This window comes from Somniosus microcephalus, unplaced genomic scaffold, assembly GCF_052327205.1.
Source record: "Somniosus microcephalus isolate GS21.2 unplaced genomic scaffold, FLI_Smic_1.0 scaffold39, whole genome shotgun sequence".
In the NCBI taxonomy this organism is placed as follows: domain Eukaryota; kingdom Metazoa; phylum Chordata; class Chondrichthyes; order Squaliformes; family Somniosidae; genus Somniosus; species Somniosus microcephalus.
In genome coordinates this window covers 738,512-881,429 of record NW_028225226.1, presented here as the reverse complement: position 1 = coordinate 881,429, position 142,918 = coordinate 738,512, and the positions used below count along the sequence as shown (strand labels likewise).

Genomic DNA, 142,918 nt, shown 5'->3' with positions numbered 1-142,918 from the left:
TTCTTTTTCACACTGCTCATAGCAGCTTGTATTGCTGTCCTGCCAGGTAAAATGAGTATAATCTTTGCAAGGCACTGCTGCAGGAAAGTAAAGCTATTGTTAACTTTTTTCGGGAATACGAAGTGCAATGCCTACATTTCAAGAAGAACTGCTTTCAATTTCAACAATTATGCCAGCCGAATGCAGCTTGCAAAGAAAATGTTGAGCAATCTGCTGTGCAGTCAAACGAAGCACTGGAAAACACACATCTTTCTTGCCCCGCTTATTTGGAACTGGGAATGAGAGATTAAGCCTATCATCTGATGTCGAGCACAATAAATCAACCATCATTGATTCAGGCAGCAAACGGTCCAGTAACCGTGGTTGGTATGCAGATGCCAAAGCTCGTATGTCCCAAATTTCCAGCAGCTGGGACAAGAACTTAGGTTCCACCGAGATTTGAACTCGGATCGCTGGATTCAGAGTCCAGAGTGCTCCAGAGTGCTCACCGTTACACCATGGAACCTTTGCTGAAGAATTCATTAGATTATTTTCTCAAAATCAACAAAGTTACCGTCTCCACCATTATACTTTGTCTCGGCCTGGTCACATCCTTAACTTCAGCTTGCCCACTTGCCCCTCTGCTGAGCCTCGGTTCTGAGCAAATCACACAGCTGCCTTGATGGCTATCGGTTCACAAATCTCTGCTTCTTTTTCACACTGTTCACAGCAGCTTGTATTGCAGTCCTGCCAGGTAAAATGTGTATAATCTTTGCAAGGCACTGCTGCACGAAAGAAAAGCTATTGTTGACTTTTTTCGAGAACACGAAGTGCAATGCCTACATTTCAAAAAGCACTGCTTTCAATTTCAACAATTATGCCAGCCGAATGCAGCTTGCAAAGAAAATGTTGAGCAATCTGCTTTGCAGTCAAACGACGCACTGGACAACACACATCTTTCTGCCCCGCTTATTTGGAACTGGGAATGAGAGGGTAAGCCTATCATCTGATGTCGAGAACAATAAATCAACCATCATTGATTCAGGAAGCAAACGGTCCAGTAACCGTGGTTGGTATGCAGATGCCAAGCTCGTATGTCCCAAATTTCCAGCAGCTGGGACAACAATAGATCAACCATCATTGATTCAGGCAGCAAACAATCCAGTAACCGTGGTTGGTATGCAGATGCCAAGCTTGTACTGTAAGTGTTGGGGGCTTCTTTAAACTGGTTTAAAGTAAATTTCCTGGTCTTGCAGCCTTTGCCTGCCATCAGTCCAATTCCAATAAAACCAATTTTAAAACAACGGTTCCGAATCGCTAACCCTCCTTTAGTTCTGAGTGGAGGAACTGATAATTAATGATATTAAAACGGAACATGTCGTTTGGATGAGTGAAAAAAATCAAGTTTTATTAACTAAATAAACTACAATCCAAAGAATAAACTATACCACACGAACACATTAATTACATTAAAACTATATAACAGGGGGGTTGCAGACGGCGAAAACAAGGGATAAGATAACTACAATGTTATTTAAACAAGCTTAGCAATTACCCTCAAATCAGCACCCCAAACTCCTGCTAGGTTACCTTGTTGAGGAGTCAGAACACCCTGCTCACCTTTGGTCCAGCGAAGTAAGAGAGAGAGATAGTTTCTCAGCCGCTATCTTTATACCTGGTGAGGCCCCTGCTGTTCTGCCTTGCAAGGGCTGTGAGCAAACTTCCCCACCCAAAGGGTCCAATACACAAGAGAAAGCTGTGATTGGCTAATTCAAAGTGGTTAGACTGGGTTAATGTGTCTTCCGGAGCTCCCTGGGCTGGAACAAAAGAATGCAACAGCCCTATTGTCCAGTGCTGGGTGATTTAAAACCCATTCAATTGTTAAACATTTCCCATTCAAGGTACAAAAGTCTCTTTTGCAGTTTAGATGTATCCACTCGATATACAAACAAATGCTAATAGCATTCAATTGCGTTGTAAACAAAGCATTGTCCTTTGTCTTCAGCCATGTGGTGACCGCCAATTTTATCCCTGGAAATTTATAAGCACAACGCCCAGGGATTCTTTAATCAAAAAAAATTGATCTTTAGAACTGTAAATTATTGCGAATTCTTACATTATGTCCCAAATTTCCAGCAGCTGGGACAACAGGAATACAGGCTTCATCGTAATTTGAACTCAGATCGCTGGATTCAGAGGCCAGAGTGCTCACCATTACACCATGGAACCGTTGCTGAACCAGTCATTAGATTATTTTCTCAAAATCAACAACATTACCGTCTCCACCATTATACTTTGTCTCGGCCTGGTCTCATCCTTAACTTCAGCTTGCCCACTTGCCCCTCTGCTAAGCCTCGGTTCTGAGCAAATCACACAGCTGCCTTGATGGATATCTGTTCACAAATCTCTGCTTCTTTTTCACACTGCTCAGAGCAGATTGTATTGCAGTCCTGCCAGGTAAAATGTGTATAATCTTTGCAAGGCAATGCTGCACGAAAGAAAAGCAATTGTTAACTTTTTTCGTGAATACGAAGGGCAATGCCTACGTTTCAAGAAGCACTGCTTTCAATTTCAACAATGAAGACAGCCGAATGCAGCTTGCAAAGAAAATGTTGAGCAATCTGCTGTGCAGTCAAACGAAGCACTGGACAACACATATCTTTCTGCCCCGCTAATTTGGAACTGAGAATGAGAGGTTGAGCCTATCATCTGATGTCGAGAACAATAAATCAACCGCCATTGATTCAGGCAGCAAACGGTCCAGTAACCGTGGTTGGTATGCAGATGCTACCTTGTATCTCCCAAATTTCCAGCAGCTGGGACAACAAGAATTCAGATTCCACCGAGATTTGCACTCAGATCACTGGATTCAGAGCCCAGAGTGCTCACCATTACACCATGGAACGGTTGCTGAAGAATTTATTTGATTCTTTTCTCAAAATCAACAACATTACCATCTCCACCATTATACTTTGTCTCGGCCTGGTCTCATTCTTAACTTCAGCTTGCCCACTTGCCCCTCTGCTAAGCCTCGGTTCTGAGCAAATCACACAGCTGCCTTGATGGCTGTCGGTTCACAAATCTCTGCTTCTTTTTCACACTGCTCATAGCAGCTTGTATTGCAGTCCTACCAGGTAAAATGTGTATAATCTTTGCAAGGCACTGCTGCACGAAAGAAAAGCAATTGTTAACTTTTGTCGAGAATACGAAGTGCAATGTCTACGTTTCAAGAAGCACTGCTTTCAATTTCAACAATTATGCCAGCCGAATGCAGCTTGCAAAGAAAATGTTGAGCAATCTGCTGTGCAGTCAAACGAAGCACTGGACAACACACATCTTTCTGCCCCGCTTACCTGGAACTGGGAATGAGAGGTTGAGCCTATCATCTGATGTCGAGAACAATAAATCAACCGTCATTGTGTAAGAATTCGCAATAATTTACAGTTCTGAAGATCAATTTTTTTGATTAAATAATCCCTGGGCGTTGTGCATTTAAATTTCCAGGGATAAAAATGGCTGTCACCACATGGCCGAAGACAAAGGACAATGCTTTGTTTACAAAGCAATTGAATGCTATTAGCATTTGTTTGTATATCGAGTGGATACATCTAAACTGCAGAAGAGACTTTTGTACCTTGAATTGGAAACGTTTAACAATTGAATGGGTCTAAATCACTTAGCATTCTGGACAATAGGGCTGTTGCATTCTCTTTTGGTTCAGCCCAGGGAGCTCCGGCAGACACATTAACCTAGTCTAACCACTTTGAGTTAGCCAATCACAGCTTTCTCTTGTGTATTGGACTCTTTGGGCGGGGAATTTTGCACACAGCCCTTGCAGGGCAGAACAGCTGGACCTGACCAGGTATAAAGATAGCTGCTGAGAAGCTATCTCTCTCTCTTACTTCGCTGGACCACAGGTGAGCAGTGTTTCTGACTCCTCAACAAGGCAACCTAGCAGGAGTTAAGGGGTGGTGATTTAAGGGCATTGCTAAGATCGTTTAAATAACATTGTAGCCATCGTATCCCTTGTTTTCGCTGTCTGCAACCCCCTGTTATATAGTTTTACTGTAATTACTGTGTTCGTGCGGTATCGTTTGATATTTTGATTATAGTTTCTTTTAGTTAATAAAACTTGATTTTTTTCTCTCATCCAAACTACGTGTCTGTTTTAATATCAATAATTATAAGCCCTGCAGTCAGAACTGGAAGATGGGGTAGCGATTCGAAACCGCTGTTTTAAAATTAGTTTTATTGGAGTTGGTTGAGTGCAGGCATAGGCTGCAAGACCAGGAAAATTACTTTAATCCAGTTTAAAGAAGCCCCAACCCTTACAATCGCGACCGCGGGCAGGACTGCAGGCCGTTTTTGATATGATGAGTGGTCTGGATCTAGAGAAAGCATCAGTTATTGTCTTTCTTGCTTTCAGTCTGTGGGCAGCCCTACGGAAGGTGGTGGCAGTGTGTAAGCTGACCTATCGGGGTGTAGGTGGCTGGGCGAGAAAGGGTGAGATGGGAGAGCAGGAGGAGCTTAAAGAGGCCAAGAAGCGGGAGTCCCAGTTTGAGACATGCCAGGCATTTATGGAGCGCCTGGTGCAGGAAGTCACTGAGACCAGGGAAAGTGAGATGAGACTGCGGAAATAGAATGCCCGCCTCATCTCAGAAGTAAAAGAGCAGGAGGAAAGGTTTAGGGAAGTAAGGACAGCTTATAAGCTGGCCTGCGCCCAAAGGTTTAGTGAAACCATACCACAGGCAGCATCCATAACGGGATGGATAGGGATTTAGAGAACCCAAGCCTGCAGCCCACAGCTCCGAGTTCTGAGGAGCCCTGGCAGCGAGGAGGGGTGGACAATGGGGTGGTAGGAGAATACCAGCAGGTCCCGCTAGGCAGGCGGGGACCAGGACCAGTGTACCCCCTCCAACAATGGACGTGCGGTCCACCCGTGAGGAGTGAGCCTGAGAATAGGAATCCTCAGCCCACACCAAGTTCGAGTTCACAGGCAAGCACTGTGGCTTGTGTGGGGGGAGGAGCCATTCATGTTCAGAGTAAGCTGCTTAAGCCAGGGAACAGGGAAGGAGAGTTCTGGGACCCCTGTAGAGCAGGTCCAGTGGCAGAAATCCGGGACAAGGGAGGCACACAGGGGATAGATTTGGCCTCAGAAAAAAAGCAGGTCCAAAATTTCCCAGTTAAAGCCACCTGGGTGAGGAAACATGAGTTTGCTGTCCATGCAAGTTCAAGTTCACCGCCTGTAAAGACAGGCACTGTGGCCTGTTTAAAGGGACCAGCTTCCCAGCCTGCTTCTAGAGTGGTCCCCCCCATGAAGTGGGACCCTGCGGGGGCAGGGATAGCAATCCCTCTTGCAGGAGACATAGGGAGGGAGCTGACACCAGGTTTTAAACATGGGGAGGAAACTTTCCAGCCATCAGCAGCGGGTGGTGAGAGTATACCTGCCCCCAGCGCAGGAGTAGGCAGGGAAGAGCAGACAAACCCAGAGAGAGATTTGCACCGGCAAGCTGCCAGGTACATTGTACAGTGCGGGCTATTTGGGCATGGGGGAGAAGGTTCCCAGCCAGCTGGGGCTGTGACCCAAGCTCAGGGCCCGGCAGCCAATGTTTCCCCCAGAGAGACACCCCTCAGAAGGTCTCAGCGGGTGCCCCAGCCTAAGAAAGCATGGTCACGCACTTTACAGTGGAGTAGGGTGGTCTCCCGAGCAAGGGAGTAGCCAGAGAACAGAGGCCCACACTCAACAGCCATAAGCTGCGAGGGACCAGAGACAGGAGGCAGTCCAGTTTCGCTGCAGCCAGCAGCAATCTGTGACAGTGTCAGAGATTAGTCTGGCCGTTCGGAGATGGGCGGCATCTGTATTATAGCTATGTGTGTGTATATATCGTGCTTTTAAGATGTATTTTAAGTTTTGTTGATTTAACTAGTTTTAAGTTAAAGTGCAAAGAGTTTAAGTTTACATGTGTGCCAAATGTTTGTATTTTTGGTTCGAGGTCGAGGGACCCGACCATGTCTCCAGCTAAGGCAGTAGTCAGTGAGACCTGGTTGCATGTCCCTTTTAAGTTTTTGCAGGAGATGGGAAAATAAAGCAGCCATGTTCACCCAGCCCAAGCTGGACATCGAATGAAGATACGGAATGTTGGGGATCATCCAGGAGACCCTGCAGCGATCTTCGGGAAAAACCGGACAGAGTCCGGAGGAATATACCTACTCCCCCTACGGGGAGGAGATGGCCCCAGCTGGGTGGGGCACGGCCCCCAACCCAGCACTATCCTGACCGAAGTTCACTTGCGGGAGACCTCGCTGTTGAGGAGTCCTGATGGGGAAGCGTGGGCACCTGGTGACAGCGACGCGTTCCTCGGTGTTGGGTGGTGATGGCCCGGTAAAGATCGTATAGAGGACGGGGAGACCCAAGAGTCGCGTGGGTGCGGTCGGGAGAGGGAGGAACTCACCCGGGGGCCCACAGGCAAAGAGGATAAGTGTGGCTGGGAAGGATTAGTGGCTGGCCGGATCAGTGTGGGGCCAGGGAGAGCCGCCACACAGCCACCCATCATTTTCTGCAGCCAGTGGAGGGAAGATGGGAGGGGGAGGGACTGGGAGTCATGAGATCCCATACACCCCAGTCTCGGACTGTGCCAAGTTAATTTTACACGTGAGGAGTACCCCGCCTCCACAAAGCGACAAGGGAACGGTTCGGGGCTGGCGGAGCAGGCTGGTCGGTAAATCCATTCTGCCTGTTTTAAAGTTTAAGACGATCAAAGCGGGGTGGAAGGCACTTTTACTGCCCGAGTGAGAGGAGCAATGCCCACTCGAATCTCGTGACCCATCATCGGCACGTGATGATCGGGCTTCATTTAAGCATGTTGTTTAATGATTTTTTTGTATTTTGTGTTGCAGCCCCAAGTTGAGCAGAGGCGTAGGCTCCTCTCCGTGCTTGGGACCAGTTTGTGACAACTCCAAGTTGAGCAGAGGCGTAGGACCCTCTCCGTGCTTGGGATCATTTTGATTACATTGCGTAACTAAGATTGCAACATTTTGTAATAACTTATGATGAAAAAAAGTGACTGTAAGTTTCGTTTACACTGTATAATTTTACAAGCGTGTAGGGGTATGAGACCCCTTATTGAGAACTGAAGTATCTGTAAGATGCCCACCGTACCATAGTTTTTTTCTTGAATTTAAGGGGAATAGACGGGACGGGGATCAGTGGCAGGTAGCTATTAGGTAAATACAGGGGATGGTTGTTTGTGAGGGGTCAGAAATTATTGCTCATTTCTTCAAGAGGATACTACAAGCAAGCTGGAAGTATCCAAGGGCGGACTGTAAGAATTTGCAATAATTTACAGTTCTCAAGATCAATTTTTTTGATTAAAGAATCCCTGGGCGTTTTGCTTTTAAATTTCCAGGATTAAAAATGGCTGTCACTACATGGCCGAAGACAAAGGACAATGCTTTGTTTACAAAGCAATTGAATGCTATTAGCATTTGTTTGTATATCGAGTGGACACATCTAAACTGCAGGAGAGACTTTTGTACCTTGAATGGGAAACGTTGAACAATTGAATGGGTCTAAATCACTTAGCATTCTGGTCAATAGGGCTGTTGCATTCTCTTTTGTTTCAGCCCAGGGAGCTCCGGAAGACACATTAACCTAGTCTAACCACTTTGAGTTAGCCAATCACAGCTTTCTCTTGTGTATTGGACTCTTTGGGCGGGGAATTTTGCACACAGCCCTTGCAGGGCAGTACAGCAGTACCTGACCAGGTATAAAGATAGCTGCTGACAAGCTATCTGGCCTCTTACTTCGCTGGATCACAGGTGAGCAGAGTTTCTGACTCCTCAACAAGGCAACCTAGCAGGAGTTAAGTGGTGGTGATTTAAGGGTATTGCTAAGACTGTTTAAATAACATTGTAGCCATCGTATCCCTCGTTTTCGCCGTCTGCCACCCCCTGTTATATAGTTTTATTTACTGTAATTACTGTGTTCGTGTGGTATAGTTTGATATTTTGATTGTAGATCTTTTAGTTAATAAAACTTGATTTTTTTCTCTCATCCAAACTACGTGTCTGTTTTAATATCAATAATTATAAGCCCTGCAGTCAGAACTGGAAGGTGGGGTAGCGATTCGAAACCGCTGTTTTAAAATTGGTTTTATTGGAATTGGTCTAGGAGCAGGCAAAGGCTGCAAGACCAGGAAAATTACTTTAAACCAGTTTAAAGAAGCCCCAACCCTTACAATTGATTCAGGCAGCAAACCGTCCAGTAACCGTGGTTGGTATGCAGATGCCAAGCTTGTATGTCCCAAATTTCCAGCAGCTGGGACAACAAGAATTCAGGTTCCACGGAGATTTAAACTCGGATCGCTGGATTTAGTGTCCAGAGTGCTCACCATTACACCATGGAACCGTTGCTGAAGAGTTCATTAGATTCTTTTCTCAAAATCAACAACATTACCGTCTCCACCATTATACTTTGTCTCGGCCTGGTCTCATCCTTAATTCAGCTTGTCCACTTGCCCCTCTGCTAAGCCTCGGTTCTGAGCAAATCACACAGCTGCCTTGATGGCTATCGGTTCACAAATCTCTGCTTCTTTTTCACACTGCTCACAGCAGCTTGTATTGCAGTCCTGCTAGGTAAAATGTGTACAATCTTTGCAAGGTACTTGTGGTGTATGTGCCTTTAAGAGCCCCCTGTGTACTGTAATGCCGGTAATGGCCACTCGGGCTATATAAGCCTGTATATTGTCTTGTATCTGTTAGTTCACCTCCAGACTTTGTTCAGTAACCACCTGTGAAACCAAATACTGGCTTCCGTGTCTCCATTAACACACGGATACAACAGTGGTGACGAATTGGAAACGGACTTACCTGCAGTTCGGCAGCACCTCAAGGAGATCGAATCCTCAGACGAAAGTCGAAGAAAGGCAAGAAAGAAAAAAAAAAAAAAAAAATCTGTGGTTTCAGCAGCTAGCCCAGCTGGTGGCAGGTACTGCAATAATCCTTCCTGGGCGGCGGGCTGGGGCTCCATCGGCTGGTTCTGCAGCAGGGCCGAGCAGCGAATGCGGACGCAAACAGAGAGAGAGGGGGGGAGCACTCGGGAGACGGCCGGCGCTGCAAAGCAGGTCGGTGTTTGGACCAAGCAGAGGGAGGGAAATGTCCCAGAGAGTCTGGCGGGAACGAGTCTCCACCTGTAAATAAAAACCACGGAAAACAGCGTTGTCAGCAGCAGCAGCGGCGGGAAAGCGCGGGAAGCGCCATTTTTTTTCTGCAGGGAAGAAAGGAAAGGGCGGGAGGCGCCATTTTTTTTTCAGGATGCTTAAGGCTGGCAATATTAATGCTATCGATAACGATACAGAGGATTGGACCTCATATGTGGAAAGAGTGGAGGTATATTGCACAGCAAATGATATAGAAGATGATAAAAAGGCATCAGTACTTCTAAATCTAATGGGCGCAAGGACATACGGGCTGTTACGAACCTTAGTCACTCCAGCCAAACCAAAGGACAAGAATTTTAAGGACATTGTTGATACCCTACAGGAGCACTTAAACCCAACACTGCTGCTGATAGCGGAACGATTCAAATTCTTCAAGAGGAATCAGCACAAGAATCAAAGTAACGCTGATTACCTCACCGAATTAAGGAAGCTATCAAAGCACTGCCAATTCGGGACAGGACTGGTACATTCTCTTCGAGACAAATTCGTCTGCGGTCTCCTAAGTGAAGGAACACAGAAAAGGCTACTTTCTGAAAAAGATTTGACACTGCACAAGGCTTTCAGTATGGCTGTATCATACGAAGCAGCCGCAAGAGGAGCTGCAGAGATACAGCAAAAGCCACAGGACTTCGGCACCCATGAAATGACACAGGGTTTTGAGAGATGTTATCGCTGCGGCAGATCCACCCATGACCAGAGGGACTGCTGGTTCAAGGACAAAGCATGCAGGCAATGCGGAAAGATTGGACACATTGCACGTGTATGTCGATCTGGACACAAAAAAAATCCATGGACAGGAAAAAAGTCAATAAGGAAAAGTAAAGAAAGGTACAAATGATGATGGACAGTAGCTCCGAAGACCAGAAGAGCGATAGCAACTCCGGAAACAAGAGACTAATCTGTCTCAAATTACATAATGTAATTGCCAAAGAAGATTACCAGACGATTTGGGTTACCCTCACGATAGCGGTGTCCCCAGTTAAAATGGAGCTAGATACAGGATCAGCTCTGACCATCATAAGTCGACGGGATTACGAGCGGCTATTTCCGCATATACCTTTGAAAGACACATCCATTATCTTGATAACATATACGGGGTAGAAAGTATACCCCAAAGGGAAAATAAGGGTGCCTGTTGTATACAACGGCAAGGAAATACAGAAGTTGTATTTATACGTTCTGCAAGATGGTGATCCACTGCTGTTGGGACGTGAATGGATCAGGAAGATATGTTTAGACTGGCACTCCATTCAGGCACTGACGGTGACCAGTAAGAAAAAAAATGACGATGATGTCATACCTGAACGATTAAAAGACATCTTGGCCAACGCCAAGGAAGTGTTTCCACAGATACTAGGAACCTTGAAAGGCATCACCGCCTCAATAAAAGTGGAAGATGCGGCAATTCCCAAGTTTTTTAAGGCAAGGCCGGTGCCATACGCAATTCGGCCAGCAGTCGAGGCAGAGCTGGAGAATTTGGAAAAGGCAGGCGTATTATCCAAGATAGATTGGAGCAAGTGGGCAACACCTATCGTCCCGGTCATGAAGAAAACATTGAATAATGATAAATCTGAAGAACAGAGAAAAATTCGCATCTGTGGGGACTTCAAGGTGACTGTAAACCCGGTCCTTCACATGGTACAGTATCCTCTTCCGAGGATAGAAGATATTTTTGCCTCACTATCCGGAGGGAAACGTTTTACCAAAATTGACTTGGCACAGGCATATCTACAGATGGAGGTTGAAGAGGCCTCTAAAAAGAATCTCACGATAAATACACACAAAGGCCTGTACCAGTACAATCGACTGGTTTTCGGAGTAGCATCAGCTCCAGCTATCTGGCAAACAGATATGGAGCAAGTCATCCAAGAGATTCCGGGGGCTCAATGCTACCTAGACGACATCCTTGTAACAGGAGAAAACGACAACGAGCACCTTGCCAATTTGGATCAGGTGCTCACTAGGCTGAGAGAACGGGGCCTATGAGCAAATCGCCCCAAGAGCGAATTTTTCCAGAAACAACTATCATATTGTGGCCACATAATTAACGAGGAAGGGTTGCATAAGTCACCTGAAAAAATTGAAGCTGTCATAAAAGCCCCAGCACCTGAAAATGTCTCACAATTAAGGTCGTTCCTGGGATTGATAAATTACTATCATAAATTTTTACCGAACTTGTCAACTCTTCTGCACCCTCTTAACGAACTGCTACAAACGGGAGTAATTTGGAAATGGAGCGAAGATTGGAAACGTGCCTTCCATAAATGCAAAGGCTTGATCACGACCAAGGAAGTTTTGGCTCATTACAACCCATCACTGCCAATCAGACTGGCGTGCGATGCATCCCCTTATGGCATAGGAGCGGTATTATCGCATAGATTCCCTGATGGCTCGGAGCGGCCGACAGCTTTTGCGTCATGCTCATTGAACTCAGCTGAGCGTAACTATGCCCAGATCGACAGGGAAGCACTCAGCCTGGTATGGGGAGTGAAGAAATTCAACCATTACCTACACAGACACAAATTTACCTTGTTGACTGACCATCAACCCCTCATCTCCATATTCAACCCTAAAAAGGGTGTTCCCATTATGACAGTGCAAAGGCTACAGAGGTGGTCCCTTTTCCTTGGGGCACACCAATATGACATAGAATACAAAGGATCAAAACAGCATGGGAATGCTGACGGTTTATCGCGCCTACCATTGCCCATGGTAGAAGAGGCACCTACAGTAGACCCAGTGGAGATGTTTCACTCAACCATAGTGGAATGTCTACCAGTAACAAATTCTGCCATTGGAAAGGAAACGAGAAATGACCCGACTCTCTCACGAGTCTACGATTTAACGGTGAAGGGATGGCCAGCACATGGCGAACCACTGTTGCCAGCATTCTCGCAAAGAAGAGAACAGCTGTCAGTGTGCCGAGGAACCTTGATGTGTGGATCCAGAGTGGTGATTCCACCCAAACTCCAGGATAAAGTGCTAAAGGAGCTTCACGAGGGGCATCTGGGTGGAGTGAAAATGAAGAACCAAGCCAGAGCGTTTGTGTGGTGGCCAGGTATCGACAGAGACATCGATGAAGTGACCAAGAGCTGCCTAGGATGGCAGAAGGTCCAAAACGCCCCACCACAAGCCCCTCTACATCCATGGGAGAGGCCCTCATCTCCATGGCAAAGGGTACACATCGACTTTGCTGGTCCATTTATGGGCTCAATGTTCTTAATCACGGTTGATGCACACTCCAAATGGCTGGAGGTAATAAAGATGTCCTCCACCACCACGGAAAAAACCATCACAGTATTAAGGACCATATTTGCCAGGAATGGGCTGCCTGAACAGATCTGTTCTGATAATGGACCGCAATTTGTGTCCGAAGAATTCAGGAATTTCTTAAAAAACAATGGGGTTAAGCATTACACGTCCGCCCCATACCATCCCGCCACCAATGGATTGGCTGAAAGGTTTGTCCAGACCTTCAAGAAGGCCATAAAAGCCATGGGTAATGAAGACATAAAACTTCAGCATAAGGTAGATAACTTCTTGTTTGCATACAGGAATGCAACACATGTGGTTACAAACCAAACTCCCACTCTGATGTTCTTCAATAGAAGCCTAAGATGCCGGCTGGATTTGATCAAGCCAAACATCAGAAGGGACGTGGAGAACGGACAATTTCAAGGCATGAATGAAAGGCCAACTAGAACCTTCCAGATAGGTCAACAAGTTTTGGCCCGGGAGTACCGTACCGAGAAATGGCAGCCTGGAACTATTTGCACATGACTAGGACCACTGAAGTATACCGTGGACATTGGAGAAAGCATAATAAGGCGCCATGCTGACCAGATCATAGAGTCATCCGAAAAGGGACAACCTACACCACAACTCTATACGCCTAATGATGAAGCAGAGATACCCATAGTATCTACCTCCGATCCGGTGATACTGGAACCAGATGAACCTGACACTGGCATTCAAGCCGAATCAGCCTTGCCAAAAGAACCTACTACACCACCAGAAACTATTACACCACGGAGGCTTTATCCGGACCGAGTCAGGAAGCCTCCAGAGAGGCTGACTTATAATTGATTAACTGCAGCAAATGTGTAGATTATTGTTCATGTAACATATTAATTAATGATTACTTAAAATATTATGTACTGGTTGTCTAAAAGGGGAGGAATTGTGGTGTATGTGCCTTTAAGTGCCCCCTGTGTACTGTAATGCTGGTAATGGCCACTCGGGCTATATAAGCCTGTATATTGTCTTGTATCTGTTAGTTCACCTCCAGACTTTGTTCAGTAAACACCTGTGAAACCAACTCCTGCCTTCTGTGTCTCCATTAACACACGGATACAACAGCACTGCTGCACGAAAGAAAAGCAATTGTTAACTATTTTCGAGAATACGAAGTGCAATGCCTACGTTTCAAGAAGCACTGCTTTCAATTTCAACAATTATGCCAGCCGAATGCAGCTTGCAAAGAAAATGTTGAGCAATCTGCTGTGCAGTCAAACGAAGCACTGGACAGCACACATCTTTCATGCCCTGCTTATATTGGAACTGGGAATGAGAGGTTGAGCTTATCATCTGATGTCGAGAACAATAAACCAACCGTCATTGATTCAGGCAGCAAACGGTCCAGTAACCGTGGTTGGTATGCAGATGCCACCTTGTATGTCCCAAATTTCCAGCAGCTGGGAGAACAAGAATTCAGGTTATACCGAGATTTGAACTCGGATCACTGGATTCAAAGCACAGAGTGCTCACCATTACACCATGGAACCGTTGCTGGAGGATTCGTTAGATTCTTTTCTCAAAATCAACAACATTACCGTCTCCACCATTATACTTTGTCTCGGCCTGGTCTCATCCTTAACTTCAGCTTGCCCACTTACCCCTCCGCTAAGCCTCGGTTCTGAGCAAATCACACAGCTTCCTTGATGGCTATCGGTTCACAAATCTCTGCTTCTTTTTCACACTGCTCATATCATCTCGTATTGCAGTCCTGCCAGGTAAAATGTGTATAATCTTTGCAAGGCACTGCTGCACGAAGGAAAAGCAATTGTTAAATTCTTTCGAGAATATATCTAGCAACCGTAATTGTAATTGTAATTAGTTATAATTTAGTTGTTAAATGAATGTTATGTACTGTTTATCTAAAAGGGGAGGAATTGTTGTGTATGTACCTTTAAGGGAAAAACTGGTCTCAGACTGCAGAACCGGCAGTGACCACCCCTGTATAAAAGGCCCTAGCAGGCTTCTGTAGTTTCAGTTTCCATGTTGTTTCCATTCAGTAAAGACTTGTTATAATCAACTCCTGCAGTCCGTGTCTCAATTATACACAGACATAATAATCACAGGCACGGCTATCAATCAATTCATTGCCAGTATCAAAAATGCAATATTTGAAAGTTAGCAACGTGTGCAAGACTGGAATCAGAGACTCCGTGGCCCGTGCTAACTTGAGCATTAAGATGTTCATTAGCCCTTCTTGTATTGCTCAGTAGCCCACCTTGTGAGGAACTATGAACCACGGGCATTTTCAGTTCTGTGTGGGGCTCAGCACCGTACCTGCAGCTGAAGATTGAACTTGATTTGGCTCGTGATCAGTGCGGCTCAGCGAGACTTCGGCCAGACTCTCCCTTCACATCCCATCAGTGTGGAGAAAAGAACAGGGAATTTTACACATGTTGAACATAGAAACATAGAAGATAGGAGCAGGAAAAGGACATTCGGCCTTTCGAGCCTGCTCCGCCATTCAATGAGATCATGGCTGATCATCCAAATTCAGTACCCTGTCCCTGCCTTCTCCCCATATCCCTTGATCCCTTTAGCCTCAAGAAATATATCCAACTCTTTCTTGAATATATTTAATGAACTGGCCTCCTCCGCCCTCTGTGGCAGAGAATTCCACAGGTTCACCACGCTCTGGGTGAAGAAATTCCTCCTCATTTCAGTCCTAAATGGCTTACCCCGTATCCTTAGACTATAACCCCTGGTTCTGGACTCCCCGGCCATCAGAAACATCCTTTCTGCATCTAGTCTGTCCAGACCTGACAGAATTTTATAGGTTTCGATGAGATCCCCTCTCAATCTTCTAAACTCCAGTGAGTATAAGCCCAATTGACACAATCTCTCCTCGTACGTCATTCCTGCCATCCCTGGTGAATCTTTGCTGCACTCCCTCCATGTCTCCCTACATGTGCTCGGTAAATTTATTTGGACATTTCATTGCATTTCACGCTGTGTCCAACACAGTGAGGTCCCCCGTGCTGTGTCAGCTTTGTATTTTTAGCAACACTCCAGCTTTACATTAACACAACCTGAGCTCCGAGATCTGGTCTGGTCATATTGCCCGAAGTGAGGAATGAGCGACAGGGGCAATGCCACCCGGGGTTAGAAAATGCTCCAAAAGAATGACAGAAAGCTATCTTTGAAGTGAAGCCGAAATAGCTCAGTTGAGAGAACGTTAGACTAAAGATCTAAAGGTCCCGGGTTTCAGGCAGGTTTTAGTTACTTTTTTCTCCTTCACTACAAGAGGAGCGAATCAGCAGAGATTTTACACGCCTGATGCCGCGTTTCCCAAACGAATGGGAGTGAAACCACATCGGACATGCTGGATCCAGCTCCAAGCGTCCGGTGCAGGTTTGAATCCGGTCGGGGTCTCGCCGTCTGCTTTTATGCCGGGACAGTTTTTGAGGGAGTGGCTGTGGTGCGATAATAAATTTTAGAATGAGGTTTGTTAGACCATAGAGCTCTCTTTCTGTTACTTTCGATTTACACACTGCCCAGTTGTATATACGAACAGTTAACAAAGTTTAAGCGATGTGGTCTGTTCAAAGTTTGTGCCGTAACTCGGTCACCCAGTGTGAGCCTGAAAGACAATCTCCCAGCCTGGGTTCGAGCCTGCCCAACAGAAGCATTGTGGCTGGTTAGCTCAGTTGGTGAGAGAGTGGTGCTAATAACGTCAAGGTCGCGGGTTCGGGCCGTCGGAATATTTTTATAATTTTACTCTTTTCCCGCACATTTAAAATACAAACTTTATAAGGAAGCCAATGCACACAGAATCTCACAGGGAATTTATTTGGATTAACATCCATTGCACCTTTGCCACCGGGGCTGAGAGACACATCTTTCTGGTTGTTTATCTTTCTGGGTTTGCTATTGAAAGTTGAACAGGCGGCCTGTTCCCGATAATGGTCACATGCAGGTAAGAGACAGACAGAGCGGCTCTGACCCCGCGAGATGGGCAAAAGGCTTCAGTTCAGGACAAATGCATCAATGAATTGTTTGCCCAGCATCGAGAGAGAAAACATCTAGAGAAAAACACAGGAGGAAATCGATTTCAAGTGGATGCCTACCCGCACTTGGTGCCGTGCTTTCACGAACACGTCTTTTGTGTGCTCATCTACAAAGTGTCATTTGTGCGAACATTTTGCCTGGCGTGAAAGGATCTGAATTGCAAAGGAGCAGGCAGGAAACACTGCATTGCTGTGCTTGCTGGCAGGCAACCTGCTGCAGCTTCCATGGTGGTCTAGTGGTTGGATTTGATACTTTCACTGCTTGTGGCCCGGGTTTGATTCCCACTCAGGAAACAGTGCATTTGGGGCTGTTTGAATTGCTACCATACAACGCACCCTTACAGAGCAATGCTCGCCCCTGATTCAACTTTCTCAAAGTCAGCAGGAATTGGTTTCTGTCAACTTTTAGACTGGCTGACTTTAAATGTTGCCAACATTTAACTGCAGCTCACATTTTCAGGGCAGTCAAGGTTTTTATCAGTCTTCCGTGTATCTTCTTATGTACTGCATCTCCCTAACAAACTTACCTTATCACAGGCACGGCTATCAAACAATTCATTGCCAGTATGAAAAATGCACTATTTGAAACTTAGCAACGTGTGCAAGACTGGAATCAGAGAGTCCGTGGCCCGTGATAACTTGAGCATTAAGATGTTCATTAGCCCTTCCTGTATTGCTCAGTAGCCCACTGTGTGAGGAACTAAGAACCACGGGCATTTTCAGTTCTGTGTGGGGCTCAGCACCCTACCTGCTGCTGAAGATTGAACTTGATTTGGCTCATGATCAGTGCGGCTCAGTGGGACTTCGGCCCGTCTCTCCCTTCACAACCCATCAGTGTGGAGTAAAGAACAGGGAATATTACACATGTGTTGTGCTCTGTAGCTTTATTTGAACATGTCATTGCATTTCACGCTTTGTCCAACACGGTGAGGTCCCCCGTGCTGTATCAGCTTTGTATCTTTATCAACACTCCAGCTTTACATTAACACAACCTGAGCTCCGAGATCTGGTCTGGTCACATTGCCCGAAGTGAGGAATGAGCGAGAGGGGCAATGCCGCCCAGGGTTAGAGAATGCTCCAAAAGAACGACAGAATACTGCATTTGATGTGATCCGGAAATAGCTCAGTTGGGCGACCGTTAGACTGAAGATCTAAAGATCCCAGGTTTCGGCAAGTTGTAGTTACTTTTTGTGTCCTTCACTACAAGACGAGGAAATCAGAAGAGATTTTATGCGCCTGATGCCACGCTTCCCAAAGGAATGGGAGTGAAACCACATCGGACATGCTGGATGCGGCTCCGACCGTCCGCTGCAGGTTCGAATCCAGTCGGGGTCCTGCCGTCTGCTTTTATACCGGGTCAGAGTTTGAGGGAGGGGCTGTGGTGCGATAATACATTTTAGGATGAGGTTTGTTAGACCATAGAGCTCTCTTTCTATTACTTTCGATTTTCACACTGCCCAGTTGTATATACGAACAGCTAACAATGTTTAAGCGATGTGGTGTGTTCAATGTTTGTGCCGTAACTCGGTCACCCAGTGTAAGCCTAAAAGACAATCTTCCAGCCTGGCTTCAAGCCTAACCAACCAGAGCATTGCGGTCGGTTAGCTCAGCTGGTGAGAGCGTGGTGATACTAAAGGCAAAGTCGCAGGTTCCATCCCCGTGCGGACAATCTGAAATTTTTTATAATTTTACGCTTTTCCCGCACCTTTAAAATACAAACATTATAAGGAAGCCAATGCACACAAATTCTCACGGGGGATTTATTTGGATTAACATCCATTGCACCTTTGCCACCGGGGCTGGAGACTTGCTGCAGCTTCCCTGGTGGTCTAGTGGTTAGGATTCGGCGCTCTCACTGCTGCAGCCCGGGTTCAATTCCTGGTCAGAGAACAGTGTGTTTTGGGGCTGTTTGAATTGCCACCATACAAAGCACACTTACAGAATTAATGCTCTCCCCTGATTCAGCTTTCCACACCACTGCTCAACACCACTCTTCATACAGCGATACAAAATGAATTTCCTTGACTTCTGTAAAATGCGTGCTGTTTCAAAGTCAGCAGGAATTGATTTCTGTCATCATTAAGACTGACTGATTGAAACTTTAAACAGTGTCAGGACAGTCACGGTTTTTGTCAGTCTTCCGTGAATCTTCTTGCCCACTGCATCTCCCTAACACACTTACCTTATCACAGGCACGACTATCAATCAATTCGTTGCCAGTTTGAAAAATGCATCATTTGAAACTTAGCAACGTGTGCAAGACTGGAATCAGAGAGTCTGTGGGCCATGAAAACTTAACCTGAGCATTAAGATGTTCATTAGCCCTTCCTGTATTGCTCAGAACCCCACTGAGTGAGGAACGAAGAGACCACAGGCCGGGCATGGAGCTTAGTCATTTTCAGGTCTGTGTGGGGCTCAGCACCATACCTGCAGCTGAAGATTGAACTTGATTTCAGTTTGGCACTTGATCAGTGCGGTGAGAGCGCCGAATCCTAACCAGTAGACCAGCAGGGAAGCTGCAGCAAGCCTCCTGCCAGCAAGCGCAGCAACACAGTCTTTCCTGCTTGCTCCTTTGAATTTCGTGCCAGGCAAACTGTTGGAATGAGGTTTGTTAGCTTAAAGAGCTCTTTTACCTGCCCAGCTTCATTCCCTAAAACTAAGTCCAGAACCGCCCCCTCCCTTGTTGGGCACGGATGTTGCTTTCCACTTATCAGCCCGACTGAATGTTGTCCAGGATTTCCATCATGCGGGCACAGACTGCTTCATTATCTGAGGAGTTGTGAATTGAACTGAGCATCCCAACTTCTGACCTTACAACGGAGGGAAGGTCTTTGATGAAGCAGCTGAATATGTTGGGCCTAGAACACTGCCCTGAGGTACTCCTGCAGCGATGTCCTGGAGCTGAGATGATTGGCCTCCACCAACCACAACCATCGTAATTTGATCTAGGTGTAAATCCTGCTAGTTGAGAGAGCCCCTGTGATTCCCATTGACTTCAATTTTCCGAAGGCTCCTTGATGCCACAGTCGGTCAAATGATGCAATGATATCAAGGGCAGTCACCTTCAACTCACCATTGGAATTGAGCTCTTTAGTCGATGGTGCAACAGAAGCTGTAATGAGGTCTGAAGCTGAGCGGTCCTGGGGGAATCCAATTTGAGAATATGGGAGCAGGTAATTGGTGTGTAAGCCACACCATCCATCACTTGTGGTGATGATTCAGAGTGGAGTGATTCGGCAGTAATTGTCCGCTTTACATTTGTCCCACTTCTTGTGGACAGGATATAGCTGGGCAATTTTCCACTTTGTCGGGTAGATACCAGTGTTTTAGCTGTACTAGAACAGCTTCCCCGAGGCGTGGCTATTTCTGGAGCACAAGCTTATAGTGCTGCAGACGGAGTGTTGTCGGAGCACATTGCATTTGCTGTAACTAATGAGCTCAACTGTTTCTTAATATCGCTTGGAATTAATCGAATTGAATGATGACTGGCTTCTCTCAGGATGGTTACAGACACTTCAGCTTTGTCTTTTGCATTCATTCATCTTTTCTGTTTATTTACTCTATCTAATCGTTTTCTTGATTTTAAAACCCTCTGTCAAATTTCCTCTTAGTCGTCTATGCTCTAAGGAGAACAGCTCCAGCTTCTCTGGTCTATCCGCGTAACGGCAATCGTTCATCACTGGAACCAATGAAGTAAATCTCTTCTGTGCTCTCTTCAAATCCTTCATGCCCTTCTGAAAGTGCGGCGCCCAGAATAGGACTCAATACTCCACCTGCTGCCAAACTAGTATTTTATATTGGTTATCCACAACTTCATGCCATTTGGACATTATGCTTCTATTTATATAGACAAGGATCATACATGGTTTATTAACAGCGTTCAAAAGCTGTTCTGCCATCTTCAACGAATTGTTCACAAACACCCCCAGTTATGTCTGTCCGTTAACCCTTTTAAAATTATTCAATTTAGCTTGTAATCTCGTCTTATTCTTCCTACCAAATCATATCAACTCACAATTTTCAGTGTTGAATTTCATCTAAATGTGTCCGCCCATTACAACAGCCTGTCTATGTCCTCCTTTTTTAAAATTCGTTCATGGGATGTGGGCGTCGCTGGAAAGGCCAGCATTTGTTTTCCATTCCTAATTGCCTTTGGGAAGGTGGTGGCGAGCCGTCTTCTTCAACCGCTGCAGTCCGTGTTGTGAAGGTAGTCCCATTGTGCTGTTAGGGAATGGAGTTCCAGGATTTTAACCCAGCGACTATGAAGGATGGTGTGTGACTTGGAGGGGAACTTGGAGGTGGTGCTGTTCCCATGCACCTGCTGCCCTTGTCCTTCTAGGTGGAAGAATTCACGGGTTTGGGAGGTGCTGCCGAAAATGTCTTGGCGAGTTGCTGCAGTGCATCTTGTAGATGGTACTCACTGCAGCCATGGTGCACCGGTGGTGGAGGGAGTGAATGTTTAAGGTGGTGAATGGGGTGCCAATGAAGCAAGCTGCTTTGTCCTGGATGGTGTCTAGATTCTTGCGTATTGTTGGAGCTGCACTCATCCAGGCAAGTGGAGATTATTCCATCACACATCTTGTCTGTCCCTTGTAGATGGTGGAAAGTGTTTGGGGAGTAGGGAGGTGAGACACTCGCCGCAGAATACCAACCCTCTGACCTTCTCTTCTTGATACACTATTTATGTGGCTGGTACAGTTAAGTTTATGTTCAATGGTGACCCCCAGGATACATATGCTGGGGAATTCGCCGATGGTAATACCGTTAATTGTCATGGAACGGTGGTTAGACTCTCGGTTGTTGGAGATAGTAATTGCCTCGCACTTCTGTGGCGCAAATGTTACCTGTCACATATCAGCCCAATCCTGAATGCCGCCCTGGTCATGTTGCATGCGGGCTTGGACTGCTTCTTTATCTGAGAAGTTGTGAATTGCGCTGAACACTGTGCAGTTATCATCGAACATCCCCATTTCTGACCTTATCTTGAAGGGAGGGTCATTGATGAAGCAGCTGAATATGTATGGGCCTAGGACACTACCATGAGGAAATCCTGCAGCGATGTCCTGGGCTGTGATGATTGAACTTCAACCACCACGAATTGAAGTCTCTTACTCTCTTCCTCACTGTTACATGTTTCGTATCCTCTGCAAATTTCAAAATTTTGTCTATACCCCCAAATCCATGTCGTTAATGTATGCCAAGCACAGCAGTGGTCCGAGTAGTGAACCCTAGGGAACACCAATTTACACCTCTATACATTCTGCAATAACAGCCATTCACCACAAATCGCTGTTTTCTATCCCTTTGCCCCCCTTTATATCCATGCTGCTACTCCCCCTTTTATTGCATGGGTTTCAAATTTGCTCAGATGCCTAATATATGGAGCATTATCAAACGACATTTTAAAGTCAATATTCACAATAACACAATCACTGCCCTCACCCACCCTCTCTGTTATCTCAGCAAAAAACTCAATCATGTATCCCACATAACTCTCTTGCGCAAAAATCATTTGACGCTGGGTCAATTGTTAATTTTAAATCTGATATTGATAGATTTATGTTACCCAAAGTAATCAAGGGACATGGGGCAAAGCCCGGTAAATGGAGTTAGGTAATAGATCAGCCGTGATCCCCTTGAATGGCACGAGGGGCTGAATGGCTACTACTACTGTTCCTATGTTGCTATGCTCCTGTGTTCCTAACAGGTTTATTGGGGATCGCCAGCTTATATTTCTGAGGTTATGACGGATTACTGGGTCGACAGCCAATATATCTGTGATTAGGAGGGTTTATTGTGACCAACTGCCTATATATATATGGGTTTATCGTAATTTACTGCAAGCTACAGCCGTTATATCTGGGGTTATCAGGGTTCACTTGGATTACCAGCTATATTATTGAGTTTTTCGGGATTTACTGGGATCAACAGCCTATATATTTTGCTGTCCATAGTTTATTAGAATTACCAGCTTACATGTTCAGTATTTATTGGGAAAATGTTCCTGTGTAACAGCCTCTGTCTGTAGCATAACACATTCTGCCGAGTCTCCGAGATAACCAGGGCCTCACAATAAGATATATTTAGGTGCAACCTCCAGAATGATAAATGCTTATTGAGATCAGTGACTTCTAGATAAGGTGGCTCTTACAGAGCACGGTTCAGTGAAGTGCACATCGTTCAATGAACATCGTTATATTTTTAAGCAATGCGAGGAGCTCACGGGTTTCTAAGTCATTGAGCTAAAGACAATCCATTCAGCTGCCAGTTCTGCATCCCTTTTCTCATTATCAGTGATTACCCACCAATGCAAGACTGCCGCATCTACACTCTACCCCTGAACATCGGCCTCTCTTAAATTTCTCTCATCTGCCTACCGCTCTTTGACCCCATTCCAACTCGGTGTCGTACCACCAGCTTAATCAGAAAACAATTCCATATCTACCACTGGCACATCTCCCGCCTTAATTTTGACCACATCCCAACCACCACTGAAAAACTCATCCGTGTCTTTTCATCTCCGATCTCAAGACTTCCAATAATCTTCCAGGCGGCCCCCCATCATCTACCATCCATGAAATTAAGAGCATTCTTATATCTGCAACCCATATCATAGCACAGACCAAGGCACACTGCCTAGCACCTCCGTCATTGCTAAACTGTATTCTGGTATGCAAACGTCTCAAATTTATAATTCATATTATTGTATTTATCTCCATCATTGCCCTATAGACTATTCAGGTGCTGCAACTTTCCCCATAAATTTCCCATTCTATACTACCCGTCTGCTGTCCACTCCCTTTCCTTTCAGCTATCTGGGATTCACGTATGAAATTCTCTCATTAACAACAACAGCAGCAACAACTTGTATTTACATAGCGCCATAAACGTGGAACAATGTCACAAGGCGCTTCACAGGAACGGAATCACACAGAATTTGACACCCAGTAACATAAAGAGATAGTAGGACACAAGACTAAAAGCTTGGTCAAAAGTTAGAATTTAAGGGGCGTTTTATGAGGAGAGAGTGGTAGAGATTCGAAGGTTTACGGAGCGATTTGTAGAGCCTAGGGCTTAAACGTACTCTTGGCACCTCCCTCTGACCGTTTAATACATTGCTTAACAAACCACCCACTTTGACTGAGAATATGGTCAGTTCTCTTATTTCCTCCTTCTTTGCTATGAGGTGTCCCTCTTGTCTGGTGGAAGCATCGAGAGAGCGTTTTCTCCATTAAATGTGATATATAAAAAATAAGGTATTTTTGCTGATGAAATATGAATTCCTAGAATGAATATCGTATCATGGCCGTTTGCACAGATTAGTCAGTCCCACAATGCAATGGTTAATATTATATGGTAGTGGTGATTCAGTGCTGGTCAGTGAGATGGCGTGGCAAGTGCATGGGCTGAATTAGAATCAACAGGTGCGCTTCAATGTGATAGATGGCCAGTTAAAAGGGTAGTGCTGAGCTCAACAGGCAACTCAGTGCTGGTCAGTGGGAAGGAGGGGATAGAGGGCTGAATGGTACAAGGTTAAACAATTGACTCATTACAGGTCAGTGAGATGGGGTTAGTGGTACCGATATTACAGGCTCAATTGGCGAGTCAGTGTAGGTTACTGAGATAGATCGGGTAGTGGAACTGCAGGTATGAGGCTCAGTGGATGAGTCAATGCTGGTCAGTGAGTTAGAGCGAGGGTGGGCTAAATAGGTGAATTAATGCTGGCCATTAAGATGGAGGGGTAGTGTAAAGGGCAGTACTGGCCACAACAGGCAAAAAAATGTTGGTCAGTGAAATCGAGGGAGTAGTGCGAAGTGCAGTCCGAGGGTCTATAGGTGAATCAATGTTGGTTAGTGAGATGGAGATGTACTGGAACAGTAGGTGCTTTTAGGTTCAGTGGGTGAATAGCTGCAGATGATTGAGATGAACACCGAGTAAAGGAACTAGCCTTAGGCGCGTCAGAATGCTGAAGGTATATTGAATTGACCTGTACTGTACTATAAAACCCACTGCTCAGTGAAGGGGTCAAGTTGTGGTTATATATTTGGTGAACTAATTGATACCCCACAGGCCAAAGAGACAATTGCACGAGCAGAACTGAAAGGCGACTGTTGGTCTTTCATGGTAAGAAATGGGTAAAACACAGGGCATCAGTGAGTAGACGGAGTGAGTGGCAGAGTGCCGCTTTTGCAGCTAAACCATATCACCAGGTCGGAAGTTGCTGAAGGTGTGGGTGGCACGCTTGTTCAGATAATCTCCGTCCAATATCAAAAAAGCACTAAAATGTGGCGGTAATATGGTGGAGAACAAACGCTTGATCAGCTGGTCTCAAATCCCTCTCCCTGTTAATTAATCAAAAATATTACATCTTATATCAATCAATAATAAACGGTCTCTAGCATTTCTGTATTTAAATCTGGTCAGTGCTTGTTCCAAAGTTGCCTACATTACAACAGTGAGTACAGTTTCTGTCTTTCTTTCTTGCTTTCTTACATTTATTTTTCTTTCTTTATAACTATTTTTCTTTCTTTCTGCACAACATACATATTGGCCCAGTAATTCCTCTCTCAACGCGTGAGTACGGACGGGGTCCTCACGTGTGTGCCCGGAGGAATTGCCAGTTTTCAGCATGCACAGTGCATGCAGGGAAAACCGGCATTTCCTCTCCTCTGACCCAAGGGGTTAAGAGGCTGAACGCGTGCAACTACACAGGCAGCGCGTGCGACTTGGATTTCCTTTATTTTTAGAGAGTTGCGCAAGTGTAAAACCTCCGGTTTTTACACATTGAAAAACCACACGTAAGTACTTAGTTTTACAGGTAAGTGGTCTATTAATACAATTTATTAAAAAAATTTCCACAGGTTTAACATTTTTAAAGAATTTACAGTAAGGTAAATTTAGTTTTAGCCCCGATTTTTTATATAATAATTTTTTTCAAATTTTAAAATTATTGTTTAAAATAGTTTTTTTACAGTTATTTATGGTTCATTTAAGTAGTGCAATGCTTTTTTTAAATTTTCTTTCAAGTTTAAGTAGTGTTTTGGGGCCAGGAGTTTTCATGAGTTTGACAGCTCTTACTTTCAAACTCATGAATGAACTTTTGCAACCTCCATTGGTTGTCCTGTGCTCACGTGATCCCAGCTGGCTCATTGCACTAAGTACGCCGCTGGGTCACACACGCACAGCGGGTCAGTGAGAAGAAATGCAATGCGGGCCAGGATTGAAATGTCAGCGCGCCGGGTAAGTGCACATCGGGGGCTTGCACGCGAGGCAAGCTCCCGATCCTAATTTCAGGGCCATTGTGATGGATGTCATCAACTGGAATAGATATGTTCTGCGGTGAATGGATTTTATGTTAGATGGGGCCCAGAATAAATGCTCAGGCTATGTTTTATAAATTCTTAGAACAGAAGGAGAATGCTGCAGTGCTGGAAATCTGAAATAAGGGCAGAACATGCAGTAAACAGTCAACAGGTCAGGCAGCATCTGTGGAAACTGCAGCGCAGGGACTGGAGGGTGTGCTGCACACTAGGATTAACATTATTATTTAAGTTCATAAGTTTCCTTTGTTTAGCTTTGTGCTAATGTTCTTTGTTAGTTTTTACCTCTAAAAAGGCGCAATTGTGTTTTTTTGTTTGACACTGGGACATCCCGGTCTTTCCTTGTAGCTTTACTAAGGAAAGACATCTATGGAAGTTCTTGTTAGAATTCTAAGACTTGTATGAATATATGAATGAGCAGCCTGTCTCCTGATCTTATGGGTTTGAATGGATTGGGAATTCCGCTCTTCTTGTTAACATTCTTGTTCTGAAATTTGCTGGCGTCATCTGTTTGTTCAATGACTGCAATTAAACCCAATCAGCAGGGGAGCCGGCTTTCTGACTGGATGGAATTTCTCTTCAATAAATAAGGGGCTTTTTTTTCAACGTGTCAATTGGAGAATCGCTCCCAGCATCACAACCAACCATCGAATCATCGAATCTAACAGAAAGGGATAAAATGTCTCTTGGTTTTCTAATCAAGCTCAAGATTCTGTGGGTGATTAATGAGATACAAATGATTTATTACCCCTTCCTGGCTGCAGTCGGTGTCCCAGGTAAGTTACTACCTGGGTCAGGTACTTCAGGAACTGGAGAATAAAAGTATGTGACATCTTATTCTGTGTGGGCAGCTCTTTGTTTTATTACTTTCCTTATATGACAGCAGTAACTACACTTCAAATTACTGCTCAGGCAGTATAGCACTATTGGACGTCCGGAGGTTGTGAAAGATCCGATAGAAATGAGAACTGTTCTTTCTTTCCAACTTTCATTCATTCTTTCTTTCTTTCTTTCTTTCCTTCTTTCTGTCTTTCTTTCCAACTTTCTTTCTTTCTTTCTTTCTTTCTTTCACTCTTCCTTTCTTTTACTTTTTCCATTCTTTCCTTTTATAGATTTCCAACTTTCTTTATGTTGTGTGTTTAATGTTGACTCATGTTTCTTTTATTGTTGTCAAAGAAAATCTTGCAATTTTCACCAAATTTTTCCTTCATTCTTTATTTCTTCCTTTTCTTTTTGTTTTCTCTCTTTATTTTTTCTTTCATACTTAATTCCTCCCTTCCTTCATTGCTTCCTTCCTTCTTTCTTTCTTTCTTTCTTTCTAACTCTCTTTCCTTTTTGCTTTCTTCCTTATTTTCTTGTGTTCTTTCTTTCTTATTTCATTCACTCTTTCTTCCTTTCTTTCCTTTCCTTCACTTTTTCCCATCTTTCCTTCTGTTGTAGATTTCCAGCTGTGTTGATGCTGTGTGTTTAATGCTGACCCAGGTTCCTTTTATTGTGGTGAAGAAACTTTAGCAATGCTCGCAAACTATTTCCTTCCTTCTTTCTTTCTTTCTTTCTTTCTTTCTTTCTTTCTTTCTTTCTTTCTTTCTTTCTTTCTTTCTGTCCTTATTCTGTTCTTTATTTCATTCATTTGCTCTTTACCTTTTATCTCACTTAATTTCATTTTTTTGTTTGGTTCTTTCATTTTTTCATTCTTTCTGTCTTTCACTCTTACCTTATTCCGTTCTTTATTTAATTATTTCACTCTTTCTCTCCTCCTTACTTAATTTATTTGTTTCTTTCTTTTAACCTTTCTTTCTTTTTTCTTTCTGTCTTTCTTTCTTTCTTCCATTCTTTATTTCATTCTTTTGTTCTTTCTCTTTCTTCTTATTTAATTTATTTTTATTTCTTCTATCCTTTCTTATGCCTTGCTTTCTTTTCATTCTTTATTCCTTCCTTTATTACATTCTATCACTCTTTCTCTCTCTTCTTTCTTAATTTCTTTCATTCTTTCTCCTTTCCTTCCTGCATTTCTTTCTTCATTTCGTTCTTTCTTTCTTTCTTTCTTTCTTTCTTTCTTTCTCTCTTTTTTAATTTATTTCTTCTTTCCTTCCTTTCTTTCTTCCTTTTTATTTTTTTCTTCATTTCTCTCTTTCTCTTTCACTCTTTCTCCCTTTCTCTCTTATTTTCTTTCTTTTCCTTCTTCCTTTCTTCGTTTTTTGGTACTTTTCCTCTATTTTTCCCTTTCTTTATACATTATTACTCTCTTTCTCTCTTTCTTCTTTATTGCTTTATTTTCATCTTTCTATTTTTCTCTGGTGTTTGTGTTTTATAATGGCACAGGCTCCACTGATGTGAACTCGCAATCACTGGTTCAATGCAATGACTGGTGCGTCCTAACTTGTCACAATAGTTACATTTCAGCCAATCGCTTTAAGACCCCATTGTTCTTTCAGTCTACAGCAGGAGACATGTCCTGCGATTATTTTCTTTCCTTGCTGTAAATACTGAGTCAGAATGTCAGATGATAAATTGCTTTATGACCTCACACAGTCTTCGGATTCTGCAGGATTCTTTCATTTATTTTGTTGTACAAATCAATCCTAACAGATAAATCAGAAATGCATCGATGATCCAATATGATTCAGCTGTCTCACTTTCCAACGTTACCTGCTCTATGTCAGTGTCACAGTTTCTGAAATGTTACGATAGAATAGTAAGATTGATTTACTGTTTATTATTACGCAACTCATTTAATGATTTAATTTGAGTAATTAATTAGCATTATTAATTAATCCCATGCATCCGTGGTAAAGTTCTTCATATCTCTGTGTAGGACACTTGCCATTTTGGTACTGTTCATCGTATCTCTCATTTGTATCCACAATGTTTGAAAGGGGAATGTTTTGCGATTGAACCCACTCGATCAATGATTGTGTCATGCTCTGTTCATTAATTGCAAATCGACTGATTTCACAGCATCTGAGGGAGAGAACAAGATTAACATTATTTGTCTAGAATTAAGCTCTTTGCTGAAATCTCAAGATGGTGTGTTATATTATCATTCATATTATGCCTCAATTTACAAGAAATGAGCATTGTTACAAATGTTACATGTAATTCAATTCCAAAACCTACCATGAGCTACACTAAATGTTAATTTTTTGCCTTTGTAGATTTAGTGACTCTGTATATACAATTACCGAGCATGGAGCGTAGTGTGACTGTAACTCGTCTGAACCAATGATTGACCATTGGTAATCCAGGAGCAGAGGATCTGACTGTGCCTCACGTCTCACATCCAAAACAAGCAGGGATACTGTATTTAATATGTCAGGCCAGTAGCAGAAAAGTGGAAGAAATACATTACAAGCATTGAATGGGAAGGTTTGATTTCTGAAATTATACTCAAGCGCTCAATGGTTTGAACAAAATTGACCACAGTAAGTGCATGAGCAAAGAGTGGGTGTTGCTAGCTACCTGTTCCATTCAGAGTGCTCCTACTAATCACCCACTCCTCTTACTCCCATGCCCTTTTTCGCATCACCCCACCTCAGGACATTTAGTTCAAATATAACACCACTGCAACAAACTCACACACACGCCGCAATGCAACTTTCAAAATGTCCCAACTGTTGCAAGTGAGGCTCCCAATTCCCAATTGGATGCATTTGTATATATACTAAACTCTAGTTTCTGTTTTTAACCTTGGTTTGTTTAACAAATGCGATGCAGACTTTTCATCCTCTCGAGCCATTCAAATAGATACTGGATGAGTTTTAGCTTCGCTCCATCGACCAGCCTTGGTTCCATATGCCTAAACACCCTTGTCTATCAATAATCTATCACTTTCAATTTGATATTTTACTTGAGCCACAACCTGAAAAGCATTTTTGGGGAGAGAGGTCCCGATTTATACTTCCCTTCTTGTAAGAACATAAGAAAATAAGAAGTAAGAGCAGGAGATGGCCATACGGCCCCTCGAGCCTGCTCGGCCATTCTATATGATCATGGCTGATCATCGACCTCGACTCAACTTTCCCTCCAGATCTCCATATTCCTTGATTCTCCTTGGATCCAAAAATCTATCTCAGCCTGGAGTAAAGAAGTGCTTCCTTGAACCCTTGAACGGCCTAGCTTTAATTTTAGTGACTCCGCCAAAAGAGATATTAGGTTACCCCTATATACTCTATCAAATCCTATAATCATCTTAAATGGATCACCCGTAATATTATATACTCCAGGGAATACATTACTAGCCTGTGTAATTTGATCACGTTGTGTCACTTAAATGACGATTCATCGCTGGCACGCCGAGTACAACCCCTGTCTCCAGGATGCCCTATCACAGGTAGAATAATCACGATCCATCACTGGATGCAAAGCCAAGCTGCACATTTTCGAAGCGTTTCAGGTAATTGTGAAGAACGTTAATGTCCCTGTTATATAACGGACTGTTACTTCCATGCAAACACGAAAAACTACTGTTAATGCCCCGTGTCTTGTGAATGATTATCGTATTTTATTGCTGCACACAGTTAACGTGGTGACGATTGCGATCCTGTCTCGGGGAAAGTGTGGACTCTCCAAATGTGTCACTCACTGCCTAGTGGCCATGGCAGCGGCAGATCTACTGGTCGTGATCATCGATCTGATACTGAGGCAGATTCCTATTGTTTATCGGAAAGAATTTTTGTTTTTGAGGGAAACTAGAGTGTGTAATATTCACGCCGTCCTGCTTTATGCCACCACAGACTGTTCTGTCTGGTTCACAGTCACTTTCACTTTTGATCGATTCGTGGCCATTTGTTGTCAGAAGGTGAAATCTAATTATTGCACCGAGAAAATGGCGTCTGTGATTCTAGGCACAGTGACTGTGCTGAGCTGTTTGAAGAACATTTTCGGGAATTTTCTATATACAAGTCAGTATTGGCTTTCTAACACTCCCTGGTTTTGCCACGTTACCCTTGTTGTATCACGTTCACTGGTCTGGGCCGTGGTTGAATTAATGAATTATATCTTAACGCCATTCAAGCCGTTTCTTTTGATTCTACTGTTCAATGCTTTAACAGTCAGGCACGTTTTAGTGGCAAGCAGAGCCCGCAGAAGACTCCGGGCTCGGAGCAGTGGCGAGAGTCCCAGTGACCCAGAGATGGAGAGCCAAAGGAAATGCACGATTGTACTGTTCGTTACATCAGGGAATTTCATACTGTTATGGGTGGTGTTTATGGTCTGTTCTATACTGAGGCGGTTGGATTACTTGGGATATCCTGCCCCTCTGCCCACATTTGTACCTGAAATCGGCTTCATGCTCCAGCTCCTGAGTTGCTGCACCAACCCTTTTATTTATGCTGTGACCCAGAGGGAATTTACAGAGCAATTGAGGAGAGGAGTGAAGTATCCCCTCGCAATGATGAACAAATTAAATAGATGAGAAGGGCTAACACTTTCTAACAATATCCTGTATTTTTGTTTCATGTGTAGATTTCACTGGGTTCCATTTGGCCTTTATATTTTCGGAAACATTTCACAATCTGGTCCAGTGTTAAAACGCAAGTTAATATCATAGTTCGGGACCTTCTCGCCTTTTTGCGCAAGGACAGGACCTGGACACAAGCTATCTACAGCTGTGGTTTTAGCAGGTACTCGCCCAGGAGTGGGTAGCTGCTTTACTCAGTCTCATGCTGAGGTCGCAGTACAAGGGTGTTTTGGGAATGAGTCCTTGTTGTGACTGATTCCAAAAAATAGACAAATCGTGTGAAATTTCCCGACATTCAGACCGGGTTTAGATCCTCAGAGTTGACAGCTTTATCCGATCTGTGCTAGTCTGTAAAGGAAGACTTGTTTTAAAAATAAAGATCAGAAAAATTTAAGGCAGCAGGATGGTTGCGATATATATTAATCTCTGCCTCGTCACTGGGAAAGATATTGAAAAGGAATCAATCTATATTAAATTCCAGTCAACCCCGTGCGTTCGTCTAAGCCTGTTCTTCATTTTGTACATTTCCGGGCAGGTGCCGTTCTGATTAAAGTGAACATATTGCATCCCATTCAGTGTTATGTATGTTTTACCTGTTGTTGAATGAAACAGAATGTGACCTGAAATAAATGACATTTTGCCCAGTGATAATTTCGTCCACATATAGAGTTCTTGCCAAATTAGTTGGGAATAATGGCCCGCATTTTCCAATCCCTACGGGTGTGTACGAGCTGTGTACACACCTGTCGGGAGCTCATAAGTGCCGGATTCACGCATGTGAAGCTCATGCCCTGAAAACCGGCCCTTCCGATCTGTCAAGCATCCTCTCGGCTGATCATGCACCTGCAGAAGAGAAGGGCCACTGCGGATGAGCGTTCCGCTTTCTGCAATATCTCCGCCTGCTGAAATCTCTTTAAAATGTTTTGCCTGGTAAAAGGAGGCGTAAGGCCTGCTTTTACCAGCAAAGAGTTTAAAAAAGTAAAAATATTTTTTTACACTCATTTATCATTTAAAATACATTTCAAAAAGGTAAGTTTATTTTAACCCCGTAAAATTTATATATCTTTTTGAAATAATTACATTTTTGTTTAAAATATTTAATTTAATGTAATTTTAAATAATTTTAAAAACGTGATTTAAAAAAATATATATTTATTGTTCTGATATATTTTTTCATTGATGCCCATTCATAATTTTGACAGGTCTAAGCTGAGAGACCTGTCAAATATATGAAGGGGGATTCCCTTCTTTCATTGGTTCCTCATGGCGCACATGATCCCAGGGACGCTTGCGAACCGCCTGTGCCCGTGGGAGACCTGGGCCCTACGCATTTCGTAGAGCAGAGGCTCAGGAGTGGAACTGTCCGGACCTCCGGAGCCCTCAGGTAAGGGCGCATGCAGGAATCCTCTGATTGGAAAATACGGGCCGACATTGCTTAACAACTGGGTTCCTGTGCAGCACACTCCTTGGTCCCAGTATGGGAAACTACCGTGTCCCGTACTGCACATTCAGTGTTACCATTACAGCACTTCCCCATTCCCAATACCGCATACTCCCTGATTCCGAGACTGCACACTCCCGGATACCGTTACAGCACATTCCCTGGTCACATTACTGCACATTTCCCGCTCCTGCTACAGCAGCAATAGAAAACTGCTTGTAGTTCTCATCCGGAAAAAGCAAGTTACCGGATTTCTTAAGGAAGTGACTAATTTAACTGAACAGCAGTAGACACCTGCAGCAGACCCGAGTTGGCTAGAGTTTGCAAATTTAGATAAGCGTCATACTCTCTGTAAAATGTATATAATGTCTGTGTATTCATTAAACTACTGTTAACACATTATCATGAAATCTTTTTAAATTTTCATTAAAAAAATCTCTCCAGAATAAACTCATTCCACCATCCCTGTTGTTATTTGTGCCGAATCTCAAATATCGGTGTTGGCATCAATAGTCCAGCAAGACTTGCGACTGTGCCTGTTATTATACCTGTCTATGCTGAATAGCTACATACCCGGTGTGTTGAATGGGTTAATACCCAGTGTGTTAAATGGTTATTACCCAGTGTGTTAAATGGTTATTACCCAGTGTGTTAAATGGGTTAATACCCAGTGTGTTAAATGGGTTAATACCCGGCGTGTTAAATGGGTTAATATCAGGTGTGTTAAATGGGTTAATGTCCAGTGTGTTAACTGGGTTAATGTCGGTTGTGTTAAATCGGTTAATACCCGGTGTGTTAAATGGGTTAATACCAGGAGTGTTAAATGAGTTGATACCCGGTGTGTTAAATGGGTTAATACCAGGAGTGTTAAATGGGTTGATACCAGGTGTGTGAAATGGGTTCATACCAGGTGTGTGTAATGGGTTGATACCCGGTGTGTTAAATGAGTTAATACCCGGTGTGTTAAATGAGTTGATACCCGGTGTGTGAAATGGGTTAATACCAGGAGTGTTAAATGGGTTAATACCAGGTGTGTTAAATGGGTTGATACCCGGTGTGTTAAATGGGTTATTACCAGGAGTGTTAAATGGGTTAATACTAGGTGCGTTAAATGGGTTGATACCCGATGTGTTAAATGGGTTATTACCAGGTGTGTTAAATGGGTTAATACTAGGTGCGTTAAATGGGTTGATACCCGCTTTAAAATAGCAGACTGTGGAAAGTAAATGAGACAGACTCACTGTTCAGAAAATAATTTCCCAGAATGCCATAATCGAGCTCAGAAGTGGAACCTGTCCCGGTCCTTTCAGCATCCCTGTTCTTCCTGCCAGTGGCTTCTAAGCCAGGGCTCAGAGGAAGGAGCAGTGGAACCCGGGAGAACTAACATAAATATGGGGGATAAGTATTAAGGTAACGATGTAAGATTATATAAAAAACTGGAACTGTGTATCAGGAGATAGTCACACCAATTAGATTAATTAATTCAGATGTAGTCCGTGGCCAGGGGCAGGATGGTGTGACTAGAAGTGAGGCAGGTACGGGGATCCAGGAGGTAGTGTTGGAGGAGCCGCAGCCCTTGCACTTGTCCAACAGGTTCAAGGCTCTTACTCCCTGCGAGGATGGGAACAGGGACTGCGGGGAGGATGAGAAACCTGGCCACAGCACCGTGGAGCGGGGGACCATTCAAGTGGGGGGAGTTAAAAGAAATGTTGTAGTGGTAGGGGATAGTATCGTTAGGGGGATAGATAGAGTTCTCTGCAGCCGAGAGCGAGAGTCCCGAAGGCTGTGTTGCCTGCCCAGTGCCAGGGTTAAGGACATCTCCTCTGGACTGGAGAGAAACTTGGAGTCGGAAGGGGAGGATCCAGTTGTCGTGGTCCATGTTGGTACCAACGACATAGATAGGACAAGGAAGGAGGTTCTGCTGAGGGAGTTTGAGCAGCTAGGGGCCAAATTAAAAAGCAGAACAACAAGGGTAATAATCTCTGGATTACTACCTGAGCCACGAGCGAATTTGGCTAGGACAAATATAATTAGAGAGTTAAATGCGTGGCTCAAAGACTGGTGTGGGAGAAATGGGTTTTGATTCCTGGGACACTGGCACCAGTACTGGGGCAGGAGGGAGCTGTTCCGTTGGGACGGGCTTCACTTGGCCAGTGCTGGGACTAGAGTCCTGGCGGATCATATAACTAGGGCTGTAGAGAAGGCTTTAAACTAACTAGTGGGGGGGAGGTTCCTAGAGAGCAAATAATACAAATGACAACAGAGAAGGTCATAGACCTAGGTAGCAGTGGGGAAATTAAAAACCAGAGCATGCCAGGAAGGGGCAGAAGGTATGGAGTAAAAGGTAAAGTAATAAAAAGGGCAAAAGCAGGAACTAAGTGTCACAAAACATCTTTGAAAGTTCTCTATCTGAATGCACGTAGCATTCGTAACAAAATAGACGAGTTAATGGCACAAATAACTACATATGGGTATGATGTTGTGGCCATTACAGAAACATGGCTGCAGGGTGACAATGCCTGGGAATTAAACATACCAGGTTATTTAACGATCAGGAAGGACAGGCAGGAAGGAAGGGGAGGTGGGGTGGCAATGTTAATAAAGGAAGGAATCACTGTAATACAGAGAAATGATATTGGGTCAAAAGATCAGGACAATGAAACTGTTTGGGTGGAGGTAAGGAATAATAAGGGAAAAAAAACACTAGTGGGCGTAGTCTATAGGCCTCCGAACTGTGGCAACTCTGTTGGACGGAGTATCAATCAGCAAATAGTTGAGGCTTGTAATAAGGGAGCATCTATAATTTTGGGGGATTTTAACTATCATATTAATTGGAGAAATCAAATTGGGCAGGGCTGCCTTGAGGATGAGTTCATTGAGTGTATTAGGGATGGGTTTCTTGAGCAGTATGTAACTGAACCGACCAGGGGGCAAGCAACCTTAGATCTGGTCCTGTGTAACGAGACAGGATTAATTAAAAATGTCCTAGTAAAGGATCCCCTTGGAATGAGTGACCATAACATGGTTGAATTCCATATTCAATTAGAGGGTGAGAAGATTGGATCTCAAACAAGCATGCTAAGCTTGAATAAAGGAGACTATGAAGGTATGAGAGCGGAATTGAGTAGAGTGGATTGGGAAAATAGATTAAAGGGTAAGACGATACATGATCAGTGGTGTACATTTAAGGAGTTATTTTACAACTTCCAAAAAATATATATTTCACTGAGAAGAAAAGGGTGTAAAAGAAAAGACAGCCATCCGTGGCTAAGTAAAGAAATTAAGGATAGTATTCAACTAAAAACAAGGGCATATAAGGTAGCCAAATCTAGTGGGAGGATAGAGAATTGGGAAAACTTTAAAAGACAGCAAAAAATAACAAAAAGATTGATTAAGAAAGGGAAGATAGATTATGAAAGTAAATTAGCAAACAATATAAAAACAGATAGTAAGAGTTTTTATAGTTATATAAAAAGAAAAAGGGTGGCTAATGTAAATGTTGGTCCCTTAGAGGATAAGACCGGGAAATTAATTGTGGGAAATATGGAGATGGCAAAAACACTGAATGAATATTTTGTATCAGTCTTTACAGTAGAGGACACTAAGAATATCCCAACGCTGGACAAACAGGGGGCTATAGGGGGGGAGGAGCTAAACACGATCAAAATCACTAAGGAAGTGGTACTCAGTAAATTAATGGGACTCAAGGCGGATAAATCACCTGGACCTGATGGCTTACATTCTAGGGTCTTGAGGGAAGTGGCGGTAGGGATTGTGGATGCATTGGTAATAATTTTCCAAAACTCCCTGGACTCAGCAAAGGTCCCGGCAGACTTGAAAACTGCTAATGTAACACCCTTATTTAAAAAGGGCAGTAGACAGAAGGCTGGAAACAATAGTTAGCCTAACATCTGTGGTAGGTAAAATTTTGGAGTCCATTATTAAGGAGACAGTAACAGGACATTTGGATAAACATAATTTAATAGGACAAAGTCAGCATGGTTTTATGAGGGGGAAGTCATGTTTGACAAATTTGCTGAAGTTCTTTGAGGAAGTAACATAGAGGGTGGATAAAGGGGAACCAGTGGACATAATGTATTTAGACATCCAAAAGGCATTTGACAAGGTGCCACACATAAGATTATTGCTTAAGATAGAAAATCACTGGATTGGGGGTAATATTCTGGCATGGATAGAGGATTGGCTATCTAAGAGAAGGCAGAGAGTTGGGATAAATGGTTCATTCTCAGACTGGCAATCAGTAACTAGTGGTGTTCCGCAGAGGTCAGTGCTGGGTCCCCAACTCTTTACAATCTATATTAACGATTTGGAGGAGGGGACTGAGTGTAACATATCAAAGTTTGCAGATGATACTAAGATGGGAGGGAAAGTAGTGAGTGAGGAGGACATAAAAAACCTGCAAGGGGACATAGACAGGTTAAATAAGTGGGCAGAGATTTTACAGATGGAATAGAATACTAGAAAGTGTGAGGTTATGCACTTTGGCAGGAAAAATCGTAGAGCAAGTTATTATCTTAATGGCAAGAAACTGGAAAGTACTGAAGTACAAAGGGATCTGGGGGTCCTGGTGCACGAAACTCAAAAGGTTAGTATGCAGGTGCAGCAAGTGATTAAGAAGGCCGATGTAATGTTGGCTTTCATTGCTAGGGGGATAGAATATAAAAATAGGGAGGTATTGCTTCAGTTGTACAAGGTACTGGCGAGACCGCACCTGGAATACTGCATACGGTTTTGGTGTCTATACTTAAGAAAAGACATACTTGCTCTCGAGTCAGTACAAATAAGGTTCACTCGTTTAATCCCGGGGATGAGGGGATGGACATATGAGGAGAGGTTGAGTAGATTGGGACTCTACTCATTGGAGTTCAGAAGAATGAGAGGCGATCTTATTGAAACATATAAGATTGTGAAGGGGTTGGATCGGGTGGATGCGGGGAGGATGTTCCCGATGATGGGCGAAACTAGAACTAGGGGGCATAGTCTTAGAATAAGGGGTTGCTCTTTCAAAACTGAGATGAGGAGGAACTACTTCAGTCAGAGGGTGGTAGGTCCATGGAATATGCTGCCCCAAAAAGCTGTAGAAGCTACATCATTACATAAATTTAAAACAGAAATAGACAGTTTCCTAGAAGTAAAGGGAATTAAGGGTTACGGGGAGCAGGCAGGAATTTGGACATGAGTCTAGGTTCGGATCGGTCATGGCCCTGTGGGTAGCGGAGCGGACCCAGGGGCCGTGTAGCCTGATCCTGCTCCTATTTCGTGTGTCTAATTCTGTTAGATTCAGGAGATGGTTCTGTGATTGTAGATTGGCAGTTAGGATCAGATCAGCCATGATCTTATTGAATGGCGGAGCAGGCTCGAGGGGCCGATTGGCCTACTCCTGCTCCTATTTCTTTTGTTCTTATGTTCTTATGTTCACTGAACCGTGCTCTCTAAGAGATAATTTATCCAGAAGTCACTGATCCCAATAAGCATTTATCATTCTGGAGGTTGCACCTAAATCAATCTTATGCAGAGCCGCTGGTGATCTCGGAGACTCATCAGAATGTGTTATGCTACAGACAGAGGCTGTTACACAGGAACATTTTACCAATAAATACTGGACATGTAAGCTGGCAATTCTAATACACCCTGGAAAGCAAAATATATAGGCTGTTGATCCCAGTAAATCCCGACAAACCCAATAATATAGCTGGTAATCCAAGTGAACCCAGATAAACCCAGATATCTTGGCTGGAGTTTACAGTAAATTACGATTAATCCATATATATATATAGGCAGTTGTTCTCAATGAGCCCTCATAATCACAGATATATTGTCTGTCGATTCTAGTAATCTGTCATAAACCCAGAAATATAAGCAGGCGATCCCGAATAAACCTGTTTGGAGCACAGGAGCATAGCAACAGTAGTAGTAGCCATTCAGCCCCTCGAGCCATTCAAGGGGATCACGGCTGATCTATTGCCTAACTCCATTCACCTGGCTTTGCCCCATATCCCTTGATAACTTTGGGTAACTGAAATCTAATAATATCAGATTTTAAATTAACAATTCACCCCACATCAAATGTTTTTTGTGGAAGAGAGCTTTATGAGATATTGTATTGAGTGTTTTGCTGAGGTAACAGAGAGGGTGGGTGAGGGCAGTGCATTTGCTATTGTGTATATGGACAATACAAATCTTTTGATAAAGCTCCATATATTAGGCATGTGAGACAATTTGCAGCCCATGCAATAAAAGGGGAAGTAGCATCATGTATATAAAGGCGGCGAAGGGATAGAAAGCAGCGAGTTGTGGTGAATGGCTGTTATTGCGTAATGTATAGAGGTGAAAATTGGTGTTCCCTCGGGTTAACTACTCGGGCCACTGCTGTGCTTGGCATACATTAACGTCATGGACATGGGGGTATAGGCCCAATTTTGAAAATTGCAGAGGATACGAAATATGTAAGAGTGATGAAGATAGTAAGAGACTTCAATTCGTGGTGATTGAAGGTCAATCATCACAGCCCAGGACATCGCTGCAGGATATCCTCATGGTAGTGCCCTAGGCCCAACCATCTTCAGCTGCTTCATCAATGACCCTCCCTTCAAGATAATGTCAGAAATGGGGATGTTTGATGATAACTGCACAGTGTTCAGCGCAATTCACAACTTCTCAGATAAGAAGAAAGCAGTCCAAGCCCGCATGCAACATGACCTGGATGGCATTCAGGATTGGGCTGATATGTGGCAGGTAACATTCGTGCCACAGAAGTGCCAGGCAATTACTACCTCCAACAACCGAGAGTCTAACCACCGTCCCATGATATTTAGCAGTATTACCATCGCCGAATCTCCTACCATCAGCATCCTGGGGGTCACCATTGACCAGAAACTTAACTGTACCAGCCACATAAATACTGTGGCAACAACAGCAGGTCAGAGGGTCGGTATTCTGCGGCGTGTGTCGCACCTCCTGACTCCCCAAAGACTTTCCACCATCTACAAGGGACAAACAAGGAGTGTGATGGAATACTCTCCACTTGCCGGGATGAGAGCAGCACAAACAACACGCAAGAATCTCGACACCATCCAGGACAAAGCAGCTCGTTTATTGGCACCCTATTCACCATCTTAAACATTCACTCCCTCCGCTACCAGTGCATGATGGCTGCAGTGTGTACCATCTATAAGATGCTTTGCAGCAACCGCTAAGGCTTCTTCGGCAGCATCTCCCAAACCCGCGACCTATTCCACCTAGAAGGACAAGGGCAGCGGGTGCATGGGAACAGCACCACCTCCAAGTTCCCCTACAAGTCACACACCGTCCTGCATCGTCGCTGTGTTAATATCCTGGAACTCCATCCCTAACAGCACAATGGGACTACCTTCACATCACGGACTGCAGCGGTTGAAGAAGGAGGCTTGCCACCACCTTCCCAAAGGTAATTAGGAATGGAAAATAAATGCTGGTCTTTCCAGCGACGCCCACAGCCCATGAAAGAATTTTTAAAAATGATGACATAGACAGGCTGTTGTAATGGGCGGACACATTTAGATGAAATTCAATGCTGAAAATTGTGAGTTGATATGATTACAAGCTAAATTGAATAATTTTAGAAGGGTTAACGGACAGATATCACTGGGGGAGTTTGTGAACAATTCGTTGAAGATGGCAGAACAGCTTTAGAACGCTGTTAATAAACCATGTGTGATCCTTGTTTATATAAAAAGAAACATGAAGTCCAAACGGCATGAAGTTGTGGATAACCATAATATAATATACTAGTTGGGCTGCAGCTGGAGTATTGAGTCCTATTCTGGGCGCCGCACTTTCAGAAGGACATGAAGGATTTGAAGAGAGCACAGAAGAGATTTACTTCATTGGTTCCAGTAATAAACGATTGCCGTTACGTGGATAGACCAGAGAAGCTGGAGCTGTTCTCCTTAGAGCATAGACGGCTAAGAGGAAATTTGACAGAGGGTTTTAAAATCAAGAAAACGATTAGATACAGTAAATAAACAGAAAAGATGGATGAATACAAAAGACAAAGCTGAAGTGTCTGTAACCATCCTGAGAGAAGCCAGACTTCATTCAATTCGATTAATTCCAAGCGATATTAAGAAACAGCTGAGCTGATTAGTTACAGCAAATGCAATGAGCTCCGACAACACTCCGGCTGCAGCACTCAAAGCGTGTGCTCCAGAACTAGCCACGCCTCGGGGAAGCGGTTGTGTTAAGAGATTGAGTAAACTAGTCCTGTAATCTCTTGAATTCGGAAGAATGAGAGGGGATCTCATGAAGCATGCAAAATTATTACACGGTTTGATCGGTTGGATGCTGGGAGAATGATTCCCTTGGCTGGGGAGTCTAGAACCAGCGGACACAGCCTCAGGATAAAGGTTAGGCCATTCAGGACTGAGAGAAGACATTTCTTCACACAGAAAGTGGTGAATCTTTGGAATTCTCTTCCCCAGAGTGCTGTGGAGGCTCAGTTATTGGGTATATTCAAAACAGAAGTGGGTAGATTTCTGACTGGTAAGGGCATCAAGGGATATGGCGATAGGGCCGGTGAGTGGAATTGAGGCAGGAGATCAGCCATGATCTCATTGAATCCCCTGCACTGCTTAAAAATCTGTTCCATTACCTTTTTTTTTATAGTTCTGACGAAAGGTTATCGACCTGAAACGTTACCTCTGTTTCTCTCTTCGCAGATGCTGCCTGACCTGCTGAGTATCTCCAGCATTTTCTGTTTCAATTCATATTTCCAGCATCTGCAGTATTTTCTCAGTTCGCATTTCTTTCATTGTGCAAAACAAGGATATCGCTTAATTAATGACGCTTTGAAAGCAACATAAAAGTTTAACAAAATAACTACCACCCAACGTGGGGGTCGAACCCACGACCCTGAGATTAAGAGTCTCATGCTCTACCGACTGAGCTAGCCGGGCCTGTTGCAACAACATTGCCTTGTCGCTGATTGCAGTCAGGAACCTTGTGGCTCCGGCCGGTCACAACAGCATGTCTGAGCCGCGTTTCTGGAAACTGCGAAACAAGTTCTCCAGAAGCCCGAGGCGTATAAGGAACTCAAGCAGCAAAATCCCTTTCATTAACCACAGGGGTTCAGGCAAATTTCTGATCACAAATCGCTTTAGTCCTTGTCAATATCGCTTGTCTATTTCCCGGAGATTCCCGATTCTGTCTGTCTCTCTGGCTCTGTTTATTGTGTCTGTGGCCACCTGCGGGTAGATTTTGAAAGAATTACCTGTGTTTGTGTCTGCTTGTTACTTTAAACAAATGAGGGCATCAGGCGCTTCTGTGCATGACACTGAGGAATCAGGAGAAGGCAGGAGGAATGAAACAGTGTTTGTGGAACGAGTATATATACAAACTACGAACATCCGTGGTTATGTTGTGGACCTCATGGTGCAACGGCAGCACATCTGACTCCAGATCAGAAAGTTCTGCGTGTTCAAATCTAATCGATCTCCTAACTGAACTATTTCAGCGTTGTATAGGTGGCTATTCAAACAGCCCCAAAACGCTCTGTTTCCTCACCGGGAATCGAACCCGGGCCGCGGCGGTAAAAGTGCCTGAATCCTAACCACTAGACTACCAGAAAAGCTGCAGCAAGTTTCCTGCCAGCAAGCACAGCAATGCAGTGTTTCCTACCTGCTCCTTTGCAATTCAGATCCTTTCGCACCAGGCAAACTGTTCGGACAAAATGATATTTTTAACATGAGAACACAAAAGACGTGTTCGCGAAAGCACGGCACCAAGTGCGGGTAGGCATCCACTTGAAATCGATTTCCTTCAGTGGTTTTCTCTGGATGTTGTCTCTCTCGGTGCCGGCGAACATTTCATTGATGCATTTGTCCTGAACTGAAGCCTTTTGCCCATCTCGCGGGGTCAGAGCTGCTCTGTCTGTCTATTACCTGCCTGTTACCCTTATCGGGAACAGGCCGCCTGTTCAACGTTCAACAGCAAACCCAGAAAGACAAATAAACAGAAAGATGTGTCTCTCAGCCCCGGTGGCAAAGGTGCAATGGATGTTAATCCAAATAAATCCCCCGTGAGTCTGTGTGCATTGGCTTCCTTATAAAGTTTGTATTTGAAATGTGCGGGAAAAGTGTAAAATTATGAAAACATCCTGATGGCCAGTACGGGGATCAAACTCGCGACCTTGTCGTTATTAACACCAGGCTTTCACCAACTGGGCTAACCGGCCACAATGCTCTTGTTGGCCAGGCTCGCACCCAGGCTGCGAGATTGTCTTTCAGCCTCACACTGGGTGACCGAGTTACTGCACAATCATTGAACACACCACATCGGTTAAACATTGTTAACTGTTCGTATATACAACTGGGCAGAGTGTAAATCGAAACTAACAGAAAGACAGCTCTATGGTCTAACAAACCTCATTCTAAAATTTATTATCGCACCACAGCCCCTCCCACAAACACTGCTCCGGTATAAGAGCAGACGGCGGGACACCGACTGGATTCGCACCTGCAGCGGACGGTTGGAGCCGGATCCAGCATGTCCGATGTGGTTTCACTCCCATTCGTTTGGGAAACGCGGCATCAGGAGCGTAAAATTTCTCCTCATTCACTCCTCTTGTAGTGAAGGAGACAGAAAGTAACTAAAACCTACCGAAACCCGGGACCTTTAGATCTTCAGTCTAACGCTCTCCCAACTGAGCTATTTCGGCTTCACATCAAAAGCAGTATACTGTTGTTCTTTTGGAGGTTTTTCTATCCCCGGGTAGAATTGCCCCTCTCGCTCATTCCTCACTTCGGGCAATGTGACCGGACCAGATCTCAGAGCTCAGGTTGTGTTAATGTAAAGCTGCAGTGTTGATAAAGATACAATGCTGACACAGCACGGGGGACCTCACTCTGTTGGACACAGCGTGAAATGCAATGACATGTTCAAATAAAGTTACAGAGCACAACACATGTGTAAAATTCCCTGTTCTTTTCTCCACACTGATGGGTTGTGAAGGGAGAGACGGGCCGAAATCTCACTGAGCCGCACTGATCACGAGCCAAATCAAGTTCAATCTTCAGGTATGGTGCTGAGCCCGACACAGAAGTGAAAATGCCCGTGGTTGTGGGTTGATTAATGATAATAGAAACAAATATGAAGTGTCTCACAGACTTCAATGATTCCTTAATACCGTTGGTTGTCTAAAAGCTATCAATCGCAGGTTAAAATGAGCAATTCATGATGCATCTTTGAAAGAGCTATCCAATCAGTCCCACTCCGCTGCTCTTCCCCCATAGCCCTGCTGACACTCCTGCCAGCGGAAACTGTTTCCCCCATAATTTTGATCACCTCTATTAAATCTCCCCTGACCAGTGATTAATGGAGTTCAACGCGGGCAAGTATCAGATCATCCAATTGGGGCCGAGCAAAGATCAGTCGGTGTGTGGTCTGAAAACATCATGTGGGAGAATAGTTTTTTTCTGTGAAGTAGCCGGTCCCGTTAAATTTTACAAATGTTGCCCCAGATCGCTGCTCTCTCAAGCAATGAACATTTGAAACCATTCTCCTAAAATGCAATGTATTAAATGAGATATGGGTTAACAGTTCAGGAGATGCAAAGAGCAAAATAAATGAATGAAGTTTCGACTGTCCCTCAGTAACCATATTATTATGACTTTCATTCCGCAAAATAAAGTTAGCGGTTAATTAATGGTGATTAAAGCAGTTCTTATTTATTCACATTAGATGCATGTAATTAATTTAATAAAATTACATCGCATTCATGAATAACAAACGGTGGTCTCAAAATTTCTTCCCTAACCGTGAATCGAACCCAGCCTGCAAAACTGATAGGAATAAATTATTGAATCATTTAATGGTGCCTCGAAAAATATCACACTAGTAAATTAAAATCACTGCTATAATGTGTTTCGGTGTTGAAGGGGATTGAAAAAAGCCCAGACTGCGCCCGCGGTGAGACAGAATTCGAACTTACAAAGAAGTTGGTGCTGCGAAGTAACCGCCAAGCGAAAGCTGACACCGATTAAAGAAGGAGACAGCGCTCAATATAAAGGAAGAGCTCACAAACGTTAACTTTCTGTATTCTGTGTAAAAGGACTCTCAAATCCTTGAATATACTCAATGACTGAGCATCCACTGCCCTCTGAGGTTGAGAATTGCAAAGATCACAAGCCTCTGAGTGAAGAAATGTCTCCTCATCTGAGTCTCAAACAGCCGGCCCCTAATCCTCAGACTCTGCCCCCCAGTTCTAGACTCTCCAGCCAGGGGAAACAACCTCTCAGCTTCTACCCTTTCAAGCCCTCCAAGAAAAGTATACCTTTCAATGAGAACACCTCTCGTTCTTCTGAACTCCAGAGATTATAGGCCCAATCTACTCAATCTCTCCTCATAGGACAATCCTATCATCATTGAAAACAATCAGGTTTGATTCCCAGTCAGGGATTTCAGTTCTGACAAAGACCATTGAAGTCTGTGAGAATCTTAATAATTGTATTAAAACCAACAAAAATGTGTGTTGCACACTGAAGGAAATTGTAACATGTTTGCCGGGTGACAGTCAAACTTTAATAACTTTCGTCAGAGATTCATAGATTTATAACAAAAGGCGATGGTTTTATACAGTGTTTCCGTAGTGTAGTGGTTATCACGTTCGCCTAACACGCGAAAAGTCCCCGGTTCGAAATTGGGCGGGAACATTTTGTAAATCATGTTAATTTAAATCGTAGAAAAATGGATCAATTCCCATTTGTTATGCAAAGTAACAAAGTCCTGTTACATTTGTGTTATTCTGTACAGTTATGCACACACACAGAACACTACGGTGTCACTCGCTCACTTCCGTTTCCAGCCCTGACCGTGCAGACAGCCACTCTCAAAGCTACACAATCCGGCTGCTTTCAGTTGAATTGTGAAAGTTTATTCAAGGATCCTGCAGCTTTACTTCGGTTCACAACAGCAGATCGAAGCCGCGTTGCTGCAAACAACAAACCATGTTTTCCAGAATTCCAAGGTGTATACGGAACTCAACCATTAAATTTCCCTTCATTAACCTCAGGGGTTCAGGTAATTTTCTATGATTCTATAATAAGTTATTAAAGTTTGACTGTCATCCGGTATACATGTTAGCAATTCCTGCAGTGTGCAACAAAATGTTGTGGGTTGATTAATGATAATAGAAACAATTATGAAGTGTCTCACAGACTTCAATGATTCCTTAATTCCGTTGGTTGACTAAAAGCTATCAATCGCAGGTTAAATGAGCAATTCATGATGCATCTTTGAAAGAGCTATCCAATCAGTCCCACTCCGCTGCTCTTCCCCCATAGCCCTGCTGACACTCCTGCCAGTGGAAACTGTTTCCCCCATAATTTTGATCACCTCTATTAAATCTCCCCTGACCAGTGAATAATGGAGCTCAACGCGGGCAAGTGTCAGATCATCCACTTGGGGCCTAGCAAAGATCAGTCAGTGTGTGGTCTGAAAACATCATGTGAGAGAATCGGTTTTTTCTGTGAAATAGCCGGTCCCGTTAAATTTTACAAATGTTGCCCCAGATCGCTGCTCTCTCAAGCAATGAACATTTTAAACCATTCCCCTGAAATGCAATGTGTAAAATGAGATATGGGTTAACAGTTCAGGAGATGCAAAGAGCAAAATAAATGAAAGAAGTTTCGACTGTCCCTCAGTAACCATATTATTATGTCTTTCATTCCGCAAAATAAAGTTACCGGTTAATTAATGGTGATTAAAGCAGTTCTTATTTATTCACATTAGATGCATGTAATTAATTTAATAAAATTACATCGCATTCATGAATAAGAAACGGTGATATCAAAATTTCTTCCCTAAACGTGAATCGAACCCAGCCTGCAACACTGATAGGAATAAATTATTGAATCATTTAATGGTGCCTCGAAAAATATCACACTACTAAATTACAATCACAGCTTTAATGTGTTTTGGTGTTGAAGGGGATTGAAAAAAGCCCAGACTGCGCCCGCGGTGAGACAGAGTTCGAACTTACAAAGAAGATGGTGCTGTGAAGTAACAGCTGGGCGAAAGCTGACAACGATTGAAGGACGAGAAACCGCTCAATATAAAGGATGAGCTCACAAACGTTAATTTCTGTATTCTGTGTAAAAGGACTCCCTAATTCTTGAATATACTCAATGACTGAGCATCCACTGCCCTCTGAGGTTGAGAATTGCAAAGATTCACAAGCCTCTGAGTGAAGAAATGTCTCCTCATCTGAGTCTCAAATGGCCGGCCCCTTATCCTGAGACTCTGCCTCCTAGTTCGAGACTCTCCAGCCAGGGGAAACAACCTCTCATCTTCTACCGTTTCATGCCCTCCAAGAAAATTGTACCTTTCAATGACAACACATCTCGTACTTCTGAACTCCAGAGATTATAGGCCCAATCTACTCAATCTCTCCTCATCGGACAATCCAATCATCATTGAAAACAATCAGGTTTGATTCCCAGTCAGGGATTTCAGTTCTGACAAAGACAATTGAAGCCAGTGAGAATCTTATTAATTGTATTAAAACGAACAAAAATGTGTGTTGCACACTGAAGGAAATTGTAACATGTTTGCTGGGTGACAGTCAAACTTAAATAACTTTCTTCATAGATTCATAGATGTATTGCCAAAGGCGACTGTTTTATTCGGCGTTTCCGTAGTGTAGTGGTTATCACGTTCACCTAACACGCGAAAAGTCCCCGGTTCAAAACCGGGCGGAAACATTTTGTAAATCATGTTCATTTGAATCGGAGAAAAATGGATCAATTCGCATTTGTTATGCAATGTAACAAAGTCCTGTTACATTTGTGTTATTCTGTACAGTTGTACACACACACAGAACACTACGGTTTCGCTCGCTCACTTCCGTTTCCAGCCCTGACCCTGCAGACATCCCCTCTCAAAGTTGCACATTCCGGCTGCTTTCAGTTGAATTGTGAAAGATTATTCAAGGATCCTGCAGCTTTTCCTCGGTTCACAACAGCAGATCTAAGCCCCGTTTCTGCAAACTACAAACCATGTTTTCCAGAATTCCAAGGTGTATACGGAACTCAACCATTAAAATTCCCTTCATGAACCACAGGGGTTCAGGCAATTTTCTATGATTCTATAAAAAGTTATTGAAGTTTGACTGTCATCCGGTATACATGTTAGCAATTCCTGCAGTGTGCAACAAAATGTTGTGGGTTGATTAATGATAATAGAAACAGTTATGAAGTGTCTCACAGACTTCAATGATCCCTTAATACCGTTGGTTAACTAAAATCAATCAATTGCAGGTTAAAATGAGGAATTCATATTGCATCTTTGAAAGAGCTATCCAATCAGTCCCACTCCGCTGCTCTTCCCCCATAGCCCTGCTGACACTCCTGCCAGTGGAAACGGTTTCCCCCTTAATTTTGATCACCTCTATTAAATCTCCCCTGACCAGTGAATAATGGAGCTCAACGCGGGCAAGTGTCAGATCATCCACTTGGGGCCTAGCAAAGATCAGTCAGTGTGTGGTCTGAAAACATCATGTGAGAGAATCGTTTTTTTCTGTGAAATAGCCGGTCCCGTTAAATTTTACAAATGTTGCCCCAGATCGCTGCTCTCTCAAGCAATGAACATTTTAAACCATTCTCCTGAAATGCAATGTGTAAAATGAGATATGGGTTAACAGTTCAGGAGATGCAAAGAGCAAAATAAATGAATGAAGTTTCGACTGTCCCTCAGTAACCATATTATTATGTCTTTCATTCCGCAAAATAAATTTACCGGTTAATTAATGGTGATTAAAGCAGTTCTTATTTATTCACATTAGATGCATGTAATTAATTTAATAAAATTACATCGCATTCATGAATAAGAAACGGTGATATCAAAATTTCTTCCCTAACCGGGAATCGAACCCAGCTCGCGATACTGATAGGAATACATTATTGAATCATTTAATGGTGCCTCAAAAAATATCACACTGCTAAATTAAAATCACTGCTTTAATGTGTTTCGGTGTTGAAGAGGATTGAAAAAAGCCCAGACTGCGCCCGCGGTGAGACAGAGTTCGAACTTACAAAGAAGTTGGTGCTGTGAAGTAACAGCTGGGCGAAAGCTGACACCGATTGAAGGACGAGAAACCGCTCAATATAAAGGATGAGCTCACAAACGTTAATTTCTGTATTCTGTGTAAAAGGACTCCCAAATTCTTGAATATACTCAATGACTGAGCATCCACTGCCCTCTGAGGTTGAGAATTGCAAAGATTCACAAGCCTCTGAGTGAAGAAATGTCTCCTCATCTGAGTCTCAAATGGCCGGCCCCTTATCCTGAGACTCTGCCTCCTAGTTCGAGACTCTCCAGCCAGGGGAAACAACCTCTCATCTTCTACCGTTTCATGCCCTCCAAGAAAATTGTACCTTTCAATGACAACACATCTCGTACTTCTGAACTCCAGAGATTATAGGCCCAATCTACTCAATCTCTCCTGATAGGACAATCCAATCATCATTGAAAACAATCAGGTTTGATTCCCAGTCAGGGATTTCAGTTCTGACAAAGACAATTGAAGTCTGTGAGAATCTTATTAATTGTATTAAAACGAACAAAAATGTGTGTTGCACACTGAAGGAAATTGTAACATGTTTGCTGGGTGACAGTCAAACTTAAATAACTTTCTTCATAGATTCATAGATTTATTGCCAAAGGCAACTGTTTTATCCAACGTTTTCGTAGTGTAGTGGTTATCACGTTCGCCTAACACGCGAAAAGTCCCCGGTTCGAAACTGCGCGGAATCATTTTGTAAATCATGTTCAATTAAATCGTAGAAAAATAGATCAATTCCCATTTGTTATGCAAAGTAACAAAGTCCTGTTACATTTGTGTTATTCTGTACAGTTATGCACACACACAGAACACTACGGTGTCGCTCGCTCACTTCCGTTTCCAGCCCTGACCGTGCAGACAGCCCCTCTCAAAGCTACACAATCCGGCTGCTTTCAGTTGAATTGTGAAAGATTATTCAAGGATCCTGCAGCTTTACTTCGGTTCACAACAGCAGATCGAAGCCGCGTTGCTGCAAACAACAAACCATGTTTTCCAGAATTCCAAGGTGTATACGGAACTCAACCATTAAAATTCCCTTCATTAACCTCAGGGGTTCAGGTAATTTTCCATGATTCTATAACAAGTTATTAAAGTTTGACTGTCATCCGGTATACATGTTAGCAATTCCTGCAGTGTGCAACAAAATGTTGTGGGTTGATTAATGATAATAGAAACAATTATGAAGTGTCTCACAGACTTCAATGATTCCTTAATACCGTTGGTTGAATAAAAGCTATCACTCGCAGTTTAAAATGAGCAATTCATGATGCATCTTTGAAAGAGCTATCCAATCAGCCCCACTCCGCTGCTCTTCCCCCATAGCCCTGCTGACACTCCTGCCAGTGGAATCTGTTTCCCCCATAATTTTGATCACCTCTATTAAATCTCCCCTGACCAGTGATTAATGGAGTTCAACGCGGGCAAGTTTCAGATCATCCACTTGGGGCCGAGCAAAGATCGGTCAGTGTGTGGTCTGAAAACATCATGTGAGAGAATAGGTTTTTTCTGTGAAGTAGCCGGTCCTGTTAAATTTTACAAATGTTGCCCCAGATCGCTGCTCTCTCAAGCAATGAACATTTTAAACCATTCTCCTAAAATGCAATGTGTAAAATGAGATATGAGTTATCAGTTCAGGAGATGCAAAGAGCAAAATAAATGAATGAAGTTTCGACTGTCCCTCAGTAACCATATTATCATGTCTTTCATTCTGCAAAATAAAGTTACCGGTTAATTAATGGTGATTAAAGCAGTTCTTATTTATTCACATTAGATGCATGTAATTAATTTAATAAAATTACACCGCATTCATGAATAAGAAACGGTGATATCAAAATTTCTTCCCTAACCGTGAATCGAACCCAGCCTGCAACACTGATAGGAATAAATTATTGAATCATTTAATGGTGCCTCGAAAAATATCACACTACTAAATTAAAATCACTGCTTTAATGTGTTTCGGTGTTGAAGGGGATTGAAAAAAGCCCAGACTGCGCCCGCGGTGAGACAGAGTTCGAACTTACAAAGAAGTTGGTGCTGTGAAGTAACAGCTGGGCGAAAGCTGACACCGATTGAAGGACGAGAAACCGCTCAATATAAAGGATGAGCTCACAAACGTTAATTTCTGTATTCTGTGTAAAAGGACTCCCAAATTCTTGAATATACTCAATGACTGAGCATCCACTGCCCTCTGAGGTTGAGAATTGCAAAGATTCACAAGCCTCTGAGTGAAGAAATGTCTCCTCATCTGAGTCTCAAATGGCCGGCCCCTTATCCTGAGACTCTGCCTCCTAGTTCGAGACTCTCCAGCCAGGGGAAACAACCTCTCATCTTCTACCGTTTCATGCCCTCCAAGAAAATAATACCTTTCAATGACAACACATCTCGTACTTCTGAACTCCAGAGATTATAGGCCCAATCTACTCAATCTCTCCTCATAGGACAATCCAATCATCATTGAAAACAATCAGGTTTGATTCCCAGTCAGGGATTTCAGTTCTGACAAAGACAATTGAAGTCTGTGAGAATCTTATTAATTGTATTAAAACGAACAAAAATGTGTGTTGCACACTGAAGGAAATTGTAACATGTTTGCTGGGTGACAGTCAAACTTAAATAACTTCCTTCATAGATTCATAGATTTATTGCCAAAGGCGACTGTTTTATCCGGCGTTTCCGTAGTGTAGTGGTAATCACGTTCGCCTAACACGCGAAAGGTCTCCGGTTCGAAACCGGGCGGAAACATTTTGTAAATCATGTTCATTTAAATCATAGAAAAATGGATCAATTCGCATTTGTTATGCAATGTAACAAAGTCCTGTTACATTTGTGTTATTCTGTACAGTTGTACACACACACAGAGCACTCCGGTTTCGCTCGCTCACTTCCGTTTCCAGCCCTGACCGTGCAGACAGCCCCTCTCAAAGTTGCACATTCCGGCTGCTTTCAGTTGAATTGTGAAAGATTATTCAAGGATCCTGCAGCTTTACCTCGGTTCACAACAGCAGATCTAAGCCCCGTTTCTGCAAACTACAAACCATGTTTTCCAGAATTCCAAGGTGTATACGGAACACAACCATTAAAATTCCCTTCATTAACCACAGGGGTTCAGGCAATTTTCTATGATTCTATAAAAAGTTATTGAAGTTTGACTGTCATCCGGTATACATGTTAGCAATTCCTGCAGTGTGCAACAAAATGTTGTGGGTTGATTAATGATAATAGAAACAGTTATGAAGTGTATCACAGAATTCAATGATCCCTTAATACCGTTGGTTAACTAAAATCTATCAATTGCAGGTTAAAATGAGGAATTCATATTGCATCTTTGAAAGAGCTATCCAATCAGTCCCACTCCGCTGCTCTTCTCCCATAGCCCTGCTGACACTCCTGCCAGTGGAAACGGTTTCCCCCTTAATTTTGATCACCTCTATTAAATCTCCCCTGACCAGTGAATAATGGAGCTCAACGCGGGCAAGTGTCAGATCATCCACTTGGGGCCTAGCAAAGATCAGTCAGTGTGTGGTCTGAAAACATCATGTGAGAGAATCGGTTTTTTCTGTGAAATAGCCGGTCCCGTTAAATTTTACAAATGTTGCCCCAGATCGCTGCTCTCTCAAGCAATGAACATTTTAAACCATTCCCCTGAAATGCAATGTGTAAAATGAGATATGGGTTAACAGTTCAGGAGATGCAAAGAGCAAAATAAATGAATGAAGTTTCGACTGTCCCTCAGTAACCATATTATTATGTCTTTCATTCCGCAAAATAAAGTTACCGGTTAATTAATGGTGATTAAAGCAGTTCTTATTTATTCACATTAGATGCATGTAATTAATTTAATAAAATTACATCGCATTCATGAATAAGAAACGGTGATATCAAAATTTCTTCCCTAAACGTGAATCGAACCCAGCCTGCAACACTGATAGGAATAAATTATTGAATCATTTAATGGTGCCTCGAAAAATATCACACTACTAAATTACAATCACAGCTTTAATGTGTTTTGGTGTTGAAGGGGATTTAAAAGAAGCCCAGACTGCGCCCGCGGTGAGACAGAGTTCGAACTTACAAAGAAGATGGTGCTGTGAAGTAACAGCTGGGCGAAAGCTGACACCGATTGAAGGACGAGAAACCGCTCAATATAAAGGATGAGCTCACAAACGTTAATTTCTGTATTCTGTGTAAAAGGACTCCCTAATTCTTGAATATACTCAATGACTGAGCATCCACTGCCCTCTGAGGTTGAGAATTGCAAAGATTCACAAGCCTCTGAGTGAAGAAATGTCTCCTCATCTGAGTCTCAAATGGCCGGCCCCTTATCCTGAGACTCTGCCTTCTAGTTCGAGACTCTCCAGCCAGGGGAAACAACCTCTCATCTTCTACCGTTTCATGCCCTCCAAGAAAATTGTACCTTTCAATGACAACACATCTCGTACTTCTGAACTCCAGAGATTATAGGCCCAATCTACTCAATCTCTCCTCATCGGACAATCCAATCATCATTGAAAACAATCAGGTTTGATTCCCAGTCAGGGATTTCAGTTCTGACAAAGACAATTGAAGCCAGTGAGAATCTTATTAATTGTATTAAAACGAACAAAAATGTGTGTTGCACACTGAAGGAAATTGTAACATGTTTGCTGGGTGACAGTCAAACTTAAATAACTTTCTTCATAGATTCATAGATGTATTGCCAAAGGCGACTGTTTTGTTCGGCGTTTCCGTAGTGTAGTGGTTATCACGTTCGCCTAACACGCGAAAAGTCCCCGGTTCGAAACCGGGCGGAAACATTTTGTAAATCATGTTCATTTGAATCGGAGAAAAATGGATCAATTCGCATTTGTTATGCAATGTAACAAAGTCCTGTTACATTTGTGTTATTCTGTACAGTTGTACACACACACAGAACACTACGGTTTCGCTCGCTCACTTCCGTTTCCAGCCCTGACCCTGCAGACAGCCCCTCTCAAAGTTGCACATTCCGGCTGCTTTCAGTTGAATTGTGAAAGATTATTCAAGGATCCTGCAGCTTTTCCTCGGTTCACAACAGCAGATCTAAGCCCCGTTTCTGCAAACTACAAACCATGTTTTCCAGAATTCCAAGGTGTATACGGAACTCAACCATTAAAATTCCCTTCATGAACCACAGGGGTTCAGGCAATTTTCTATGATTCTATAAAAAGTTATTGAAGTTTGACTGTCATCCGGTATACATGTTAGCAATTCCTGCAGTGTGCAACAAAATGTTGTGGGTTGATTAATGATAATAGAAACAGTTATGAAGTGTCTCACAGACTTCAATGATCCCTTAATACCGTTGGTTAACTAAAATCAATCAATTGCAGGTTAAAATGAGGAATTCATATTGCATCTTTGAAAGAGCTATCCAATCAGTCCCACTCCGCTGCTCTTCCCCCATAGCCCTGCTGACACTCCTGCCAGTGGAAACGGTTTCCCCCTTAATTTTGATCACCTCTATTAAATCTCCCCTGACCAGTGAATAATGGAGCTCAACGCGGGCAAGTGTCAGATCATCCACTTGGGGCCTAGCAAAGATCAGTCAGTGTGTGGTCTGAAAACATCATGTGAGAGAATCGGTTTTTTCTGTGAAATAGCCGGTCCCGTTAAATTTTACAAATGTTGCCCCAGATCGCTGCTCTCTCAAGCAATGAACATTTTAAACCATTCTCCTGAAATGCAATGTGTAAAATGAGATATGGGTTAACAGTTCAGGAGATGCAAAGAGCAAAATAAATGAATGAAGTTTCGACTGTCCCTCAGTAACCATATTATTATGTCTTTCATTCCGCAAAATAAATTTACCGGTTAATTAATGGTGATTAAAGCAGTTCTTATTTATTCACATTAGATGCATGTAATTAATTTAATAAAATTACATCGCATTCATGAATAAGAAACGGTGATATCAAAATTTCTTCCCTAACCGGGAATCGAACCCAGCTCGCGATACTGATAGGAATACATTATTGAATCATTTAATGGTGCCTCAAAAAATATCACACTGCTAAATTAAAATCACTGCTTTAATGTGTTTCGGTGTTGAAGAGGATTGAAAAAAGCCCAGACTGCGCCCGCGGTGAGACAGAGTTCGAACTTACAAAGAAGTTGGTGCTGTGAAGTAACAGCTGGGCGAAAGCTGACACCGATTGAAGGACGAGAAACCGCTCAATATAAAGGATGAGCTCACAAACGTTAATTTCTGTATTCTGTGTAAAAGGACTCCCAAATTCTTGAATATACTCAATGACTGAGCATCCACTGCCCTCTGAGGTTGAGAATTGCAAAGATTCACAAGCCTCTGAGTGAAGAAATGTCTCCTCATCTGAGTCTCAAATGGCCGGCCCCTTATCCTGAGACTCTGCCTCCTAGTTCGAGACTCTCCAGCCAGGGGAAACAACCTCTCATCTTCTACCGTTTCATGCCCTCCAAGAAAATTGTACCTTTCAATGACAACACATCTCGTACTTCTGAACTCCAGAGATTATAGGCCCAATCTACTCAATCTCTCCTCATGGGACAATCCAATCATCATTGAAAACAATCAGGTTTGATTCCCAGTCAGGGATTTCAGATCTGACAAAGACAATTGAAGTCTGTGAGAATCTTATTAATTGTATTAAAACGAACAAAAATGTGTGTTGCACACTGAAGGAAATTGTAACTTGTTTGCTGGGTGACAGTCAAACTTAAATAACTTTCTTCATAGATTCATAGATTTATTGCCAAAGGCGACTGTTTTATCCGGCGTTTCCGTAGTGTAGTGGTTATCACGTTCGCCTAACACGCGAAAGGTCCCCGGTTCGAAACCGGGCGGAAACATTTTGTAAATCATGTTCATTTAAATCGTAGAAAAATGGATCAATTCGCATTTGTTATGCAATGTAACAAAGTCCTGTTACATTTGTGTTATTCTGTACAGTTGTACACACACACAGAACACTACGGTTTCGCTCGCTCACTTCCGTTTCCAGCCCTGACCGTGCAGACAGCCCCTCTCAAAGTTGCACATTCCGGCTGCTTTCAGTTGAATTGTGAAAGATTATTCAAGGATCCTGCAGCTTTACCTCGGTTCACAACAGCAGATCTAAGCCCCGTTTCTGCAAACTACAAACCATGTTTTCCAGAATTCCAAGGTGTATACGGAACTCAACCATTAAAATTCCCTTCATTAACCACAGGGGTTCAGGCAATTTTCTATGATTCTATAAAAAGTTATTGAAGTTTGACTGTCATCCGGTATACATGTTAGCAATTCCTGCAGTGTGCAACAAAATGTTGTGGGTTGATTAATGATAATAGAAACAGTTATGAAGTGTCTCACAGACTTCAATGATCCCTTAATACCGTTGGTTAACTAAAATATATCAATTGCAGGTTAAAATGAGGAATTCATATTGCATTTTTGAAAGAGCTATCCAATCAGTCCCACTCCGCTGCCCTTCCCCCATAGCCCTGCTGACACTCCTGCCAGTGGAAACGGTTTCCCCCTTAATTTTGATCACCTCTATTAAATCTCCCCTGACCAGTGAATAATGGAGCTCAACGCGGGCAAGTGTCAGATCATCCACTTGGGGCCTCGCAAAGATCAGTCAGTGTGGGGTCTGAAAACATCATGTGAGAGAATCGTTTTTTTCTGTGAAATAGCCGGTCCCGTTAAATTTTACAAATGTTGCCCCAGATCGCTGCTCTCTCAAGCAATGAACATTTTAAACCATTCTCCTAAAATGCAATGTGTAAAATGAGATATGGGTTAACAGTTCAGGAGATGCAAAGAGCAAAATAAATGAATGAAGTTTCAACTGTCCCTCAGTAACCATATTATTATGTCTTTCATTCCGCAAAATAAAGTTACCGGTTAATTAATGGTGATTAAAGCAGTTCTTATTTATTCACATTAGATGCATGTTATTAATTTAATAAAATTACATCGCATTCATGAATAAGAAACGGTGATATCAAAATTTCTTCCCTAACCGGGAATCGAACCCAGCCTGCAACACTGATAGGAATAAATTATTGAATCATTTAATGGTGCCTCGAAAAATATCACACTACGAAATTAAAATCACTGCTTTAATGTGTTTCGGTGTTGAAGGGGATTGAAAAAAGCCCAGACTGCGCCCGCGGTGAGACAGAGTTCGAACTTACAAAGAAGTTGGTGCTGCGAAGTAACCGCCAAGCGAAAGCTGACACCGATTAAAGAAGGAGACAGCGCTCAATACAAAGGAAGAGCTCACAAACGTTAACTTTCTGTATTCTATGTAAAAGGACTCTCAAATCCTTGAATATACTCAATGACTGAGCATCCACTGCCCTCTGAGGTTGAGAATTGCAAAGATCACAAGCCTCTGAGTGAAGAAATGTCTCCTCATCTGAGTCTCAAATAGCCGGCCCCTAATCCTCAGACTCTGCCCCCCAGTTCTAGACTCTCCAGCCAGGGGAAACAACCTCTCAGCTTCTACCCATTCAAGCCCTCCAAGAAAATTATACCTTTCAATGAGAACACCTCTCGTTCTTCTGAACTCCAGAGATTATAGGCCCAATCTGCTCAATCTCTCCTCATAGGACAATCCAATCATCATTGAAAACAATCAGGTTTGATTCCCAGTCAGGGATTTCAGTTCTGACAAAGACCATTGAAGTCTGTGAGAATCTTAATAATTGTATTAAAACCAACAAAAATGTGTGTTGCACACTGAAGGAAATTGTAACATGTTTGCCGGGTGACAGTCAAACTTTAATAACTTTCGTCAGAGATTCATAGATTTATAACAAAAGGCGACGGATTTCTCCAGTGTTTCCGTAGTGTAGTGGTTATCACGTTCGCCTAACACGCGAAATAGTCCCCGGTTCGAAACAAGGTGGAAAAATTTTGTAAATCATGTTCATTTAAATCGTAGAAAAATGGATCAATTCCCATTTGTTATGCAAAGTAACAAAGTCCTGTTACATTTGTGTTATTCTGTACAGTTATGCACACACACAGAACACTACGGTGTCGCTCGCTCACTTCCGTTTCCAGCCCTGGCCGTGCAGACAGCCCCTCTCAAAGCTACACAATCCGGCTGCTTTCAGTTGAATTGTGAAAGATTATTCAAGGATCCTGCAGCTTTACTTCGGTTCACAACAGCAGATCGAAGCCGCGTTGCTGCAAACAACAAACCATGTTTTCCAGAATTCCAAGGTGTATACGGAACTCAACCATTAAAATTCCCTTCATTAACCTCAGGGGTTCAGGTAATTTTCTATGATTCTATAACAAGTTATTAAAGTTTGACTGTCATCCGGTATACATGTTAGCAATTCCTGCAGTGTGCAACAAAATGTTGTGGGTTGATTAATGCTAATAGAAACAATTATGAAGTGTCTCACAGACTTCAATGATTCCTTAATACCATTGGTTGACTAAAAGCTATCAATCGCAGGTTAAAATGAGCAATTCATGATGCATCTTTGAAAGAGCTATCCAATCAGTCCCACTCCGCTGCTCTTCCCCCATAGCCCTGCTGACACTCCTGCCAGTGGAAACTGTTTCCCCCATAATTTTGATCACCTCTATTAAATCTCCCCTGACCAGTGATTAATGGAGTTCAACGCGGGCAAGTATCAGATCATCCACTTGGGGCCGAGCAAAGATCGGTCAGTGTGTGGTCTGAAAACATCATGTGAAAGAATAGGTTTTTTCTGTGAAGTAGCCGGTCCCGTTAAATTTTACAAATGTTGCCCCAGATCGCTGCTCTCTCAAGCAATGAACATTTTAAACCATTCTCCTAAAATGCAATGTGTAAAATGAGATATGAGTTATCAGTTCAGGAGATGCAAAGAGCAAAATAAATGAATGAAGTTTCGACTGTCCCTCAGTAACCATATTATCATGTCTTTCATTCTGCAAAATAAAGTTACCGGTTAATTAATGGTGATTAAAGCAGTTCTTATTTATTCACATTAGATGCATGTAATTAATTTAATAAAATTACATCGCATTCATGAATAAGAAACGGTGATATCAAAATTTCTTCCCTAACCGGGAATCGAACCCAGCTCGCGATACTGATAGGAATACGTTATTGAATCATTTAATGGTGCCTCAAAAAATATCACACTGCTAAATTAAAATCACTGCTTTAATGTGTTTCGGTGTTGAAGGGGATTGAAAAAAGCCCAGACTGCGCCCGCGGTGAGACAGAGTTCGAACTTCCAAAGAAGTTGGTGCTGTGAAGTAACAGCTGGGCGAAAGCTGACACCGATTGAAGGACGAGAAACCGCTCAATATAAAGGATGAGCTCACAAACGTTAATTTCTGTATTCTGTGTAAAAGGACTCCCAAATTCTTGAATATACTCAATGACTGAGCATCCACTGCCCTCTGAGGTTGAGAATTGCAAAGATTCACAAGCCTCTGAGTGAAGAAATGTCTCCTCATCTGAGTCTCAAATGGCCGGCCCCTAATCCTCAGACTCTGCCTCCTAGTTCGAGACTCTCCAGCCAGGGGAAACAACCTCTCAGCTTCTACCGTTTCATGCCCTCCAAGAAAATTGTACCTTTCAATGACAACACATCTCGTACTTCTGAACTCCAGAGATTATAGGCCCAATCTACTCAATCTCTCCTCATAGGACAATCTAATCATCGTTGAAAACAATCAGGTTTGATTCCCAGTCAGGGATTTCAGTTCTGACAAAGACAATTGAAGTCTGTGAGAATCTTATTAATTGTATTAAAACGAACAAAAATGTGTGTTGCACACTGAAGGAAATTGTAACATGTTTGCTGGGTGACAGTCAAACTTAAATAACTTTCTTCATAGATTCATAGATTTATTGCCAAAGGCGATTGTTTTATCCGGCGTTTCCGTAGTGTAGTGGTTATCACGTTCGCCTAACACGCGAAAAGTCCCCGGTTCGAAACCGGGCGGAAACATTTTGTAAATCATGTTCATTTAAATCGTAGGAAAATGGATCAATTCGCATTTGTTATGCAATGTAACAAAGTCCTGTTACATTTGTGTTATTCTGTACAGTTGTACACACACACAGAACACTACGGTTTCACTCGCTCACTTCCGTTTCCAGCCCTGACGGTGCAGACAGCCCCTCTCAAAGTTGCATTTTCCGGCTGCTTTCAGTTGAATTGTGAAAGATTATTCAAGGATCCTGCAGCTTTACCTCGGTTCACAACAGCAGATCTAAGCCCCGTTTCTGCAAACTACAAACCATGTTTTCCAGAATTCCAAGGTGTATACGGAACTCAAACATTAAAATTCCCTTCATTAACCACAGGGGTTCAGGCAATTTTCTATGATTCTATAAAAAGTTATTGAAGTTTGACTGTCATCCGGTATACATGTTAGCAATTCCTGCAGTGTGCAACAAAATGTTGTGGGTTGATTAATGATAATAGAAACAGTTATGAAGTGTCTCACAGACTTCAATGATCCCTTAATACCGTTGGTTAACTAAAATCTATCAATTGCAGGTTAAAATGAGGAATTCATATTGCATCTTTGAAAGAGCTATCCAATCAGTCCCACTCCGCTGCTCTTCCCCCATAGCCCTGCTGACACTCCTGCCAGTGGAAACGGTTTCCCCCTTAATTTTGATCACCTCTATTAAATCTCCCCTGACCAGTGAATAATGGAGCTCAACGCGGGCAAGTGTCAGATCATCCACTTGGGGCCTAGCAAAGATCAGTCAGTGTGTGGTCTGAAAACATCATGTGAGAGAATCGGTTTTTTCTGTGAAATAGCCGGTCCCGTTAAATTTTACAAATGTTGCCCCAGATCGCTGCTCTCTCAAGCAATGAACATTTTAAACCATTCTCCTGAAATGCAATGTGTAAAATGAGATATGGGTTAACAGTTCAGGAGATGCAAAGAGCAAAATAAATGAATGAAGTTTCGACTGTCCCTCAGTAACCATATTATTACGTCTTTCATTCAGTAAAATAAAGTTACCGGTTAATTAATGGTGATTAAAGCAGTTCTTATTTATTCACATTAGATGCATGTAATTAATTTAATAAAATTACATCGCATTCATGAATAAGAAACGGTGATATCAAAATTTCTTCCCTAACCGGGAATCGAACCCAGCTCGCGATACTGATAGGAATACGTTATTGAATCATTTAATGGTGCCTCAAAAAATATCACACTGCTAAATTAAAATCACTGCTTTAATGTGTTTCGGTGTTGAAGGGGATTGAAAAAAGCCCAGACTGCGCCCGCGGTGAGACAGAGTTCGAACTTCCAAAGAAGTTGGTGCTGTGAAGTAACAGCTGGGCGAAAGCTGACACCGATTGAAGGACGAGAAACCGCTCAATATAAAGGATGAGCTCACAAACGTTAATTTCTGTATTCTGTGTAAAAGGACTCCCAAATTCTTGAATATACTCAATGACTGAGCATCCACTGCCCTCTGAGGTTGAGAATTGCAAAGATTCACAAGCCTCTGAGTGAAGAAATGTCTCCTCATCTGAGTCTCAAATGGCCGGCCCCTAATCCTCAGACTCTGCCTCCTAGTTCGAGACTCTCCAGCCAGGGGAAACAACCTCTCAGCTTCTACCGTTTCATGCCCTCCAAGAAAATTGTACCTTTCAATGACAACACATCTCGTACTTCTGAACTCCAGAGATTATAGGCCCAATCTACTCAATCTCTCCTCATAGGACAATCTAATCATCGTTGAAAACAATCAGGTTTGATTCCCAGTCAGGGATTTCAGTTCTGACAAAGACAATTGAAGTCTGTGAGAATCTTATTAATTGTATTAAAACGAACAAAAATGTGTGTTGCACACTGAAGGAAATTGTAACATGTTTGCTGGGTGACAGTCAAACTTAAATAACTTTCTTCATAGATTCATAGATTTATTGCCAAAGGCGACTGTTTTATCCGGCGTTTCCGTAGTGTAGTGGTTATCACGTTCGCCTAACACGCGAAAGGTCCCCGGTTCGAAACCGGGCGGAAACATTTTGTAAATCATGTTCATTTAAATCGTAGGAAAATGGATCAATTCGCATTTGTTATGCAATGTAACAAAGTCCTGTTACATTTGTGTTATTCTGTACAGTTGTACACACACACAGAACACTACGGTTTCACTCGCTCACTTCCGTTTCCAGCCCTGACGGTGCAGACAGCCCCTCTCAAAGTTGCATTTTCCGGCTGCTTTCAGTTGAATTGTGAAAGATTATTCAAGGATCCTGCAGCTTTACCTCGGTTCACAACAGCAGATCTAAGCCCCGTTTCTGCAAACTACAAACCATGTTTTCCAGAATTCCAAGGTGTATACGGAACTCAAACATTAAAATTCCCTTCATTAACCACAGGGGTTCAGGCAATTTTCTATGATTCTATAAAAAGTTATTGAAGTTTGACTGTCATCCGGTATACATGTTAGCAATTCCTGCAGTGTGCAACAAAATGTTGTGGGTTGATTAATGATAATAGAAACAGTTATGAAGTGTCTCACAGACTTCAATGATCCCTTAATACCGTTGGTTAACTAAAATCTATCAATTGCAGGTTAAAATGAGGAATTCATATTGCATCTTTGAAAGAGCTATCCAATCAGTCCCACTCCGCTGCTCTTCCCCCATAGCCCTGCTGACACTCCTGCCAGTGGAAACGGTTTCCCCCTTAATTTTGATCACCTCTATTAAATCTCCCCTGACCAGTGAATAATGGAGCTCAACGCGGGCAAGTGTCAGATCATCCACTTGGGGCCTAGCAAAGATCAGTCAGTGTGTGGTCTGAAAACATCATGTGAGAGAATCGGTTTTTTCTGTGAAATAGCCGGTCCCGTTAAATTTTACAAATGTTGCCCCAGATCGCTGCTCTCTCAAGCAATGAACATTTTAAACCATTCTCCTGAAATGCAATGTGTAAAATGAGATATGGGTTAACAGTTCAGGAGATGCAAAGAGCAAAATAAATGAATGAAGTTTCGACTGTCCCTCAGTAACCATATTATTACGTCTTTCATTCAGTAAAATAAAGTTACCGGTTAATTAATGGTGATTAAAGCAGTTCTTATTTATTCACATTAGATGCATGTAATTAATTTAATAAAATTACATCGCATTCATGAATAAGAAACGGTGATATCAAAATTTCTTCCCTAACCGTGAATCGAACCCAGCCTGCAACACTGATAGGAATAAATTATTGAATCATTTAATGGTGCCTCGAAAAATATCACACTACTAAAATAAAATCACTGCTTCAATGTGTTTCGGTGTTGAAGGGGATTGAAAAAAGCCCAGACTGCGCCCGCGGTGAGACAGAGTTCGAACTTCCAAAGAAGTTGGTGCTGTAAAGTAACAGCTGGGCGAAAGCTGACACCGATTGAAGTACGAGAAACCGCTCAATATAAAGGATGAGCTCACAAACGTTAATTTCTGTATTCTGTGTAAAAGGACTCCCAAATTCTTGAATATACTCCATGACTGAGCATCCACTGCCCTCTGAGGTTGAGAATTGCAAAGATTCACAAGCCTCTGAGTGAAGAAATGTCTCCTCATCTGAGTCTCAAATGGCCGGCCCCTTATCCTGAGACTCTGCCTCCTAGTTCGAGACTCTCCAGCCAGGGGAAACAACCTCTCATCTTCTACAGTTTCATGCGCTCCAAGAAAATTGTACCTTTCAATGACAACACTTCTCGTACTTCTGAACTCCAGAGATTATAGGCCCAATCTACTCAATCTCTCCTCATAGGACAATCAAATCATCATTGAAAACAATCAGGTTTGATTCCCTGTCAGGGATTTCAGTTCTGACAAAGACAATTGAAGTCTGTGAGAATCTTATTAATTGTATTAAAACGAACAAAAATGTGTGTTGCACACTGAAGGAAATTGTAACATGTTTGCTGGGTGACAGTCAAACTTAAATAACTTTCTTCATAGATTCATAGATTTATTGCCAAAGGCGACTGTTTTATCCGGCGTTTCCGTAGTGCAGTGGTTATCACGTTCGCCTAACACGCGAAAAGTCCCCGGTTCGAAACCGGGCGGAAACATTTTGTAAATCATGTTCATTTAAATCGTAGAAAAATGGATCAATTCGCATTTGTTATGCAATGTAACAAAGTCCTGTTACATTTGTGTAAGTCTGTACAGTTGTACACACACACAGAACACTACGGTTTCCCTCGCTCACTTCCGTTTCCAGCCCTGACCGTGCAGACAGCCCCTCTCAAAGTTGCACATTCCGGCTGCTTTCAGTTGAATTGTGAAAGATTATTCAAGGATCCTGCAGCTTTACCTCGGTTCACAACAGCAGATCTAAGCCCCGTTTCTGCAAACTACAAACCATGTTTTCCAGAATTCCAAGGTGTATACGGAACTCAACCATTAAAATTCCCTTCATTAACCACAGGGGTTTAGGCAATTTTCTATGATTCTATAAAAAGTTATTGAAGTTTGACTGTCATCCGGTATACATGTTAGCAATTCCTGCAGTGTGCAACAAAATGTTGTGGGTTGATTAATGATAATAGAAACAGTTATGAAGTGTCTCACAGACTTCAATGATCCCTTAATATCGTTGGTTAACTAAAATCTATCAATTGCAGGTTAAAATGAGGAATTCATATTGCATCTTTGAAAGAGCTATCCAATCAGTCCCACTCCGCTGCTCTTCCCCCATAGCCCTGCTGACACTCCTGCCAGTGGAAACGGTTTCCCCCTTAATTTTGATCACCTCTATTAAATCTCCCCTGACCAGTGACTAATGGAGCTCAACGCGGGCAAGTGTCAGATCATCCACTTGGGGCCTAGCAAAGATCAGTCAGTGTGTGGTCTGAAAACATCATGTGAGAGAATCGGTTTTTTCTGTGAAATAGCCGGTCCCGTTAAATTTTACAAATGTTGCCCCAGATCGCTGCTCTCTCAAGCAATGAACATTTTAAACCATTCTCCTGAAATGCAATGTGTAAAATGAGATATGGGTTAACAGTTCAGGAGATGCAAAGAGCAAAATAAATGAATGAAGTTTCGACTGTCCCTCAGTAACCATATTATTATGTCTTTCATTCCGCAAAATAAAGTTACCGGTTAATTAATGGTGATTAAAGCAGTTCTTATTTATTCACATTAGATGCATGTAATTAATTTAATAAAATTACATCGCATTCATGAATAAGAAACGGTGATATCTAAATTTCTTCCCCAAACCGTGAATCGAACCCAGCCTGCAACACTGATAGGAATAAATTATTGAATCATTTAATGGTGCCTCGAAAAATATCACACTACTAAATTAAAATCACTGCTTTAATGTGTTTCGGTGTTGAAGGGGATTGAAAAAAGCCCAGACTGCGCCCGCGGTGAGACAGAGTTCGAACTTCCAAAGAAGTTGGTGCTGTGAAGTAACAGCTGGGCGGAAGCTGACACCGATTGAAGGACGAGAAACCGCTCAATATAAAGGATGAGCTCACAAACGTTAATTTCTGTATTCTGTGTAAAAGGACTCCCAAATTCTTGAATATACTCAATGACTGAGCATCCACTGCCCTCTGAGGTTGAGAATTGCAAAGATTCACAAGCCTCTGAGTGAAGAAATGTCTCCTCATCTGAGTCTCAAATGGCCGGCCCCTTATCCTGAGACTCTGCCTCCTAGTTCGAGACTCTCCAGCCAGGGGAAACAACCTCTCATCTTCTACCGTTTCATGCGCTCCAAGAAAATTGTACCTTTCAATGACAACACATCTCGTACTTCTGAACTCCAGAGATTATAGGCCCAATCTACTCAATCTCTCCTCATAGGACAATCCAATCATCATTGAAAACAATCAGGTTTGATTCCCAGTCAGGGATTTCAGTTCTGACAAAGACAATTGAAGTCTGTGAGAATCTTATTAATTGTATTAAAACGAGCAAAAATGTGTGTTGCACACTGAAGGAAATTGTGACATGTTTGCTGGGTGACAGTCAAACTTAAATAACTTTCTTCATAGATTCATGGATTTATTGCCAAAGGCGACTGTTTTATCCGGCGTTTCCGTAGTGTAGTGGTTATCACGTTCGCCTAACACGCGAAAGGTCCCCGGTTCAAAACCAGGCGGAAACATTTTGTAAATCATGTTTATTTAAATCGTAGAAAAATGGATCAATTCGCATTTGTTATGCAATGTAACAAAGTCCTGTTACATTTGTGTTATTCTGTACAGTTGTACACACACACAGAACACTACGGTTTCGCTCGCTCACTTCCGTTTCCAGCCCTGACCGTGCAGACAGCCCCTCTCAAAGTTGCACATTCCGGCTGCTTTCAGTTGAATTGTGAAAGATTATTCAAGTATCCTGCAGCTTTACCTCGGTTCACAACAGCAGATCTAAGCCCCGTTTCTGCAAACTACAAACCATGTTTTCCAGAATTCCAAGGTGTATACGGAACTCAACCATTAAAATTCCCTTCATTAACCACAGGGGTTCAGGCAATTTTCTATGATTCTATAAAAAGTTATTGAAGTTTGACTGTCATCCGGTATACATGTTAGCAATTCCTGCAGTGTGCAACAAAATGTTGTGGGTTGATTAATGATAATAGAAACAGTTATGAAGTGTCTCACAGACTTCAATGATCCCTTAATACCGTTGGTTAACTAAAATCTATCAATTGCAGGTTAAAATGAGGAATTCATATTGCATCTTTGAAAGAGCTATCCAATCAGTCCCACTCCGCTGCTCTTCCCCCATAGCCCTGCTGAAACTCCTGCCAGTGGAAACTGTTTCCCCCTTAATTTTGATCACCTCTATTAAATCTCCCCTGACCTGTGAATAGTGGAGCTCAACGCGGGCAAGTGTCAGATCATCCACTTGGGGCCTAGCAAAGATCAGTCAGTGTGTGGTCTGAAAACATCATGTGAGAGAATCGTTTTTTTCTGTGAAATAGACGGTCCCGTTAAATTTTACACATATTGCCCCAGATCGCTGCTCTCTCAAGCAATGAACATTTTAAACCATTCTCCTGAAATGCAATGTGTAAAATGAGATATGGGTTAACAGTTCAGGAGATGCAAAGAGCAAAATAAATGAATGAAGTTTCGACTGTCCCTCAGAAACCATATTATTACGTCTTTCATTCCGCAAAATAAAGTTACCGGTTAATTAATGGTGATTAAAGCAGTTCTTATTTATTCACATTAGATGCATGTAATTAATTTAATAAAATTACATCGCATTCATGAATAAGAAACGGTGATATCAAAATTTCTTCCCTAACCGTGAATCGAACCCAGCCTGCAACACTGATAGGAACAAATTATTGAATCATTTAATGGTGCCTCGAAAAATATCACACTACTAAATTAAAATCACTGCTATAATGTGTTTCGGTGTTGAAGGGGATTGAAAAAAGCCCAGACTGCGCCCGCGGTGAGACAGAGTTCGAACTTACAAAGAAGTTGGTGCTGCGAAGTAACCGCAAAGCGAAAGCTGACAACGATTAAAGAAGGAGACACCGCTCAATATAAAGGAAGAGCTCACAAACGTTAACTTTCTGTATTCTATGTAAAAGGACTCTCAAATCCTTGAATATACTCAATGACTGAGCATCCACTGCCCTCTGAGGTTGAGAATTGCAAAGATCACAAGCCTCTGAGTGAAGAAATGTCTCCTCAGCTGAGTCTCAAATAGCCGGCCCCTAATCCTCAGACTCTGCCCCCCAGTTCTAGACTCTCCAGCCAGGGGAAACAACCGCTCAGCTTCTATCCTTTCAAGCCCTCCAAGAAAATTATACCTTTCAATGAGAACACCTCTCGTTCTTCTGAACTCCAAAGATTATAGGCCCAATCTGCTCAATCTCTCCTCATAGGACAATCCTATCATCATTGAAAACAATCAGGTTTGATTCCCAGTCAGGGATTTCAGTTCTGACAAAGACCATTGAAGTCTGTGAGAATCTTAATAATTGTATTAAAACCAACAACAATGTGTGTTGCACACTGAAGGAAATTGTAACATGTTTGCCGGGTGACAGTCAAACTTTAATAACTTTCGTCAGAGATTCATAGATTTATAACAAAAGGCGACTGATTTCTCCAGCGTTTCCGTAGTGTAGTGGTTATCACGTTCGCCTAATACGCGAAAAGTCACCGGTTCGAAACCGGGCGGAAACATTTTGTAAATCATGTTCATTTAAATCGTAGAAAAATGGATCAATTCCCATTTGTTATGCAAAGTAACAAAGTCCTGTTACATTTGTGTTATTCTGTACAGTTATGCACACACACAGAACACTACGGTGTCGCTCGCTCACTTCCGTTTCCAGCCCTGACCGTGCAGACAGCCCCTCTCAAAGCTACACAATCCGGCTGCTTTCAGTTGAATTGTGAAAGATTATTCAAGGATCCTGCAGCTTTACCTCGGTTCACAACAGCAGATCGAAGCCGCGTTGCTGCAACCAACAAACCATGTTTTCCAGAATTCCAAGGTGTATACGGAACTCAACCATTAAAATTCCCTTCATTAACCTCAGGGGTTCAGGTAATTTTCTATGATTCTATAACAAGTTATTAAAGTTTGACTGTCATGCGGTATACATGTTAGCAATTCCTGCAGTGTGCAACAAAATGTTGTGGGTTGATTAATGATAATAGAAACAATTATGAAGTGTCTCACAGACTTCAATGATTCCTTAATACCGTTGGTTGACTAAAAGCTATCAATTGCAGGTTAAAATGAGCAATTCATGATGCATCTTTGAAAGGGCTATCCAATCAGTCCCACTCCGCTGCTCTTCCCCCATAGCCCTGCTGACACTCCTGCCAGTGGAAACTGTTTCCCCCATAATTTTGATCACCTCTATTAAATCTCCCCTGACCAGTGATTAATGGAGTTCAACGCGGGCAAGTATCAGATCATCCACTTGGGGCCGAGCAAAGATCGGTCAGTGTGTGGTCTGAAAACATCATGTGAGAGAATAGGTTTTTTCTGTGAAGTAGCCGGTCCCGTTATATTTTACAAATGTTGCCCCAGATCGCTGCTCTCTCAAGCAATGAACATTTTAAACCACTCTCCTAAAATGCAATGTGTAAAATGAGATATGAGTTATCAGTTCAGGAGATGCAAAGAGCAAAATAAATGAATGAAGTTTCGACTGTCCCTCAGTAACCATATTATCATGTCTTTCATTCTGCAAAATAAAGTTACCGGTTAATTAATGGTGATTAAAGCAGTTCTTATTTATTCACATTAGATGCATGCAATTAATTTAATAAAATTGCATCGCATTCATGAATAAGAAACGGTGATATCAAAATTTCTTACCTAACCGGGAATCGAACCCAGCTCGCGATACTGATAGGAATACGTTATTGAATCATTTAATGGTGCCTCAAAAAATATCACACTGCTAAATTAAAATCACTGCTTTAATGTGTGTCGGTGTTGAAGGGGATTGAAAAAAGCCCAGACTGCGCCCGCGGTGAGACAGAGTTCGAACTTGCAAAGAAGTTGGTGCTGTGAAGTAACAGCTGGGCGAAAGCTGACACCGATTGAAGGACGAGAAACCGCTCAATATAAAGGATGAGCTCACAAACGTTAATTTCTGTATTCTGTGTAAAAGGACTCCCAAATTCTTGAATATACTCAATGACTGAGCATCCACTGCCCTCTGAGGTTGAGAATTGCAAAGATTCACAAGCCTCTGAGTGAAGAAATGTCTCCTCATCTGAGTCTCAAATGGCCGGCCCCTTATCCTGAGACTCTGCCTCCTAGTTCCAGACTCTCCAGCCAGGGGAAACAACCTCTCATCTTCTACCGTTTCAAGCCCTCCAAGAAAATTGTACCTTTCAATGACAACACATCTCGTACTTCTGAACTCCAGAGATTATAGGCCCAATCTACTCAATCTCTCCTCATAGGACAATCCAATCATCATTGAAAACAATCAGGTTTGATTCCCAGTCAGGGATTTCAGTTCTGACAAAGACAATTGAAGTCTGTGAGAATCTTATTAATTGTATTAAAACGAACAAAAATGTGTGTTGCACACTGAAGGAAATTGTAACATGTTTGCTGGGTGACAGTAAAACTTAAATAACTTTCTTCACAGATTCATAGATTTATAGCCAAAGGCGACTGTTTTATCCAGCGTTTCCGTAGTGTAGTGGTTATCACGTTCGCCTAACACGCGAAAAGTCCCCGGTTCGAAACCGGGCGGAAACATTTTGTAAATCATGTTCATTTAAATCGTAGAAAAATGGATCAATTCGCATTTGTTATGCAATGTAACAAAGTCCTGTTACATTTGTGTTATTCTGTACAGTTGTACACACACACAGAACACTACGGTTTCGCTCGCTCACTTCCGTTTCCAGCCCTGACCGTGCAGACAGCCCCTCTCAAAGTTGCACATTCCGGCTGCTTTCAGTTGAATTGTGAAAGATTATTCAAGGATCCTGCAGCTTTACCTCGGTTCACAACAGCAGATCTAAGCCCCGTTTCTGCAAACTACAAACCATGTTTTCCAGAATTCCAAGGTGTATACGGAACTCAACCATTAAAATTCCCTTCATTAACCACAGGGGTTCAGGCAATTTTCTATGATTCTATAAAAAGTTATTGAAGTTTGACTGTCATCCGGTATACATGTTAGCAATTCCTGCAGTGTGCAACAAAATGTTGTGGGTTGATTAATGATAATAGAAACAGTTATGAAGTGTCTCACACACTTCAATGATCCCTTAATATCGTTGGTTAACTAAAATCTATCAATTGCAGGTTAAAATGAGGAATTCATATTGCATCTTTGAAAGAGCTATCCAATCAGTCCCACTCCGCTGCTCTTCCCCCATAGCCCTGCTGACACTCCTGCCAGTGGAAACGGTTTCCCCCTTAATTTTGATCACCTCTATTAAATCTCCCCTGACCAGTGAATAATGGAGCTCAACGCGGGCAAGTGTCAGATCATCCACTTGGGGCCTAGCAAAGATCAGTCAGTGTGTGGTCTGAAAACATCATGTGAGAGAATCGGTTTTTTCTGTGAAATAGCCGGTCCCGTTAAATTTTACAAATGTTGCCCCAGATCGCTGCTCTCTCAAGCAATGAACATTTTAAACCATTCTCCTGAAATGCAATGTGTAAAATGAGATATGGGTTAACAGTTCAGGAGATGCAAAGAGCAAAATAAATGAATGAAGTTTCGACTGTCCCTCAGTAACCATATTATTATGTCTTTCATTCCGCAAAATAAAGTTACCGGTTAATTAATGGTGATTAAAGCAGTTCTTATTTATTCACATTAGATGCATGTAATTAATTTAATAAAATTACATCGCATTCATGAATAAGAAACGGTGATATCAAAATTTCTTCCCTAACCGTGAATCGAACCCAGCCTGCAACACTGATAGGAATAAATTATTGAATCATTTAATGGTGCCTCGAAAAATATCACACTACTAAATTAAAATCACTGCTTTAATGTGTTTCGGTGTTGAAGGGGATTGAAAAAAGCCCAGACTGCGCCCGCGGTGAGACAGAGTTCGAACTTACAAAGAAGTTGGTGCTGCGAAGTAACCGCCAAGCGAAAGCTGACAACGATTAAAGAAGGAGACAGCGCTCAATATAAAGGAAGAGCTCACAAAAGTTAACTTTCTGTATTCTATGTAAAAGGACTCTCAAATGCTTGAATATACTCAATGACTGAGCATCCACTGCCCTCTGAGGTTGAGAATTGCAAAGATCACAAGCCTCTGAGTGAAGAAATGTCTCCTCATCTGAGTCTCAAATAGCCGGCCCCTAATCCTCAGACTCTGCCCCCCAGTTCTAGACTCTCCAGCCAGGGGAAACAACCTCTCAGCTTCTATCCTTTCAAGCCCTCCAAGAAAATTGTACCTTTCAATGACAACACATCTCGTACTTCTGAACTCCAGAGATTATAGGCCCAATCTACTCAATCTCTCCTCATAGGACAATCCAATCATCATTGAAAACAATCAGGTTTGATTCCCAGTCAGGGATTTCAGTTCTGACAAAGACAATTGAAGTCTGTGAGAATCTTATTAATTGTATTAAAACGAACAAAAATGTGTGTTGCACACTGAAGGAAATTGTAACATGTTTGCTGGGTGACAGTCAAACTTAAATAACTTTCTTCATAGATTCATAGATTTATAGCCAAAGGCGACTGTTTTATCCAGCGTTTCCGTAGTGTAGTGGTTATCACGTTCGCCTAACACGCGAAAAGTCCCCGGTTCGAAACCGGGCGGAAGCATTTTGTAAATCATGTTCATTTAAATCGTAGAAAAATGGATCAATTCGCATTTGTTATGCAATGTAACAAAGTCCTGTTACATTTGTGTTATTCTGTACAGTTGTACACACACACAGAACACTACGGTTTCGCTCGCTCACTTCCGTTTCCAGCCCTGACCGTGCAGACAGTCCCTCTCAAAGTTGCACATTCCGGCTGCTTTCAGTTGAATTGTGAAAGATTATTCAAGGATCCTGCAGCTTTACCTCGGTTCACAACAGCAGATCTAAGCCCCGTTTCTGCAAACTACAAACCATGTTTTCCAGAATTCCAAGGTGTATACGGAACTCAACCATTAAAATTCCCTTCATTAACCACAGGGGTTCAGGCAATTTTCTATGATTCTATAAAAAGTTATTGAAGTTTGACTGTCATCCGGTAGACATGTTAGCAATTCCTGCAGTGTGCAACAAAATGTTGTGGGTTGATTAATGATAATAGAAACAGTTATGAAGTGTCTCACAGACTTCAATGATCCCTTAATACCGTTGGTTAACTAAAATCTATCAATTGCAGGTTAAAATGAGGAATTCATATTGCATCTTTGAAAGAGCTATCCAATCAGTCCCACTCCGCTGCTCTTCCCCCATAGCCCTGCTGACACTCCTGCCAGTGGAAACGGTTTCCCCCTTAATTTTGATCACCTCTATTAAATCTCCCCTGACCAGTGAATAATGGAGCTCAACGCGGGCAAGTGTCAGATCATCCACTTGGGGCCTAGCAAAGATCAGTCAGTGTGTGGTCTGAAAACATCATGTGAGAGAATCGGTTTTTTCTGTGAAATAGCCGGTCCCGTTAAATTTTACAAATGTTGCCCCAGATCGCTGCTCTCTCAAGCAATGAACATTTTAAACCATTCTCCTGAAATGCAATGTGTAAAATGAGATATGGGTTAACAGTTCAGGAGATGCAAAGAGCAAAATAAATGAATGAAGTTTCGACTGTCCCTCAGTAACCATATTATTATGTCTTTCATTCCGCAAAATAAAGTTACCGGTTAATTAATGGTGATTAAAGCAGTTCTTATTTATTCACATTAGATGCATGTAATTAATTTAATAAAATTACATCGCATTCATGAATAAGAAACGGTGATATCAAAATTTCTTCCCTAACCGTGAATCGAACCCAGCCTGCAACACTGATAGGAATAAATTATTGAATCATTTAATGGTGCCTCGAAAAATATCACACTACTAAATTAAAATCACTGCTTTAATGTGTTTCGGTGTTGAAGGGGATTGAAAAAAGCCCAGACTGCGCCCGCGGTGAGACAGAGTTCGAACTTACAAAGAAGTTGGTGCTGCGAAGTAACCGCCAAGCGAAAGCTGACAACGATTAAAGAAGGAGACAGCGCTCAATATAAAGGAAGAGCTCACAAAAGTTAACTTTCTGTATTCTATGTAAAAGGACTCTCAAATCCTTGAATATACTCAATGACTGAGCATCCACTGCCCTCTGAGGTTGAGAATTGCAAAGATCACAAGCCTCTGAGTGAAGAAATGTCTCCTCATCTGAGTCTCAAATAGCCGGCCCCTAATCCTCAGACTCTGCCCCCCAGTTCTAGACTCTCCAGCCAGGGGAAACAACCTCTCAGCTTCTATCCTTTCAAGCCCTCCAAGAAAATTGTACCTTTCAATGACAACACATCTCGTACTTCTGAACTCCAGAGATTATAGGCCCAATCTACTCAATCGCTCCTCATAGGACAATCCAATCATCATTGAAAACAATCAGGTTTGATTCCCAGTCAGGGATTTCAGTTCTGACAAAGACAATTGAAGTCTGTGAGAATCTTATTAATTGTATTAAAACGAACAAAAATGTGTGTTGCACACTGAAGGAAATTGTAACATGTTTGCTGGGTGACAGTCAAACTTAAATAACTTTCTTCATAGATTCATAGATTTATAGCCAAAGGCGACTGTTTTATCCAGCGTTTCCGTAGTGTAGTGGTTATCACGTTCGCCTAACACGCGAAAAGTCCCCGGTTCGAAACCGGGCGGAAGCATTTTGTAAATCATGTTCATTTAAATCGTAGAAAAATGGATCAATTCGCATTTGTTATGCAATGTAACAAAGTCCTGTTACATTTGTGTTATTCTGTACAGTTGTACACACACACAGAACACTACGGTTTCGCTCGCTCACTTCCGTTTCCAGCCCTGACCGTGCAGACAGCCCCTCTCAAAGTTGCACATTCCGGCTGCTTTCAGTTGAATTGTGAAAGATTATTCAAGGATCCTGCAGCTTTACCTCGGTTCACAACAGCAGATCTAAGCCCCGTTTCTGCAAACTACAAACCATGTTTTCCAGAATTCCAAGGTGTATACGGAACTCAACCATTAAAATTCCCTTCATTAACCACAGGGGTTCAGGCAATTTTCTATGATTCTATAAAAAGTTATTGAAGTTTGACTGTCATCCGGTATACATGTTAGCAATTCCTGCAGTGTGCAACAAAATGTTGTGGGTTGATTAATGATAATAGAAACAGTTATGAAGTGTCTCACAGACTTCAATGATCCCTTAATACCGTTGGTTAACTAAAATCTATCAATTGCAGGTTAAAATGAGGAATTCATATTGCATCTTTGAAAGAGCTATCCAATCAGTCCCACTCCGCTGCTCTTCCCCCATAGCCCTGCTGACACTCCTGCCAGTGGAAACGGTTTCCCCCTTAATTTTGATCACCTCTATTAAATCTCCCCTGACCAGTGAATAATGGAGCTCAACGCGGGCAAGTGTCAGATCATCCACTTGGGGCCTAGCAAAGATCAGTCAGTGTGTGGTCTGAAAACATCATGTGAGAGAATCGGTTTTTTCTGTGAAATAGCCGGTCCCGTTAAATTTTACAAATGTTGCCGCAGATCACTGCTCTCTCAAGCAATGAACATTTTAAACCATTCTCCTGAAATGCAATGTGTAAAATGAGATATGGGTTAACAGTTCAGGAGATGCAAAGAGCAAAATAAATGAATGAAGTTTCGACTGTCCCTCAGTAACCATATTATTATGTCTTTCATTCCGCAAAATAAAGTTACCGGTTAATTAATGGTGATTAAATCAGTTCTTATTTATTCACATTAGATGCATGTAATTAATTTAATAAAATTACATCGCATTCATGAATAAGAAACGGTGATATCAAAATTTCTTCCCTAACCGTGAATCGAACCCAGCCTGCAACACTGATAGGAATAAATTATTGAATCATTTAATGGTGCCTCGAAAAATATCACACTACTAAATTAAAATCACTGCTTTAATGTGTTTCGGTGTTGAAGGGGATTGAAGAAAGCCCAGACTGCGCCCGCGGTGAGACAGAGTTCGAACTTACAAAGAAGTTGGTGCTGCGAAGTAACCGCCAAGCGAAAGCTGACAACGATTAAAGAAGGAGACAGCGCTCAATATAAAGGAAGAGCTCACAAAAGTTAACTTTCTGTATTCTGTGTAAAAGGACTCTCAAATCCTTGAATATACTCAATGACTGAGCATCCACTGCCCTCTGAGGTTGAGAATTGCAAAGATCACAAGCCTCTGAGTGAAGAAATGTCTCCTCATCTGAGTCTCAAATAGCCGGCCCCTAATCCTCAGACTCTGCCCCCCAGTTCTAGACTCTCCAGCCAGGGGAAACAACCTCTCAGCTTCTATCCTTTCAAGCCCTCCAAGAAAATTGTACCTTTCAATGACAACACATCTCGTACTTCTGAACTCCAGAGATTATAGGCCCAATCTACTCAATCTCTCCTCATAGGACAATCCAATCATCATTGAAAACAATCAGGTTTGATTCCCAGTCAGGGATTTCAGTTCTGACAAAGACAATTGAAGTCTGTGAAAATCTTATTAATTGTATTAAAACGAACAAAAATGTGTGTTGCACACTGAAGGAAATTGTAACATGTTTGCTGGGTGACAGTCAAACTTAAATAACTTTCTTCATAGATTCATAGATTTATAGCCAAAGGCGACTGTTTTATCCAGCGTTTCCGTAGTGTAGTGGTTATCACGTTCGCCTAACACGCGAAAGGTCCCCGGTTCGAAACCGGGCGGAAACATTTTGTAAATCATGTTCATTTAAATCGTAGAAAAATGGATCCATTCGCATTTGTTATGCAATGTAACAAAGTCCTGTTACATTTGTGTTATTCTGTACAGTTGTACACACACACAGAACACTACGGTTTCGCTCGCTCACTTCCGTTTCCAGCCCTGACCGTGCAGACAGCCCCTCTCAAAGTTGCACATTCCGTCTGCTTTCAGTTGAATTGTGAAAGATTATTCAAGGATCCTGCAGCTTTACCTCGGTTCACAACAGCAGATCTAAGCCCCGTTACTGCAAACTACAAACCATGTTTTCCAGAATTCCAAGGTGTATACGGAACTCAACCATTAAAATTCCCTTCATTAACCACAGGGGTTCAGGCAATTTTCTATGATTCTATAAAAAGTTATTGAAGTTTGACTGTCATCCGGTATACATGTTAGCAATTCCTGCAGTGTGCAACAAAATGTTGTGGGTTGATTAATGATAATAGAAACAGTTATGAAGTGTCTCACAGACTTCAATGATCCCTTAATACCGTTGGTTAACTAAAATCTATCAATTGCAGGTTAAAATGAGGAATTCATATTGCATCTTTGAAAGAGCTATCCAATCAGTCCCACTCCGCTGCTCTTCCCCCATAGCCCTGCTGACACTCCTGCCAGTGGAAACGGTTTCCCCCTTAATTTTGATCACCTCTATTAAATCTCCCCTGACCAGTGAATAATGGAGCTCAACGCGGGCAAGTGTCAGATCATCCACTTGGGGCCTAGCAAAGATCAGTCAGTGTGTGGTCTGAAAACATCATGTGAGAGAATCGGTTTTTTCTGTGAAATAGCCGGTCCCGTTAAATTTTACAAATGTTGCCCCAGATCGCTGCTCTCTCAAGCAATGAACATTTTAAACCATTCTCCTGAAATGCAATGTGTAAAATGAGATATGGGTTAACAGTTCAGGAGATGCAAAGAGCAAAATAAATGAATGAAGTTTCGACTGTCCCTCAGTAACCATATTATTATGTCTTTCATTCCGCAAAATAAAGTTACCGGTTAATTAATGGTGATTAAATCAGTTCTTATTTATTCACATTAGATGCATGTAATTAATTTAATAAAATTACATCGCATTCATGAATAAGAAACGGTGATATCAAAATTTCTTCCCTAACCGTGAATCGAACCCAGCCTGCAACACTGATAGGAATAAATTATTGAATCATTTAATGTTGCCTCGAAAAATATCACACTACTAAATTAAAATCACTGCTTTAATGTGTTTCGGTGTTGAAGGGGATTGAAAAAAGCCCAGACTGCGCCCGCGGTGAGACAGAGTTCGAACTTACAAAGAAGTTGGTGCTGCGAAGTAACCGCCAAGCGAAAGCTGACAACGATTAAAGAAGGAGACAGCGCTCAATATAAAGGAAGAGCTCACAAAAGTTAACTTTCTGTATTCTGTGTAAAAGGACTCTCAAATCCTTGAATATACTCAATGACTGAGCATCCACTGCCCTCTGAGGTTGAGAATTGCAAAGATCACAAGCCTCTGAGTGAAGAAATGTCTCCTCATCTGAGTCTCAAATAGCCGGCCCCTAATCCTCAGACTCTGCCCCCCAGTTCTAGACTCTCCAGCCAGGAGAAACAACCTCTCAGCTTCTATCCTTTCAAGCCCTCCAAGAAAATTGTTCCTTTCAATGACAACACATCTCGTACTTCTGAACTCCAGAGATTATAGGCCCAATCTACTCAATCTCTCCTCATAGGACAATCCAATCATCATTGAAAACAATCAGGTTTGATTCCCAGTCAGGGATTTCAGTTCTGACAAAAACAATTGAAGTCTGTGAAAATCTTATTAATTGTATTAAAACGAACAAAAATGTGTGTTGCACACTGAAGGAAATTGTAACATGTTTGCTGGGTGACAGTCAAACTTAAATAACTTTCTTCATAGATTCATAGATTTATAGCCAAAGGCGACTGTTTTATCCAGCGTTTCCGTAGTGTAGTGGTTATCACGTTCGCCTAACACGCGAAAGGTCCCCGGTTCGAAACCGGGCGCAAACATTTTGTAAATCATGTTCATTTAAATCGTAGAAAAATGGATCAATTCGCATTTGTTATGCAATGTAACAAAGTCCTGTTACATTTGTGTTATTCTGTACAGTTATACACACACACAGAACACTACGGTTTCGCTCGCTCACTTCCGTTTCCAGCCCTGACCGTGCAGACAGCCCCTCTCAAAGTTGCACATTCCGGCTGCTTTCAGTTGAATTGTGAAAGATTATTCAAGGATCCTGCAGCTTTACCTCGGTTCACAACAGCAGATCTAAGCCCCGTTACTGCAAACTACAAACCATGTTTTCCAGAATTCCAAGGTGTATACGGAACTCAACCATTAAAATTCCCTTCATTAACCACAGGGGTTCAGGCAATTTTCTATGATTCTATAAAAAGTTATTGAAGTTTGACTGTCATCCGGTATACATGTTAGCAATTCCTGCAGTGTGCAACAAAATGTTGTGGGTTGATTAATGATAATAGAAACAGTTATGAAGTGTCTCACAGACTTCAATGATCCCTTAATATCGTTGGTTAACTAAAATCTATCAATTGCAGGTTAAAATGAGGAATTCATATTGCATCTTTGAAAGAGCTATCCAATCAGTCCCACTCCGCTGCTCTTCCCCCATAGCCCTGCTGACACTCCTGCCAGTGGAAACGGTTTCCCCCTTAATTTTGATCACCTCTATTAAATCTCCCCTGACCAGTGAATAATGGAGCTCAACGCGGGCAAGTGTCAGATCATCCACTTGGGGCCTAGCAAAGATCAGTCAGTGTGTGGTCTGAAAACATCATGTGAGAGAATCGGTTTTTTCTGTGAAATAGCCGGTCCCGTTAAATTTTACAAATGTTGCCCCAGATCGCTGCTCTCTCAAGCAATGAACATTTTAAACCATTCTCCTGAAATGCAATGTGTAAAATGAGATATGGGTTAACAGTTCAGGAGATGCAAAGAGCAAAATAAATGAATGAAGTTTCGACTGTCCCTCAGTAACCATATTATTATGTCTTTCATTCCGCAAAATAAAGTTACCGGTTAATTAATGGTGATTAAAGCAGTTCTTATTTATTCACATTAGATGCATGTAATTAATTTAATAAAATTACATCGCATTCATGAATAAGAAACGGTGATATCAAAATTTCTTCCCTAACCGGGAATCGAACCCATCCTGCAACACTGATAGGAATAAATTATTGAATCATTTAATGGTGCCTCGAAAAATATCACACTACTAAATTAAAATCACTGCTTTAATGTGTTTCGGTGTTGAAGGGGATTGAAAAAAGCCCAGACTGCGCCCGCGGTGAGACAGAGTTCGAACTTACAAAGAAGTTGGTGCTGCGAAGTAACCGCCAAGCGAAAGCTGACAACGATTAAAGAAGGAGACAGCGCTCAATATAAAGGAAGAGCTCACAAAAGTTAACTTTCTGTATTCTATGTAAAAGGACTCTCAAATCCTTGAATATACTCAATGACTGAGCATCCACTGCCCTCTGAGGTTGAGAATTGCAAAGATCACAAGCCTCTGAGTGAAGAAATGTCTCCTCATCTGAGTCTCAAATAGCCGGCCCCTAATCCTCAGACTCTGCCCCCCAGTTCTAGACTCTCCAGCCAGGGGAAACAACCTCTCAGCTTCTATCCTTTCAAGCCCTCCAAGAAAATTGTACCTTTCAATGACAACACATCTCGTACTTCTGAACTCCAGAGATTATAGGCCCAATCTACTCAATCTCTCCTCATAGGACAATCCAATCATCATTGAAAACAATCAGGTTTGATTCCCAGTCAGGGATTTCAGTTCTGACAAAGACAATTGATGTCTGTGAGAATCTTATTAATTGTATTAAAACGAACAAAAATGTGTGTTGCACACTGAAGGAAATTGTAACATGTTTGCTGGGTGACAGTCAAAGTTAAATAAGTTTCTTCATAGATTCATAGATTTATAGCCAAAGGCGACTGTTTTATCCAGCGTTTCCGTAGTGTAGTGGTTATCACGTTCGCTTAACACGCGAAAGGTCCCCGGTTCGAAACCGGGCGGAAACATTTTGTAAATCATGTTCATTTAAATCGTAGAAAAATGGATCAATTCGCATTTGTTATGCAATGTAACAAAGTCCTGTTACATTTGTGTTATTCTGTACAGTTGTACACACACACAGAACACTACGGTTTCGCTCGCTCACTTCCGTTTCCAGCCCTGACCGTGCAGACAGCCCCTCTCAAAGTTGCACATTCCGGCTGCTTTCAGTTGAATTGTGAAAGATTATTCAAGGATCCTGCAGCTTTACCTCGGTTCACAACAGCAGATCTAAGCCCCGTTTCTGCAAACTACAAACCATGTTTTCCAGAATTCCAAGGTGTATACGGAACTCAACCATTAAAATTCCCTTCATTAACCACAGGGGTTCAGGCAATTTTCTATGATTCTATAAAAAGTTATTGAAGTTTGACTGTCATCCGGTATACATGTTAGCAATTCCTGCAGTGTGCAACAAAATGTTGTGGGTTGATTAATGATAATAGAAACAGTTATGAAGTGTCTCACAGACTTCAATGATCCCTTAATACCGTTGGTTAACTAAAATCTATCAATTGCAGGTTAAAATGAGGAATTCATATTGCATCTTTGAAAGAGCTATCCAATCAGTCCCACTCCGCTGCTCTTCCCCCATAGCCCTGCTGACACTCCTGCCAGTGGAAACGGTTTCCCCCTTAATTTTGATCACCTCTATTAAATCTCCCCTGACCAGTGAATAATGGAGCTCAACGCGGGCAAGTGTCAGATCATCCACTTGGGGCCTAGCAAAGATCAGTCAGTGTGTGGTCTGAAAACATCATGTGAGAGAATCGGTTTTTTCTGTGAAATAGCCGGTCCCGTTAAATTTTACAAATGTTGCCCCAGATCGCTGCTCTCTCAAGCAATGAACATTTTAAACCATTCTCCTGAAATGCAATGTGTAAAATGAGATATGGGTTAACAGTTCAGGAGATGCAAAGAGCAAAATAAATGAATGAAGTTTCGACTGTCCCTCAGTAACCATATTATTATGTCTTTCATTCCGCAAAATAAAGTTACCGGTTAATTAATGGTGATTAAAGCAGTTCTTATTTATTCACATTAGATGCATGTAATTAATTTAATAAAATTACATCGCATTCATGAATAAGAAACGGTGATATCAAAATTTCTTCCCTAACCGGGAATCGAACCCAGCCTGCAACACTGATAGGAATAAATTATTGAATCATTTAATGGTGCCTCGAAAAATATCACACTACTGAATTAAAATCACTGCTTTAATGTGTTTCGGTGTTGAAGGGGATTGAAAAAAGCCCAGACTGCGCCCGCGGTGAGACAGAGTTCGAACTTACAAAGAAGTTGGTGCTGCGAAGTAACCGCCAAGCGAAAGCTGACAACGATTAAAGAAGGAGACAGCGCTCAATATAAAGGAAGAGCTCACAAAAGTTAACTTTCTGTATTCTATGTAAAAGGACTCTCAAATCCTTGAATATACTCAATGACTGAGCATCCACTGCCCTCTGAGGTTGAGAATTGCAAAGATCACAAGCCTCTGAGTGAAGAAATGTCTCCTCATCTGAGTCTCAAATAGCCGGCCCCTAATCCTCAGACTCTGCCCCCCAGTTCTAGACTCTCCAGCCAGGGGAAACAACCTCTCAGCTTCTATCCTTTCAAGCCCTCCAAGAAAATTGTACCTTTCAATGACAACACATCTCGTACTTCTGAACTCCAGAGATTATAGGCCCACTCTACTCAATCTCTCCTCATAGGACAATCCAATCATCATTGAAAACAATCAGGTTTGATTCCCAGTCAGGGATTTCAGTTCTGACAAAGACAATTGATGTCTGTGAGAATCTTATTAATTGTATTAAAACGAACAAAAATGTGTGTTGCACACTGAAGGAAATTGTAACATGTTTGCTGGGTGACAGTCAAAGTTAAATAAGTTTCTTCATAGATTCATAGATTTATAGCCAAAGGCGACTGTTTTATCCAGCGTTTCCGTAGTGTAGTGGTTATCACGTTCGCCTAACACGCGAAAGGTCCCCGGTTCGAAACCGGGCGGAAACATTTTGTAAATCATGTTCATTTAAATCGTAGAAAAATGGATCAATTCGCATTTGTTATGCAATGTAACAAAGTCCTGTTACATTTGTGTTATTCTGTACAGTTGTACACACACACAGAACACTACGGTTTCGCTCGCTCACTTCCGTTTCCAGCCCTGACCGTGCAGACAGCCCCTCTCAAAGTTGCACATTCCGGCTGCTTTCAGTTGAATTGTGAAAGATTATTCAAGGATCCTGCAGCTTTACCTCGGTTCACAACAGCAGATCTAAGCCCCGTTTCTGCAAACTACAAACCATGTTTTCCAGAATTCCAAGGTGTATACGGAACTCAACCATTAAAATTCCCTTCATTAACCACAGGGGTTCAGGCAATTTTCTATGATTCTATAAAAAGTTATTGAAGTTTGACTGTCATCCGGTATACATGTTAGCAATTCCTGCAGTGTGCAACAAAATGTTGTGGGTTGATTAATGATAATAGAAACAGTTATGAAGTGTCTCACAGACTTCAATGATCCCTTAATACCGTTGGTTAACTAAAATCTATCAATTGCAGGTTAAAATGAGGAATTCATATTGCATCTTTGAAAGAGCTATCCAATCAGTCCCACTCCGCTGCTCTTCCCCCATAGCCCTGCTGACACTCCTGCCAGTGGAAACGGTTTCCCCCTTAATTTTGATCACCTCTATTAAATCTCCCCTGACCAGTGAATAATGGAGCTCAACGCGGGCAAGTGTCAGATCATCCACTTGGGGCCTAGCAAAGATCAGTCAGTGTGTGGTCTGAAAACATCATGTGAGAGAATCGGTTTTTTCTGTGAAATAGCCGGTCCCGTTAAATTTTACAAATGTTGCCCCAGATCGCTGCTCTCTCAAGCAATGAACATTTTAAACCATTCTCCTGAAATGCAATGTGTAAAATGAGATATGGGTTAACAGTTCAGGAGATGCAAAGAGCAAAATAAATGAATGAAGTTTCGACTGTCCCTCAGTAACCATATTATTATGTCTTTCATTCCGCAAAATAAAGTTACCGGTTAATTAATGGTGATTAAATCAGTTCTTATTTATTCACATTAGATGCATGTAATTAATTTAATAAAATTACATCGCATTCATGAATAAGAAACGGTGATATCAAAATTTCTTCCCTAACCGTGAATCGAACCCAGCCTGCAACACTGATAGGAATAAATTATTGAATCATTTAATGTTGCCTCGAAAAATATCACACTACTAAATTAAAATCACTGCTTTAATGTGTTTCGGTGTTGAAGGGGATTGAAAAAAGCCCAGACTGCGCCCGCGGTGAGACAGAGTTCGAACTTACAAAGAAGTTGGTGCTGCGAAGTAACCGCCAAGCGAAAGCTGACAACGATTAAAGAAGGAGACAGCGCTCAATATAAAGGAAGAGCTCACAAAAGTTAACTTTCTGTATTCTGTGTAAAAGGACTCTCAAATCCTTGAATATACTCAATGACTGAGCATCCACTGCCCTCTGAGGTTGAGAATTGCAAAGATCACAAGCCTCTGAGTGAAGAAATGTCTCCTCATCTGAGTCTCAAATAGCCGGCCCCTAATCCTCAGACTCTGCCCCCCAGTTCTAGACTCTCCAGCCAGGAGAAACAACCTCTCAGCTTCTATCCTTTCAAGCCCTCCAAGAAAATTGTTCCTTTCAATGACAACACATCTCGTACTTCTGAACTCCAGAGATTATAGGCCCAATCTACTCAATCTCTCCTCATAGGACAATCCAATCATCATTGAAAACAATCAGGTTTGATTCCCAGTCAGGGATTTCAGTTCTGACAAAAACAATTGAAGTCTGTGAAAATCTTATTAATTGTATTAAAACGAACAAAAATGTGTGTTGCACACTGAAGGAAATTGTAACATGTTTGCTGGGTGACAGTCAAACTTAAATAACTTTCTTCATAGATTCATAGATTTATAGCCAAAGGCGACTGTTTTATCCAGCGTTTCCGTAGTGTAGTGGTTATCACGTTCGCCTAACACGCGAAAGGTCCCCGGTTCGAAACCGGGCGCAAACATTTTGTAAATCATGTTCATTTAAATCGTAGAAAAATGGATCAATTCGCATTTGTTATGCAATGTAACAAAGTCCTGTTACATTTGTGTTATTCTGTACAGTTATACACACACACAGAACACTACGGTTTCGCTCGCTCACTTCCGTTTCCAGCCCTGACCGTGCAGACAGCCCCTCTCAAAGTTGCACATTCCGGCTGCTTTCAGTTGAATTGTGAAAGATTATTCAAGGATCCTGCAGCTTTACCTCGGTTCACAACAGCAGATCTAAGCCCCGTTACTGCAAACTACAAACCATGTTTTCCAGAATTCCAAGGTGTATACGGAACTCAACCATTAAAATTCCCTTCATTAACCACAGGGGTTCAGGCAATTTTCTATGATTCTATAAAAAGTTATTGAAGTTTGACTGTCATCCGGTATACATGTTAGCAATTCCTGCAGTGTGCAACAAAATGTTGTGGGTTGATTAATGATAATAGAAACAGTTATGAAGTGTCTCACAGACTTCAATGATCCCTTAATATCGTTGGTTAACTAAAATCTATCAATTGCAGGTTAAAATGAGGAATTCATATTGCATCTTTGAAAGAGCTATCCAATCAGTCCCACTCCGCTGCTCTTCCCCCATAGCCCTGCTGACACTCCTGCCAGTGGAAACGGTTTCCCCCTTAATTTTGATCACCTCTATTAAATCTCCCCTGACCAGTGAATAATGGAGCTCAACGCGGGCAAGTGTCAGATCATCCACTTGGGGCCTAGCAAAGATCAGTCAGTGTGTGGTCTGAAAACATCATGTGAGAGAATCGGTTTTTTCTGTGAAATAGCCGGTCCCGTTAAATTTTACAAATGTTGCCCCAGATCGCTGCTCTCTCAAGCAATGAACATTTTAAACCATTCTCCTGAAATGCAATGTGTAAAATGAGATATGGGTTAACAGTTCAGGAGATGCAAAGAGCAAAATAAATGAATGAAGTTTCGACTGTCCCTCAGTAACCATATTATTATGTCTTTCATTCCGCAAAATAAAGTTACCGGTTAATTAATGGTGATTAAAGCAGTTCTTATTTATTCACATTAGATGCATGTAATTAATTTAATAAAATTACATCGCATTCATGAATAAGAAACGGTGATATCAAAATTTCTTCCCTAACCGGGAATCGAACCCATCCTGCAACACTGATAGGAATAAATTATTGAATCATTTAATGGTGCCTCGAAAAATATCACACTACTAAATTAAAATCACTGCTTTAATGTGTTTCGGTGTTGAAGGGGATTGAAAAAAGCCCAGACTGCGCCCGCGGTGAGACAGAGTTCGAACTTACAAAGAAGTTGGTGCTGCGAAGTAACCGCCAAGCGAAAGCTGACAACGATTAAAGAAGGAGACAGCGCTCAATATAAAGGAAGAGCTCACAAAAGTTAACTTTCTGTATTCTATGTAAAAGGACTCTCAAATCCTTGAATATACTCAATGACTGAGCATCCACTGCCCTCTGAGGTTGAGAATTGCAAAGATCACAAGCCTCTGAGTGAAGAAATGTCTCCTCATCTGAGTCTCAAATAGCCGGCCCCTAATCCTCAGACTCTGCCCCCCAGTTCTAGACTCTCCAGCCAGGGGAAACAACCTCTCAGCTTCTATCCTTTCAAGCCCTCCAAGAAAATTGTACCTTTCAATGACAACACATCTCGTACTTCTGAACTCCAGAGATTATAGGCCCAATCTACTCAATCTCTCCTCATAGGACAATCCAATCATCATTGAAAACAATCAGGTTTGATTCCCAGTCAGGGATTTCAGTTCTGACAAAGACAATTGATGTCTGTGAGAATCTTATTAATTGTATTAAAACGAACAAAAATGTGTGTTGCACACTGAAGGAAATTGTAACATGTTTGCTGGGTGACAGTCAAAGTTAAATAAGTTTCTTCATAGATTCATAGATTTATAGCCAAAGGCGACTGTTTTATCCAGCGTTTCCGTAGTGTAGTGGTTATCACGTTCGCCTAACACGCGAAAGGTCCCCGGTTCGAAACCGGGCGGAAACATTTTGTAAATCATGTTCATTTAAATCGTAGAAAAATGGATCAATTCGCATTTGTTATGCAATGTAACAAAGTCCTGTTACATTTGTGTTATTCTGTACAGTTGTACACACACACAGAACACTACGGTTTCGCTCGCTCACTTCCGTTTCCAGCCCTGACCGTGCAGACAGCCCCTCTCAAAGTTGCACATTCCGGCTGCTTTCAGTTGAATTGTGAAAGATTATTCAAGGATCCTGCAGCTTTACCTCGGTTCACAACAGCAGATCTAAGCCCCGTTTCTGCAAACTACAAACCATGTTTTCCAGAATTCCAAGGTGTATACGGAACTCAACCATTAAAATTCCCTTCATTAACCACAGGGGTTCAGGCAATTTTCTATGATTCTATAAAAAGTTATTGAAGTTTGACTGTCATCCGGTATACATGTTAGCAATTCCTGCAGTGTGCAACAAAATGTTGTGGGTTGATTAATGATAATAGAAACAGTTATGAAGTGTCTCACAGACTTCAATGATCCCTTAATACCGTTGGTTAACTAAAATCTATCAATTGCAGGTTAAAATGAGGAATTCATATTGCATCTTTGAAAGAGCTATCCAATCAGTCCCACTCCGCTGCTCTTCCCCCATAGCCCTGCTGACACTCCTGCCAGTGGAAACGGTTTCCCCCTTAATTTTGATCACCTCTATTAAATCTCCCCTGACCAGTGAATAATGGAGCTCAACGCGGGCAAGTGTCAGATCATCCACTTGGGGCCTAGCAAAGATCAGTCAGTGTGTGGTCTGAAAACATCATGTGAGAGAATCGGTTTTTTCTGTGAAATAGCCGGTCCCGTTAAATTTTACAAATGTTGCCCCAGATCGCTGCTCTCTCAAGCAATGAACATTTTAAACCATTCTCCTGAAATGCAATGTGTAAAATGAGATATGGGTTAACAGTTCAGGAGATGCAAAGAGCAAAATAAATGAATGAAGTTTCGACTGTCCCTCAGTAACCATATTATTATGTCTTTCATTCCGCAAAATAAAGTTACCGGTTAATTAATGGTGATTAAAGCAGTTCTTATTTATTCACATTAGATGCATGTAATTAATTTAATAAAATTACATCGCATTCATGAATAAGAAACGGTGATATCAAAATTTCTTCCCTAACCGGGAATCGAACCCAGCCTGCAACACTGATAGGAATAAATTATTGAATCATTTAATGGTGCCTCGAAAAATATCACACTACTGAATTAAAATCACTGCTTTAATGTGTTTCGGTGTTGAAGGGGATTGAAAAAAGCCCAGACTGCGCCCGCGGTGAGACAGAGTTCGAACTTACAAAGAAGTTGGTGCTGCGAAGTAACCGCCAAGCGAAAGCTGACAACGATTAAAGAAGGAGACAGCGCTCAATATAAAGGAAGAGCTCACAAAAGTTAACTTTCTGTATTCTATGTAAAAGGACTCTCAAATCCTTGAATATACTCAATGACTGAGCATCCACTGCCCTCTGAGGTTGAGAATTGCAAAGATCACAAGCCTCTGAGTGAAGAAATGTCTCCTCATCTGAGTCTCAAATAGCCGGCCCCTAATCCTCAGACTCTGCCCCCCAGTTCTAGACTCTCCAGCCAGGGGAAACAACCTCTCAGCTTCTATCCTTTCAAGCCCTCCAAGAAAATTGTACCTTTCAATGACAACACATCTCGTACTTCTGAACTCCAGAGATTATAGGCCCACTCTACTCAATCTCTCCTCATAGGACAATCCAATCATCATTGAAAACAATCAGGTTTGATTCCCAGTCAGGGATTTCAGTTCTGACAAAGACAATTGATGTCTGTGAGAATCTTATTAATTGTATTAAAACGAACAAAAATGTGTGTTGCACACTGAAGGAAATTGTAACATGTTTGCTGGGTGACAGTCAAACTTAAATAAGTTTCTTCATAGATTCATAGATTTATAGCCAAAGGCGACTGTTTTATCCAGCGTTTCCGTAGTGTAGTGGTTATCACGTTCGCCTAACACGCGAAAGGTCCCCGGTTCGAAACCGGGCGGAAACATTTTGTAAATCATGTTCATTTAAATCGTAGAAAAATGGATCAATTCGCATTTGTTATGCAATGTAACAAAGTCCTGTTACATTTGTGTTATTCTGTACAGTTGTACACACACACAGAACACTACGGTTTCGCTCGCTCACTTCCGTTTCCAGCCCTGACCGTGCAGACAGCCCCTCTCAAAGTTGCACATTCCGGCTGCTTTCAGTTGAATTGTGAAAGATTATTCAAGGATCCTGCAGCTTTACCTCGGTTCACAACAGCAGATCTAAGCCCCGTTTCTGCAAACTACAAACCATGTTTTCCAGAATTCCAAGGTGTATACGGAACTCAACCATTAAAATTCCCTTCATTAACCACAGGGGTTCAGGCAATTTTCTATGATTCTATAAAAAGTTATTGAAGTTTGACTGTCATCCGGTATACATGTTAGCAATTCCTGCAGTGTGCAACAAAATGTTGTGGGTTGAGTAATGATAATAGAAACAGTTATGAAGTGTCTCACAGACTTCAATGATCCCTTAATACCGTTGGTTAACTAAAATCTATCAATTGCAGGTTAAAATGAGGAATTCATATTGCATCTTTGAAAGAGCTATCCAATCAGTCCCACTCCGCTGCTCTTCCCCCATAGCCCTGCTGACACTCCTGCCAGTGGAAACGGTTTCCCCCTTAATTTTGATCACCTCTATTAAATCTCCCCTGACCAGTGAATAATGGAGCTCAACGCGGGCAAGTGTCAGATCATCCACTTGGGGCCTAGCAAAGATCAGTCAGTGTGTGGTCTGAAAACATCATGTGAGAGAATCGGTTTTTTCTGTGAAATAGCCGGTCCCGTTAAATTTTACAAATGTTGCCCCAGATCGCTGCTCTCTCAAGCAATGAACATTTTAAACCATTCTCCTGAAATGCAATGTGTAAAATGAGATATGGGTTAACAGTTCAGGAGATGCAAAGAGCAAAATAAATGAATGAAGTTTCGACTGTCCCTCAGTAACCATATTATTATGTCTTTCATTCCGCAAAATAAAGTTACCGGTTAATTAATGGTGATTAAAGCAGTTCTTATTTATTCACATTAGATGCATGTAATTAATTTAATAAAATTACATCGCATTCATGAATAAGAAACGGTGATATCAAAATTTCTTCCCTAACCGTGAATCGAACCCAGCCTGCAACACTGATAGGAATAAATTATTGAATCATTTAATGGTGCCTCGAAAAATATCACACTACTAAATTAAAATCACTGCTTTAATGTGTTTCGGTGTTGAAGGGGATTGAAAAAAGCCCAGACTGCGCCCGCGGTGAGACAGAGTTCGAACTTACAAAGAAGTTGGTGCTGCGAAGTAACCGCCAAGCGAAAGCTGACAACGATTAAAGAAGGAGACAGCGCTCAATATAAAGGAAGAGCTCACAAAAGTTAACTTTCTGTATTCTATGTAAAAGGACTCTCAAATCCTTGAATATACTCAATGACTGAGCATCCACTGCCCTCTGAGGTTGAGAATTGCAAAGATCACAAGCCTCTGAGTGAAGAAATGTCTCCTCATCTGAGTCTCAAATAGCCGGCCCCTAATCCTCAGACTCTGCCCCCCAGTTCTAGACTCTCCAGCCAGGGGAAACAACCTCTCAGCTTCTATCCTTTCAAGCCCTCCAAGAAAATTGTTCCTTTCAATGACAACACATCTCGTACTTCTGAACTCCAGAGATTATAGGCCCAATCTACTCAATCTCTCCTCATAGGACAATCCAATCATCATTGAAAACAATCAGGTTTGATTCCCAGTCAGGGATTTCAGTTCTGACAAAGACAATTGAAGTCTGTGAAAATCTTATTAATTGTATTAAAACGAACAAAAATGTGTGTTGCACACTGAAGGAAATTGTAACATGTTTGCTGGGTGACAGTCAAACTTAAATAACTTTCTTTATAGATTCATAGATTTATAGCCAAAGGCGACTGTTTTATCCAGCGTTTCCGTTGTGTAGTGGTTATCATGTTCGCCTAACACGCGAAAGGTCCCCGGTTCGAAACAGCGCGGAAACATTTTGTAAATCATGTTCATTTAAATCGTAGAAAAATGGATCAATTCGCATTTGTTATGCAATGTAACAAAGTCCTGTTACATTTGTGTTATTCTGTACAGTTGTACACACACACAGAACACTACGGTTTCGCTCGCTCACTTCCGTTTCCAGCCCTGACCGTGCAGACAGCCCCTCTCAAAGTTGCACATTCCGGCTGCTTTCAGTTGAATTGTGAAAGATTATTCAAGGATCCTGCAGCTTTACCTCGGTTCACAACAGCAGATCTAAGCCCCGTTTCTGCAAACTACAAACCATGTTTTCCAGAATTCCAAGGTGTATACGGAACTCAACCATTAAAATTCCCTTCATTAACCACAGGGGTTCAGGCAATTTTCTATGATTCTATAAAAAGTTATTGAAGTTTGACTGTCATCCGGTATACATGTTAGCAATTCCTGCAGTGTGCAACAAAATGTTGTGGGTTGATTAATGATAATAGAAACAGTTATGAAGTGTCTCACAGACTTCAATGATCCCTTAATACCGTTGGTTAACTAAAATCTATCAATTGCAGGTTAAAATGAGGAATTCATATTGCATCTTTGAAAGAGCTATCCAATCAGTCCCACTCCGCTGCTCTTCCCCCATAGCCCTGCTGACACTCCTGCCAGTGGAAACGGTTTCCCCCTTAATTTTGATCACCTCTATTAAATCTCCCCTGACCAGTGAATAATGGAGCTCAACGCGGGCAAGTGTCAGATCATCCACTTGGGGCCTAGCAAAGATCAGTCAGTGTGTGGTCTGAAAACATCATGTGAGAGAATCGTTTTTTTCTGTGAAATAGCCGGTCCCGTTAAATTTTACAAATGTTGCCCCAGATCGCTGCTCTCTCAAGCAATTAACATTTTAAACCATTCTCCTGAAATGCAACGTGTAAAATGAGATATGGGTTAACAGTTCAGGAGATGCAAAGAGCAAAATAAATGAATGAAGTTTCGACTGTCCCTCAGTAACCATATTATTATGTCTTTCATTCCGCAAAATAAAGTTACCGGTTAATTAATGGTGATTAAAGCAGTTCTTATTTATTCACATTAGATGCATGTAATTAATTTAATAAAATTACATCGCATTCATGAATAAGAAACGGTGATATCAAAATGTCTTCCCTAACCGTGAATCGAACCCAGCCTGCAACACTGATAGGAATAAATTATTGAATCATTTAATGGTGCCTCGAAAAATATCACACTACTAAATTAAAATCACTGCTTTAATGTGTTTCGGTGTTGAAGGGGATTGAAAAAAGCCCAGACTGCGCCCGCGGTGAGACAGAGTTCGAACTTACAAAGAAGTTGGTGCTGCGAAGTAACTGCCAAGCGAAAGCTGACAACGATTAAAGAAGGAGACAGCGCTCAATATAAAGGAAGAGCTCACAAAAGTTAACTTTCTGTATTCTATGTAAAAGGACTCTCAAATCCTTGAATATACTCAATGACTGAGGATCCACTGCCCTCTGAGGTTGAGAATTGCAAAGATCACAAGCCTCTGAGTGAAGAAATGTCTCCTCATCTGAGTCTCAAATAGCCGGCCCCTAATCCTCAGACTCTGCCCCCCAGTTCTAGACTCTCCAGCCAGGGGAAACAACCTCTCAGCTTCTATCCTTTCAAGCCCTCCAAGAAAATTGTACCTTTCAATGACAACACATCTCGTACTTCTGAACTCCAGAGATTATAGGCCCAATCTACTCAATCTCTCCTCATAGGACAATCCAATCATCATTGAATACAATCAGGTTTGATTCCCAGTCAGGGATTTCAGTTCTGACAAAGACAATTGAAGTCTGTGAGAATCTTATTAATTGTATTAAAACGAACAAAAATGTGTGTTGCACACTGAAGGAAATTGTAACATGTTTGCTGGGTGACAGTCAAACTTAAATAACTTTCTTCATAGATTCATAAATTTATAGCCAAAGGCGACTGTTTTATCCAGCGTTTCCGTAGTGTAGTGGTTATCACGTTCGCCTAACACGCGAAAGGTCCCCGGTTCGAAACCGGGCGGAAACATTTTGTAAATCATGTTCATTTAAATCGTAGAAAAATGGATCAATTCGCATTTGTTATGCAATGTAACAAAGTCCTGTTACATTTGTGTTATTCTGTACAGTTGTACACACACACAGAACACTACGGTTTCGCTCGCTCACTTCCATTTCCAGCCCTGACCGTGCAGACAGCCCCTCTCAAAGTTGCACATTCCGGCTGCTTTCAGTTGAATTGTGAAAGATTATTCAAGGATCCTGCAGCTTTACCTCGGTTCACAACAGCAGATCTAAGCCCCGTTTCTGCAAACTACAAACCATGTTTTCCAGAATTCCAAGGTGTATACGGAACTCAACCATTAAAATTCCCTTCATTAACCACAGGGGTTCAGGCAATTTTCTATGATTCTATAAAAAGTTATTGAAGTTTGACTGTCATCCGGTATACATGTTAGCAATTCCTGCAGTGTGCAACAAAATGTTGTGGGTTGATTAATGATAATAGAAACAGTTATGAAGTGTCTCACAGACTTCAATGATCCCTTAATACCGTTGGTTAACTAAAATCTATCAATTGCAGGTTAAAATGAGGAATTCATATTGCATCTTTGAAAGAGCTATCCAATCAGTCCCACTCCGCTGCTCTTCCCCCATAGCCCTGCTGACACTCCTGCCAGTGGAAACGGTTTCCCCCTTAATTTTGATCACCTCTATTAAATCTCCCCTGACCAGTGAATAATGGAGCTCAACGCGGGCAAGTGTCAGATCATCCACTTGGGGCCTAGCAAAGATCAGTCAGTGTGTGGTCTGAAAACATCATGTGAGAGAATCGGTTTTTTCTGTGAAATAGCCGGTCCCGTTAAATGTTACAAATGTTGCCCCAGATCGCTGCTCTCTCAAGCAATGAACATTTTAAACCATTCTCCTGAAATGCAATGTGTAAAATGAGATATGGGTTAACAGTTCAGGAGATGCAAAGAGCAAAATAAATGAATGAAGTTTCGACTGTCCCTCAGTAACCATATTATTATGTCTTTCATTCCGCAAAATAAAGTTACCGGTTAATTAATGGTGATTAAAGCAGTTCTTATTTATTCACATTAGATGCATGTAATTAATTTAATAAAATTACATCGCATTCATGAATAAGAAACGGTGATATCAAAATGTCTTCCCTAACCGTGAATCGAACCCAGCCTGCAACACTGATAGGAATAAATTATTGAATCATTTAATGGTGCCTCGAAAAATATCACACTACTAAATTAAAATCACTGCTTTAATGTGTTTCGGTGTTGAAGGGGATTGAAAAAAGCCCAGACTGCGCCCGCGGTGAGACAGAGTTCGAACTTACAAAGAAGTTGGTGCTGCGAAGTAACTGCCAAGCGAAAGCTGACAACGATTAAAGAAGGAGACAGCGCTCAATATAAAGGAAGAGCTCACAAAAGTTAACTTTCTGTATTCTATGTAAAAGGACTCTCAAATCCTTGAATATACTCAATGACTGAGCATCCACTGCCCTCTGAGGTTGAGAATTGCAAAGATCACAAGCCTCTGAGTGAAGAAATGTCTCCTCATCTGAGTCTCAAATAGCCGGCCCCTAATCCTCAGACTCTGCCCCCCAGTTCTAGACTCTCCAGCCAGGGGAAACAACCTCTCAGCTTCTATCCTTTCAAGCCCTCCAAGAAAATTGTACCTTTCAATGACAACACATCTCGTACTTCTGAACTCCAGAGATTATAGGCCCAATCTACTCAATCTCTCCTCATAGGACAATCCAATCATCATTGAATACAATCAGGTTTGATTCCCAGTCAGGGATTTCAGTTCTGACAAAGACAATTGAAGTCTGTGAGAATCTTATTAATTGTATTAAAACGAACAAAAATGTGTGTTGCACACTGAAGGAAATTGTAACATGTTTGCTGGGTGACAGTCAAACTTAAATAACTTTCTTCATAGATTCATAAATTTATAGCCAAAGGCGACTGTTTTATCCAGCGTTTCCGTAGTGTAGTGGTTATCACGTTCGCCTAACACGCGAAAGGTCCCCGGTTCGAAACCGGGCGGAAACATTTTGTAAATCATGTTCATTTAAATCGTAGAAAAATGGATCAATTCGCATTTGTTATGCAATGTAACAAAGTCCTGTTACATTTGTGTTATTCTGTACAGTTGTACACACACACAGAACACTACGGTTTCGCTCGCTCACTTCCATTTCCAGCCCTGACCGTGCAGACAGCCCCTCTCAAAGTTGCACATTCCGGCTGCTTTCAGTTGAATTGTGAAAGATTATTCAAGGATCCTGCAGCTTTACCTCGGTTCACAACAGCAGATCTAAGCCCCGTTTCTGCAAACTACAAACCATGTTTTCCAGAATTCCAAGGTGTATACGGAACTCAACCATTAAAATTCCCTTCATTAACCACAGGGGTTCAGGCAATTTTCTATGATTCTATAAAAAGTTATTGAGGTTTGACTGTCATCCGGTATACATGTTAGCAATTCCTGCAGTGTGCAACAAAATGTTGTGGGTTGATTAATGATAATAGAAACAGTTATGAAGTGTCTCACAGACTTCAATGATCCCTTAATACCGTTGGTTAACTTAAATCTATCAATTGCAGGTTAAAATGAGGAATTCATATTGCATCTTTGAAAGAGCTATCCAAACAGTCCCACTCCGCTGCTCTTCCCCCATAGCCCTGCTGACACTCCTGCCAGTGGAAACGGTTTCCCCCTTAATTTTGATCACCTCTATTAAATCTCCCCTGACCAGTGAATAATGGAGCTCAACGCGGGCAAGTATCAGATCATCCACTTGGGGCCTAGCAAAGATCAGTCAGTGTGTGGTCTGAAAACATCATGTGAGAGAATCGGTTTTTTCTGTGAAATAGCCGGTCCCGTTAAATGTTACAAATGTTGCCCCAGATCGCTGCTCTCTCAAGCAATGAACATTTTAAACCATTCTCCTGAAATGCAATGTGTAAAATGAGATATGGGTTAACAGTTCAGGAGATGCAAAGAGCAAAATAAATGAATGAAGTTTCGACTGTCCCTCAGTAACCATATTATTATGTCTTTCATTCCGCAAAATAAAGTTACCGGTTAATTAATGGTGATTAAAGCAGTTCTTATTTATTCACATTAGATGCATGTAATTAATTTAATAAAATTACATCGCATTCATGAATAAGAAACGGTGATATCAAAATTTCTTCCCTAACCGTGAATCGAACCCAGCCTGCAACACTGATAGGAATAAATTATTGAATCATTTAATGGTGCCTCGAAAAATATCACACTACTAAATTAAAATCACTGCTTTAATGTGTTTCGGTGTTGAAGGGGATTGAAAAAAGCCCAGACTGCGCCCGCGGTGAGACAGAGTTCGAACTTACAAAGAAGTTGGTGCTGCGAAGTAACCGCCAAGCGAAAGCTGACAACGATTAAAGAAGGAGACAGCGCTCAATATAAAGGAAGAGCTCACAAAAGTTAACTTTCTGTATTCTATGTAAAAGGACTCTCAAATCCTTGAATATACTCAATGACTGAGCATCCACTGCCCTCTGAGGTTGAGAATTGCAAAGATCACAAGCCTCTGAGTGAAGAAATGTCTCCTCATCTGAGTCTCAAATAGCCGGCCCCTAATCCTCAGACTCTGCCCCCCAGTTCTAGACTCTCCAGCCAGGGGAAACAACCTCTCAGCTTCTATCCTTTCAAGCCCTCCAAGAAAATTGTACCTTTCAATGACAACACATCTCGTACTTCTGAACTCCAGAGATTTTAGGCCCAATCTACTCAATCTCTCCTCATAGGACAATCCAATCATCATTGAATACAATCAGGTTTGATTCCCAGTCAGGGATTTCAGTTCTGACAAAGACAATTGAAGTCTGTGAGAATCTTATTAATTGTATTAAAACGAACAAAAATGTGTGTTGCACACTGAAGGAAATTGTAACATGTTTGCTGGGTGACAGTCAAACTTAAATAACTTTCTTCATAGATTCATAGATTTATAGCCAAAGGCGACTGTTTTATCCAGCGTTTCCGTAGTGTAGTGGTTATCACGTTCGCCTAACACGCGAAAGGTCCCCGGTTCGAAACCGGGCGGAAATATTTTGTAAATCATGTTCATTTAAATCGTAGAAAAATTGATCAATTCGCATTTGTTATGCAATGTAACAAAGTCCTGTTACATTTGTGTTATTCTGTACAGTTGTACACACACATAGAACACTACGGTTTCGCTCGCTCACTTCCGTTTGCAGCCCTGACCGTGCAGACAGCCCCTCTCAAAGTTGCACATTCCGGCTGCTTTCAGTTGAATTGTGAAAGATTATTCAAGGATCCTGCAGCTTTACCTCGGTTCACAACAGCAGATCTAAGCCCCGTTTCTGCAAACTACAAACCATGTTTTCCAGAATTCCAAGGTGTATACGGAACTCAACCATTAAAATTCCCTTCATTAACCACAGGGGTTCAGGCAATTTTCTATGATTCTATAAAAAGTTATTGAAGTTTGACTGTCATCCGGTATACATGTTAGCAATTCCTGCAGTGTGCAACAAAATGTTGTGGGTTGATTAATGATAATAGAAACAGTTATGAAGTGTCTCACAGACTTCAATGATCCCTTAATACCGTTGGTTAACTAAAATCTATCAATTGCAGGTTAAAATGAGGAATTCATATTGCATCTTTGAAAGAGCTATCCAATCAGTCCCACTCCGCTGCTCTTCCCCCATAGCCCTGCTGACACTCCTGCCAGTGGAAACGGTTTCCCCCTTAATTTTGATCACCTCTATTAAATCTCCCCTGACCAGTGAATAATGGAGCTCAACGCGGGCAAGTGTCAGATCATCCACTTGGGGCCTAGCAAAGATCAGTCAGTGTGTGGTCTGAAAACATCATGTGAGAGAATCGGTTTTTTCTGTGAAATAGCCGGTCCCGTTAAATTTTACAAATGTTGCCCCAGATCGCTGCTCTCTCAAGCAATGAACATTTTAAACCATTCTCCTGAAATGCAATGTGTAAAATGAGATATGGGTTAACAGTTCAGGAGATGCAAAGAGCAAAATAAATGAATGAAGTTTCGACTGTCCCTCAGTAACCATATTATTATGTCTTTCATTCCGCAAAATAAAGTTACCGGTTAATTAATGGTGATTAAAGCAGTTCTTATTTATTCACATTAGATGCATGTAATTAATTTAATAAAATTACATCGCATTCATGAATAAGAAACGGTGATATCAAAATGTCTTCCCTAACCGTGAATCGAACCCAGCCTGCAACACTGATAGGAATAAATTATTGAATCATTTAATGGTGCCTCGAAAAATATCACACTACTAAATTAAAATCACTGCTTTAATGTGTTTCGGTGTTGAAGGGGATTGAAAAAAGCCCAGACTGCGCCCGCGGTGAGACAGAGTTCGAACTTACAAAGAAGTTGGTGCTGCGAAGTAACCGCCAAGCGAAAGCTGACAACGATTAAAGAAGGAGACAGCGCTCAATATAAAGGAAGAGCTCACAAAAGTTAACTTTCTGTATTCTATGTAAAAGGACTCTCAAATCCTTGAATATACTCAATGACTGAGCATCCACTGCCCTCTGAGGTTGAGAATTGCAAAGATCACAAGCCTCTGAGTGAAGAAATGTCTCCTCATCTGAGTCTCAAATAGCCGGCCCCTAATCCTCAGACTCTGCCCCCCAGTTCTAGACTCTCCAGCCAGGGGAAACAACCTCTCAGCTTCTATCCTTTCAAGCCCTCCAAGAAAATTGTACCTTTCAATGACAACACATCTCGTACTTCTGAACTCCAGAGATTATAGGCCCAATCTACTCAATCTCTCCTCATAGGACAATCCAATCATCATTGAATACAATCAGGTTTGATTCCCAGTCAGGGATTTCAGTTCTGACAAAGACAATTGAAGTCTGTGAGAATCTTATTAATTGTATTAAAACGAACAAAAATGTGTGTTGCACACTGAAGGAAATTGTAACATGTTTGCTGGGTGACAGTCAAACTTAAATAACTTTCTTCATAGATTCATAAATTTATAGCCAAAGGCGACTGTTTTATCCAGCGTTTCCGTAGTGTAGTGGTTATCACGTTCGCCTAACACGCGAAAGGTCCGCGGTTCGAAACCGGGCGGAAACATTTTGTAAATCATGTTCATTTAAATCGTAGAAAAATGGATCAATTCGCATTTGTTATGCAATGTAACAAAGTCCTGTTACATTTGTGTTATTCTGTACAGTTGTACACACACACAGAACACTACGGTTTCGCTCGCTCACTTCCGTTTCCAGCCCTGACCGTGCAGACAGCCCCTCTCAAAGTTGCACATTCCGGCTGCTTTCAGTTGAATTGTGAAAGATTATTCAAGGATCCTGCAGCTTTACCTCGGTTCACAACAGCAGATCTAAGCCCCGTTTCTGCAAACTACAAACCATGTTTTCCAGAATTCCAAGGTGTGTACGGAACTCAACCATTAAAATTCCCTTCATTAACCACAGGGGTTCAGGCAATTTTCTATGATTCTATAAAAAGTTATTGAAGTTTGACTGTCATCCGGTATACATGTTAGCAATTCCTGCAGTGCGCAACAAAATGTTGTGGGTTGATTAATGATAATAGAAACAGTTATGAAGTGTCTCACAGACTTCAATGATCCCTTAATACCGTTGGTTAACTTAAATCTATCAATTGCAGGTTAAAATGAGGAATTCATATTGCATCTTTGAAAGAGCTATCCAATCAGTCCCACTCCGCTGCTCTTCCCCCATAGCCCTGCTGACACTCCTGCCAGTGGAAACGGTTTCCCCCTTAATTTTGATCACCTCTATTAAATCTCCCCTGACCAGTGAATAATGGAGCTCAACGCGGGCAAGTGTCAGATCATCCACTTGGGGCCTAGCAAAGATCAGTCAGTGTGTGGTCTGAAAACATCATGTGAGAGAATCGGTTTTTTCTGTGAAATAGCCGGTCCCGTTAAATTTTACAAATGTTGCCCCAGATCGCTGCTCTCTCAAGCAATGAACATTTTAAACCATTCTCCTGAAATGCAATGTGTAAAATGAGATATGGGTTAACAGTTCAGGAGATGCAAAGAGCAAAATAAATGAATGAAGTTTCGACTGTCCCTCAGTAACCATATTATTATGTCTTTCATTCCGCAAAATAAAGTTACCGGTTAATTAATGGTGATTAAAGCAGTTCTTATTTATTCACATTAGATGCATGTAATTAATTTAATAAAATTACATCGCATTCATGAATAAGAAACGGTGATATCAAAATTTCTTCCCTAACCGTGAATCGAACCCAGCCTGCAACACTGATAGGAATAAATTATTGAATCATTTAATGGTGCCTCGAAAAATATCACACTACTAAATTAAAATCACTGCTTTAATGTGTTTCGGTGTTGAAGGGGATTGAAAAAAGCCCAGACTGCGCCCGCGGTGAGACAGAGTTCGAACTTACAAAGAAGTTGGTGCTGCGAAGTAACCGCCAAGCGAAAGCTGACAACGATTAAAGAAGGAGACAGCGCTCAATATAAAGGAAGAGCTCACAAAAGTTAACTTTCTGTATTCTATGTAAAAGGACTCTCAAATCCTTGAATATACTCAATGACTGAGCATCCACTGCCCTCTGAGGTTGAGAATTGCAAAGATCACAAGCCTCTGAGTGAAGAAATGTCTCCTCATCTGAGTCTCAAATAGCCGGCCCCTAATCCTCAGACTCTGCCCCCCAGTTCTAGACTCTCCAGCCAGGGGAAACAACCTCTCAGCTTCTATCCTTTCAAGCCCTCCAAGAAAATTGTTCCTTTCAATGACAACACATCTCGTACTTCTGAACTCCAGAGATTATAGGCCCAATCTACTCAATCTCTCCTCATAGGACAATCCAATCATCATTGAATACAATCAGGTTTGATTCCCAGTCAGGGATTTCAGTTCTGACAAAGACAATTGAAGTCTGTGAGAATCTTATTAATTGTATTAAAACGAACAAAAATGTGTGTTGCACACTGAAGGAAATTGTAACATGTTTGCTGGGTGACAGTCAAACTTAAATAACTTTCTTCATAGATTCATAGATTTATAGCCAAAGGCGACTGTTTTATCCAGCGTTTCCGTAGTGTAGTGGTTATCACGTTCGCCTAACACGCGAAAGGTCCCCGGTTCGAAACCGGGCGGAAATATTTTGTAAATCATGTTCATTTAAATCGTAGAAAAATTGATCAATTCGCATTTGTTATGCAATGTAACAAAGTCCTGTTACATTTGTGTTATTCTGTACAGTTGTACACACACACAGAACACTACGGTTTCGCTCGCTCACTTCCGTTTGCAGCCCTGACCGTGCAGACAGCCCCTCTCAAAGTTGCACATTCCGGCTGCTTTCAGTTGAATTGTGAAAGATTATTCAAGGATCCTGCAGCTTTACCTCGGTTCACAACAGCAGATCTAAGCCCCGTTTCTGCAAACTACAAACCATGTTTTCCAGAATTCCAAGGTGTATACGGAACTCAACCATTAAAATTCCCTTCATTAACCACAGGGGTTCAGGCAATTTTCTATGATTCTATAAAAAGTTATTGAAGTTTGACTGTCATCCGGTATACATGTTAGCAATTCCTGCAGTGTGCAACAAAATGTTGTGGGTTGATTAATGATAATAGAAACAGTTATGAAGTGTCTCACAGACTTCAATGATCCCTTAATACCGTTGGTTAACTTAAATCTATCAATTGCAGGTTAAAATGAGGAATTCATATTGCATCTTTGAAAGAGCTATCCAATCAGTCCCACTCCGCTGCTCTTCCCCCATAGCCCTGCTGACACTCCTGCCAGTGGAAACGGTTTCCCCCTTAATTTTGATCACCTCTATTAAATCTCCCCTGACCAGTGAATAATGGAGCTCAACGCGGGCAAGTGTCAGATCATCCACTTGGGGCCTAGCAAAGATCAGTCAGTGTGTGGTCTGAAAACATCATGTGAGAGAATCGGTTTTTTCTGTGAAATAGCCGGTCCCGTTAAATTTTACAAATGTTGCCCCAGATCGCTGCTCTCTCAAGCAATGAACATTTTAAACCATTCTCCTGAAATGCAATGTGTAAAATGAGATATGGGTTAACAGTTCAGGAGATGCAAAGAGCAAAATAAATGAATGAAGTTTCGACTGTCCCTCAGTAACCATATTATTATGTCTTTCATTCCGCAAAATAAAGTTACCGGTTAATTAATGGTGATTAAAGCAGTTCTTATTTATTCACATTAGATGCATGTAATTAATTTAATAAAATTACATCGCATTCATGAATAAGAAACGGTGATATCAAAATTTCTTCCCTAACCGTGAATCGAACCCAGCCTGCAAAACTGATAGGAATAAATTATTGAATCATTTAATGGTGCCTCGAAAAATATCACACTACTAAATTAAAATCACTGCTTTAATGTGTTTCGGTGTTGAAGGGGATTGAAGAAAGCCCAGACTGCGCCCGCGGTGAGACAGAGTTCGAACTTACAAAGAAGTTGGTGCTGCGAAGTAACCGCCAAGCGAAAGCTGACAACGATTAAAGAAGGAGACAGCGCTCAATATAAAGGAAGAGCTCACAAAAGTTAACTTTCTGTATTCTGTGTAAAAGGACTCTCAAATCCTTGAATATACTCAATGACTGAGCATCCACTGCCCTCTGAGGTTGAGAATTGCAAAGATCACAAGCCTCTGAGTGAAGAAATGTCTCCTCATCTGAGTCTCAAATAGCCGGCCCCTAATCCTCAGACTCTGCCCCCCACTTCTAGACTCTCCAGCCAGGGGAAACAACCTCTCAGCTTCTATCCTTTCAAGCCCTCCAAGAAAATTGTACCTTTCATTGACAACACATCTCGTACTTCTGAACTCCAGAGATTATAGGCCCAATCTACTCAATCTCTCCTCATAGGACAATCCAATCATCATTGAAAACAATCAGGTTTGATTCCCAGTCAGGGATTTCAGTTCTGACAAAAACAATTGAAGTCTGTGAAAATCTTATTAATTGTATTAAAACGAACATAAATGTGTGTTGCACACTGAAGGAAATTGTAACATGTTTGCTGGGTGACAGTCAAACTTAAATAACTTTCTTCATAGATTCATAGATTTATAGCCAAAGGCGACTGTTTTATCCAGTGTTTCCGTAGTGTAGTGGTTATCACGTTCGCCTAACACGCGAAAGGTCCCCGGTTCGAAACCGGGCGCAAACATTTTGTAAATCATGTTCATTTAAATCGTAGAAAAATGGATCAATTCGCATTTGTTATGCAATGTAACAAAGTCCTGTTACATTTGTGTTATTCTGTACAGTTATACACACACACAGAACACTACGGTTTCGCTCGCTCACTTCCGTTTCCAGCCCTGACCGTGCAGACAGCCCCTCTCAAAGTTGCACATTCCGGCTGCTTTCAGTTGAATTGTGAAAGATTATTCAAGGATCCTGCAGCTTTACCTCGGTTCACAACAGCAGATCTAAGCCCCGTTACTGCAAACTACAAACCATGTTTTCCAGAATTCCAAGGTGTATACGGAACTCAACCATTAAAATTCCCTTCATTAACCACAGGGGTTCAGGCAATTTTCTATGATTCTATAAAAAGTTATTGAAGTTTGACTGTCATCCGGTATACATGTTAGCAATTCCTGTAGTGTGCAACAAAATGTTGTGGGTTGATTAATGATAATAGAAACAGTTATGAAGTGTCTCACAGACTTCAATGATCCCTTAATATCGTTGGTTAACTAAAATCTATCAATTGCAGGTTAAAATGAGGAATTCATATTGCATCTTTGAAAGAGCTATCCAATCAGACCCACTCCGCTGCTCTTCCCCCATAGCCCTGCTGACACTCCTGCCAGTGGAAACGGTTTCCCCCTTAATTTTGATCACCTCTATTAAATCTCCCCTGACCAGTGAATAATGGAGCTCAACGCGGGCAAGTGTCAGATCATCCACTTGGGGCCTAGCAAAGATCAGTCAGTGTGTGGTCTGAAAACATCATGTGAGAGAATCGGTTTTTTCTGTGAAATAGCCGGTCCCGTTAAATTTTACAAATGTTGCCCCAGATCGCTGCTCTCTCAAGCAATGAACATTTTAAACCATTCTCCTGAAATGCAATGTGTAAAATGAGATATGGGTTAACAGTTCAGGAGATGCAAAGAGCAAAATAAATGAATGAAGTTTCGACTGTCCCTCAGTAACCATATTATTATGTCTTTCATTCCGCAAAATAAAGTTACCGGTTAATTAATGGTGATTAAAGCAGTTCTTATTTATTCACATTAGATGCATGTAATTAATTTAATAAAATTACATCGCATTCATGAATAAGAAACGGTGATATCAAAATTTCTTCCCTAACCGTGAATCGAACCCAGCCTGCAACACTGATAGGAATAAATTATTGAATCATTTAATGGTGCCTCGAAAAATATCACACTACTAAATTAAAATCACTGCTTTAATGTGTTTCGGTGTTGAAGGGGATTGAAAAAAGCCCAGACTGCGCCCGCGGTGAGACAGAGTTCGAACTTACAAAGAAGTTGGTGCTGCGAAGTAACCGCCAAGCGAAAGCTGACAACGATTAAAGAAGGAGACAGCGCTCAATATAAAGGAAGAGCTCACAAAAGTTAACTTTCTGTATTCTATGTAAAAGGACTCTCAAATCCTTGAATATACTCAATGACTGAGCATCCACTGCCCTCTGAGGTTGAGAATTGCAAAGATCACAAGCCTCTGAGTGAAGAAATGTCTCCTCATCTGAGTCTCAAATAGCCGGCCCCTAATCCTCAGACTCTGCCCCCCAGTTCTAGACTCTCCAGCCAGGGGAAACAACCTCTCAGCTTCTATCCTTTCAAGCCCTCCAAGAAAATTGTACCTTTCAATGACAACACATCTCGTACTTCTGAACTCCAGAGATTATAGGCCCAATCTACTCAATCTCTCCTCATAGGACAATCCAATCATCATTGAAAACAATCAGGTTTGATTCCCAGTCAGGGATTTCAGTTCTGACAAAAACAATTGAAGTCTGTGAAAATCTTATTAATTGTATTAAAACGAACATAAATGTGTGTTGCACACTGAAGGAAATTGTAACATGTTTGCTGGGTGACAGTCAAACTTAAATAACTTTCTTCATAGATTCATAGATTTATAGCCAAAGGCGACTGTTTTATCCAGCGTTTCCGTAGTGTAGTGGTTATCACGTTCGCCTAACACGCGAAAGGTCCCCGGTTCGAAACCGGGCGCAAACATTTTGTAAATCATGTTCATTTAAATCGTAGAAAAATGGATCAATTCGCATTTGTTATGCAATGTAACAAAGTCCTGTTACATTTGTGTTATTCTGTACAGTTATACACACACACAGAACACTACGGTTTCGCTCGCTCACTTCCGTTTCCAGCCCTGACCGTGCAGACAGCCCCTCTCAAAGTTGCACATTCCGGCTGCTTTCAGTTGAATTGTGAAAGATTATTCAAGGATCCTGCAGCTTTACCTCGGTTCACAACAGCAGATCTAAGCCCCGTTACTGCAAACTACAAACCATGTTTTCCAGAATTCCAAGGTGTATACGGAACTCAACCATTAAAATTCCCTTCATTAACCACAGGGGTTCAGGCAATTTTCTATGATTCTATAAAAAGTTATTGAAGTTTGACTGTCATCCGGTATACATGTTAGCAATTCCTGCAGTGTGCAACAAAATGTTGTGGGTTGATTAATGATAATAGAAACAGTTATGAAGTGTCTCACAGACTTCAATGATCCCTTAATATCGTTGGTTAACTAAAATCTATCAATTGCAGGTTAAAATGAGGAATTCATATTGCATCTTTGAAAGAGCTATCCAATCAGTCCCACTCCGCTGCTCTTCCCCCTTAGCCCTGCTGACACTCCTGCCAGTGGAAACGGTTTCCCCCTTAATTTTGATCACCTCTATTAAATCTCCCCTGACCAGTGAATAATGGAGCTCAACGCGGGCAAGTGTCAGATCATCCACTTGGGGCCTAGCAAAGATCAGTCAGTGTGTGGTCTGAAAACATCATGTGAGAGAATCGGTTTTTTCTGTGAAATAGCCGGTCCCGTTAAATTTTACAAATGTTGCCCCAGATCGCTGCTCTCTCAAGCAATGAACATTTTAAACCATTCTCCTGAAATGCAATGTGTAAAATGAGATATGGGTTAACAGTTCAGGAGATGCAAAGAGCAAAATAAATGAATGAAGTTTCGACTGTCCCTCAGTAACCATATTATTATGTCTTTCATTCCGCAAAATAAAGTTACCGGTTAATTAATGGTGATTAAAGCAGTTCTTATTTATTCACATTAGATGCATGTAATTAATTTAATAAAATTACATCGCATTCATGAATAAGAAACGGTGATATCAAAATTTCTTCCCTAACCGTGAATCGAACCCAGCCTGCAACACTGATAGGAATAAATTATTGAATCATTTAATGGTGCCTCGAAAAATATCACACTACTAAATTAAAATCACTGCTTTAATGTGTTTCGGTGTTGAAGGGGATTGAAAAAAGCCCAGACTGCGCCCGCGGTGAGACAGAGTTCGAACTTACAAAGAAGTTGGTGCTGCGAAGTAACCGCCAAGCGAAAGCTGACAACGATTAAAGAAGGAGACAGCGCTCAATATAAAGGAAGAGCTCACAAAAGTTAACTTTCTGTATTCTGTGTAAAAGGACTCTCAAATCCTTGAATATACTCAATGACTGAGCATCCACTGCCCTCTGAGGTTGAGAATTGCAAAGATCACAAGCCTCTGAGTGAAGAAATGTCTCCTCATCTGAGTCTCAAATAGCCGGCCCCTAATCCTCAGACTCTGCCCCCCAGTTCTAGACTCTCCAGCCAGGGGAAACAACCTCTCAGCTTCTATCCTTTCAAGCCCTCCAAGAAAATTGTACCTTTCAATGACAACACATCTCGTACTTCTGAACTCCAGAGATTATAGGCCCAATCTACTCAATCTCTCCTCATAGGACAATCCAATCATCATTGAAAACAATCAGGTTTGATTCCCAGTCAGGGATTTCAGTTCTGACAAAAACAATTGAAGTCTGTGAAAATCTTATTAATTGTATTAAAACGAACATAAATGTGTGTTGCACACTGAAGGAAATTGTAACATGTTTGCTGGGTGACAGTCAAACTTAAATAACTTTCTTCATAGATTCATAGATTTATAGCCAAAGGCGACTGTTTTATCCAGCGTTTCCGTAGTGTAGTGGTTATCACGCTCGCCTAACACGCGAAAGGTCCCCGGTTCGAAACCGGGCGCAAACATTTTGTAAATCATGTTCATTTAAATCGTAGAAAAATGGATCAATTCGCATTTGTTATGCAATGTAACAAAGTCCTGTTACATTTGTGTTATTCTGTACAGTTATACACACACACAGAACACTACGGTTTCGCTCGCTCACTTCCGTTTCCAGCCCTGACCGTGCAGACAGCCCCTCTCAAAGTTGCACATTCCGGCTGCTTTCAGTTGAATTGTGAAAGATTATTCAAGGATCCTGCAGCTTTACCTCGGTTCACAACAGCAGATCTAAGCCCCGTTACTGCAAACTACAAACCATGTTTTCCAGAATTCCAAGGTGTATACGGAACTCAACCATTAAAATTCCCTTCATTAACCACAGGGGTTCAGGCAATTTTCTATGATTCTATAAAAAGTTATTGAAGTTTGACTGTCATCCGGTATACATGTTAGCAATTCCTGCAGTGTGCAACAAAATGTTGTGGGTTGATTAATGATAATAGAAACAGTTATGAAGTGTCTCACAGACTTCAATGATCCCTTAATATCGTTGGTTAACTAAAATCTATCAATTGCAGGTTAAAATGAGGAATTCATATTGCATCTTTGAAAGAGCTATCCAATCAGTCCCACTCCGCTGCTCTTCCCCCATAGCCCTGCTGACACTCCTGCCAGTGGAAACGGTTTCCCCCTTAATTTTGATCACCTCTATTAAATCTCCCCTGACCAGTGAATAATGGAGCTCAACGCGGGCAAGTGTCAGATCATCCACTTGGGGCCTAGCAAAGATCAGTCAGTGTGTGGTCTGAAAACATCATGTGAGAGAATCGGTTTTTTCTGTGAAATAGCCGGTCCCGTTAAATTTTACAAATGTTGCCCCAGATCGCTGCTCTCTCAAGCAATGAACATTTTAAACCATTCTCCTGAAATGCAATGTGTAAAATGAGATATGGGTTAACAGTTCAGGAGATGCAAAGAGCAAAATAAATGAATGAAGTTTCGACTGTCCCTCAGTAACCATTTTATTATGTCTTTCATTCCGCAAAATAAAGTTACCGGTTAATTAATGGTGATTAAAGCAGTTCTTATTTATTCACATTAGCTGCATGTAATTAATTTAATAAAATTACATCGCATTCATGAATAAGAAACGGTGATATCAAAATTTCTTCCCTAACCGTGAATCGAACCCAGCCTGCAACACTGATAGGAATAAATTATTGAATCATTTAATGGTGCCTCGAAAAATATCACACTACTAAATTAAAATCACTGCTTTAATGTGTTTCGGTGTTGAAGGGGATTGAAAAAAGCCCAGACTGCGCCCGCGGTGAGACAGAGTTCGAACTTACAAAGAAGTTGGTGCTGCGAAGTAACCGCCAAGCGAAAGCTGACAACGATTAAAGAAGGAGACAGCGCTCAATATAAAGGAAGAGCTCACAAAAGTTAACTTTCTGTATTCTATGTAAAAGGACTCTCAAATCCTTGAATATACTCAATGACTGAGCATCCACTGCCCTCTGAGGTTGAGAATTGCAAAGATCACAAGCCTCTGAGTGAAGAAATGTCTCCTCATCTGAGTCTCAAATAGCCGGCCCCTAATCCTCAGACTCTGCCCCCCAGTTCTAGACTCTCCAGCCAGGGGAAACAACCTCTCAGCTTCTATCCTTTCAAGCCCTCCAAGAAAATTGTTCCTTTCAATGACAACACATCTCGTACTTCTGAACTCCAGAGATTATAGGCCCAATCTACTCAATCTCTCCTCATAGGACAATCCAATCATCATTGAAAACAATCAGGTTTGATTCCCAGTCAGGGATTTCAGTTCTGACAAAGACAATTGAAGTCTGTGAAAATCTTATTAATTGTATTAAAACGAACAAAAATGTGTGTTGCACACTGAAGGAAATTGTAACATGTTTGCTGGGTGACAGTCAAACTTAAATAACTTTCTTCATAGATTCATAGATTTATAGCCAAAGGCGACTGTTTTATCCAGCGTTTCCGTAGTGTAGTGGTTATCACGTTTGCCTAACACGCGAAAGGTCCCCGGTTCGAAACCGCGCGGAAACATTTTGTAAATCATGTTCATTTAAATCGTAGAAAAATGGATCAATTCGCATTTGTTATGCAATGTAACAAAGTCCTGTTACATTTGTGTTATTCTGTACAGTTGTACACACACACAGAACACTACGGTTTCGCTCGCTCACTTCCGTTTCCAGCCCTGACCGTGCAGACAGCCCCTCTCAAAGTTGCACATTCCGGCTGCTTTCAGTTGAATTGTGAAAGATTATTCAAGGATCCTGCAGCTTTACCTCGGTTCACAACAGCAGATCTAAGCCCCGTTTCTGCAAACTACAAACCATGTTTTCCAGAATTCCAAGGTGTATACGGAACTCAACCATTAAAATTCCCTTCATTAACCACAGGGGTTCAGGCAATTTTCTATGATTCTATAAAAAGTTATTGAAGTTTGACTGTCATCCGGTATACATGTTAGCAATTCCTGCAGTGTGCAACAAAATGTTGTGGGTTGATTAATGATAATAGAAACAGTTATGAAGTGTCTCACAGACTTCAATGATCCCTTAATACCGTTGGTTAACTAAAATCTATCAATTGCAGGTTAAAATGAGGAATTCATATTGCATCTTTGAAAGAGCTATCCAATCAGTCCCACTCCGCTGCTCTTCCCCCATAGCCCTGCTGACACTCCTGCCAGTGGAAACGGTTTCCCCCTTAATTTTGATCACCTCTATTAAATCTCCCCTGACCAGTGAATAATGGAGCTCAACGCGGGCAAGTGTCAGATCATCCACTTGGGGCCTAGCAAAGATCAGTCAGTGTGTGGTCTGAAAACATCATGTGAGAGAATCGGTTTTTTCTGTGAAATAGCCGGTCCCGTTAAATTTTACAAATGTTGCCCCAGATCGCTGCTCTCTCAAGCAATGAACATTTTAAACCATTCTCCTGAAATGCAATGTGTAAAATGAGATATGGGTTAACAGTTCAGGAGATGCAAAGAGCAAAATAAATGAATGAAGTTTCGACTGTCCCTCAGTAACCATATTATTATGTCTTACATTCCGCAAAATAAAGTTACCGGTTAATTAATGGTGATTAAAGCAGTTCTTATTTATTCACATTAGATGCATGTAATTAATTTAATAAAATTACATCGCATTCATGAATAAGAAACGGTGATATCAAAATTTCTTCCCTAACCGTGAATCGAACCCAGCCTGCAACACTGATAGGAATAAATTATTGAATCATTTAATGGTGCCTCGAAAAATATCACACTACTAAATTAAAATCACTGCTTTAATGTGTTTCGGTGTTGAAGGGGATTGAAAAAAGCCCAGACTGCGCCCGCGGTGAGACAGAGTTCGAACTTACAAAGAAGTTGGTGCTGCGAAGTAACCGCCAAGCGAAAGCTGACAACGATTAAAGAAGGAGACAGCGCTCAATATAAAGGAAGAGCTCACAAAAGTTAACTTTCTGTATTCTATGTAAAAGGACTCTCAAATCCTTGAATATACTCAATGACTGAGCATCCACTGCCCTCTGAGGTTGAGAATTGCAAAGATCACAAGCCTCTGAGTGAAGAAATGTCTCCTCATCTGAGTCTCAAATAGCCGGCCCCTAATCCTCAGACTCTGCCCCCCAGTTCTAGACTCTCCAGCCAGGGGAAACAACCTCTCAGCTTCTATCCTTTCAAGCCCTCCAAGAAAATTGTACCTTTCAATGACAACACATCTCGTACTTCTGAACTCCAGAGATTATAGGCCCAATCTACTCAATCTCTCCTCATAGGACAATCCAATCATCATTGAAAACAATCAGGTTTGATTCCCAGTCAGGGATTTCAGTTCTGACAAAGACAATTGAAGTCTGTGAAAATCTTATTAATTGTATTAAAACGAACAAAAATGTGTGTTGCACACTGAAGGAAATTGTAACATGTTTGCTGGGTGACAGTCAAACTTAAATAACTTTCTTCATAGATTCATAGATTTATAGCCAAAGGCGACTGTTTTATCCAGCGTTTCCGTAGTGTAGTGGTTATCACGTTCGCCTAACACGCGAAAGGACCCCGGTTCGAAACCGGGCGGAAACATTTTGTAAATCATGTTCATTTAAATCATAGAAAAATGGATCAATTCGCATTTGTTATGCAATGTAACAAAGTCCTGTTACATTTGTGTTATTCTGTACAGTTGTACACACACACAGAACACTACGGTTTCGCTCGCTCACTTCCTTTTCCAGCCCTGACCGTGCAGACAGCCCCTCTCAAAGTTGCACATTCCGGCTGCTTTCAGTTGAATTGTGAAAGATTATTCAAGGATCCTGCAGCTTTACCTCGGTTCACAACAGCAGATCTAAGCCCCGTTACTGCAAACTACAAACCATGTTTTCCAGAATTCCAAGGTGTATACGGAACTCAACCATTAAAATTCCCTTCATTAACCACAGGGGTTCAGGCAATTTTCTATGATTCTATAAAAAGTTATTGAAGTTTGACTGTCATCCGGTATACATGTTAGCAATTCCTGCAGTGTGCAACAAAATGTTGTGGATTGATTAATGATAATAGAAACAGTTATGAAGTGTCTCACAGACTTCAATGATCCCTTAATATCGTTGGTTAACTAAAATCTATCAATTGCAGGTTAAAATGAGGAATTCATATTGCATCTTTGAAAGAGCTATCCAATCAGTCCCACTCCGCTGCTCTTCCCCCATAGCCCTGCTGACACTCCTGCCAGTGGAAACGGTTTCCCCCTTAATTTTGATCACCTCTATTAAATCTCCCCTGACCAGTGAATAATGGAGCTCAACGCGGGCAAGTGTCAGATCATCCACTTGGGGCCTAGCAAAGATCAGTCAGTGTGTGGTCTGAAAACATCATGTGAGAGAATCGGTTTTTTCTGTGAAATAGCCGGTCCCGTTAAATTTTACAAATGTTGCCCCAGATCGCTGCTCTCTCAAGCAATGAACATTTTAAACCATTCTCCTGAAATGCAATGTGTAAAATGAGATATGGGTTAACAGTTCAGGAGATGCAAAGAGCAAAATAAATGAATGAAGTTTCGACTGTCCCTCAGTAACCATATTATTATGTCTTTCATTCCGCAAAATAAAGTTACCGGTTAATTAATGGTGATTAAATCAGTTCTTATTTATTCACATTAGATGCATGTAATTAATTTAATAAAATTACATCGCATTCATGAATAAGAAACGGTGATATCAAAATTTCTTCCCTAACCGTGAATCGAACCCAGCCTGCAACACTGATAGGAATAAATTATTGAATCATTTAATGGTGCCTCGAAAAATATCACACTACTAAATTAAAATCACTGCTTTAATGTGTTTCGGTGTTGAAGGGGATTGAAGAAAGCCCAGACTGCGCCCGCGGTGAGACAGAGTTCGAACTTACAAAGAAGTTGGTGCTGCGAAGTAACCGCCAAGCGAAAGCTGACAACGATTAAAGAAGGAGACAGCGCTCAATATAAAGGAAGAGCTCACAAAAGTTAACTTTCTGTATTCTGTGTAAAAGGACTCTCAAATCCTTGAATATACTCAATGACTGAGCATCCACTGCCCTCTGAGGTTGAGAATTGCAAAGATCACAAGCCTCTGAGTGAAGAAATGTCTCCTCATCTGAGTCTCAAATAGCCGGCCCCTAATCCTCAGACTCTGACCCCCAGTTCTAGACTCTCCAGCCAGGGGAAACAACCTCTCAGCTTCTATCCTTTCAAGCCCTCCAAGAAAATTGTACCTTTCAATGACAACACATCTCGTACTTCTGAACTCCAGAGATTATAGGCCCAATCTACTCAATCTCTCCTCATAGGACAATCCAATCATCATTGAAAACAATCAGGTTTGATTCCCAGTCAGGGATTTCAGTTCTGACAAAGACAATTGAAGTCTGTGAGAATCTTATTAATTGTATTAAAACGAACAAAAATGTGTGTTGCACACTGAAGGAAATTGTAACATGTTTGCTGGGTGACAGTCAAACTTAAATAACTTTCTTCATAGATTCATAGATTTATAGCCAAAGGCGACTGTTTTATCCAGCGTTTCCGTAGTGTAGTGGTTATCACGTTCGCCTAACACGCGAAAGGTCCCCGGTTCGAAACCGCGCGGAAACATTTTGTAAATCATGTTCATTTAAATCGTAGAAAAATGGATCAATTCGCATTTGTTATGCAATGTAACAAAGTCCTGTTACATTTGTGTTATTCTGTACAGTTGTACACACACACAGAACACTACGGTTTCGCTCGCTCACTTCCGTTTCCAGCCCTGACCGTGCAGACAGCCCCTCTCAAAGTTGCACATTCCGGCTGCTTTCAGTTGAATTGTGAAAGATTATTCAAGGATCCTGCAGCTTTACCTCGGTTCACAACAGCAGATCTAAGCCCCGTTTCTGCAAACTACAAACCATGTTTTCCAGAATTCCAAGGTGTATACGGAACTCAACCATTAAAATTCCCTTCATTAACCACAGGGGTTCAGGCAATTTTCTATGATTCTATAAAAAGTTATTGAAGTTTGACTGTCATCCGGTATACATGTTAGCAATTCCTGTAGTGTGCAACAAAATGTTGTGGGTTGATTAATGATAATAGAAACAGTTATGAAGTGTCTCACAGACTTCAATGATCCCTTAATATCGTTGGTTAACTAAAATCTATCAATTGCAGGTTAAAATGAGGAATTCATATTGCATCTTTGAAAGAGCTATCCAATCAGACCCACTCCGCTGCTCTTCCCCCATAGCCCTGCTGACACTCCTGCCAGTGGAAACGGTTTCCCCCTTAATTTTGATCACCTCTATTAAATCTCCCCTGACCAGTGAATAATGGAGCTCAACGCGGGCAAGTGTCAGATCATCCACTTGGGGCCTAGCAAAGATCAGTCAGTGTGTGGTCTGAAAACATCATGTGAGAGAATCGGTTTTTTCTGTGAAATAGCCGGTCCCGTTAAATTTTACAAATGTTGCCCCAGATCGCTGCTCTCTCAAGCAATGAACATTTTAAACCATTCTCCTGAAATGCAATGTGTAAAATGAGATATGGGTTAACAGTTCAGGAGATGCAAAGAGCAAAATAAATGAATGAAGTTTCGACTGTCCCTCAGTAACCATATTATTATGTCTTTCATTCCGCAAAATAAAGTTACCGGTTAATTAATGGTGATTAAAGCAGTTCTTATTTATTCACATTAGATGCATGTAATTAATTTAATAAAATTACATCGCATTCATGAATAAGAAACGGTGATATCAAAATTTCTTCCCTAACCGTGAATCGAACCCAGCCTGCAACACTGATAGGAATAAATTATTGAATCATTTAATGGTGCCTCGAAAAATATCACACTACTAAATTAAAATCACTGCTTTAATGTGTTTCGGTGTTGAAGGGGATTGAAAAAAGCCCAGACTGCGCCCGCGGTGAGACAGAGTTCGAACTTACAAAGAAGTTGGTGCTGCGAAGTAACCGCCAAGCGAAAGCTGACAACGATTAAAGAAGGAGACAGCGCTCAATATAAAGGAAGAGCTCACAAAAGTTAACTTTCTGTATTCTATGTAAAAGGACTCTCAAATCCTTGAATATACTCAATGACTGAGCATCCACTGCCCTCTGAGGTTGAGAATTGCAAAGATCACAAGCCTCTGAGTGAAGAAATGTCTCCTCATCTGAGTCTCAAATAGCCGGCCCCTAATCCTCAGACTCTGCCCCCCAGTTCTAGACTCTCCAGCCAGGGGAAACAACCTCTCAGCTTCTATCCTTTCAAGCCCTCCAAGAAAATTGTACCTTTCAATGACAACACATCTCGTACTTCTGAACTCCAGAGATTATAGGCCCAATCTACTCAATCTCTCCTCATAGGACAATCCAATCATCATTGAAAACAATCAGGTTTGATTCCCAGTCAGGGATTTCAGTTCTGACAAAAACAATTGAAGTCTGTGAAAATCTTATTAATTGTATTAAAACGAACATAAATGTGTGTTGCACACTGAAGGAAATTGTAACATGTTTGCTGGGTGACAGTCAAACTTAAATAACTTTCTTCATAGATTCATAGATTTATAGCCAAAGGCGACTGTTTTATCCAGCGTTTCCGTAGTGTAGTGGTTATCACGTTCGCCTAACACGCGAAAGGTCCCCGGTTCGAAACCGGGCGCAAACATTTTGTAAATCATGTTCATTTAAATCGTAGAAAAATGGATCAATTCGCATTTGTTATGCAATGTAACAAAGTCCTGTTACATTTGTGTTATTCTGTACAGTTATACACACACACAGAACACTACGGTTTCGCTCGCTCACTTCCGTTTCCAGCCCTGACCGTGCAGACAGCCCCTCTCAAAGTTGCACATTCCGGCTGCTTTCAGTTGAATTGTGAAAGATTATTCAAGGATCCTGCAGCTTTACCTCGGTTCACAACAGCAGATCTAAGCCCCGTTACTGCAAACTACAAACCATGTTTTCCAGAATTCCAAGGTGTATACGGAACTCAACCATTAAAATTCCCTTCATTAACCACAGGGGTTCAGGCAATTTTCTATGATTCTATAAAAAGTTATTGAAGTTTGACTGTCATCCGGTATACATGTTAGCAATTCCTGCAGTGTGCAACAAAATGTTGTGGGTTGATTAATGATAATAGAAACAGTTATGAAGTGTCTCACAGACTTCAATGATCCCTTAATATCGTTGGTTAACTAAAATCTATCAATTGCAGGTTAAAATGAGGAATTCATATTGCATCTTTGAAAGAGCTATCCAATCAGTCCCACTCCGCTGCTCTTCCCCCATAGCCCTGCTGACACTCCTGCCAGTGGAAACGGTTTCCCCCTTAATTTTGATCACCTCTATTAAATCTCCCCTGACCAGTGAATAATGGAGCTCAACGCGGGCAAGTGTCAGATCATCCACTTGGGGCCTAGCAAAGATCAGTCAGTGTGTGGTCTGAAAACATCATGTGAGAGAATCGGTTTTTTCTGTGAAATAGCCGGTCCCGTTAAATTTTACAAATGTTGCCCCAGATCGCTGCTCTCTCAAGCAATGAACATTTTAAACCATTCTCCTGAAATGCAATGTGTAAAATGAGATATGGGTTAACAGTTCAGGAGATGCAAAGAGCAAAATAAATGAATGAAGTTTCGACTGTCCCTCAGTAACCATTTTATTATGTCTTTCATTCCGCAAAATAAAGTTACCGGTTAATTAATGGTGATTAAAGCAGTTCTTATTTATTCACATTAGCTGCATGTAATTAATTTAATAAAATTACATCGCATTCATGAATAAGAAACGGTGATATCAAAATTTCTTCCCTAACCGTGAATCGAACCCAGCCTGCAACACTGATAGGAATAAATTATTGAATCATTTAATGGTGCCTCGAAAAATATCACACTACTAAATTAAAATCACTGCTTTAATGTGTTTCGGTGTTGAAGGGGATTGAAAAAAGCCCAGACTGCGCCCGCGGTGAGACAGAGTTCGAACTTACAAAGAAGTTGGTGCTGCGAAGTAACCGCCAAGCGAAAGCTGACAACGATTAAAGAAGGAGACAGCGCTCAATATAAAGGAAGAGCTCACAAAAGTTAACTTTCTGTATTCTATGTAAAAGGACTCTCAAATCCTTGAATATACTCAATGACTGAGCATCCACTGCCCTCTGAGGTTGAGAATTGCAAAGATCACAAGCCTCTGAGTGAAGAAATGTCTCCTCATCTGAGTCTCAAATAGCCGGCCCCTAATCCTCAGACTCTGCCCCCCAGTTCTAGACTCTCCAGCCAGGGGAAACAACCTCTCAGCTTCTATCCTTTCAAGCCCTCCAAGAAAATTGTTCCTTTCAATGACAACACATCTCGTACTTCTGAACTCCAGAGATTATAGGCCCAATCTACTCAATCTCTCCTCATAGGACAATCCAATCATCATTGAAAACAATCAGGTTTGATTCCCAGTCAGGGATTTCAGTTCTGACAAAGACAATTGAAGTCTGTGAAAATCTTATTAATTGTATTAAAACGAACAAAAATGTGTGTTGCACACTGAAGGAAATTGTAACATGTTTGCTGGGTGACAGTCAAACTTAAATAACTTTCTTCATAGATTCATAGATTTATAGCCAAAGGCGACTGTTTTATCCAGCGTTTCCGTAGTGTAGTGGTTATCACGTTTGCCTAACACGCGAAAGGTCCCCGGTTCGAAACCGCGCGGAAACATTTTGTAAATCATGTTCATTTAAATCGTAGAAAAATGGATCAATTCGCATTTGTTATGCAATGTAACAAAGTCCTGTTACATTTGTGTTATTCTGTACAGTTGTACACACACACAGAACACTACGGTTTCGCTCGCTCACTTCCGTTTCCAGCCCTGACCGTGCAGACAGCCCCTCTCAAAGTTGCACATTCCGGCTGCTTTCAGTTGAATTGTGAAAGATTATTCAAGGATCCTGCAGCTTTACCTCGGTTCACAACAGCAGATCTAAGCCCCGTTTCTGCAAACTACAAACCATGTTTTCCAGAATTCCAAGGTGTATACGGAACTCAACCATTAAAATTCCCTTCATTAACCACAGGGGTTCAGGCAATTTTCTATGATTCTATAAAAAGTTATTGAAGTTTGACTGTCATCCGGTATACATGTTAGCAATTCCTGCAGTGTGCAACAAAATGTTGTGGGTTGATTAATGATAATAGAAACAGTTATGAAGTGTCTCACAGACTTCAATGATCCCTTAATACCGTTGGTTAACTAAAATCTATCAATTGCAGGTTAAAATGAGGAATTCATATTGCATCTTTGAAAGAGCTATCCAATCAGTCCCACTCCGCTGCTCTTCCCCCATAGCCCTGCTGACACTCCTGCCAGTGGAAACGGTTTCCCCCTTAATTTTGATCACCTCTATTAAATCTCCCCTGACCAGTGAATAATGGAGCTCAACGCGGGCAAGTGTCAGATCATCCACTTGGGGCCTAGCAAAGATCAGTCAGTGTGTGGTCTGAAAACATCATGTGAGAGAATCGGTTTTTTCTGTGAAATAGCCGGTCCCGTTAAATTTTACAAATGTTGCCCCAGATCGCTGCTCTCTCAAGCAATGAACATTTTAAACCATTCTCCTGAAATGCAATGTGTAAAATGAGATATGGGTTAACAGTTCAGGAGATGCAAAGAGCAAAATAAATGAATGAAGTTTCGACTGTCCCTCAGTAACCATATTATTATGTCTTACATTCCGCAAAATAAAGTTACCGGTTAATTAATGGTGATTAAAGCAGTTCTTATTTATTCACATTAGATGCATGTAATTAATTTAATAAAATTACATCGCATTCATGAATAAGAAACGGTGATATCAAAATTTCTTCCCTAACCGTGAATCGAACCCAGCCTGCAACACTGATAGGAATAAATTATTGAATCATTTAATGGTGCCTCGAAAAATATCACACTACTAAATTAAAATCACTGCTTTAATGTGTTTCGGTGTTGAAGGGGATTGAAGAAAGCCCAGACTGCGCCCGCGGTGAGACAGAGTTCGAACTTACAAAGAAGTTGGTGCTGCGAAGTAACCGCCAAGCGAAAGCTGACAACGATTAAAGAAGGAGACAGCGCTCAATATAAAGGAAGAGCTCACAAAAGTTAACTTTCTGTATTCTGTGTAAAAGGACTCTCAAATCCTTGAATATACTCAATGACTGAGCATCCACTGCCCTCTGAGGTTGAGAATTGCAAAGATCACAAGCCTCTGAGTGAAGAAATGTCTCCTCATCTGAGTCTCAAATAGCCGGCCCCTAATCCTCAGACTCTGCCCCCCAGTTCTAGACTCTCCAGCCAGGGGAAACAACCTCTCAGCTTCTATCCTTTCAAGCCCTCCAAGAAAATTGTACCTTTCAATGACAACACATCTCGTACTTCTGAACTCCAGAGATTATAGGCCCAATCTACTCAATCTCTCCTCATAGGACAATCCAATCATCATTGAAAACAATCAGGTTTGATTCCCAGTCAGGGATTTCAGTTCTGACAAAGACAATTGAAGTCTGTGAGAATCTTATTAATTGTATTAAAACGAACAAAAATGTGTGTTGCACACTGAAGGAAATTGTAACATGTTTGCTGGGTGACAGTCAAACTTAAATAACTTTCTTCATAGATTCATAGATTTATAGCCAAAGGCGACTGTTTTATCCAGCGTTTCCGTAGTGTAGTGGTTATCACGTTCGCCTAACACGCGAAAGGTCCCCGGTTCGAAACCGCGCGGAAACATTTTGTAAATCATGTTCATTTAAATCGTAGAAAAATGGATCAATTCGCATTTGTTATGCAATGTAACAAAGTCCTGTTACATTTGTGTTATTCTGTACAGTTGTACACACACACAGAACACTACGGTTTCGCTCGCTCACTTCCGTTTCCAGCCCTGACCGTGCAGACAGCCCCTCTCAAAGTTGCACATTCCGGCTGCTTTCAGTTGAATTGTGAAAGATTATTCAAGGATCCTGCAGCTTTACCTCGGTTCACAACAGCAGATCTAAGCCCCGTTTCTGCAAACTACAAACCATGTTTTCCAGAATTCCAAGGTGTATACGGAACTCAACCATTAAAATTCCCTTCATTAACCACAGGGGTTCAGGCAATTTTCTATGATTCTATAAAAAGTTATTGAAGTTTGACTGTCATCCGGTATACATGTTAGCAATTCCTGCAGTGTGCAACAAAATGTTGTGGGTTGATTAATGATAATAGAAACAGTTATGAAGTGTCTCACAGACTTCAATGATCCCTTAATACCGTTGGTTAACAATAATCTATCAATTGCAGGTTAAAATGAGGAATTCATATTGCATCTTTGAAAGAGCTATCCAATCAGTCCCACTCCGCTGCTCTTCCCCCATAGCCCTGCTGACACTCCTGCCAGTGGAAACGGTTTCCCCCTTAATTTTGATCACCTCTATTAAATCTCCCCTGACCAGTGAATAATGGAGCTCAACGCGGGCAAGTGTCAGATCATCCACTTGGGGCCTAGCAAAGATCAGTCAGTGTGTGGTCTGAAAACATCATGTGAGAGTATCGGTTTTTTCTGTGAAATAGCCGGTCCCGTTAAATTTTACAAATGTTGCCCCAGATCGCTGCTCTCTCAAGCAATGAACATTTTAAACCATTCTCCTGAAATGCAATGTGTAAAATGAGATATGGGTTAACAGTTCAGGAGATGCAAAGAGCAAAATAAATGAATGAAGTTTCGACTGTCCCTCAGTAACCATATTATTATGTCTTACATTCCGCAAAATAAAGTTACCGGTTAATTAATGGTGATTAAAGCAGTTCTTATTTATTCACATTAGATGCATGTAATTAATTTAATAAAATTACATCGCATTCATGAATAAGAAACGGTGATATCAAAATTTCTTCCCTAACCGTGAATCGAACCCAGCCTGCAACACTGATAGGAATAAATTATTGAATCATTTAATGGTGCCTCGAAAAATATCACACTACTAAATTAAAATCACTGCTTTAATGTGTTTCGGTGTTGAAGGGGATTGAAAAAAGCCCAGACTGCGCCCGCGGTGAGACAGAGTTCGAACTTACAAAGAAATTGGTGCTGCGAAGTAACCGCCAAGCGAAAGCTGACAACGATTAAAGAAGGAGACAGCGCTCAATATAAAGGAAGAGCTCACAAAAGTTAACTTTCTGTATTCTGTGTAAAAGGACTCTCAAATCCTTGAATATACTCAATGACTGAGCATCCACTGCCCTCTGAGGTTGAGAATTGCAAAGATCACAAGCCTCTGAGTGAAGAAATGTCTCCTCATCTGAGTCTCAAATAGCCGGCCCCTAATCCTCAGACTCTGCCCCCCAGTTCTAGACTCTCCAGCCAGGGGAAACAACCTCTCAGCTTCTATCCTTTCAAGCCCTCCAAGAAAATTGTACCTTTCAATGACAACACATCTCGTACTTCTGAACTCCAGAGATTATAGGCCCAATCTACTCAATCTCTCCTCATAGGACAATCCAATCATCATTGAAAACAATCAGGTTTGATTCCCAGTCAGGGATTTCAGTTCTGACAAAAACAATTGAAGTCTGTGAAAATCTTATTAATTGTATTAAAACGAACATAAATGTGTGTTGCACACTGAAGGAAATTGTAACATGTTTGCTGGGTGACAGTCAAACTTAAATAACTTTCTTCATAGATTCATAGATTTATAGCCAAAGGCGACTGTTTTATCCAGCGTTTCCGTAGTGTAGTGGTTATCACGCTCGCCTAACACGCGAAAGGTCCCCGGTTCGAAACCGGGCGCAAACATTTTGTAAATCATGTTCATTTAAATCGTAGAAAAATGGATCAATTCGCATTTGTTATGCAATGTAACAAAGTCCTGTTACATTTGTGTTATTCTGTACAGTTATACACACACACAGAACACTACGGTTTCGCTCGCTCACTTCCGTTTCCAGCCCTGACCGTGCAGACAGCCCCTCTCAAAGTTGCACATTCCGGCTGCTTTCAGTTGAATTGTGAAAGATTATTCAAGGATCCTGCAGCTTTACCTCGGTTCACAACAGCAGATCTAAGCCCCGTTACTGCAAACTACAAACCATGTTTTCCAGAATTCCAAGGTGTATACGGAACTCAACCATTAAAATTCCCTTCATTAACCACAGGGGTTCAGGCAATTTTCTATGATTCTATAAAAAGTTATTGAAGTTTGACTGTCATCCGGTATACATGTTAGCAATTCCTGCAGTGTGCAACAAAATGTTGTGGGTTGATTAATGATAATAGAAACAGTTATGAAGTGTCTCACAGACTTCAATGATCCCTTAATATCGTTGGTTAACTAAAATCTATCAATTGCAGGTTAAAATGAGGAATTCATATTGCATCTTTGAAAGAGCTATCCAATCAGTCCCACTCCGCTGCTCTTCCCCCATAGCCCTGCTGACACTCCTGCCAGTGGAAACGGTTTCCCCCTTAATTTTGATCACCTCTATTAAATCTCCCCTGACCAGTGAATAATGGAGCTCAACGCGGGCAAGTGTCAGATCATCCACTTGGGGCCTAGCAAAGATCAGTCAGTGTGTGGTCTGAAAACATCATGTGAGAGAATCGGTTTTTTCTGTGAAATAGCCGGTCCCGTTAAATTTTACAAATGTTGCCCCAGATCGCTGCTCTCTCAAGCAATGAACATTTTAAACCATTCTCCTGAAATGCAATGTGTAAAATGAGATATGGGTTAACAGTTCAGGAGATGCAAAGAGCAAAATAAATGAATGAAGTTTCGACTGTCCCTCAGTAACCATTTTATTATGTCTTTCATTCCGCAAAATAAAGTTACCGGTTAATTAATGGTGATTAAAGCAGTTCTTATTTATTCACATTAGCTGCATGTAATTAATTTAATAAAATTACATCGCATTCATGAATAAGAAACGGTGATATCAAAATTTCTTCCCTAACCGTGAATCGAACCCAGCCTGCAACACTGATAGGAATAAATTATTGAATCATTTAATGGTGCCTCGAAAAATATCACACTACTAAATTAAAATCACTGCTTTAATGTGTTTCGGTGTTGAAGGGGATTGAAAAAAGCCCAGACTGCGCCCGCGGTGAGACAGAGTTCGAACTTACAAAGAAATTGGTGCTGCGAAGTAACCGCCAAGCGAAAGCTGACAACGATTAAAGAAGGAGACAGCGCTCAATATAAAGGAAGAGCTCACAAAAGTTAACTTTCTGTATTCTGTGTAAAAGGACTCTCAAATCCTTGAATATACTCAATGACTGAGCATCCACTGCCCTCTGAGGTTGAGAATTGCAAAGATCACAAGCCTCTGAGTGAAGAAATGTCTCCTCATCTGAGTCTCAAATAGCCGGCCCCTAATCCTCAGACTCTGCCCCCCAGTTCTAGACTCTCCAGCCAGGGGAAACAACCTCTCAGCTTCTATCCTTTCAAGCCCTCCAAGAAAATTGTACCTTTCAATGACAACACATCTCGTACTTCTGAACTCCAGAGATTATAGGCCCAATCTACTCAATCTCTCCTCATAGGACAATCCAATCATCATTGAAAACAATCAGGTTTGATTCCCAGTCAGGGATTTCAGTTCTGACAAAAACAATTGAAGTCTGTGAAAATCTTATTAATTGTATTAAAACGAACATAAATGTGTGTTGCACACTGAAGGAAATTGTAACATGTTTGCTGGGTGACAGTCAAACTTAAATAACTTTCTTCATAGATTCATAGATTTATAGCCAAAGGCGACTGTTTTATCCAGCGTTTCCGTAGTGTAGTGGTTATCACGCTCGCCTAACACGCGAAAGGTCCCCGGTTCGAAACCGGGCGCAAACATTTTGTAAATCATGTTCATTTAAATCGTAGAAAAATGGATCAATTCGCATTTGTTATGCAATGTAACAAAGTCCTGTTACATTTGTGTTATTCTGTACAGTTATACACACACACAGAACACTACGGTTTCGCTCGCTCACTTCCGTTTCCAGCCCTGACCGTGCAGACAGCCCCTCTCAAAGTTGCACATTCCGGCTGCTTTCAGTTGAATTGTGAAAGATTATTCAAGGATCCTGCAGCTTTACCTCGGTTCACAACAGCAGATCTAAGCCCCGTTACTGCAAACTACAAACCATGTTTTCCAGAATTCCAAGGTGTATACGGAACTCAACCATTAAAATTCCCTTCATTAACCACAGGGGTTCAGGCAATTTTCTATGATTCTATAAAAAGTTATTGAAGTTTGACTGTCATCCGGTATACATGTTAGCAATTCCTGCAGTGTGCAACAAAATGTTGTGGGTTGATTAATGATAATAGAAACAGTTATGAAGTGTCTCACAGACTTCAATGATCCCTTAATATCGTTGGTTAACTAAAATCTATCAATTGCAGGTTAAAATGAGGAATTCATATTGCATCTTTGAAAGAGCTATCCAATCAGTCCCACTCCGCTGCTCTTCCCCCATAGCCCTGCTGACACTCCTGCCAGTGGAAACGGTTTCCCCCTTAATTTTGATCACCTCTATTAAATCTCCCCTGACCAGTGAATAATGGAGCTCAACGCGGGCAAGTGTCAGATCATCCACTTGGGGCCTAGCAAAGATCAGTCAGTGTGTGGTCTGAAAACATCATGTGAGAGAATCGGTTTTTTCTGTGAAATAGCCGGTCCCGTTAAATTTTACAAATGTTGCCCCAGATCGCTGCTCTCTCAAGCAATGAACATTTTAAACCATTCTCCTGAAATGCAATGTGTAAAATGAGATATGGGTTAACAGTTCAGGAGATGCAAAGAGCAAAATAAATGAATGAAGTTTCGACTGTCCCTCAGTAACCATTTTATTATGTCTTTCATTCCGCAAAATAAAGTTACCGGTTAATTAATGGTGATTAAAGCAGTTCTTATTTATTCACATTAGCTGCATGTAATTAATTTAATAAAATTACATCGCATTCATGAATAAGAAACGGTGATATCAAAATTTCTTCCCTAACCGTGAATCGAACCCAGCCTGCAACACTGATAGGAATAAATTATTGAATCATTTAATGGTGCCTCGAAAAATATCACACTACTAAATTAAAATCACTGCTTTAATGTGTTTCGGTGTTGAAGGGGATTGAAAAAAGCCCAGACTGCGCCCGCGGTGAGACAGAGTTCGAACTTACAAAGAAGTTGGTGCTGCGAAGTAACCGCCAAGCGAAAGCTGACAACGATTAAAGAAGGAGACAGCGCTCAATATAAAGGAAGAGCTCACAAAAGTTAACTTTCTGTATTCTATGTAAAAGGACTCTCAAATCCTTGAATATACTCAATGACTGAGCATCCACTGCCCTCTGAGGTTGAGAATTGCAAAGATCACAAGCCTCTGAGTGAAGAAATGTCTCCTCATCTGAGTCTCAAATAGCCGGCCCCTAATCCTCAGACTCTGCCCCCCAGTTCTAGACTCTCCAGCCAGGGGAAACAACCTCTCAGCTTCTATCCTTTCAAGCCCTCCAAGAAAATTGTACCTTTCAATGACAACACATCTCGTACTTCTGAACTCCAGAGATTATAGGCCCAATCTACTCAATCTCTCCTCATAGGACAATCCAATCATCATTGAAAACAATCAGGTTTGATTCCCAGTCAGGGATTTCAGTTCTGACAAAGACAATTGAAGTCTGTGAAAATCTTATTAATTGTATTAAAACGAACAAAAATGTGTGTTGCACACTGAAGGAAATTGTAACATGTTTGCTGGGTGACAGTCAAACTTAAATAACTTTCTTCATAGATTCATAGATTTATAGCCAAAGGCGACTGTTTTATCCAGCGTTTCCGTAGTGTAGTGGTTATCACGTTCGCCTAACACGCGAAAGGTCCCCGGTTCGAAACCGGGCGGAAACATTTTGTAAATCATGTTCATTTAAATCATAGAAAAATGGATCAATTCGCATTTGTTATGCAATGTAACAAAGTCCTGTTACATTTGTGTTATTCTGTACAGTTGTACACACACACAGAACACTACGGTTTCGCTCGCTCACTTCCGTTTCCAGCCCTGACCGTGCAGACAGCCCCTCTCAAAGTTGCACATTCCGGCTGCTTTCAGTTGAATTGTGAAAGATTATTCAAGGATCCTGCAGCTTTACCTCGGTTCACAACAGCAGATCTAAGCCCCGTTACTGCAAACTACAAACCATGTTTTCCAGAATTCCAAGGTGTATACGGAACTCAACCATTAAAATTCCCTTCATTAACCACAGGGGTTCAGGCAATTTTCTATGATTCTATAAAAAGTTATTGAAGTTTGACTGTCATCCGGTATACATGTTAGCAATTCCTGCAGTGTGCAACAAAATGTTGTGGATTGATTAATGATAATAGAAACAGTTATGAAGTGTCTCACAGACTTCAATGATCCCTTAATATCGTTGGTTAACTAAAATCTATCAATTGCAGGTTAAAATGAGGAATTCATATTGCATCTTTGAAAGAGCTATCCAATCAGTCCCACTCCGCTGCTCTTCCCCCATAGCCCTGCTGACACTCCTGCCAGTGGAAACGGTTTCCCCCTTAATTTTGATCACCTCTATTAAATCTCCCCTGACCAGTGAATAATGGAGCTCAACGCGGGCAAGTGTCAGATCATCCACTTGGGGCCTAGCAAAGATCAGTCAGTGTGTGGTCTGAAAACATCATGTGAGAGAATCGGTTTTTTCTGTGAAATAGCCGGTCCCGTTAAATTTTACAAATGTTGCCCCAGATCGCTGCTCTCTCAAGCAATGAACATTTTAAACCATTCTCCTGAAATGCAATGTGTAAAATGAGATATGGGTTAACAGTTCAGGAGATGCAAAGAGCAAAATAAATGAATGAAGTTTCGACTGTCCCTCAGTAACCATATTATTATGTCTTTCATTCCGCAAAATAAAGTTACCGGTTAATTAATGGTGATTAAATCAGTTCTTATTTATTCACATTAGATGCATGTAATTAATTTAATAAAATTACATCGCATTCATGAATAAGAAACGGTGATATCAAAATTTCTTCCCTAACCGTGAATCGAACCCAGCCTGCAACACTGATAGGAATAAATTATTGAATCATTTAATGGTGCCTCGAAAAATATCACACTACTAAATTAAAATCACTGCTTTAATGTGTTTCGGTGTTGAAGGGGATTGAAGAAAGCGCAGACTGCGCCCGCGGTGAGACAGAGTTCGAACTTACAAAGAAGTTGGTGCTGCGAAGTAACCGCCAAGCGAAAGCTGACAACGATTAAAGAAGGAGACAGCGCTCAATATAAAGGAAGAGCTCACAAAAGTTAACTTTCTGTATTCTGTGTAAAAGGACTCTCAAATCCTTGAATATACTCAATGACTGAGCATCCACTGCCCTCTGAGGTTGAGAATTGCAAAGATCACAAGCCTCTGAGTGAAGAAATGTCTCCTCATCTGAGTCTCAAATAGCCGGCCCCTAATCCTCAGACTCTGCCCCCCAGTTCTAGACTCTCCAGCCAGGGGAAACAACCTCTCAGCTTCTATCCTTTCAAGCCCTCCAAGAAAATTGTACCTTTCAATGACAACACATCTCGTACTTCTGAACTCCAGAGATTATAGGCCCAATCTACTCAATCTCTCCTCATAGGACAATCCAATCATCATTGAAAACAATCAGGTTTGATTCCCAGTCAGGGATTTCAGTTCTGACAAAGACAATTGAAGTCTGTGAGAATCTTATTAATTGTATTAAAACGAACAAAAATGTGTGTTGCACACTGAAGGAAATTGTAACATGTTTGCTGGGTGACAGTCAAACTTAAATAACTTTCTTCATAGATTCATAGATTTATAGCCAAAGGCGACTGTTTTATCCAGCGTTTCCGTAGTGTAGTGGTTATCACGTTCGCCTAACACGCGAAAGGTCCCCGGTTCGAAACCGCGCGGAAACATTTTGTAAATCATGTTCATTTAAATCGTAGAAAAATGGATCAATTCGCATTTGTTATGCAATGTAACAAAGTCCTGTTACATTTGTGTTATTCTGTACAGTTGTACACACACACAGAACACTACGGTTTCGCTCGCTCACTTCCGTTTCCAGCCCTGACCGTGCAGACAGCCCCTCTCAAAGTTGCACATTCCGGCTGCTTTCAGTTGAATTGTGAAAGATTATTCAAGGATCCTGCAGCTTTACCTCGGTTCACAACAGCAGATCTAAGCCCCGTTTCTGCAAACTACAAACCATGTTTTCCAGAATTCCAAGGTGTATACGGAACTCAACCATTAAAATTCCCTTCATTAACCACAGGGGTTCAGGCAATTTTCTATGATTCTATAAAAAGTTATTGAAGTTTGACTGTCATCCGGTATACATGTTAGCAATTCCTGCAGTGTGCAACAAAATGTTGTGGGTTGATTAATGATAATAGAAACAGTTATGAAGTGTCTCACAGACTTCAATGATCCCTTAATACCGTTGGTTAACAATAATCTATCAATTGCAGGTTAAAATGAGGAATTCATATTGCATCTTTGAAAGAGCTATCCAATCAGTCCCACTCCGCTGCTCTTCCCCCATAGCCCTGCTGACACTCCTGCCAGTGGAAACGGTTGCCCCCTTAATTTTGATCACCTCTATTAAATCTCCCCTGACCAGTGAATAATGGAGCTCAACGCGGGCAAGTGTCAGATCATCCACTTGGGGCCTAGCAAAGATCAGTCAGTGTGTGGTCTGAAAACATCATGTGAGAGTATCGGTTTTTTCTGTGAAATAGCCGGTCCCGTTAAATTTTACAAATGTTGCCCCAGATCGCTGCTCTCTCAAGCAATGAACATTTTAAACCATTCTCCTGAAATGCAATGTGTAAAATGAGATATGGGTTAACAGTTCAGGAGATGCAAAGAGCAAAATAAATGAATGAAGTTTCGACTGTCCCTCAGTAACCATATTATTATGTCTTACATTCCGCAAAATAAAGTTACCGGTTAATTAATGGTGATTAAAGCAGTTCTTATTTATTCACATTAGATGCATGTAATTAATTTAATAAAATTACATCGCATTCATGAATAAGAAACGGTGATATCAAAATTTCTTCCCTAACCGTGAATCGAACCCAGCCTGCAACACTGATAGGAATAAATTATTGAATCATTTAATGGTGCCTCGAAAAATATCACACTACTAAATTAAAATCACTGCTTTAATGTGTTTCGGTGTTGAAGGGGATTGAAAAAAGCCCAGACTGCGCCCGCGGTGAGACAGAGTTCGAACTTACAAAGAAGTTGGTGCTGCGAAGTAACCGCCAAGCGAAAGCTGACAACGATTAAAGAAGGAGACAGCGCTCAATATAAAGGAAGAGCTCACAAAAGTTAACTTTCTGTATTCTGTGTAAAAGGACTCTCAAATCCTTGAATATACTCAATGACTGAGCATCCACTGCCCTCTGAGGTTGAGAATTGCAAAGATCACAAGCCTCTGAGTGAAGAAATGTCTCCTCATCTGAGTCTCAAATAGCCGGCCCCTAATCCTCAGACTCTGCCCCCCAGTTCTAGACTCTCCAGCCAGGGGAAACAACCTCTCAGCTTCTATCCTTTCAAGCCCTCCAAGAAAATTGTACCTTTCAATGACAACACATCTCGTACTTCTGAACTCCAGAGATTATAGGCCCAATCTACTCAATCTCTCCTCATAGGACAATCCAATCATCATTGAAAACAATCAGGTTTGATTCCCAGTCAGGGATTTCAGTTCTGACAAAGACAATTGAAGTCTGTGAAAATCTTATTAATTGTATTAAAACGAACAAAAATGTGTGTTGCACACTGAAGGAAATTGTAACATGTTTGCTGGGTGACAGTCAAACTTAAATAACTTTCTTCATAGATTCATAGATTTATAGCCAAAGGCGACTGTTTTATCCAGCGTTTCCGTAGTGTAGTGGTTATCACGTTCGCCTAACACGCGAAAGGTCCCCGGTTCGAAACCGGGCGGAAACATTTTGTAAATCATGTTCATTTAAATCGTAGAAAAATGGATCCATTCGCATTTGTTATGCAATGTAACAAAGTCCTGTTACATTTGTGTTATTCTGTACAGTTGTACACACACACAGAACACTACGGTTTCGCTCGCTCACTTCCGTTTCCAGCCCTGACCGTGCAGACAGCCCCTCTCAAAGTTGCACATTCCGTCTGCTTTCAGTTGAATTGTGAAAGAGTATTCAAGGATCCTGCAGCTTTACCTCGGTTCACAACAGCAGATCTAAGCCCCGTTACTGCAAACTACAAACCATGTTTTCCAGAATTCCAAGGTGTATACGGAACTCAACCATTAAAATTCCCTTCATTAACCACAGGGGTTCAGGCAATTTTCTATGATTCTATAAAAAGTTATTGAAGTTTGACTGTCATCCGGTATACATGTTAGCAATTCCTGCAGTGTGCAACAAAATGTTGTGGGTTGATTAATGATAATAGAAACAGTTATGAAGTGTCTCACAGACTTCAATGATCCCTTAATACCGTTGGTTAACTAAAATCTATCAATTGCAGGTTAAAATGAGGAATTCATATTGCATCTTTGAAAGAGCTATCCAATCAGTCCCACTCCGCTGCTCTTCCCCCATAGCCCTGCTGACACTCCTGCCAGTGGAAACGGTTTCCCCCTTAATTTTGATCACCTCTATTAAATCTCCCCTGACCAGTGAATAATGGAGCTCAACGCGGGCAAGTGTCAGATCATCCACTTGGGGCCTAGCAAAGATCAGTCAGTGTGTGGTCTGAAAACATCATGTGAGAGAATCGGTTTTTTCTGTGAAATAGCCGGTCCCGTTAAATTTTACAAATGTTGCCCCAGATCGCTGCTCTCTCAAGCAATGAACATTTTAAACCATTCTCCTGAAATGCAATGTGTAAAATGAGATATGGGTTAACAGTTCAGGAGATGCAAAGAGCAAAATAAATGAATGAAGTTTCGACTGTCCCTCAGTAACCATATTATTATGTCTTTCATTCCGCAAAATAAAGTTACCGGTTAATTAATGGTGATTAAATCAGTTCTTATTTATTCACATTAGATGCATGTAATTAATTTAATAAAATTACATCGCATTCATGAATAAGAAACGGTGATATCAAAATTTCTTCCCTAACCGTGAATCGAACCCAGCCTGCAACACTGATAGGAATAAATTATTGAATCATTTAATGTTGCCTCGAAAAATATCACACTACTAAATTAAAATCACTGCTTTAATGTGTTTCGGTGTTGAAGGGGATTGAAAAAAGCCCAGACTGCGCCCGCGGTGAGACAGAGTTCGAACTTACAAAGAAGTTGGTGCTGCGAAGTAACCGCCAAGCGAAAGCTGACAACGATTAAAGAAGGAGACAGCGCTCAATATAAAGGAAGAGCTCACAAAAGTTAACTTTCTGTATTCTGTGTAAAAGGACTCTCAAATCCTTGAATATACTCAATGACTGAGCATCCACTGCCCTCTGAGGTTGAGAATTGCAAAGATCACAAGCCTCTGAGTGAAGAAATGTCTCCTCATCTGAGTCTCAAATAGTCGGCCCCTAATCCTCAGACTCTGCCCCCCAGTTCTAGACTCTCCAGCCAGGAGAAACAACCTCTCAGCTTCTATCCTTTCAAGCCCTCCAAGAAAATTGTACCTTTCAATGACAACACATCTCGTACTTCTGAACTCCAGAGATTATAGGCCCAATCTACTCAATCTCTCCTCATAGGACAATCCAATCATCATTGAAAACAATCAGGTTTGATTCCCAGTCAGGGATTTCAGTTCTGACAAAGACAATTGAAGTCTGTGAAAATCTTATTAATTGTATTAAAACGAACAAAAATGTGTGTTGCACACTGAAGGAAATTGTAACATGTTTGCTGGGTGACAGTCAAACTTAAATAACTTTCTTCATAGATTCATAGATTTATAGCCAAAGGCGACTGTTTTATCCAGCGTTTCCGTAGTGTAGTGGTTATCACGTTCGCCTAACACGCGAAAGGTCCCCGGTTCGAAACCGGGCGGAAACATTTTGTAAATCATGTTCATTTAAATCGTAGAAAAATGGATCAATTCGCATTTGTTATGCAATGTAACAAAGTCCTGTTACATTTGTGTTATTCTGTACAGTTGTACACACACACAGAACACTACGGTTTCGCTCGCTCACTTCCGTTTCCAGCCCTGACCGTGCAGACAGCCCCTCTCAAAGTTGCACATTCCGTCTGCTTTCAGTTGAATTGTGAAAGATTATTCAAGGATCCTGCAGCTTTACCTCGGTTCACAACAGCAGATCTAAGCCCCGTTACTGCAAACTACAAACCATGTTTTCCAGAATTCCAAGGTGTATACGGAACTCAACCATTAAAATTCCCTTCATTAACCACAGGGGTTCAGGCAATTTTCTATGATTCTATAAAAAGTTATTGAAGTTTGACTGTCATCCGGTATACATGTTAGCAATTCCTGCAGTGTGCAACAAAATGTTGTGGGTTGATTAATGATAATAGAAACAGTTATGAAGTGTCTCACAGACTTCAATGATCCCTTAATACCGTTGGTTAACTAAAATCTATCAATTGCAGGTTAAAATGAGGAATTCATATTGCATCTTTGAAAGAGCTATCCAATCAGTCCCACTCCGCTGCTCTTCCCCCATAGCCCTGCTGACACTCCTGCCAGTGGAAACGGTTTCCCCCTTAATTTTGATCACCTCTATTAAATCTCCCCTGACCAGTGAATAATGGAGCTCAACGCGGGCAAGTGTCAGATCATCCACTTGGGGCCTAGCAAAGATCAGTCAGTGTGTGGTCTGAAAACATCATGTGAGAGAATCGGTTTTTTCTGTGAAATAGCCGGTCCCGTTAAATTTTACAAATGTTGCCCCAGACCGCTGCTCTCTCAAGCAATGAACATTTTAAACCATTCTCCTGAAATGCAATGTGTAAAATGAGATATGGGTTAACAGTTCAGGAGATGCAAAGAGCAAAATAAATGAATGAAGTTTCGACTGTCCCTCAGTAACCATATTATTATGTCTTTCATTCCGCAAAATAAAGTTACCGGTTAATTAATGGTGATTAAAGCAGTTCTTATTTATTCACATTAGATGCATGTAATTAATTTAATAAAATTACATCGCATTCATGAATAAGAAATGGTGATATCAAAATTTCTTCCCTAACCGTGAATCGAACCCAGCCTGCAACACTGATAGGAATAAATTATTGAATCATTTAATGGTGCCTCGAAAAATATCACACTACTAAATTAAAATCACTGCTTTAATGTGTTTCGGTGTTGAAGGGGATTGAAAAAAGCCCAGACTGCGCCCGCGGTGAGACAGAGTTACGAACTTACAAAGAAGTTGGTGCTGTGAAGTAACAGCTGGGCGAAAGCTGACACCGATTGAAGGACGAGAAACCGCTCAATATAAAGGATGAGCTCACAAACGTTAATTTCTGTATTCTGTGTAAAAGGACTCCCAAATTCTTGAATATACTCAATGACTGAGCATCCACTACCCTCTGAGGTTGAGAATTGCAAAGATTCACAAGCTTCTGAGTGAAGAAATGTCTCCTCATCTGAGTCTCAAATGGCCGGCCCCTTATCCTGAGACTCTGCCTCCTAGTTCGAGACTCTCCAGCCAGGGGAAACAACCTCTCATCTTCTACCGTTTCATGCCCTCCAAGAAAATTGTACCTTTCAATGACAACACATCTCGTACTTCTGAACTCCAGAGATTATAGGCCCAATCTACTCAATCTCTCCTCATAGGACAATCCAATCACCATTGAAAACAATCAGGTTTGATTCCCAGTCAGGGATTTCAGTTCTGACAAAGACAATTGAAGTCTGTGAGAATCTTATTAATTGTATTAAAACGAACAAAAATGTGTGTTGCACACTGAAGGAAATTGTAACATGTTTGCTGGGTGACAGTCAAACTTAAATAACTTTCTTCATAGATTCATAGATTTATTGCCAAAGGCGATTGTTTTATCCGGCGTTTCCGTAGTGTAGTGGTTATCACGTTCGCCTCACACGCGAAAGGTGCCCGGTTCGAAACCGGGCGGAAACATTTTGTAAATCATGTTCATTTAAATCGTAGAAAAATGGATCAATTCGCATTTGTTATGCAATGTAACAAAGTCCTGTTACATTTGTGTTATTCTGTACAGTTGTACACACACACAGAACACTACGGTTTCGCTCGCTCACTTCCGTTTCCAGCCCTGACCGTGCAGACAGCCCCTCTCAAAGTTGCACATTCCGGCTGCTTTCAGTTGAATTGTGAAAGATTATTCAAGGATCCTGCAGCTTTACTTCGGTTCACAACAGCAGATCGAAGCCGCGTTGCTGCAAACAACAAACCATGTTTTCCAGAATTCCAAGGTGTATACGGAACTCAACCATTAAAATTCCCTTCATTAACCACAGGGGTTCAGGTAATTTTCTATGATTCTATAACAAGTTATTAAAGTTTGACTGTCATCCGGTATACATGTTAGCAATTCCTGCAGTGTGCAACAAAATGTTGTGGGTTGATTAATGATAATAGAAACAATTATGAAGTGTCTCACAGACTTCAATGATTCCTTAATACCGTTGGTTGACTAAAAGCTATCAATCGCAGGTTAAAATGAGCAATTCATGATGCATCTTTGAAAGAGCTATCCAATCAGTCCCACTCCGCTGCTCTTCCCCCATAGCCCTGCTGACACTCCTGCCAGTGGAAACTGTTTCCCCCATAATTTTGATCACCTCTATTAAATCTCCCCTGACCAGTGATTAATGGAGTTCAACGCGGGCAAGTATCAGATCATCCACTTGGGGCCGATCAAAGATCGGTCAGTGTGTGGTCTGAAAACATCATGTGAGAGAATAGATTTTTTCTGTGAAGTAGCCGCTCCCGTTAAATTTTACAAATGTTGCCCCAGATCGCTGCTCTCTCAAGCAATGAACATTTTAAACCATTCTCCTAAAATGCAATGTGTAAAATGAGATATGAGTTATCAGTTCAGGAGATGCAAAGAGCAAAATAAATGAATGAAGTTTCGACTGTCCCTCAGTAACCATATTATCATGTCTTTCATTCTGCAAAATAAAGTTACCGGTTAATTAATGGTGATTAAAGCAGTTCTTATTTATTCACATTAGATGCATGTAATTAATTTAATAAAATTACATCGCATTCATGAATAAGAAACGGTGATATCAAAATGTCTTCCCTAACCGTGAATCGAACCCAGCCTGCAACACTGATAGGAATAAATTATTGAATCATTTAATGGTGCCTCGAAAAATATCACACTACGAAATTAAAATCACTGCTATAATGTGTTTCGGTGTTGAAGGGGATTGAAAAAAGCCCAGACTGCGCCCGCGGTGAGACAGAGTTCGAACTTACAAAGAAGTTGGTGCTGCGAAGTAACCGCCAAGCGAAAGCTGACAACGATTAAAGAAGGAGACAGCGCTCAATATAAAGGAAGAGCTCACAAACGTTAACTTTCTGTATTCTATGTAAAAGGACTCTCAAATCCTTGAATATACTCAATGACTGAGCATCCACTGCCCTCTGAGGTTGAGAATTGCAAAGATCACAAGCCTCTGAGTGAAGAAATGTCTCCTCATCTGAGTCTCAAATAGCCGGCCCCTAATCCTCACACTCTGCCCCCCAGTTCTAGGCTCTCCAGCCAGGGGAAACAACCTCTCAGCTTTTATCCTTCCAAGCCCTCCAAGAAAATTATACCTTTCAATGAGAACACCTCTCGTTCTTCTGAACTCCAAAGATTATAGGTCCAATCTGCTCAATCTCTCCTCATAGGACAATCCTATCATCATTGAAAACAATCAGGTTTGATTCCCAGTCAGGGATTTCAGTTCTGACAAAGACCATTGAAGTCTGTGAGAATCTTAATAATTGTATTAAAACCAACAAAAATGTGTGTTGCACACTGAAGGAAATTGTAACATGTTTGCCGGGTGACAGTCAAACTTTTAATAACTTTCGTCAGAGATTCATAGATTTATAACAAAAGGCAACTGATTTCTGCAGCGTTTCCGTAGTGTAGTGGTTATCACGTTCGCCTAACACGCGAAAAGTCACCGGTTCGAAACCGGGAGGCAACATTTTGTAAATCATGTTCATTTAAATCGTAGAAAAATGGATCAATTCCCATTTGTTATGCAAAGTAACAAAGTCCTGTTACATTTGTGTTATTCTGTACAGTTATGCACACACACAGAACACTACGGTGTCGCTCGCTCACTTCCGTTTCCAGCCCTGACCGTGCAGACAGCCCCTCTCAAAGCTACACAATCCGGCTGCTTTCAGTTGAATTGTGAAAGATTATTCAAGGATCCTGCAGCTTTACTTCGGTTCACAACAGCAGATCGAAGCCGCGTTGCTGCAAACAACAAACCATGTTTTCCAGAATTCCAAGGTGTATACGGAACTCAACCATTAAAATTCCCTTCATTAACCTCAGGTGTTCAGGTAATTTTCTATGATTCTATAACAAGTTATTAAAGTTTGACTGTCATCCGGTATATATGTTAGCAATTCCTGCAGTGTGCAACAAAATGTTGTGGGTTGATTAATGATAATAGAAACAATTATGAAGTGTCTCACAGACTTCAATGATTCCTTAATACCGTTGGTTGACTAAAAGCTATCAATCGCAGGTTAAAATGAGCAATTCATGATGCATCTTTGAAAGAGCTATCCAATCAGTCCCACTCCGCTGCTCTTCCCCCATAGCCCTGCTGACACTCCTGCCAGTGGAAACTGTTTCCCCCATAATTTTGATCACCTCTATTAAATCTCCCCTGACCAGTGATTAATGGAGTTCAACGCGGGCAAGTATCAGATCATCCACTTGGGGCCGAGCAAAGATCGGTCAGTGTGTGGTCTGAAAACATCATGTGAGAGAATAGGTTTTTTCTGTGAAGTAGCCGGTCCTGTTAAATTTTACAAATGTTGCCCCAGATCGCTGCTCTCTCAAGCAATGAACATTTTAAACCATTCTCCTAAAATGCAATGTGTAAAATGAGATATGAGTTATCAGTTCAGGAGATGCAAAGAGCAAAATAAATGAATGAAGTTTCGACTGTCCCTCAGTAACCATATTATCATGTCTTTCATTCTGCAAAATAAAGTTACCGGTTAATTAATGGTGATTAAAGCAGTTCTTATTTATTCACATTAGATGCATGTAATTAATTTAATAAAATTACATCGCATTCATGAATAGGAAACGGTGATATCAAAATTTCTTCCCTAACCGGGAATCGAACCCAGCTCGCGATACTGATAGGAATACGTTATTGAATCATTTGATGGTGCCTCAAAAAATATCACACTGCTAAATTAAAATCACTGCTTTAATGTGTTTCGGTGTTGAAGGGGATTGAAAAAAGCCCAGACTGCGCCCGCGATGAGACAGAGTTCGAACTTACAAAGAAGTTGGTGCTGTGAAGTAATAGCTGGGCGAAAGCTGACACCGATTGAAGGACGAGAAACCGCTCAATGTAAAGGATGAGCTCACAAACGTTAATTTCTGTGTTCTGTGTAAAAGGACTCCCAAATTCTTGAATATACTCAATGACTGAGCATCCACTGCCCTCTGAGGTTGAGAATTGCAAAGATTCACAAGCCTCTGAGTGAAGAAATGTCTCCTCATCTGAGTCTCAAATGGCCGGCCCCTTATCCTGAGACTCTGCCTTCTAGTTCGAGACTCCCCAGCCAGGGGAAACAACCTCTCATCTTCTAACCGTTTCAAGCCCTCCAAGAAAATTGTACCTTTCAATGACAACACATCTCGTACTTCTGAACTCCAGAGATTATATGCCCAATCCACTCAATCTCTCCTCATAGGACAATCCTATCATCATTGAAAACAATCAGGTTTGATTCCCAGTCAGGGATTTGAGTTCTGACAAAGACAATTGAAGTCTGTGAGAATCTTAATAATTGTATTAAAACCAACAAAAATGTGTGTTGCACACTGAAGGAAATTGTAACATGTTTGCTGGGTGGCAGTCAAACTTTAAAAACTTTCTTAATAGATTCATAGATTTATAGCAAAAGGCGACTGCTTGATCTAGCGTTTTCGTAGTGTAGTGGTTATCACGTTCGCCTATCACGCGAAATGGTCCCCGGTTCGAAACCGGGCGGAAACATTTTGTAAATCATGTTCATTTAAATCGTAGAAAAATGGATCAATTCGCATTTGTTATGCAATGTTGCAAAGTCCTGTTACATTTGTGTTATTCTGTACAGTTGTGCACACACACAGAACACTACGGTTTCGCTCGCTCACTTCCGTTTCCAGCCCTGACCGTGCAGACAGCCCCTCTCAAAGTTGCACATTCCGGCTGCTTTCAGTTGAATTGTGAAAGATTATTCAAGGATCCTGCAGCTTTACCTCGGTTCACAACAGCAGATCTAAGCCCCGTTTCTGCAAACTACAAACCATGTTTTCCAGAATTCCAAGGTGTATAGGGAACTCAACCATTAAAATTCCATTCATTAACCACAGGGGTTCAGGCAATTTTCTATGATTCTATAAAAAGTTATTGAAGTTTGACTGTCATCCGGTATACATGTTAGCAATTCCTGCAGTGTGCAACAAAATGTTGTGGGTTGATTAATGATAATAGAAACAATTATGAAGTGTCTCACAGACTTCAATGATCCCTTAATACCGTTGGTTAACTACAATCTATCAACATACACTTAAAATTCGTTTAGGTAAATTTTGACAAGGTTTAAAATTTTAAGTTTTACATTTATATTTCAAAACATTCAATTTGAATTTTAAATCATAGATTCATAGAATCATAGATTGATACGGCACAGAAGGAGCCCATGAAGCCCATTGAGTCTGTGCTGGCACTTTGAAAGAGCTCTTCAAATAATCCCACTCCCCTGATGTTTCACACAGAATCACACAGAAACCCCACAATGCAGATAGAGGCCATTTTGGCCCATCGAGCCTGCACCGACACATGTCCCACCCGATTCCCGTAACCCCTACACGAACACATATCCCACCCTATCCCCGTAACCCCACGTATTTAATCCCCCTAACACTAAGGGTCAATTTAACATAGCCAATCAACCTAACCTGCACACCTGCAAATTTCTCCTTTACAATGATTTATTCAATTCTCTTTTGAAAGTTACTATTGTGTCTGCTTCACCGCCCTTTCAGGCAGCGCATTCCCGATCACAACAACTGGCTGCGGTAAAAAAAACTCCTCATCTCCCCTCTGGTACCTTTTGCCGGTTTGGTTCAATCGATGTCCTCCAGTTACCGACCCTCCTGCCACTGGAAACAGATTCTCCTTATTTACTCTTATCAAAACATCTTGTAAATTTACAAACCTCGATTAAATTTCCTCTTAATCTTCTGCGGAAAAACAATTGCAGCTTCTCAGTCGATCAACATAACTGAAGTCAACTCATCCCTGGGGCCACTCGCTCTTTGTGCTTGTCTCTCTTTTTTGTCTCTGTCTGTCAATCTCTTTGTCCCTGCCTCTCTCTTTGTCCCTATCTCTCTCCTTGTCTCTGCCTCTCTCTTTGTCCCTGTCACTCTCTTTGTCTCTGCCTCCCTCTTTGTCCCTGTCTCTCTATCTGTCTGTCTGTCTCTTTCTCACTCTGTTCACAGTTAGCTTCTAGTTCTGATCAAACACTGCAAGTTTCAGTTCCACGTTAGTGTAGTGGTGAGTATCCCCGCCTGTCACGCGGGAGACCGGGATTCAATTCCACGACGGCAGGTTTTTTTTTAACAACCCCAATTTTTTAATTTCTTCCCAGTTCCTTGAAATGCTCCTTGGAAAAGTTGAACTGAAAAAGTTCAAGTGAAATAATTTTAAAAGATTTACCGACATAAGAAGAACTGTACAAAAACTTCCTGCACCTGTTCCTCGTTGGAATCGTGCTCCCCTCTATTTCCCTCTCACTGTTGTGTGGGGCAGAGAGGAGTCATAACGGCACAGAATGAGACCATTGAATGCTTAATTAAATTCATTTATTTTGAACATGTGACCATTTATTCTTACTTCCGTGGTGTGAAATGTTATTTATTTGGAGATTTCTATTATGCTTATGGGATTCCGTACATAAAGCATCATAGGAATCCCCTGCGTGATTGGTTGGCCTGGCCAATGGATGCTGCCGAACCATGAGCGCCAATGGTATCCGTGGGCCTTTATGCTTGCGTACGCCAGCAGGCCCAAGACCGCAAGAGTGCGAAGCTCCGGAGACACCAGTTAATTGGGATTTGTTTCTCGGTTCGGAGGCGAAAGCCGGCGCCAAGCCTCCGATCGCAATCTCAAGGCCCATCGTATTTTAGGAGGCTGGTTTAAAATGTTTATTACTTACGACATCAGGAATCTGGGGCAAATTTTGTTCAATATAACCGGGTCGGTTATTGCGCAGAATAAAAATCTTCCACTCGAACATATCCACCCGGGCTCGATTTGGGAACTGTTCATGTAGGAGGCGAACATGATCGTCGCTGCACTATGGAAACCGGTGCGTTAGTGTCCACGGAAAAGCGAATCAGCATCGAGCATAAAATCTGATGGCGATCATTTTCAGATGCAATGCAGTCAGCCATTACATAAATTGAATAATTTTACAGTGAAAAGATTTGGAAGTATTACTCGCATCTGTGCCTTTAGTTAAAGTTTGTGGCGTCTGACTCCCGCTCATGTCTCTGAATAAGAAAGGAGAGGCTTGACATTGACCAGACTGCACTGCGCCTGGTGTTTGTGAACTCATCCTTTTTATTGAACGGTTTCTCATTCATTGACCGGCGTCAGCATCAGCTCAGCGATTACTTCGCAGCACCAACTTAATTGTAAGCTCCAACCTCTCTCACCCCGGGCGTTGCATAGTGATTTTATCGTCATTTTCAATCCCCTTCTTCTGCACCGAAACAAATTGTTGCCGTGATTTTAAAACAATGCTGCGTGATTCATAGCGATCACCTTTAAATGATTCAGAAAACCACTCCTTTCACCTCCGTAGCACGGGATCGATTCCTGGTAAGAAAAGTAACTTTTATAACACAGTTTTAAAATCAAAATCTGATGAAATTGACTACATTCAGCTGATGGGAAAATTTAGAATTGTTTTAATTACCATTAATTAACCGATAACTTTCTTTTGCAGAATGAATTAATTAATAGCTTTGCACCATTTAAAAAATATTCTGTTTGTCTATTCTCCCTACCACAGTGAATAACCTCACATTTCCCTACATTATACTCCGTCTGCCGCCTTATTGCTTATCACTGAATCTGTCTATATCCCATTGTAGGCTCTTTGTGTCCTCACAGCTTACTTTCCCACCTAGCTTTGTATCATCAGAAAACTTGGATACATTACACTCTGTCCCTTCATCTAAGTCAGTAATATAGACTGTAAATAGCTGAAGCATGCGCACTTGATCCTTGCGGCACCCGACTAGTTACAGCCTGCCAATCTGAAAATGACCCGTTTATCCCTAATCTCTGTTTTCTGTCCGTTAACCAATGCTCTATTCTTGCTAATACATTACCTCCAGTCCCATGAGCCCTTATCTTGTGTAACAACCTGTTACGTGGTGCCTTATCGAATGCCTTTTGGAAATCCAAATATGCTGCCTCCACTGGTTCCCCTTATAGTTCCAATTAATGCCTGAAGCAGAACATCCCGTTGTGCCAATGGAGCCTGTTTGTCGGACAAGGCTACATGCAAGGAAGGAGTGTGGTAAGGAGAGAAGTGAAGTGATACTTTGGTAACAAGGTCGGGTAATATAAATAAAAGTGCTGGAAACACTCAGCAGGTCAGGCAGCATCTGTGGAGAGAGAAGCAGAGTTAACGTTTCAGGTCGAAAACCTTCCATCAGAAGGTGGCCAGTTGTGTTAGGTTACACTATTAAACGTGCAAATTGTCACATAGTAGAGGTAAGGAAAAGATATCAAAAGTTTGGAACAGATACTTTAGAATTCGATAAAGGTTTGAGCAACTTGTATATCGAACTCGGAACTTTATAGTGCTGGAGTTCCTCGGCTAAAATTCGCAAAGATTTGTTTAAAAGCTGTTGTTAATTATACTTCTAATTGTTGCAAGATTAATAAATCTGACATTTATTGTTGCGAACACTTTTCCTGCTCTGCGTGTTTCCCAGCTGTGCTCGGAGCGCCGTCCCCTTCAGTCCATCGCTCACAGGGTCTGTTCCATTCAGCGTTTCTACTCTCTGGACCTTGGTGAAATTTCATTGATTGAAAGGGACGCGTCTCAACCCCGAGATCGTCACCGACTCGCTCACCGGTGCACAGCGACCACACTCTGCTCCCGTGAGATGGAGGCCGAGGAGCTGTTTCAAGCTCGAGTGCAGTTTCAAGCAGAACTCATTCAAAGAAAGTCCAAGTCATTGAGGCGCCTGATTCTTTGCACCTTCCCAACGTTTTGAGATTCATGTGGGGGTGATTTGGGCACGCCTTTCCCCACATTGCAACACTTCAAAGGTACATTCAATGGTTATAAAGCGCTTTGGGGACGTCCTGAGTTCGTGAAAAGCTCTGTATCAATGCCAGTGCTTTTTTTTTTGCAGAAGTTCGAACAGCAAGTTCATAATTCGCTGGCAATATAAAGGCTCGTCCGGGATTTGAACCGGGAACGTCTCACAAGTTTCAACCAATAACCCCGAAGCGAGAATCATACCACTAAAGCAACGAGCCAACTGATAGATGTTATTGGAAATAAGAGCTAACCTTTGTAAAACCATTTTTTCTGTGTGGTTTTACTTGATGAGCAGAGCACTTGAGACCGAGACAGTGACTTTGCCTTTTGGACCTGTCTTCTGAAGCGCCGTCCGGTCCCAGACCTACAGTTATTGAGCTGTGGTTCAGATATTGGATGTGATAACAATTGTTAAAGAGGAGGTACCAGGAAAGCTGGCTGTATTTATGTCCATAAGTCACCAGGACCAGATGAAATGCATCCTAGAATGCTCGGGGAAGCACAGGTGGAAATTGTGAAGTTACTGGCCACAATCTTCCAATACTCATTGGATACGGCGGTGGCGCCAGACGTCTGGAGAATTGCAAATGTTACACCCTTGTTCAAAAAGGAGTATAAGGTTCAACCCAGCAACTACAGGCCAGTCAGCTTAACGTCGGTAGTCAGGAAGCTTTTAGACAGGATAATCCTGGACAAAATGATCGGTCACTTGGACAAGTATGGATGAATTAAGGAAAGTCTGCACGGATTTGTTAAAGGCAAATCGTCTTTTACCAACTTGGTTAAATTATTTGATGAGGTGAAAGAAAGGGTTGATGAGGGAAATGCGGTTGATGTGGTGAACATGGACTTCCAAAAGGCACTTGATAAAGTGCCGCATAACAGGCTTGCCAGCAAAGTTG

The 142,918-nt window shown here is 41.6% G+C and overlaps 42 non-coding genes across 42 annotated transcripts; 41 read left to right on the top strand and 1 right to left on the bottom strand.

The window, feature by feature from the left end:
- Positions 1-41,598: 41,598 nt before the first annotated feature.
- trnak-cuu (transfer RNA lysine (anticodon CUU)) lies at positions 41,599-41,671 on the bottom strand. Its single transcript has one exon. It is a non-coding gene; the product is annotated as a tRNA-Lys (tRNA).
- A 3,680-nt stretch (positions 41,672-45,351) lies between these two features.
- trnav-aac (transfer RNA valine (anticodon AAC)) lies at positions 45,352-45,424 on the top strand. The gene has a single exon. It is a non-coding gene; the product is annotated as a tRNA-Val (tRNA).
- A 1,976-nt stretch (positions 45,425-47,400) lies between these two features.
- On the top strand, positions 47,401-47,473 carry trnav-aac (transfer RNA valine (anticodon AAC)). The gene has a single exon. It is a non-coding gene; the product is annotated as a tRNA-Val (tRNA).
- A 4,027-nt stretch (positions 47,474-51,500) lies between these two features.
- trnav-aac (transfer RNA valine (anticodon AAC)) lies at positions 51,501-51,573 on the top strand. Its single transcript has one exon. It is a non-coding gene; the product is annotated as a tRNA-Val (tRNA).
- A 1,978-nt stretch (positions 51,574-53,551) lies between these two features.
- On the top strand, positions 53,552-53,624 carry trnav-aac (transfer RNA valine (anticodon AAC)). Its single transcript has one exon. It is a non-coding gene; the product is annotated as a tRNA-Val (tRNA).
- A 1,977-nt stretch (positions 53,625-55,601) lies between these two features.
- trnav-aac (transfer RNA valine (anticodon AAC)) lies at positions 55,602-55,674 on the top strand. Its single transcript has one exon. It is a non-coding gene; the product is annotated as a tRNA-Val (tRNA).
- A 4,028-nt stretch (positions 55,675-59,702) lies between these two features.
- trnav-aac (transfer RNA valine (anticodon AAC)) lies at positions 59,703-59,775 on the top strand. The gene has a single exon. It is a non-coding gene; the product is annotated as a tRNA-Val (tRNA).
- A 1,977-nt stretch (positions 59,776-61,752) lies between these two features.
- trnav-aac (transfer RNA valine (anticodon AAC)) lies at positions 61,753-61,825 on the top strand. The gene has a single exon. It is a non-coding gene; the product is annotated as a tRNA-Val (tRNA).
- A 1,977-nt stretch (positions 61,826-63,802) lies between these two features.
- Positions 63,803-63,875, top strand: trnav-aac (transfer RNA valine (anticodon AAC)). Its single transcript has one exon. It is a non-coding gene; the product is annotated as a tRNA-Val (tRNA).
- Positions 63,876-65,853: 1,978 nt separating this feature from the next.
- Positions 65,854-65,926, top strand: trnav-aac (transfer RNA valine (anticodon AAC)). The gene has a single exon. It is a non-coding gene; the product is annotated as a tRNA-Val (tRNA).
- Positions 65,927-69,953: 4,027 nt separating this feature from the next.
- trnav-aac (transfer RNA valine (anticodon AAC)) lies at positions 69,954-70,026 on the top strand. The gene has a single exon. It is a non-coding gene; the product is annotated as a tRNA-Val (tRNA).
- Positions 70,027-72,003: 1,977 nt separating this feature from the next.
- Positions 72,004-72,076, top strand: trnav-aac (transfer RNA valine (anticodon AAC)). Its single transcript has one exon. It is a non-coding gene; the product is annotated as a tRNA-Val (tRNA).
- Positions 72,077-74,053: 1,977 nt separating this feature from the next.
- On the top strand, positions 74,054-74,126 carry trnav-aac (transfer RNA valine (anticodon AAC)). The gene has a single exon. It is a non-coding gene; the product is annotated as a tRNA-Val (tRNA).
- Positions 74,127-76,103: 1,977 nt separating this feature from the next.
- Positions 76,104-76,176, top strand: trnav-aac (transfer RNA valine (anticodon AAC)). Its single transcript has one exon. It is a non-coding gene; the product is annotated as a tRNA-Val (tRNA).
- A 1,977-nt stretch (positions 76,177-78,153) lies between these two features.
- trnav-aac (transfer RNA valine (anticodon AAC)) lies at positions 78,154-78,226 on the top strand. Its single transcript has one exon. It is a non-coding gene; the product is annotated as a tRNA-Val (tRNA).
- Positions 78,227-80,203: 1,977 nt separating this feature from the next.
- trnav-aac (transfer RNA valine (anticodon AAC)) lies at positions 80,204-80,276 on the top strand. Its single transcript has one exon. It is a non-coding gene; the product is annotated as a tRNA-Val (tRNA).
- Positions 80,277-82,253: 1,977 nt separating this feature from the next.
- Positions 82,254-82,326, top strand: trnav-aac (transfer RNA valine (anticodon AAC)). Its single transcript has one exon. It is a non-coding gene; the product is annotated as a tRNA-Val (tRNA).
- Positions 82,327-84,303: 1,977 nt separating this feature from the next.
- Positions 84,304-84,376, top strand: trnav-aac (transfer RNA valine (anticodon AAC)). The gene has a single exon. It is a non-coding gene; the product is annotated as a tRNA-Val (tRNA).
- A 1,977-nt stretch (positions 84,377-86,353) lies between these two features.
- On the top strand, positions 86,354-86,426 carry trnav-aac (transfer RNA valine (anticodon AAC)). Its single transcript has one exon. It is a non-coding gene; the product is annotated as a tRNA-Val (tRNA).
- Positions 86,427-88,403: 1,977 nt separating this feature from the next.
- Positions 88,404-88,476, top strand: trnav-aac (transfer RNA valine (anticodon AAC)). The gene has a single exon. It is a non-coding gene; the product is annotated as a tRNA-Val (tRNA).
- A 4,027-nt stretch (positions 88,477-92,503) lies between these two features.
- trnav-aac (transfer RNA valine (anticodon AAC)) lies at positions 92,504-92,576 on the top strand. Its single transcript has one exon. It is a non-coding gene; the product is annotated as a tRNA-Val (tRNA).
- A 1,977-nt stretch (positions 92,577-94,553) lies between these two features.
- trnav-aac (transfer RNA valine (anticodon AAC)) lies at positions 94,554-94,626 on the top strand. Its single transcript has one exon. It is a non-coding gene; the product is annotated as a tRNA-Val (tRNA).
- Positions 94,627-96,603: 1,977 nt separating this feature from the next.
- Positions 96,604-96,676, top strand: trnav-aac (transfer RNA valine (anticodon AAC)). The gene has a single exon. It is a non-coding gene; the product is annotated as a tRNA-Val (tRNA).
- A 1,977-nt stretch (positions 96,677-98,653) lies between these two features.
- trnav-aac (transfer RNA valine (anticodon AAC)) lies at positions 98,654-98,726 on the top strand. Its single transcript has one exon. It is a non-coding gene; the product is annotated as a tRNA-Val (tRNA).
- Positions 98,727-100,703: 1,977 nt separating this feature from the next.
- Positions 100,704-100,776, top strand: trnav-aac (transfer RNA valine (anticodon AAC)). The gene has a single exon. It is a non-coding gene; the product is annotated as a tRNA-Val (tRNA).
- Positions 100,777-102,753: 1,977 nt separating this feature from the next.
- Positions 102,754-102,826, top strand: trnav-aac (transfer RNA valine (anticodon AAC)). Its single transcript has one exon. It is a non-coding gene; the product is annotated as a tRNA-Val (tRNA).
- Positions 102,827-104,803: 1,977 nt separating this feature from the next.
- trnav-aac (transfer RNA valine (anticodon AAC)) lies at positions 104,804-104,876 on the top strand. Its single transcript has one exon. It is a non-coding gene; the product is annotated as a tRNA-Val (tRNA).
- Positions 104,877-106,853: 1,977 nt separating this feature from the next.
- trnav-aac (transfer RNA valine (anticodon AAC)) lies at positions 106,854-106,926 on the top strand. Its single transcript has one exon. It is a non-coding gene; the product is annotated as a tRNA-Val (tRNA).
- A 1,977-nt stretch (positions 106,927-108,903) lies between these two features.
- trnav-aac (transfer RNA valine (anticodon AAC)) lies at positions 108,904-108,976 on the top strand. The gene has a single exon. It is a non-coding gene; the product is annotated as a tRNA-Val (tRNA).
- Positions 108,977-110,953: 1,977 nt separating this feature from the next.
- trnav-aac (transfer RNA valine (anticodon AAC)) lies at positions 110,954-111,026 on the top strand. The gene has a single exon. It is a non-coding gene; the product is annotated as a tRNA-Val (tRNA).
- Positions 111,027-113,003: 1,977 nt separating this feature from the next.
- On the top strand, positions 113,004-113,076 carry trnav-aac (transfer RNA valine (anticodon AAC)). The gene has a single exon. It is a non-coding gene; the product is annotated as a tRNA-Val (tRNA).
- Positions 113,077-115,053: 1,977 nt separating this feature from the next.
- Positions 115,054-115,126, top strand: trnav-aac (transfer RNA valine (anticodon AAC)). Its single transcript has one exon. It is a non-coding gene; the product is annotated as a tRNA-Val (tRNA).
- A 1,977-nt stretch (positions 115,127-117,103) lies between these two features.
- trnav-aac (transfer RNA valine (anticodon AAC)) lies at positions 117,104-117,176 on the top strand. Its single transcript has one exon. It is a non-coding gene; the product is annotated as a tRNA-Val (tRNA).
- Positions 117,177-119,153: 1,977 nt separating this feature from the next.
- On the top strand, positions 119,154-119,226 carry trnav-aac (transfer RNA valine (anticodon AAC)). The gene has a single exon. It is a non-coding gene; the product is annotated as a tRNA-Val (tRNA).
- Positions 119,227-121,203: 1,977 nt separating this feature from the next.
- Positions 121,204-121,276, top strand: trnav-aac (transfer RNA valine (anticodon AAC)). The gene has a single exon. It is a non-coding gene; the product is annotated as a tRNA-Val (tRNA).
- Positions 121,277-123,253: 1,977 nt separating this feature from the next.
- Positions 123,254-123,326, top strand: trnav-aac (transfer RNA valine (anticodon AAC)). Its single transcript has one exon. It is a non-coding gene; the product is annotated as a tRNA-Val (tRNA).
- A 1,977-nt stretch (positions 123,327-125,303) lies between these two features.
- Positions 125,304-125,376, top strand: trnav-aac (transfer RNA valine (anticodon AAC)). The gene has a single exon. It is a non-coding gene; the product is annotated as a tRNA-Val (tRNA).
- A 1,977-nt stretch (positions 125,377-127,353) lies between these two features.
- Positions 127,354-127,426, top strand: trnav-aac (transfer RNA valine (anticodon AAC)). The gene has a single exon. It is a non-coding gene; the product is annotated as a tRNA-Val (tRNA).
- Positions 127,427-129,403: 1,977 nt separating this feature from the next.
- trnav-aac (transfer RNA valine (anticodon AAC)) lies at positions 129,404-129,476 on the top strand. Its single transcript has one exon. It is a non-coding gene; the product is annotated as a tRNA-Val (tRNA).
- A 1,977-nt stretch (positions 129,477-131,453) lies between these two features.
- On the top strand, positions 131,454-131,526 carry trnav-aac (transfer RNA valine (anticodon AAC)). The gene has a single exon. It is a non-coding gene; the product is annotated as a tRNA-Val (tRNA).
- Positions 131,527-133,504: 1,978 nt separating this feature from the next.
- Positions 133,505-133,577, top strand: trnav-cac (transfer RNA valine (anticodon CAC)). Its single transcript has one exon. It is a non-coding gene; the product is annotated as a tRNA-Val (tRNA).
- Positions 133,578-137,606: 4,029 nt separating this feature from the next.
- Positions 137,607-137,680, top strand: trnad-auc (transfer RNA aspartic acid (anticodon AUC)). Its single transcript has one exon. It is a non-coding gene; the product is annotated as a tRNA-Asp (tRNA).
- Positions 137,681-142,918: the final 5,238 nt, after the last annotated feature.